A 143,557-nucleotide genomic window follows, 5' to 3' on the forward strand; every position below is an offset into this window, starting at 1 on the left:
CTGTGGGCGCAGCGGAGCCGCCAGACCTCTGCGCGGTGGGAGAGGGAGGGGACAGCGGGCCTGCGGGAGCTACGCGCGCCGAGCGCCAGCTGAGCCCTTAAACACCTCTTCGCGTTAATCCTCGAGGACCCTAGAGCATGGGTTCAAATCCCGCCGCTGCCGTTTATCAGCTTTGTCACCCTCGGCAAGTGACTTACGTGGCTTCACCTCTCCGCGTTTCTGTTTCCTCATATGTAAAACGGGGATGATCACGGTGCCACCATCAAAGGGGGGGGGGTGAAGATAAAATGGGCAAGTCCACGTAAGACACTTAGAATGAGTGTTTGCTGTAATAATAATTGGAATAACAGCAACAGCTCAGGAACGTAGGAGTATTACCTCCAGGCTACAGGTGGGGAAACCAAGGCTTAGAGGGGGGACTCAGAACAATCAGGGGCAGAAGGATATGAAGCCTCCTCCTGGTCTTCAAGAATTTGAGGACTGAGTCTATTTTGTTCCTGTGGACATCAGTCTGTGCTTGGCACCTGTTGTTGTTGTTGTTGTTGTTAGCTTCCTCTAGTCGCTGGAACTCACGGCAACCCCATGTGTTAAGAGAGTGAACTGCTCCGTAGGGTTTTCTGGGACTTTAATCTTTATGGAAGCAGATCACCAGGTGTTTTCTTCCGAAGAGAAGAACCGTTGGGTGGCTGCGAACCTCCAACTTTTCGGTTAGCAGCCAATTGCAAATGGCTTGTGCCACACATAATAAATGCTCGATCAATATTTATCGAATGAATGCGTGAACAAATGAATGAAAATTGTTGGAAAGATGTCAAGTCTGGAAAATTGAAAGGCTACTTTGTTTGCTTGGCAGAATGAAGGGAGGTGGGAGAAGGATGAACTCAGCACCCAGGGAACTTCTGGGCAAGGGGATCTTATCCAAGACCAGGACTCCACTCCTGGACCTAAAGAGTGCACCACCAGAAACAGCAGACATGGGTGTGGGGTGGGGGGGCAGGAGCCCACCTTTACACCAGGAGCTACCCAGCTGCCTGGCCAGGCCATTTCAGTTCACATCCCAGTTCCCTGACCCTGATCCAGAACCTCAGCCTGGCGCTAGCCCTTAATGTTCTGCCCCCTCCGACCCCCACCCCACACATACACCCTGCCCCTTCTTTCTCTCTCTGGGCCCAGGTCCAAAGCCAAGGTAGCCCCTGGGAAATGCACGCCTTTCCCTTTTCCTCTCTTCTCCCTGCAGGCAGCCTCTGTGGCAGGTGGCTCCAAGGAGAGGGGCAGGGGGTCCCCTGAGCTGTCTTGAAAGGCCCTAGAGACACACAATCAGAATAGAACAGTGCCTGAGCACCTGGATGACCCCTCCTGAACCCCCTCCCTGGGGTGGGAGGGTGAGACAGCCTTGCCACCCCACTACCACTTCAAACACTCACTCTCCCTGAATTATTCACCTGCCTCTCCCGAGGGCTGCTGCAGAGCACCCTGCCCAGGTGCTGAGGAGGAAAAAAGCAAGAAGGCGCATTAAATTTAAACACCGCTGAGGATAGGTGGAGGTGAGGTTCTATTCCTGGCCTGGGAGAAGAGCAGCCAGCAGGAGGGAAAGGGGACGAGGATGGAGGGACCCACCAGGGGCTGAGCAACTGGCTGAGTAGCAGTAGGAAAGGGCTGTGATGCAAGAGAACCTGGGCCTTCTCTCACCTGCAGGTCCTCATCCATGAAGAGATGGACTTTGCCGCACAACCCCACTCACCTGGTTCTGGTAAGACCAGAGGAACCAACTAAAAATAGCCTCTCTGAAGTTCCTGAGAGCCCACCCTTACTCCTTCTGCATGAGGAGCAGGGCGTTGCCTCTCCATCTTCGTCTCTTCCGGCTTCCTTCTTGCACCTTACATTCTGGGGAAGCCAAACTCTTATAGTTTCCTTATCACACCCTGAGCTTTTGCACATGCTATTCCTGCCACCTGGATCACTCTTTCCTCCTTTGTCTTGCTGGAAAACTCCTATTTATCCCTCAAAACCCATCATCCCTCCAGAAGGCATTAATCTCTGCCACTTATGCGCTACATTAACCTGGGTACACATGCTTCTTATTGCTTCCTTTTCTTCCCCCTGCATAATTAGAGGAGTCCTTGACTTTCAGACCTGACGGAGCCATCACAGGTACTTGGAAGCCATAGAGAGGGCACTAGTTACTCTGAGAAGTGTGAGATCGCCTCCAAGATTTGGCTCTGGTCCCAGCTCTCTGTGTGTCTTTGGGCAAGTCCTTGGCCTTCTCTTGGTCTTGGTTTTGTGCTCTGTAAAATAAAGGGAAGGGATGATAGGGAATAATCTCACAATGAGCAAGGGCCATCCATTTATGAGCGTCCAGGATTCTCCTCCCCACACACACTTTTTAAAACACTTTCTCACTCTTTCCCTATGTGGATGCTGTCTGACCAGCCCCCTAATCATCCCTGAAGCTGTGGAGTGCTGGAACTCCCTCATACTTGTTCATCAGAGCCAATTGTTACATTTTTAGGAAGTTTGTAAACTAGTTTTTCAAGCCGTTAATATTGGCCATGTTGAAAGTATTTACACCATGGAAATTGGCAAACATTACAAATCAAGGCTTTCCTCAGCCCCTGCACCCAGAGCCAGTTTACCTTTGCCTTAATGTCTCCATTCCCTCCAGGCCTTTGCTCCTGCTTGAGATGCCGCTACCCCATCCCTTGCAATCTGTTTTCTCCCACCCAGGCTTCACGGCTCAATTTACATGCTGCCCTCACACGGTAGTGGTCCTGGATGCCTGGAATGCCCATTTTGAGTGGCAGCAGTTTGATTGGGGAAGAACACATTCTTTGGACAGGTTGGAGTGGACCTCCTGGCCCTGCTCTGTGCTCACTGGGTTAGAGAGGGCTTCCCTTAACATACTGCCCACTCCACCTCACCCCGCCATCACTGTCTATCCCTTCACCCTGATTTATTTGTCTTCTTCCCATTTATGACTTCCTGACATTTATATTGATTGTTGACTTGCCCATTGCCTGTTTCACCCCCTAGAATATCAGCTCCGTGAGGGCAAGAGTCCTTTCTGTCTTGTACACTGCTGCATCCTCATCTCCTAGACCCTTGCCCAGCACATAATGGTACCCAGTGAACTCATTGAATAATGGTGGTGTGACCTTGGGCATATTGCCTTCTTGAGCTTCAGTTTCTCCAACATCCCACCCGGCAAGACTATTGTAAGGTGTATATTCCTGGCCTGAGCTGCCTTAGAGAGAGCCCAGGACTGGGATCTTATTCCCAGCTCTATCACTAACTCACCGTGTCCCTTGGACAAATCACCTCCCCTGTCCAAGCCTGGGTTTTGCCTACCTCTCAGGGATCAGGTGAGATGACAGGCTGGAGTGAGCTGTCATTTCAATCTTTGGGTCCTATCTGCTGCTCCTCCCATCTCCTCCCCACTTCATTCATTCATTCAACAGATATTTATTGAGCATCGACTATGTGCCAGGCACTGGAGATACCCCAGTGAACAAAATAGACTAAAATCCTCGCTCCCATGAACTTGCATTCCCACGGGGAAGATAATAAATAAGTAAATTAGTAAAATAAAGAGTATGTCAGAAGGGGAGAATGCTAAGGAGAAATATAAAGCAGGGCACAGAAAGAGTTGAAGAGGGGGTTTCAGTGTTAGAAAGGGGGGCCCAGGAAATATCTCACTGTGAAGGTGATATATGAAGAAAGACACAAAGGAGGTAAGGGAACGAGCCAAGGGCTCTCTAGGGGAAGAGCCTTCCAGGCGGAAGGAACAGAAAGTGCAAAAGCCAGAGGCAGGGGCACCTGATGGGTTTGAAGAAGGTCCAGGAGGCCAGAGTGGCTGGAGCCCAGAAATTGGGGTGAATGGTGGGCAGAAGATTCAGGGAGCCATGACGGCTGGTTCTATGCTTTCTTCCTCCCCTCACCATTAGAAGGATGGTCCAAGGTCCTTGATATGGGTGTCTCAAGGGAAGGATGGGGGTCTGCTCCCTGCCTTCCTCTCTCCTTGCCTGCCTGCCTGGGCCTCTCCCCAGCACAGGGAGCCCATCCTTGCTGCGTGTGCTGGCAGCTTTTGGATCGGTAATTTATCTCCTGGTGCCACGAGTTTCCTGAAGCTGGGCACTTCCTCCCCACTCAGCCCTGCTCCCCTGAGCAACAGAGACAGGTGTGAGGAATTAGCTGTGGGGACTAATGCCGTGACAGGAACCGGCACAAAAGAAGGGGACAGAGTGTAATGTTTATTACGTTTGAAGCAAAGCAAACACACGGCCTATTTATGTATCTATAGAGAATTAATTGGCGAGCGGCAGCAAGAAGCAGATTATAAATTAGAATCATTTTCGCCAACTGAAACCCATTCATCTTGCTTCAGAATGGGCCTGTCACCTCCTCCTGACTAATTCCTTTTAAATTCTTTGCTTTTTCTCACTGGCCCCCCACAGCTCTCACCTTGAGACTCGAACCCCATGATGTGGCACCTGCCTTTGGAAGAGGCCATGTTCAAGCTCTGTGCTTTTGGGGAACCGACTGTCTCCCCACCCCAGGGTCCTGGAGCCTTCCCCACCTGTTCTTGGTCTGAGCCCCTGATTCCCTCACCTGTCATTGTCACCCCTTCTTGCCCTGTGGCCCACAGCCTCCCTCAGCCTCTCTCTGGCAGAAGGCGGCCCAGGCAGAGGCCCAGGCTGGGCGTGGAAGGGGCAAGCTCTGGAAGCCCGATGTTGGCATCCTAGTGACCGTGGGGCACTGGCCACTGCTGCCTGCCTTTGATTCTGGGCTCAGAGAAGGCGGCCTCCATGGAAATCAAAGGGAAGCCACACTGTTGGGATCCATGAGCCTGGCTCTGGCTGCTCTCACCTGGAGCCTGTGGAGATGAAAGTCTAAGGCAAGTGCCAGCGGCTGCCAGACCTGAGAAAGTGGTGCCATGGCTGGGCAGTAACCCAGTTAACCCTTGCCTTCCTTTTGCCCAAGTTGCCACTGGGTCTCAGTGTCTGGAGGTTGCTGTGAGAGGGGGCTTGCTGGAAGAAAGAAAACAGCCAGAGGTGAGCTTCTAGGGCTGGGACAAGGTGGCTAAATTAGGAGCCTAACAATGAAAAAGGTATCCTGACGGCACAACAGTTAAGCGCTCGGCTGCTAACAAAAGATTGGTGGTTGAACCCACCCAGGGGTTCCTTGGAAGAAAGACTTGGCAATATACTTCTTTAAAAATTACAGCCTAGGAAGCCCTATGGGGCAGGTCTACTGTCACATGGGGTCACTATGAGTCAAAACCGACTCGATAGCCCCGAACACTAACAACAATGAAAAGCTTTTGGGCCCTAGGTCTGAACTCAGGTAGCACCTCTGACTAGAGGTGGCAAATCAGTGCAGCTCTCTGAGCCTCAGTTTATACGGCTGAGAAATGGAGATGATGATAATAGTCCCGATAACCTGAACTGACATTCAGCTGGGCTTGCTAACATATTGCAGTGCTTCCGCTGTTGCTGGCTGTCGTTGAGTTGGCCCCCAATTCGTGGCGACCCCATGCACAATGGAGTGAAACGCTCCCTGGTCCTGCACCGTCCCCATGATTGGTTGCAGATCAGACCATTGTGATCCATAGGGCTTTCATTGGCAGATTTTTGGAAGTAGTTCACCAGGTCTTTCTTTCAATACTTCGGTAAATAACCAATGGACCAAATGCTCTTTCCTGCTACTGGCCGTGTCCCGCCAATGGACCACTTACCTCCCCATGATCCAAAGATCAAAGGTCAACTCCTTCTCTGGGGTCTTAAGGACCTGCTCCAGCATCAACAGTGACTGTTCTGATCCATGCCCCAGGGGCTGGGTGGTAAATATCTTGTGTATCTCTCTGCCTGCATCCCACAGATGTTATGAGGATTACGTAAGATAATGGGAGTATAGGACCTGGCACCCAGTAGGTGCTCAATAAATGCAGCTATTGGTTGACAGCATTATTAATTTGGACCAGGGCGCTAAGCCCGGAATCCTGACATCCCAGGTTCCCACTTCTTTTCCCACCCCCTTTCTAAAAAATTCATCAGTCACTTCCTGCCTCCCCCAGGACACCCCCAACCGCTGGCCTCAAGGGATCTCTCTGCACCTGCCTGAGCTGGAACTTCCTGGGATAGGAGAACCTTTGAACGTTGAGTCTCGCAGCCAGACTTGCAGCCCCTTGAGGGCAGGACTCCAGCCTGACTGACCTCTGTGCCCTCTGTCCCCCAGATCAACCACAGCCTGGGGTTCTACAAAGGGCTGGTCATTGGCTCAGAGAGACAGGCCTGCACCTGGCCCCTGGCAGGACCCAGAGCTGCATCTGGCGTTCAGGCATGGAAAGGGGCCTGGATCTTGTCATGGGGCTGCAGAAAAGTTTGAGATGTGAAAGCAAAGGAGGAAAAACAGATTAGCTCTAAAATACATAAAAAAAACTGCAAAATCGAAATGAATGAGTGTTTAATTAAATGTCTACAAAACTGTGCCAATTAGTCAACTGTAATTCAGCTCACCTCTCCCACCCTCATGCCTACAGTAGGTTTAAAGTGGGAGCAGTGCTTTTCACAGCAGGTGATGGAGGGTAAGCAGGACTGTTCAGGGCTCTACCACAGACTTCAAACTCTGTTGGGACCTAGCCCTGTTCCTCAGTCACTGCGTGACCTTAGGCAAGTCAGTCCCACTCTCTGGGCCTTGGTTTCTTCATCTGTTAAATGAGGAGACCCCTTCTCTAGCTCCCAGGGTGTCTGAGTAGATTATACAGCAAGCTCTAAAGCACTGAGTTCCTGTGAGAGAAATCCAGAGAGGAGAGGAGCTTGCCAAAGACTGGATGAGAAGGACTTGAACCTCAACCTCTGGAGCTCTTGTCTGGCTCCATCCCCCGCACTGGAATTATGGACAGGGTGATACTCAGCATACGTGTTGTTGTTAGATGTCGTCAAGTAGGTTCCGACTCACAGCAACCCTATGTACAACACCGCCCAGTCCTGCGCCATTCTCAAAATCGGTGCTATGCTTGAGTCCGTTGTTGCAGCCACTGTGTCAGTCCATCTCATTAAGGGTCTTCCTTTTTTCGCTGACCCTCTGCTTTACCAAACATGATGTCCTTCTCCAGGGACTGAGCCCTCCTGATAACATGTCCAAAGTGCGTGAGATGTAGTCTTGCTGTTTTTGCTTCTAAGGAGCATTCTGGTTGTACTTCTTTCAAGGCAAATTTGTTTGTTCTTTTGGCAGTTCATGGTATATTCAGTATTCTTCGCCAACATCACAATTCAAAGGCATCAATTCTTCTTCGGTCTTTCTTATTCGTTGTCCAGCTTTTGCGTGCACATGAGGCTATTGAAAACACTGTGGTTTGGGTCAGATGCACCTTAGTCTTCAAGGCGACATCTTTGCTTTTCAACACTTCAGAGAGGTCTTTTGCAGCAGATTTGCCCAATGCAATGCATCTTTTGATTTCTTGACTGCTGCTTCCATGGGTATTTGTCATGGATTAAATTGTGTCCCCTAAAAATATGTGTCAACCTGGTTAGGCCATGATTCCCAATATTGTGCAGTTGTCCTCCATTTTGTGATTGTAATTTTATGTTAAAGTGGATTAGGGTGGTGTTTTAACACCCTTACTTAGGCCACATCCCTGATTCAATGAAAAGGGAGTTTCCCTGGTGTGTGGCCTACACCACCTTTTATCTTATAAGAGATAAAACGAAAGGGAAGCAAGCAGAGAGGGGGGACCTCATACCACCAAGAAAGCAATGCCAGGAGCAGAATGCGTCCTTTGGACCCGGGGTTCCTGCGCAGAGAAGCTCCTAGTCCAGGGGAAGACTGATGACAGGACTTTTCTCCAGAGCCGACAGAGAAAGCCTTCTCTTGGAGCTGATGCCCTGAATTTGGACTTCTAGCCTACTAGACTATGAAAGAATAAATTCCTTTTTGTTGAAGCTACCCGTTTTTGGTATTTCTGCAATAGCAGCACTAGATGACTAAGTGTGGATAGTCGATCGAAGTAAAACAAAATTCTTGACAGCTTCAATCCCTTCTCCGTTTATCATGATGTATGACGTTGATTGAATAAGTATGGTGAAAGGATACAACCTGGATGTACACCTTTGCTCATTAGCGTTCAGTGCATCAAATTTATTCTTGAGTTGGTCTCTAAATTCAGGTGAGATATACTCAAAGTCATACTTCAGCTCTCGTGGACTTGTTCTAACTTTCTTCACTTTCAACTTAAACTTGCATGTGAGCAACTGATGGTCTGTTCCGAAGTTGGCCCCTGTCCTTGTCCTGACTGATGATATTGAGCTTTTCCATCATCTCTTTCCACAGATGTAGTTGATTTGATTCCTGTGCATTCCATCTGGTGAGGTCCACGTGTATAGTCACTGTTTATGTTGGTGAAAAAGGTATTTGCAATGAAGAAGTCCTTGATCTTGCCAAATTCAATCATGTAATCTCCAGCAACGATTCTATCACCAAGGCCATATTTTCCAACTACTGTTCCTGCTTCTTTGTTTCCAACTTTTGCATTCCAATCACCAGTAATTACCAGTGCATCCTGACTGCATGTTTTTGATCAATTTCAGACTGCAGAAGTTGGTAAAAATCTTCCATTTCTTCATCTTTGGCCTTAGCGGTTGGTGTGTAAATTTGAATAACAGTGGTATTAACTGGTCTTCCTTGTAGGCTTATAGCTATTATCCTATCACTGACAGCGTTGTACTTCAGGATAGACCTCGAAATTTTTTTTTTTTTTTATGATGAATGCAATGCCATTCCTTTTCAAGTTGTCGTTCCCAGCATAGTAGATCATATGATTGTCAGATTCAAAATGGCCAATACCAGTCCATTTCACTCACTAATGCCAAGGATATTGATGTTTTTGCATTCCATTTCATTTTTGACAATTTCCGATTTTCCTAGATTCATACTTCGTACATTCTATGTTCCGATTATTAACGGATATTTGCAGCTGTTTCTTCTCATTTTAAGTTGTGCCACATCAGCAAATAAAGGTTCTAAAAGCTTGACTCCATTTGCGTCATTAAGGTCATCTCTACCCTGAGGAGGCAGCTCTTCCCCCTGGTCATATTTTGAGTGCCTTCCAACATGGAGGGCTCATTTTCAGCACCATGTCAGGCAATGTTTTCATTGGCTAATTCTTTTCAATAGTAGACCACTGGGTCCTTCTTCCTAGTCTGTCTTAGTCTGGAAGCTCAGCTGAAACCTGTCCGCCACAGGTGACCCTGCTGGTATTTGATTACTGGTGGCATAGCTTCCAGCATCACAGCAATGCGCAAGCCCCACAGTGCAACAAACTGACTCCCCCCACCATATATCTCAGCTGGTAATGGACACAGGATCCTGGAGACCCTGGCTGGGCCAGGTGTAATCCTTTAGTTGCTGAATTGTGGGGAGAGCCAGGAGAGTCCCAGAGGAGGAGCTGGTGGTCAAGGAGGTGGGCTGAGCCCTCAGGAGTCTCCGGAGACAGAGAGGCAGCTGTTGGGCAACCAGAATGAAGCACAGCCCGACTTGTGTGTATTAGCTCACTGTAGTTGGTATGGGTCACCTCCCCAGATGGGCTGGTACACCCTTGTGAGTGACATGGTTCTTAATTTCCATGCTGACCCTAGGATCCAGGGATTCTGTTCCTGGGAAGAAACCCCAGTGAGATTCTCACGCAAGTTCACGAGTCCATACGCTCAGTGTTGCTCAGCCCAATGTCTGTTGGGGGGGCGTTCAGTTGGAGGCAACTTGGTTCCCTCCCTATAGGACATACATGGTAGAGGTATTAGAGCAACATACGAGACATATACCAGCGACAGGCAGAATAGGTGTTTTAAAACATGGAAAGAAAGGAGTAGGAAACTGATGGGGACCTATAGCACGATATCACTTATGTAAATTAAAAACGCATTCAGATGGTGGTTACATGAATCGGTATGTGTTGAAATCTGTAGAAATGCACACCACAAAGGTCAATTTTATTACCTGATAATGAAAATAAAATAAGACAAGAGACCACCTTCAGGGGGCTCACGGTCTAGGAGAAGAGACACACAGTAAAAAATGCATGCTCCCCAAATCTTGCTCCTTTGCAAGAGTACATTGAACAAAAGAATCCCACTGGGACCCCTGCCCCTTCAGGAGCTCCCAGGCTAATGCAGGAGACAGACCAAAACAAACAAAACAACCTCACTCCAATATCATCAGGGCTTGTGCAAACATACAAGGCACTCTGGGACCACAGAAGAGGGAACAATGTATTCTGCCCGCGGGGACCCCGGAAAGCTGCCCCTGAAAGAAGACGATACGTAGTTTGGGGCTTCGACCCTGCATAAAAGGAGTTCAAGGCATAGTATGATCCCTACCAGAGAGCAGGCAATGCTCTGCCCCAGGGGATGCAGCTGGAGCAGTGGGATTCTAGGTGCCAAACCAATGCCAACTGCCATCGAGTCGATCCCAACTCATAGTGACTCCATGCGTGTCAGAGCAGAACTGTGCTCCATAGGGTTTTCTTTTAATAATTTTTATTGAGCTTTAAGTGAACGTTTACAAATCAAGTCAGTCTGTCACATATAAGCTTATATACACCATACTCCATACTCTCACTTACTCTCCCCCTAATGAATCAGCCCTTCCAGTCTCTCCTTTTGTGACAATTTTGCCAGTTTCTAACCCTCTCTACCCTCCTATCTCCCCTCCAGACAAGAGATGCCAACACAGTCTCAAGTGTCCACCTGATACAAGTAGCTCACTCTTCATCTGCATCTCTCTCCAACCCGTTGTCCAGTCCCTTCCATGTCTGATGAGTTGTCTTCGGGAATCGTTCCTGTCCTGGGCCAACAGAAGGTTTGGGGACCATGACCGCCGGGATTCCTCTAGTCTCAGGCAGACCATTAAGTCTGGTCTTTTTATGAGAATTTGGGGTCTGCATCCCACTATTCTCCAGCTCCCTCAGGGGTTCTCTGTTGTGCTCCCTGTCAGGGCAGTCATCGGTTGTGGCCGGGCACCAACTAGTTCTTCTGGTCTCAGGATGATGTAAGTCTCTGGTTCATGTGGCCCTTTCTGTCTCGGGCTCATAGTTATCGTGTGACCTTGGTGTTCTTCATTCTCCTTTGATCCAGGTGGGTTGAGACCAACTGATGCATTTTAGATGGCTGCTTGTTAGCATTTAAGACTTCCATAGGGTTTTCAATGGCAGATTCTTTGGAAATAGATCACCAGGCCTTTCTTATGAGGTGCCTCTGGGTGAACTTGAACCGAACTTTCAGTTAGCAACCGAGCATGTTAACTGTTTTCACCACCCCAAAACCAAAAAAACCGTTGCTGTCAAGTTGATTTCAACTCATAGTGACCCTAAAGGGACTCCTAATAAAAACAACAAAAAAAACCCAAGCCAAAAATAAAGCCTCTCATTAGGTTGTTGGGAGGATTCAGTGAGGAAGATGCTTAAGCTCTTAGTACAGTCCTTGGCATAGAGTAGGTGCTCAATAAATGTTGACTATTATTGTTCCCCTCCCCTGACTAAGCTGTAAGTTCCCAGAGGTCTGCTTGTTGAGTTCATCCCTCACTGGCAAGAGACCCAGCTACTGGCAGTCCAAGAGGTTCCACGTAGGGTCCACGGTGAGCCACTTCTGAACCCTGGGTAGTCCCTGCCAGGCTGGAGTGCTCAGAATCGACTTGTAGATTCCAATACTGGAGTTGCTCCATGCCTTTGACTTGGGGCCCCAAAACACCCATGGTGATTAGGGGCCACCACTGACAAGAGCACCCCTACGGCCTGTGCTTTCCTGCCTCCTAGCCTGGTCCCAGCCCCCCGTACCCCCCCCACCCCCACCCATGCAAGCCATCTCCTGTAAGACAGAAAGCAGCAGACAGGGCAGAGAACAGAAGCCTACCTGTGGGAGCTTCCCCTGGCCGGCCCACCCTCGGGCCATCAGGCTGACCCTTCTTGGTGCTGTGCCCTATGCGGCTCCCCCCCGGCTTCCAGCAGAGCTGAGGCTTTTCCCAATGCAGCCCCACTAGGCTTTCCGACCTGGGTGGTCCTTGGCCTCGTTAACAAAGAAGTCTTCCTTGGCAGCCTTACTAATTAGCAGAGAAAAACAATTAGTGTCATTAACAGACTCAAACATTTGTATTACGAGCTCCTTGTTGGCTTCAGGGGTGCCCTGGATGGAGATGGGGGTGGCAGCCTGGGAGACAGCGGTTCTGACAGAAAGCTGGCAGGAAAGGCAGCAAGACTGTGGGAAGGAGAAAGGGAGGGAGGGAGGCGCAAGAAACAAAGAAATTTAAAGTGGATGAATTATTTACTGCAGGAAACAATCCTGGGCTCACTTACTCTCACTTGAACATCCCAAACCATAAGCAGCAGCATTTTTCACATCTCCCCAGCGTGCTGAGTGATGTCCTTTACGACTGGATACCAGAGGCCTGGGTAATCTTGTAAGAGATTGGTTTGGTATTGACCATGGGCAGCGTCCTGGGCTCTGGGCTCCCACCCACCCTGCACACTGGCACCCCCCCACTTGGACCACACCCCAAGGTTGGCCTGGCCTGAGTCTGTCCCACATGGGAGTGAACAAGGTGGCCATCTCCTTGGGGACCCTTTGGAACCCCAGGATTGACCTGCTAATAATGCCAATGACCCTGCCTCAGAACCACCATGGCCCATTTGGTCTCTAAATGAGCCCTGGAGGGGGCCAAACAGTTAAGCGCTTGACTACTAACCAGAAAGTTAGTGGTTCGAACCCATTTGGAGGTGCCTTGGAAGAAAGTTCTGGTGACCTGCTTCAGAAAAGTCACAGCCATGAAACTCTATGGAGCCATTCTACTCTCCACACACGGGGGTCGCCGTGAGCAGGGATCAACTGAAAGGCAACAGGTTTGTTTTTGTTCATTTGTTTATTTACATACACCACGCCATTGCCTCCTCCCAACAACCCTAAGGCCGATACTATTAGTCCCATTTTTCAGATAACAATGGTAGCTACTCCTCACTGACTTCTTCCTATGTCCCAGGCACTCTGCCAGTACCTTTAATTTGTTATCTCATTATTTCCTTAAAACAGTCCTGTTGGTGAGAAACTGAGCGAGGCTGCATGGCTTGTCTAGGTTACACAGTAAGTGGCAGAATCTGGACCCGAACTCTGATCTCCTAACTGCCATCACAGGGCACACACTCAGACCCCCGCTAAGAGCGATGGAGAGGAGGCCATCTTAACACACGTGATAAGCTAGAGCAGGTGCTCAGTTCTACTAAGTGCCCTTGCTGGGGGCTTCCTGCAGAGGGCAGTGCTTAACCTGGAGGAATGTGTTGCTAATGGGCCTCCAGCAGGCAGTGTAAAGTGCAGAGTTGCTGGCCTAGGGCCAGAGGTTGTCTTCACAGCAGAGATGAAGGGAGTCCCACTGGCTGGGAGAACAGTGCTAGGGTGGCAAGATTTTCCTGCTGCAAGGTGCTATGCCCCCAAGGGAGAGGGACCTTGCTGGAATCAGGGAGAAGAGGGAGACTCCCATGAGGGCTAAGAGGCAGAGAAACCTCAGTAACTGCAAAACATGGGCTCAGGGAGGGAGAAGAGGTCGAGCTTTAGTCTTGCCTGGGCTAGGTGACCGTACGTGAGTCTCTGCTCCTTTCTGGGCCTCTGGCTTTCCATCTGTAAAGCGGATCTTTGTCCTGGGTCATGTAAAAGGGCTCCTTGTCAGTTGATCAGGTCAGCAGCTGCCCCCTGCAAAGAGGAGGGTGCAGGGAAGATGGTAGATGCCAAATCTGCCCCCTTAGAGTGTTAGCCCATTAGTGTCGGCGTGACCTCTGCCGTCATTGGGGCCGACCCACCCATTTTACAGGTAGGAAAACTAAGGTCCAGTGAACATTAAGGGAGTCATATGGCTAGTCAGAGGCAGGGGTAGGACCAGGCTCCCCAGCCAAGCTCCTCTTGGCCAGTCCCATTCAGGCACAGGGATAATTTGGTTCTAAAGCCACTTTGCTTGGGACTAAGGGAGTGCTGGCATAGGGCTGGGGGCTGGGGGCTGGGGGCCGGGAGCAGGGAGCAGGCCTCAAGACAGGCTCTGGCTATGGCATTTGGCCACCTCTCTCTGTGATTATAATTGTAAATAAAGCATCTGGGAGGACTCCCAGCACTTCAACGAGTTTAACAAGCTGTAATATGTGACCTATACTATAAATGGGTATTTTAATAATGAATAAGCAATTATTTATCAAGTAATAGCAATTTTACCAACCTCAGGATCTGTGAGAACTCCAAAGCTCTGGCATCCAAGTCTTAGACTGGCATCCTCTGCTCATATCTTTTGTCCTTTTTTTTTTTTTCCCCGGTTGTTTGTCTTTCTCTTATTGATTGGTAAAAGCTCTTTGTATATTAAGGCTATTAACCCTTTGCCCACTATATGCAAATATTTTCTCCCAAAAAGCAAAACAAACCCATTGCCATTGAGTCGATTCCAACTCCTAATGATCCTATGGGACAGAGTAGAACTGCCGCATATGGTTTCCATGGAGTGGCTGGTGGATTCCAACTGCCCACTTTTTGGTTAGCACCCAAGCTGTTAGGCACTTTGCTACCAGAGCTCCTTCACCACCAGGGCTCCAAGTCTATACATTTGTTTTTTCTGTAAACCGTTTGGTTGTACAGAAGCTTAAACCTTTTGAGTAGTAAAATACGTTCTTTTTTTTTTTTTTTTTTACTTTGAGGCTTCTGAGTCTTGAGAATTGCTTACAAAGGGATGCTCTGGCCAAAAGCCTTCTGCAAGGGGCCGGATATGTTTCTCTGGCTCTCTTGAGGAATTGGTGGGTGAGGCCAAGGCACAGGCTGGGGGTGGGTGGTGCTCCACAGAGTGCAGACACAAGAGCCCTGCCCCAGAGTACAACCTTGGATGAGTCCCTATCTCTCTCAGGGCCTCAGTCACCCTGTCTGTAAAATGGAAGTGTTGAAATAGACTGTCAGCTGACTCCCAGCACCAATGTCCCATGATTCTAAGAAGAGGACCTGGGAGGGAGGATGCTGCAGTGCACTCTGGGAGGGGCCCCGGCTGTTCTATCTTTCCTGGATCTACTTCCCCCATCAGACCCCCAGCCCCTGTAAGAGCAAGAGCTGATATTATTTTAACTGCCATGTCCTTAACGTGTCTCAGAGGGCCGCCCCACTGGAAACCATTGGTAGAAATTCACCCGAGCCGTTGACACACATGAGGGTGAGTCCCAGCTCCAGGTCGTGCCCTGTCTAGAGGGAGTGGGAGCCCTAGTGGCATGATGGTTAAGCACTGGGCTACTAACTGAAAGGTTGGCAGTTTGAACCCACTCAGCAGCTCTGCGGGAGAAAAGACCTGGAGATCTCCTCCCGTAAAGATTACAGCCAAGAAAGTCCTATGCGGCAGTTCTTCTCTGTCCTATGGGGTGACTATGAGTCAGAATCGCCTTGACAGCACACCACAACAACAACCTAGAGGGGGTAGAGCGGGGTGGATAAGGCAGTGCGCTGCCTGAGTTTGTACGTCAACTCTTGCATTTGCTGGCTGTGTGAGCTTGGGCCAGTCACTTCACCTTCCTGAGTAGCTGTTTCCTCATCTGCAAACCTGGGACAAGACCTCCCAGAGATATCTTGCAGCTTAAATGAAAACTGCATCTAGAAGCAAGAAACAAGCCATTCCTGCCACATACTAGGTGTAGAGTGAATGTCAGATCTCTGATATCTCCATTGCTGACTCCAATGCTTCACATCTTGAGAGGCTGAAAAATGTTTGCTGTGTGTCTTACTTTGGGTTCCCCTAGAAGGAGACCGGAAATCCTGATGGCGTAGTGGTTAGGTGCTACAACTGTTAACCAAGAGGTCAGCAGTTCAAATCCACCAGGTGCTTCTTGGAAACTCTACGAGGCAGTTCTACTCTGTCCTATAGGGTCGCTATGAGTTGGAATCGACTCGACGGCACTGGGGTTTTAGAAGGAGACCATCAGAAAGGGACTCCAGAGCAAGTTGTTTATTTGAGAGGCCACCCCAAGAAACAGCAGTAGGAGAGTGGGGAAGTGAGACGGGAAGGGAAGGCAGTCAATAAAAAGTGCATTGTTGAGCTTGTTACCACTGTGGACATCTAGGCTGAACTCCACTGGGGCACCCTGGGAGCCAGTGTAGGATGTACCTCAAAGTGATCCCCCTAAGGGTGAGGGAGCTGGGGTATTTGTACCCCAGCTCTAAAGAGCCATTAGTTAAGAGCTTCTTCCTAGACCCTGATTCCCTCTCTCTTCCAGCCTGCCATCTCAGGCAAAGGGGAGCAGGGGCTGGCAGCTGGAAGTCAGTAGGTATACACGGAAATGCTAAGGGCGAGGGGACTTGTCACTTTTTCCAAAAGGGCAGGTGAAGACGACAGTCTCAAGTGGGCTGGCCTCATGGGATTCAAGGGAAGGATGGGGCGGCAGAAGGGGGTTACCAGGGACTGATTCGTCATCGCTCTCCACTTTGGTCGCTGCCTGAAATTGATAGCCGGTACCAAAGGGCAGAAGTGTCACCTCTCAATAAAATGAAATCTATGTCTTAGGCGGATGGAGACGACAGGAAGATTTATCAGGGCCCTGGCAAAATTAACATTTGGATGGGGGACCGTGCAAGAGCATTCTCCAGAGGGGGTCTTTTGCATTTATTCCTGCTGGTTCCTGCCAGCGACTGGACTAAAAAGGGTCGCTGGGGTCAGCAGCCCCACTGGCCTACTAGGGGAGGGACGCCAGGACGGACAGATGCAGACACATGAGGCAAAAGGAGACAGGAAGGAGAGCTATTGCCTGGGCCAGAGCAGGAGGCTGCGGGAGACTTGGCTTGAGTCCTGGCTCTGCCACGGACTTGCTGCAACCTGGGGCGAATCACTTACCTTGCAGGACCTCAGTTTCCCCATCTGGAAAACAAAAGGGTTGTACTCAGTGCTTCCAGCTCAGACAATCTCTGAGACCATGGAGCAGAGCAAAGCTCTTTCCTGTGTGTTAGCCTAACAGCCTGGGGAGGCTGGAAGGAATACGCCCACAAAAACGATGGCCAGCCTCGAATGAGCACCTACTATGTACCAGGCACTATGATAAGGGCTTTATCTATGGTTTCTGCAATATTCAAAATAGGTTTGTGAGGTAGGCACCATTATTATTTCCATTTTGCCGTTGAGCTCAGAGAAGTTAAATAACTCACTCAGGATCACGCAGTGAGTTTGGGGTGGAGTAAGGATTTGAACCCAGGTTTCCTGGTTCCCAGTCCAGGGCTCCTTCCACTGGAGTCATGTTCTTGGGCCCTGGCTCCAGGGTCTCCATTACTTGAGGCCAACTTCTCTCTTACATGGGACAGTGTGCTGTTAAGAGCTCGTGTTCTGGATTCAGATAAACCTAGGTTCAAATCCCAACTTGGCGAAGTCCTCACTGTGTGACCTTGCACAAAGCCCTTCACATGAGCCTCAGTTTCTCTGTGAAATGGGCACATGAGCTGCACTGCCCTCATGGGGTTGGTGAGACAAGTAACACGTGTGAATGGCCTGGTTCTGGGGTCACCGGGCAACAGGCTCCGGTGGAGTTTGACCCCCTCCCCTCTCCGTCCTCCTGCTTTAGGCCGGCAGAGGCCTGTGATTAGTATGCGTATGTGGGGTTCCTCTGGGAATGAATTTGTGCTAAGGAGGTGAGACCCTGCCTCCTGCTCAGTGTGTGTGGGATGAGGGTTACTAGCAGGCCTGGAGGATGCTGGGACTGGGGCCTCGTCTCAGGGAAGAAGAGGGGCAGGGTTGATGGAGGAAAGGCAGGTGGCAGGTGACAGGTGACAGGAGCAAGGTCCTCAGCCCCACCCAACACTTGGACTGCATACATCATCTGAAACCCCATCCTTCCATCCTGAAAATGCTGATCCTTGATGCTGAAAAACGAAAGGAAGGGAGCCCTTGGTGGGAGTGACCAAATTCTAAAGCTAAAAGCAGCTGTGGACCAGACCTCAGTCTCCCCATCTGTGAAATGGATACTTGGAGTGCCTCTTCCACCCTGGAGCTATTTAGATGAACGTGGGCTTTTCAAGTAGGGACTCCAGGTGCCCTATAAACCTGAAAGGTTACTGTGAATACGCTCTAGATCCTGGGCAAGTGACTTAACCTCTCTGTGCCTCAGTTTACCCACCCATACGATGGAATATAATACAGTGAAACCTGTGAGAGCTAGAACTTGACGGGACTACCTTGTCTTTCTAGGTCTCACAAGTTTTCCACCTTTGACAGGTTATCACTTTTCTATCGCTCTCTATTTAGTGGAAAACATTTGCGTTTTCCCTCTCTGACAGGTTTCTGCCTTACACAGGTTCCAGCTCTCGCAGGTCTTATTGTAACACTGCATTGGGCTGTTAGGATGAGAGGAGTGATGTCATCTAAAACACTTGGCACAGTGACCGGCACTTAGTAAATGCTATATGGCTGCTAATATCATCATCATCATCATCATCATCATCTCAGATGAGGGCATGAGGGGTCCAGAGAGGGGCAGATCGTCTCAGGGTCACCCGGCAGTAGGGACCATAACCCAGGGACCTGGACTCTGGGGCCCCAGCCACCCACCCTGAGCCCAGCCAGCCCAGCCCCTGGCATCCTCTCCCTCCAGCAGGGCTGCCCCCACCCCCGCCCCGCCCCCTCCCTCATCCAGGAGTGAGAGGAGGCCCAAATCCAATTAGCCTGGGAGCCGACTGCAGAGCGTCGCCCCTTTAATATAGTCGAGGAGCTGAGAGATAAATTGGAAATTAGAATTCCACTGGGGTCCCTGAGACCTGCCCGCCAGCCAGCCCTGAGCTGGGGCTTTGGCAATTCTCCTCAAACTGAGGGAGCTGTCTGAGTCCTAATGGGGGGCTGCCCTGCGAGCGGCCGGTGAGGGCCAGGCCACTGCCCTGCCTCTCCAGCGGCCTGCTGGCCTCTCCTCCCGTGAGCCTTCCCATGGACCACCTGTCCCTCCCCACTGCATGCCCCCTCCCCCCACAGACAGAGTTAACCTCCCCCCTTTTGACCTTCCCTCCTTCACCTCCTCCTCCAGGAGATCCCGCCCCTCCTTGGACCCCAGGACAGGTGTTTGGAGGAAGCTGGGGGGCATCATGCCAGGGTCTGACCCTCAGTTCCTGGTCCGCCCTTTCATTCTTCCCATCCCCGCCCTCTCCTCGCCTCTAACCACTCCCAGAACTCTGCCATCCTTAAGGAGCAGGGCCTGGCCAGGACTGCCTGAGGCCCCCCACTGGCCACTTGTGGGGTTGGGGTTAGAATTAGGTCGGAATCTTAAATGGGGTTGGATTAGGCCTGGTGACACCTGCGCGTCTCTAGCCACCCTCAAGGAAGAGGAGGCTGAGGGTCTGCAATAGGGGCTCCTCTTGAGGGTCCCAGAGTGGGATGTGCAGAGGGGGCATCTGCAGCCCCCTCTTCTGGGGGAGGCTGTCACAGGAAGTCCCCCAGACACTGCCGCTGCCTCTGTGATCTTCTGCAGCTCCTGTTCCACCCGGACCTCAGTGTCCCCTTCTGTACAACCGAGAGGGGACTGATACCCTCCAAGCCTAAGAGCAGAGCCCGGGCACCCAAGGCCCAGACGCTGGGAAGCAGGCAGGCCCCCCACTCTCAACCCAGCCCCGCCTCTGCCTCTCCCACTCTCTCCCTCGGGGGAGACATTTGCTGCAGGAAAAGTTAATCCATTACAGTTTAAAGGCTCCCTGCCTCGCCGGCAGTAAATTACCTGCTTTGCATTTTGCAGCAACAACTTAACGGTATTAATTTATTGTGCTCTGTCTTTAACAAACATCATTATCATATTGCCAGCCAGGATTATGCAAATGGGAGGGACAAGACAGAAACAGGCCGATTCTTATCTGCAAAGTCACCTTGATTTATTAACTTTGGGGACCCACAATTGGCCATATCTGGGAGGCACAGGTGAGCGGGTAGGCCAGGAGGACCCAGAGTGTCCAGAAGGGAGTCTGGAGGCTGGTGGGGCTCTCAGGAGAGGTTCCCCTTGGAGGTAAGGACTGGTTGGGTCTTAGGGGGATTTGCTTGTCATGTGACTTTGGACAAATCTGTTCCTTCTCTGGGCCTCGGTTTCCCCACCTGTAAAATGGAGCTTGGATAAAGGGGTTCCTGGAACTGATAATATGCGAACTTGAGATTCGACAACATATTCTAAAGGATCCAAAAGAGGGTATATGCGTGTGAGTTTGTAACAGAGAGAGAGAGAGAGGGTGGGCTGAGTGGGGAGGGGCCTGGAGATCATGATCTGGGACTGGGGTCTGCCCCCTCCTGGAGCCCCTGGCTTTTGTAACGTCCATCCCAGGCAGTCTTTACTAGACTAATGATGGGGAGAGCTGGGGAGAGCTGGGGGCTCAGGAGAAAGGGGCCTGAGGGAGGGCTCTGCCTGGGTAAAAAGCCAGTGCCAGCTTATGAGAGGGTCTCAGACTTCCTTGCTGTGGGTGGAGATGGTGGGATGGGAAGCGGAGCCAGGCCCAGGCCAGACGGAAGGTAGAGGCACTTACCTCTGATGGAAACCAGGCAGGGCTAAGCCACAGGGGCTGTGGAAAACTATATACTGGTTCCCGTCCCCTGCCCTACGCCTGCAGCTCCCTTTCTGAATTTTGTGGGCTCTGAGTGCCCCGTGGGAGACTCCTGTTGGGGCTGCTTGCTCTGCTACCCTCGGCCTGCCCTGCCTACCTCCTGACCTGGGCTGGAGGTGGAGAAAGCTGCCTGATGACAGAGCTGGCTTCCTGGGCTCCCAGCGGCCCTTCCCCACCACCTGCAGCCTGACCTTGCCAGGAACTCACTGGGGCTGCTTCTAAGCACCCCCAGGCTCCCACCCAGGGTTCTGGCCTGGCCATTAAAGGCCTGCCCCAGAGCCTGTGAGGTGCCAAGGTGGGGGCTCGAGAGGGGCCACCAGAGAGGAGAGGGCACCAAAACTCTGGCCTGGTAGTGTGTGGGAGCAAGGGCAAACAGTAGGGGGCAAGGCATCCTCTCTGCTGAGCCCCCATGTTGCCCCATCTGACCTCCCTGATTCATTCTTGGCCTTATAACTGTCCCCTGCCTCTGTCCCAGCCCTGCTTTCCTCTTCACCTGGCTTCTCTCCTGCGTCTCTGCCTCTTGGTCCCAGGGGTGGGGGTAGGGTGGGAACCAGGAGCAGAGGGAAGCCTAGGGGAGGCAGAGGGGCTGCAGTTCAATTCCCAGACTTGGTCCTGGCAATTCAGGCCATGTCGTGATCAGAAAGCCATTTCCTGTGATGGGCTTCTAATCCACACTCTTCTACCTTTGCGTTCTGAGGCTCCCTCCTCCCATGACCAGAGGCTGCAAAAGACCCCCGCTCAACATCACAGAAGGGGCCACGTCCACTCCAGGGGAGCCTTCCTGGGGAAGAAGACATGGTGCAGGACACAGTTGGGGTAGAGGCTGGTGGGCTGGGGTCAGAGGACAGCCAGCCCAGGAGGAGATGGGACTCCCGGTCAGTGACAGCAAAGAACCCCTCGGATGGCTCTGTAATTCACGTGAAAGAGAGAGAATAGGGAGATGGGGTGGGGTGGGGTGCTGGACGGGGTCTCATGGGAGCTTCTCCTCCAGGCAAGGAAAGGAGGAGTCCCCTCCCTCACATTGGGCCCCCTTCCAATCCAGCTGGTCAACCTGGGCCGGCCAGGTGGGCTGAGAAAGCAGCCAGGAATTTGCCATCCTCAGCTTGAAGGTGCCAAGCACAGCCCTTAAGGGAGCTGCTTGGTGGGGCTACCACAGCAGAGCAGAGCCTGGCCAGGGATGGAGTCTCAGGGGGGCTCAGGACCACCAGGGTAGCCTCCAAAGCATTTTTTGGCTAGTTGGGGAGGTAGCCTGTGGGATGGAGACCTGGGAAGAGGTGGGAGCCAGGAGCCAGGCAGTTATGGGGAAGCTGGCAGGAGACTGAGGTGGGGCTGGGGCTCGGGGAGGAAGCCCCACTGTCAGCAGGGACAAGGGCTGGCCCTCCACACCCCACCCCTTCATGAGATACCCTCACCCTAATATCAAAGGGGTCTCTTGCCTCTCCTGGGGGGCCTGACTGGGAACTCAGGCTTCCTGAAACCTTCTTCTACCAGTCTCCCTCACAGGCCCCTGGAAGCTTTGTAAAGGAGACTGGGCAGGGATAGGGCTGAACTCGGGGTGAGGCGCTGAGCTGAACCCCTCTTTGCCTGCTCTCCCTTACTGGCCCCAGAGGGTTTCATGGGAGGAGAGGAGGCAGGACACACAGCTGGGCCAGACCCTTCTTCCTACTTATTCCTCCTTCCCAGAGGGTGATGGGAGAGAATTGGCAGAGGGTATAGGGCAAGAAGAAAAAATACTGCTCACTCCCTCTCCCCACCTCCCTCAGCCCTCACTGCTGACTCCAGATTTGCTGGGGAGAGGTGGGGGGCTATAAAGCTGGGTGGGATCCTGTATCCTCTTTCCACACGCCCCTTGCTGGCCTCAATTCAACGGGGATGGTGGGGGTGGAGGGAGAGGTGCAGGGCAGGGGCTGGGCCACCCGGCTGCGGGAGGCTCCCCAGAACAGCTGGCGGCTGCGCAGGGCCGTGGGTGGGTGAGTGGGGACTAGCTTTAGCAGCGAGCTAATCTCATTTGGTTGCCGCAGCCACACAACCAGGGCTGCATGCTAAGTGGTCAGAGGCAGCGGCAGGGCTCAGGACAGACCTGGAGACAGGCTGGGCCCATGGACACCCCAGAAAGCCCAGAGGCCAGCCCTGCCTGGAGGAGGACACACAGGAGGCAGTGGCAGGGCCAGGGCGGGGGCATCCAGGAAACAAACATCTCCCAAGGGGTCAGAGGTTACCCCTGGAAGGGGACCCGCTGCAAAATGGGGACACCAGGGTCATTCAGCCCCTCTCTCAATTCTTTGCCCTCCCCCGACCCATCCAGCCCTGCTCCTCAGGGTCTCAGGAGTGGAATTTATGGGGATTCACATACTTGCTACCTGGCAGGAAAGAGCTAGAGAGCGTGGCATCCTGTTTGCTAGCAGAATTGTGATGGCGAGGGACCGGCTGTGGGTTGCAGTGGCCAGGAGCTGGTAGGGGAGGCACGCAGTGCGGGGAAGGGGAAAGGGATGCAGGGGGTAGGATGGGTGGGTGGTAGGAAGGCAGGCTGGGGGAGGAAAGCTAGTAGGAGCCTCAAGCCTCACCCTCTTCAGCTCAGTTACCCCACTTCTCTGAGCCTCCAGGAGCTCGTTTGCAGGGCGGCCGAGTGAGGCCCGGAAAGGGCCACTAAAGACTACCAAAGCCTGGAACCATCTTTAGCTGGGGGGAGAGGGGAGGTGCTCAGAATGGGAGGGCTAGGATTGGAGGATGAGCCAGGCTGGGAACCAGCGCTCTGAGGCCCTCCTGACTGCAGCCCATATCTCCATCCTGGCCACCACCCTTAGCTTCCCCAGAGAATCCTGGCATCACATCGGCCACTCTTGGACTTGGCGCTACATCATGGCAAGAGATGGAGTTGAATCCAGAGCCTGCAAGTGCTTCCAGGGGGCCACAAGCTGCTACCCCAGACCCTTTCTGGCACCCTGTGGGTGGCTGAGTTTGCACCCCATTTAACAGCCTTGTGCTAAACACAAGCCCTGCCACACACAGGCTAGGGGCTTGGCGGCCAATCACTGAATCGCTCCATGACTCAGTTTCTGCATCTGTACACTGTACCCCATCTGTGCTGATGAAACGAGGTGATGCATGTCAAGTGTGTAGCCCAGCAACCTGTTATCATGTTGCAGCGTCACACCCAGCTCAGTCCTGGACGAACAGAAAAAAAAAAAATAATAACAACAACAACAACAAAAAATCCTGTTGCCATAGAGTCTATTTCAACTCATAGTGACCCTATAGGACAGAGTAGAACTGCCCCATAGGGTTTCCAAGGAGCGACTGTTAGATTTGAACTGCTGACCTTTTGAGAAGGCACCACAAAAAAATTCAAAGCACTAGAATGTTCCAACGGTAGAATGGGCGGGGTCCTTATAAACAGCTCTGCCCTCAATTGCTGTGTGCCTGTGGGCAAATACCTTTACCTCTCTGAGCCTCAGATTCTCAACCTATAAAAATACAGATAATACTTAACTCCCAGGAATGTCGTGAGGAGTTAAATAAGAATATGGACGTGAATTAGACAGTAAACATAGAACAGTGCCCAGTATGCAATAAGTGCTTCCCTTCCCCCTGGGAGCCACCTGTCCCACACTTTAACTCTCAGGGGGATACTTTGAATCCAGAGAGGGGAAAAGGGCTCCCCCAGGACCCAGGGCTACAACTAAGGTCTCCTGATGCCCGCCAGGGTAACAGGAGGGAAGAAATCTCTGGCTCTCAGTTTCTCCACCTCTAAAATAGAGGACTGGGTGGATCTGTGATTTCCAGCTCTGCTCTGAGCTCTCGGGGCCACAGGGTCAATGCCAAGCTCATGAGGCTTTAGGACCATCTTTTCTAATTCAGCCAGGCCACCCCCATTTTGGGGGCATGGGCGGTTCAGTGGTAGAATTCTTATCTTCCATACAGGAGACCTGGATTCAATTCCGGTCAACGCACCTCGTACGCAGCCACCACCTATCTGTCAGTGGAGGCGTGGGTGTTGCTATGATGCTTAGCAAACTCCAGTGGAGCTTCTAGACTAAAACAGACTAAGAATAAAGACCTGGCAATCTACTTCCAAAAATTAACCCATGAAAACCCTATGGATTGCAACGGTCCAATCCCCAACAGATCACGTAGACGGCACAGGATTGGGCAGTGTTTCGTTCTATTGTGCATGGGATCACCATGAGTCAGGACCTGACTCAACAACAGCTAACAACAACGACAACAACAATTCCCCCTTTACTGACTGAGGGTCCACAGAAGACTGTTTAAAAGAAGGATCCCATGGCTCAACCTCAAAAGTGTGAAAATCCCTGACTTGTTTATTTTCAAGTGTCCTGGCAACTGGGACCATCAGGGATGGGAGTCCCTTGCCACACCCTGCCCACATAGGCCCTCCTCATCCCTGCTTGGAGTAGGGCTGGCTCAGCTGCCTGGCTGGGGGTGAGTGGACAGAGTGACCGACCCGACCCTATCCCCAGCCAGCTGGAGCCTAGGCCTGGGCTGCTGGCTCCGCCGGCAGTTAAAGTCCCCCTGGTTGTCTAATTTAATCACAGCTGTGTGCATGGTGACTCTATAAATAATTTTTAGTGCGACATAACCATTATTTCGCTAATTGCTTCACACGCACTCCTGGCCTGTGAGATAAATTAAAGTTTGCTGAGTCAGCACCTTTGTCCAACGTTGCTTTGGGGCTTGGGAAGGGCAGTCCAGCCACTGGGGGGTTTCCACTCAGCCTCAGCTGGGTGGCTTGCCCCAGCACCCAGGGAGGGAGGACACCCCTTGCGTGAAAGGGCTGAGGGTGAAAGGAATGGAGGAGGAATGAAGAGAAAGGGGCTAATAAGGGTCACCATGTATAGTTGTACAGGTTGTATCCTGCACAAGGGCCAATGGAGCAAGTGGGGGCTGAAACCCCTCAACACTGTGCTTTATCAATCTCTGTGCCCTGACATGGGACTTTGTTGGCCCAAAAGGAAGGGGGTGCCTTTTTGTAATTTGCCCAAAGGCACTGAATGGGACTAGCAGCTGCCGAGCCAACACCTGCCTAGCAGGTTGTCAGGACCACGCTTCTTAGAAGGAAGCAAAGCTGCATTTTTTCTTGCACCTGCTTTAAGGACGCCTCTTACCTTACCAATAGTGTGGAGACCGGGGCCCTAGGCCAGGTGCCTTGGCTCGCTGAGTGATCTTGGGCAAATCACTTCCGTTCTCCTGAGTTGTAATATTTCAACAGTTTACCAAGTGCTGATCACATCTGGGGCTGGGCCTCATGCCCAAGTCAGCCTGACCCCAGGCGCTGGGTAATTTCCTCTGATGCAGCATGTTTCCAAGTTAGCAGGTGAGGCTTGAGAAAAGGTTCACGTGGGCAAGTAGGTTTGGGAAGCTTCGGGTTATATAAGTTTCTTTTCTGCAGGACTTGGCAGAGAGCCTTTGGTACGATCAAGTGCAGTGGGACTCAGAAGGGCTGGAGAGGGTGTGGTTTATTTCTGGATGCATTTGGCCATTGAATCTTTTAGTTTAGGACTCTTGTTTATGGAGCGCATAAGCTGGGATCCCATGCCTATCTCTGGGCTAGGAATGAGTGGAGCCATTCCCACGGGCAGAGAACTCTTCTGTTCCTGGCCTGTCTCCAGACTAACACCCAGGACTCTGTCTGGACTTGGGGCGCTTCCTACCTGATCCATAAGCAAATGTGACCTTCCTTCTCCATTGGAAGAGCGGTCTATGTCCTGAGTCCACCAGACTATAAGTGAAATATCTATAACAAAACATTTTCCATTTCAACATTTTTACGTGTATAACTCTGTGATCTTAATCACATTCAAGGTCCCTCGTGGCGTAAATAGTTTGCCCTCAGCTATTAACCAAAAAGCTGGTGGTTCGAACTTATCCAGCAGCTCCACAGAAGAAAGTCCTGGCAATCGGCTTCCATAAAGATTATAGGGAAAATAAAAACCCTATGGATCAGTTCTACTCTGTCACACATGGGGTGGCCATGAGTCAGAATTGACTTGACAGCAACGGGTTTGGTTTTTTGGTTTTTAATTACGTTCACCATGTTGTGTAAATATCACCACTACCCCCTTCTAAATTTTTTCATCACCCTTAACAAAACTCAGTAGCCCTTAAGCAATACCTCCCCAACTCTAAGTTTGTTGCAGGCAGGAGCCAGGTCTGACCTATTTACCACCTTTTCCCTGGGCTCACCCCAGGGACTACTTGTCAAGTGACTGAAAAATTGGGCATCGATTTGAAAAGCTACGGGAGCCGAGATACCTGGTTTTGTCTCCTGCCCTAAACCTTACCAGCGGTGTGGCGTTTGAGCAAATTGCTTCGCCGAGTTCATCACCACCTGAGCTTGTGTGTCCCCATTTTTCAAACGTGGATCAAAATCTCAGTCTCGTTCATCCTGAAGTGCTGACTTGACACTCAGATGCCACAATGGATGAGAAAGAGTGCTGTCCGAAGTGTGAACTGCCTGACCAACACCAGGGGTTATGGCCATTAGCTTTGGCCTCGTTCCTGCCTGGCACCAGCTGAGGCTGGGACAATGTATTCATGGCCACTGTTGACTGAGTGCCAACCAAGGGCAGGCCCAGCCCTGGGGCCTCACACAAATTGTCCTAGCCTATGAAAAGAAGGTATTATCCTTGCTTTATGAAAGAGAAGCTGAAGTTCAGAGAGGCAAAGTGGTTTGTCCAAGATCATACAGCTGGTAAATGGTGGAGCTGGGATTTGAGCCCAGGTCTCCCTGACTCCAAAACTTGTGTTTTCTCTCCACTCCTGACTTATTGGTGTCTATGTAACCCCTTTTGGTTTTTTTTTTTTTTTAATGTAACCCCTTATTCCTCCTTCCTGCCCTTTTTGGGCAAAGTGACACTCCTCTTTTTAGGAATATCAAGGGATGCCAGCAGTAGAGGGACTATATTGGCCCCATTGCCAAGTCATTCTTACATATTAATTAAAAAAAAAACAAACCCAGTTACTGTGGAATCGACCCTGACTCCTGGCGGCCCCATGTGTGTTGCAGTGGAACTGTGCTCCATAGGGTTTTCAATGACTGATGTTCAGGAAGTAGGTCAACAGGACTTTCTTTGAAGGTACCTCTGGGTAGACTTGAACCTCCAACATTTTGGTTAGCAGCCAAGCATGTTAACCATTAGCAAGCACCACCCAGGGACTCCTTGTTGTTAAAATATAATTATAACATACATTTATATTATAAATTTATTTTGCATAAACAGATATATGTTATATTATAATTAAGGATAATAAAACATTTGTTATACGTTAATAGTGACAAGGACAATCCTTTGTTGAGTCTATCATGCACCTGGCTTTGAGCTGCTTTAGATCCATTATTTCCCCCACTGAATGCTCAGCCAAAGCCTCTGATGGAGCAGGGACCACTCTCATTTCAGACATGCAGAGACTGAGATTCAGAGAAGTGACGTGACCTGCTCAACCACACACAACTAAGAAGCGAGTGGCCAAGCTCAAATTCCAAGTCAATCTGATTCCAGAAGTTTGCTCTTCCTCACTGGTGCTCAGGCTACTGAAAAATCCATGGCCCTGAATATCCAGCCTTGACTCCAGGGTCAGACACATGGGCCCCTCTGCAATAGCTGCCATTGAGATGTCCACAAGGCATATCATGAACCGTTGGGCTTTTTCACCCCAGCCCAGCCCTCCGCCCCAGGCCCTGTCCTTGTTACCTGGCACACGGTTATTGTCTGGGAAACACTGAAGAATGATGACAGCACTCTGGGCCCGGCTTCTCCAAGGTTCCTGCTTAACATCCAGGAAGGTCAGAGGAGGAGATGGGAGAGAAGGGAGGGAAGCGGCTGCTGACATTCACGATGGATACAGGGTAGTGTTTACCTCCGTCTGAATGCTGCCTCCTCCAGAGGGCCGTCTCAGCCTCTCTGCTTACCTCCCCAGTCATCCTAGGTGTCAGCCTGGCTGCCACAGGGACTGACCTCCCCAAGGCTGGCTTCCCTTTCAGCATGAGTCCATGAGACCATTCCCCCAGTCACAGCTGAGCTCCTGAGCATGGCATTCAAGGCCTCTCACACCTGCCTCCAACCTCTGTTTTTCTAGCCTTATCTCTTGCTTGCTGCTGATTCATTTAAAAAATGTTCATTGATCACCTATATGCCTGGCAGTGCCCTAGGTGCTGAAGACAGCAGAGAATAGAATAGGTAAAGTCTCTGCCCTCCTGGGAGGAACTGACCCTAAGCAAGTTAAGAAATATATATATGCAATGTCAATTAGTGAAAGGGGCTTTAGAGAAAAAAAAAAAAAAAATGCCGGCCCCTGTGGGGTCTGTAGACAGAATTCAGAAGGTCAGCGAACTTGCGTGGGAAAAAAAATTACATTTTTATTTCATTGACTTCTAACCAAAACATAGCATCTCTCTCCAATTATAAATGTTGGAAACAAACCACAGTAGTATTAGCAGTGCCTGTGACTGTCACCAACAGAAATCAGATATTTCCTATCACATTACGGTTGTTGCAGACATTCTGAAATCTCATTGACACTCATCACTGCTCCAGATTGTGATCGTTATTAGACCTGCTTCTAGATCTTGTTATTTAATGCATTGGTGAAGAAGCACATGGAGTACCAGAATGCACACTTGTTTTGTAAATATTTTGAAAACTGTATTTCGATATAATTGGCTTCCTTTGTAATTCTGTTTTTCTTCCATGCATTAATTTTTTTTTCCCCTGGGGCTTCACCAGATGCCAAAGGGCCCCCAAATGGGCTAAGCAACTCTGGTGTCAAGTGTGATGGGAAGGAGGGGGTTTTAGATAGAGTGGTGGAAGACTCTCAGGGGAAGCGATATTTCAGCTGTGACCTAAAGGAGGTGAAGGAGCTGCCAGGCAAGGTTCTGGTAAAATGATTTCGACAAATGGGGACAGCAGGGAAGAGGGCACCAAAGTGGGAGTGAGCAAGGAGGCCAGGGTAGCTGGAGCAAAATGATGGACAGGAGAGAGTTTGGAGGCGGCAGGGACCACATCACATAAGGCTTCGCAGATCTTGGTAACGACTCAGGATTATGTTCTGAGGGAGGGAGATGGTGACACGTTCCAAAGTGACACGTTCAGGTTTATATATTAGAAGAGTCACTTTGGCTGTTGGGCAGAGGATGGAGTGGTGGGGGTGGGTAAAAGCAGAAGCCAGGAAACCAGGTACAAGCCGATTGCAGTCATCCAGGTAGGTGAAGATGGGGCCTAGACCGGGGGGAGAAGTGAGAGAGGTGGTCAGATTTAGGATAGATCTTGAAACTAAAGCCAACAGGACTTAGCAGTAGATTGAATGAGCCGTGAGCTTTCACACCTCTGTGCTTTTGCTTATGCTGTTCCTTCTGCTTGAGTTGTACTTCCCTGCTTCTTCAGTCCTTTGGAACCAAAACTGTCCTCCAGTTCTAGACCCATGTGGCAGAGGCTGCTCATTGCCTACCCTTTTTTTTTTTTTTTAAATCTATTTTCCCCTTCTTTCTTACTAATTTGTTGTTCCTAGCTACCGTTGAGTCATTGCCCGGTCCTGTGCCGTCTTCACCATCACTGGTATGCTCAAGTCCATTGTTGCAGCCATTTTATTTTGAGTGCCTTCCAACCTGGGGGGCTCATCTTTCAGCACTATATCAGATAATATTCTGTCGTGATACACAGGGTTTTCATCAGCTATTTTTTGGATCTTTCTTCCTTGTCTGTCTTAGTTTGGAAGTTTCACTGAAATCTGTCCTCTGTGGGTGACCCCGCTGGCATTTGAAATACCAGTGGCACAGCTTCCAGAATCATAGCACCACGCAAGCCACCACAGCACGACAAACTTACACAAGGGTGGTGGTTCTTACTGATAAAACCCGTTGCAATTGAGTCAATTCTGACTCACAGCGACCCTAATATTATCTGGGGGAGTAATGTGCCCAGCTTAAAGGCTACTTATCCCAGGCTCCTTTGCAGCTAGGAGTTGCCATGGAGATATAATTAGAAGTCATTGGGTGGGGTGTCCAGGAATAGGCTTTTTATAGGCTATTGACTCATCCTTTTGCTTCTCTTCTTCCTCCCTGGAACACAGCATGGTGGCTGAAGTCCCCTCCCCTCAACATCCTTTTTGAGACCATGAAGGAAAGGTCAAGAGAATCATAATGACCTCAGTCCTGACATCCTTAAGGGCTGGATCCCTATCCTGACTTCTCATGAGAAAAATAAATCTTTATGGGTTCAAGCCATTGTATTGGGATCTCTGTTATTAGTAGTAGAATAAAATTTCCACTTGACATAACCACAAATGCAACAGCTTATTGGACATCTCCATAGGAACAACCTCAGGGCCCTCAGACTCAACATGTCTAATATGGGGTTGTCTGCTGTCTTTCTCTCAAGCAAGTTCTTGTTGGGAAACACAGACATCTGTGAAAAAAGAGAAGTAGCAGCATAGGAGTTACATCTACCCATTCATCCATCCGTCCGTCCGTCCATCCGTCCATCGGTCCGTCCGTCCATCGGTCCCTCCGTCCATCCATCGGTCCGTCCATTGGTTGGTCCGTCCGTCTGTCCGTCCATCCGCCCGTCCGTCCATCCATCCATCCATGCATCCATCCATGCATCATGCATCCACCCATCCACCCACACACCCACCCACCCACCCACGCATCCATCCACCCATCCATCCATCCATCCATCCATCCATCCATCCATCCATCCATCCATCCATCCATCCTCCACCCATCCATCCTTCCACTCATCTTTCCTTCCTTAACCCAAACCTCTGTTCATCTGTCCACCCAGCAAATTTTATTGAGCACCTACTATGTGCTGGGCCCTGTGCTAGACGCATCTTATTCGATACCCACGTGCTTGCATATGAGTGCATCTCTGGAAAGATACACTCAAGCTGAGAACCAAAACTGCTGTCATAGAGGAAAATGGGCACCAGGAGACATGGACATTTATTCCTCTTGTACCTTTTGAATTTTGTATTGTGTATGTGTTTTTTTTTATATATGTATTCACTCTCTAAACAGCTTTTAATTAAAAACATATGTACATATCATTTGGATACTCAGAATCTGCCTTGTTCCTGAAAGAATCTGAGGCAGCTTACAAGAATACACAGAGATGAATAGATGCGGCCCCACTGTCAGGGAGCTGATGGTCTCATGGGGAAGACAGACGAGTAAACAATCTGATACAGTGTCGCATCAGTGGCAGATATAGTGTCAGGATGCCAAGCCACTTGGCATGCTCTTGAATGATCCTGGAGGCAGCACGGAGCCCACTGCCTCCCAGCAGTGACCTGCCACTGTCACCTCAGTCTTGCCGTTGGCTGGGCTGGAAGCAAAGAGGCCTTCCTCTGGAGCTTATGTGGCAGATACATCCCTATCCTCACCCCCAAGTTGAGGCACTTCTGTTAGGCTGACCCCCAAGTCACTGAGCCACGACATTGTCCAGGTGTCCATATGCCCAGATCAGGGGTGGCTAGAGAAGCAGCTGGAGCTGGGGGAGCATGAGGCTTCCTTGCCAGCATGTCGTGGGTGTGTTTGTGCCATGTGAGTCTGGCTGGGCCAGGGCAGTGAATGCACAGAAGACAGGAAGGACATCATCTCCCCCAGCTCGGCTGTGACCCCATCCACAGCCTAGGGCCAGGAAGCGGGGATGTGAGCTGCAGGAAGGACAGCAGCCGATTGCGTGGTTGGGCTGGGGGAGCAAGAGGACCAGTGGGCTGCTTGGAGAATGCAGTCTTTTCAGAGCAGCCCTTTGAAATCGAGCAGGAATAACTTTAAACAATAAGATGCTTCTCTCTTCCCCTTGGCTGTTGCCCAGGCAACGCGAGAGTGCTCAACAACTGTTTAGTTTTTTGAGAAACCAAATCTCCCTCCCTTTGGTCAGCTACCGCCAGGAAGATGAAGTGGTGGTGTAGGCGCCCCTCGCGGCCCATTGTGCAGGAACCTGGGTCAGCCGCCTGCAGCAGTGACATTTAAATCTGACGCTACATGTTATATATGAACCCTGAGCCGCACTCCTCAGTGACTTGTGCTCCGGAAACGGGGAGGTTCCACTCTCCCCCACCCAGACTCCTTGCTGTGCATGGCTCTGGCAATTTAGGGGGGTCAGAATGGGGAGGCCCACCTCTGCTTGGCACAGCAGCTCAGCGTAGGTGTAGGAAGGCCATCTGTCCCCAACCCTCAGGGTAACCTGGCACAAGAGAGCCCTCCTCAGGCCAGGGATCATCACATCCATGGAGTAGTATTTGACCTCCAGAAAAAAAAAAAAAAGAGAGAGGCTCCCTAAAATCCCTGCCGTAGAGAGGCCCCCACCAGGATGCCAGCTGCTCCCCTAGTTGCCATCTCCCAGCTGATGAGACGCATAGAGGGCCTCACACAGCCCAGTGGGGAGGTTTGTCCTTATCCCCATGTTACTTATGGAGAACGGCTACCTAGATGTCAGGCACTTTAACACTGAAATCCTTTCAGCCATCCAGGGAGGGAACTGTTACTGTGAGCCCATTTTCCCAGAGGGGAAACTAAGGTTCTTGGGGTTGAAGTGACAACTAGTGGATATGACAGGATAGGGACTCAGGCTGACCCAACTGCAGAGCCCAGGCTCCTCAAATCCCGTCCCAGACTGCCCTCGTGGGGCTCTGGGACCTGGGGACAGATGGACAGATGGATGGATCTTTCCTGGGCCTCTGCCAGTGTGCTATCCTGGGGGTGGGGCATCAACTCCCCGCTTTGCCTCCATAGGAGAAAAATGATGAACCTTGGCTACAGGAAATTCTGGGTTGTGTGTCCTCAGGTATTTAGAACCTCACTTTGCTTATCTGTAAAATGGGAACAATGCCCAGCTGGCAGTGCAGTTGTGTAGAAGATAACAAGAACAGCTGACTCTTAGAACTCACTATGTTTTAAACGATGTTCTAAGTACTTTACATAGATTACCTCCATTTAACACTTATAACAGCTTCACTACGCAGGTACAATGATCATCTCCACTTTCAGGTGAGGAGTTGAAGACCCAGGAGGAGGAGGCCCTTCCCCAAAGTCTCGCAATGGAAATCGGTGCTAACGCATCTATACAGTGGAGATGGGGCCTGGCACATAGTAGGTCCAATGCTGACATGAGCTCTCTTCTCCCTAGAGAATAAATAGAGGGGCATCTGTCTCTTGGGAAACAAAACATGGGAGAAAGTTAAATTTAGAAAAGTCAAACCAGGTTAGAATGAGCCCCTTATTCAGCTCGATAGCAGAATCAGGACGGGGAATTGGTTTCAGCCACAACAAAAAACCTAGACGAGGAAGAACAGTGGGGGTTTGGAGGGAGGGCCCTGGCAGAGGAGGGGACCTCAGATCTCTCCTCTCTATCCAGGGGTCTTTCGGGGAGGTGGGGAGCAGAGAGAAGATCCTAGATCTCTCCATCTTGGGGTCTTTGGGGGAGGTGGGGGGGCAGAGAGAAGACCTCAGGTCTTTCTTCTCCATCGGAGGGTCTTTGGGGGATGCTGACTGTGGGGCGTGAGCAGCAGCTGGGGCAGGCCCAGGCCCACCTGACTGAGGAAGCCGATACCTGAGACAGGTGGGCTTGCCCTGTCTGGGAATCCCTGGAGGCCTCCTGAGTCCCCGGCAATGACAGGGAGCGCAGGCCGATGACAAACTGCCAAGGTGAAAGAGTAACATTTCCTAGTTGACACTTCCACCTCCTCCCCTCAGGCCCTTCTCTCTGAGGAAACCGGAGGCACCTCAGTCTGCAGCCCCTACCTTTCCCTGCAGAAGGTTCCTTCCCTTTGTGTCTCCCCCAGCACACCCGGTTTAGTGCTGCTAAATGGCAAGCCCAGAGGTGCGTCATGGGAAGGGGTGGGGGTAATCAACTCCCATTGGCTTCCCTCACAAGATCACTGCCTTAATTTACGAGGCCTGAGCAAGTCTCATTTCCCCAGTGCACAGTGAGTAATTAACTATTAATAAAAGCATTACTGAGTTAACCAGGGGGCATGTTTAATTCATGGGGCAGCCCAGGAACAGGACAGGGAGGCTTGGGCTCAGTGGGGGATTCCCCCAGAGCAAAACACTGCCAGCAGGATACTGCCGCTGCTGGACCCTCGAGGCCCCTGCGGATGGCCATTCTTTCCAACCCTAACCAAACTCAAAAACCAAAAAACCAAACCCAGTGCCGTCGAGTCGATTCTGACTCATAGCAACCCTATAGGACAGAGTAGAACTGCCCCATAGAGTTTCCAAAAAGCACCTGGTGGATTCGAACTGCTGACCCTTTGGTTAGCAGTCGTTGCACTTATCCACTATGCCACCAGGGTTTCCCAACCCTAACCAGAAGGGTCTAATCCTAGGAGAGTAGTGAGACCAGCTGGTATCCCAACTAGAGCGCTGCAGAGTGGAGAAGTAGGGAGAACAGGGACAAGGAGGTGTGAGCCTCCGGTGGGAGGGCTCCCAGCTCTGTGGCTAATAAGTTATGTGACCTTGGGCAAGTCACTTAGCCTTTCTCAGCCTGTTATCTGGAAACCACGTCTGTTAATAACAACGCCCTCTGGAGACTGCAGGAGCATAAAAACCCAAAACAAACCCAGTACCGTCGAGTCGATTCCAACTCATAGCAACCCTATAGGACAGAGTAGAACTGCCCCATAGAGTTTCCAAGGAGCGCCTGGTGGATTTGAACTGCTGACTTCTTGGTTAGTAGCTGTAGCACTTAACCACTACGCCACCAGGGTTTCCAAACTATTGCTGTCGAGTCAATTCCAACCCATAGTGACCCTATAGGACACAGTAGAAATGCCCCATAGAATTTCCAAGGTGCGCCTGCTGGATTTGAACTGTTGATCTTTTGGTTAGCAACTGTAGCTCTTAACTACTATGCTACCAGGGTTTCTGCAGAAGCATAGGAAACCACAAATGAGGAAGGAGATGGTGAACGGCCCACTGCACTTTACTTTTATGGGATCATCTTTAGAACCTCCTCCCCAACTTAGAGACATACACACAATTGTTGGGTGTTGTGGGGGAGAGGAGGAATATCTGCTTGTGCAAGAGCAACATGGTGGAACAATCCCTATCAGGATACCTCCTGGGGATCTGAGGGCTTTGCAAAGGTGGGTTCCCTGGTGCCGCCTCTTCTTTCCTCGTGTGCAGCTCTGGCCAGCCAGTGAACGAATCTTTACAGTGCCCGAAACACATCACACTCACGCACTCATACCTCTGTGCCTTTCCATGTGCTCTTCCCCTGCCTGGGGTCCCTTTCTCCGTTTGTACGCTTGGAATACTCCTACCCAGTTTTCAAGACTCAGTTCAAAAGGGTCAGATCTCCCAGGAGGTCTTTGCTCTCCTACTGCCCCAGGCCGAATTGGTTGCTCCCTTTTCTGTGCCTCCCATTCATTCTTCTGTTATGGCATCCACTCATCCACCCGTTCATCCACACATCCATCCACCCATGCATTCATATTTATCGAACACCTACAATGTGCATCTCTGATCATGCCATTTTGAGGTGCTGCACAAATCTGGCTTTCCCCAGACCAGTGGTTTTTACTCTTTTTTGGGTCAAGGACACCCTCTTCCAGAAAAATGCACATCTGCACTTACATGCCAGACATTGCTTTCCTATTCAGGGATCTATGATCATCCCTGAAGCCAGGATCCTGGGCGTGGTGGACACAGTCATGTCCTGCTCAGATTCCCCTTTGGGAATGAGGACTTAATCCCCAGCTACTGGGAGTGTGGTTGGAAGACAGCTCTCAGCTGTCAGCCTTCTTTGGAAATTGTCTTACTTTGAAGAAAGCTGTCTCACCCAAATCCTTGCCTCCTTCCGACAGGCAACAAAGGCCGGTTTCCAACGACAGATGAACATGGGAGTGTAAAGGCCTGAACCCCTCACCCGACCTCGGGACAACTGTGAAGGACCATCTCAATCCAGAGCTTCCTGTGGGGCTGGCTGAGGCCTTTGTTGGGACTACCTTGCAGCTCAACTTCTCCCTCTGCTCAATCCTGCTTCCTCTCCTCCCTTCCACAGGCGTTTATCCCAGTAAACATCCTACCTGCTGATCTCTACCTCAGAGTCTACTTCCAGGGGGAACCCACTGGCTTAAAAGTCCTGCAGAAGTTTCTTGAGGACAGGGATCGTATTTAATCACTTCTGTATCTCCAGCAGCTAGCACTGGGCCTAGCACAGCGTAGATGCTCCAGAAATATTAAGCGAACATATTTTAATGCATTTTTCTTCTGGTTCTCTGTTCTCTGCCTCTGTTGTTCCCAGTTGGGAAGTTTTCATCAGACAACCAGGAGATGTATAACCCTGGCAGTAAGATGCAGCAAGACCAGGGCTTGGGGCCTATTTTTGGGAAATGCACTGGTTGCCAGTGAAGCTGTAAATAACCATGGGAACAACTAACCAGTTACTACAAAGCAGGGGCAAAGGGTCAGCTGACATCAGGGCTGTGTGTTTAAGGTGAAGGCTCCATGAGATGGCTGGAAGCGGGAGGCTAGCAGCAGTGGGTGTTGGTGCTGATGGAAGAAACAGCCTCTTTTTGCAGGGAAAATCCTTTAGAAGTTAGACTGTCTCTGGAACCTGTAAAATCCCCATTTCCACTATCAGAAATTCCTTCACAGAACAATTATCTATTGAGTGCATCCTCTGTGCCAGGCATTGTAGCAAGGATGGAGACCTCAAAACGCTGAGGTTCTAATGCTTGCTCCTCCTCTCTTGTGCTTTGTCACCTGGGCAAGTTATGTTCCACCACCATTGCTGACCTTTAAAACCCAAAACCAAACCCACTGCCATCATTCTGACTTCCAGTGGCCCTATAGGACAGAGTAGAACTGCCCCACAGGGTTTCCAAGGTTGTAATCTTTACGGGAGCAGGCTGCCCGCCCCATCTTTCTCCCATGGAGTGGCTGATGGGTTCGAACCATTGGCCTTTCGGTTAGCAGCCAAGCACTTAACCACTGCACCACCAAGGTTTACTTCACTTACATCTACTGAGTGGTAATTACCACACACCTGGCACTGTGCTAAGTGTTTCACATACATTATTTCATTTCATCTTCACAATACTTTCACTAGGAGATACATTATTCCTTCTTTGTAGATGAGGAAACAGGCTCAGGGGGTTTTGGCAACATGCCCAAGTTCACACAGCTATTATGGGGTGGCAGGGAGATGCCAATGCATGCCCAGTGGAGCCCAGAGTATGAACCACTAACTTGTAACAGCACAGTTTCCATAGCTGTGAAGAAAGTACAATCGACTCCACGGCATCGAGTTGTTAAGAATTAAACAACATACGTTAGAGGGCCTAACGGGTGTTCAGTGAACGGTGCATGTCACTTTCTCCTCCCCACTCCCCTCTCCCCGAGCCTCAGCAAGCCCCTGGGCTGGCAGGAAGGAGAGCTCCATTTGCCATCTCTCCAAGGACAAATGTCTCTGTCGCTGATTCCAGCACAGTGCCTGGCACGTGGCCAATACTCACTGACTGCTGTCGACTCAAGGAGATGGTCTGTGAGTCCCACCCTGAGTTCTCTGGACTGCAAACTGGAGAACCCAACTTGGTCTATCATCAGTCCCTGATGCAGAAATCTGCAAGTACCCAGGAAGAGAACTCTCTTGGTGCAGTGTAACTCCACTCTCAGGCCACTGGGATTCTCAGATTTTTCTCAGCAGAATGGAGCAGAAGCAGATGGAGCAAACCCCTTGAGCCTTTGAGGCAGAGAAGGGTACAGAAAAAAAGAGAAAGGTATTCCAGGTCCTGCCTGGTATCTCAGGTCTCTCACACAGTCAACTCCAGCCCCTTCTCATCCCTACAACCACACTGCCAACGTCCTCAAATATTGGGGGCATTAACCTTCCCACTGCAGGCTCCTGAGAGGAGCGGTGGGCATGTCTGCACTTAAAAGCTTGAACCTGCAGGTCAGCTGTCCTCCCACCTTCCCCCTATGCAGAAGCCCTGGGGTTGCAGGCTGTGTGGGGACAGACAGTGCAGCCTTGGAGAGACAAGTCACATCCTCTCAGCTTCCCTCAACCTGTGCAAGCACTGAGTTGCCATGGTGACGCTGCAGCCCTGAGATGCAATGGCTGCAGACAGCATGGGTGTTCTAAGGCTCAGAGCTGAGGGTGGACACTGTCTGGCCCTGAAGGCCAGGCGATTGGGCAGCCAGGTGGGGAGGAGGAGGGAGAGCCCTCCTCTAGGCTGACTGGTAATTGCCGCTAAGTGAGGGGCTGTCACCGAACCTAACGTGTGCAGTGAGGGCCCCACTCTGCAACCTGTAATTACTGTGCCAGACAGCAGCGCTTGCTCCTTGTGCCAGGAGGGGTGGTGGTGGGGGGTGGGTAGGGGCAGACAGGAAGCACTCCCCGCCCTGAGCAGTGGGGCTCTGGCAGGCTCTCCAGCACCTGAGCATCCTGCATCAAAAGGTCTCTCAGGGAGAGGTGAGGAGGCCCCTGTTTGCTGCTTCTCCGCCTGTCATCCTGCGTGGAACTCCAGCTTCCTTTAATCCTGGCCTCTGAGCTTATAGAATCCAAGGGGGCAGAGGTGCGGGAGCCAGATAAGGCATCGCTTCAGACCAGCCCTTTGTGCTCCACCCCCATTTGCTGATGAAGCCTGCGATGTGACTCTGAATCACAGGCAAGCCTTGGTTCTAATTCCTCTTGCGCATGGAGACTCTGAGGACCTTAGACTAGTCCCAGCCTCCTCCTGGGCCTCAGTTTCCCTATCTGTAAACTTGGGAGTAGGACTCAAGCCTGTCTGCGTAAATCGGGCTTCACTGGAACCCAGTGCATGGATGCAGGAAGCCTGGCTGGCGACGGTCGTTCCCACACTCACCCTCTTGTTTCTGTGTTGTCTGTGGTAGCTTTAGCATACAACAACAGGGTTGAGTAGCTGTGACAGACACCACATGGCCCCCAAACTTAAAATAGTTACTATCTGGCCCTTTATAGCAAAAGTCTGCCAACCCGTTTCTAAAGTATTAAAGTTCCCTAGGCTTAACCTAGTGAGCTCTGCTGGCTCCAATCTGATTAGAACAATTTTGTAACAAGCCCCATCCAGGTCCCCCCCACCTCCCCCGGGACTCCTGCTGCCCTCCTCCCACGACCCCTTTTCTCAGCAGGAACTTGCCTGCATTTGGGTAAGACCAGCCCCCTACAGGCCAGGCCTGGGTCCCCGAGCAGCAGTGGTACAACGGCGCCACCTGCTGTGAGTGCCTGAAATCACCCTTGCCTGCAGACTTGGGTCCCAAGGGCCAGATCTCCCATCCCAGGAGAACCAGCTCAGAGGCCGCAGGCCAGGGCTCAGACCATATGCCATCAGAACCAGGATCTCCCTGTCCCCTCCCCATTTTAGAGAGGACTTGTCTGAGCTGGGCAAGTGGAAGGCCCAGGACCCAGAGGCCCAGAAACCCAAACTAGGAGGAAGTGTGAACATGGGATGTATATAGATGCTGGAGGCAAACAGACCTGAACTTGAATCCGAGCTCTGCCACTCATTTAGGAAGTTCTTGACCTTTTCTAAGATTTCTAGGTTGTTGAACAGATTTTAAAGATAAACGCCTAACATTTCATCTGTTACCAATATTGACTCATTTAATCTTCAGAATGACTGAGACAGATACTATCATCCCCATTTTACACATGAAGAAACGGTGGCACAGAGAGGTTAAGCAACTTATTTAAAGTCACACAGCTAGTAAGGGACAGTCGGGATTCAAATCCAGGTGTGAAAGCAGATAGTTTCCAGAATGTGGTGCTCAGTCAACATTCCTTTTATTCCTGCCTGCAGGTGGGGGGGGCCCTGAGGAAAGGGCAAAGGAGCCCAAGATGCTGGAGACCTGGATTATGACTGGTGGTTTCCACGCCCGCCCTCCCTGCCTCCACACCTCCAGGACAAGCAAGAATGGGTTTCAGGCAACCTGAGGTGACCAGTGGAGCGTAAACCATTTATTTCCAAACTATAAATAAATCTGCTCTCTGAGCAAAGATGCTCTTTAGGTGATGAGGCCCCAGCCTCTCCATCTCCCTTCGCAACTGCTCAGCAGTCCAAACCCAGGGCCCTTGGAAACTTGCTAGGCTTCTGGAATAATGACCTTGGCTCTCAGCGTCTGGCAGACACTGAGGAGAACCAGCCGCTCCTTCCCCTGCTGTGACTACAGCACAGTCCGGGCCCAGTTTGGGCCAGGTCGTGGGCCATGTGGCTTGGGGCTCACCCCATTTGGCCAAGCTCTGCAGAGAAGCATAAGAGCCCCAGGTCCCTGACCTAGCTTCACCACATGGCAATAGGCCGTCCCTGAGGCTCAGCTGGGCAACTCCCCACCCCGGCTCCCCAGCTGCCGTGAGGAGCCACCAGCGGAGCTGCCTGGCAGAGTGTCAGCTGCAGCCGGGCAGCCTACTTCCAGGGGCTCCCCCTGGCTGGTCACTGCTGCCCCTGGGCCACAAAGTACTCTTCCTCCTCATTGTCCTCTTCATCCTGCTGGCTGCTCCGGAGCAGCAGCTCCAGGTCAGGGCTGGAGCCCAGTCCCTTCAAGGGTTTGGGGCCGCCATCACCTTGAAATAGAGAGATCATGGTTACAGACCAAACACGGTTCTCTTGGTTTGCCCTGACTCAAGTGTGCTGAGGCGCAACACTCCCACCCACCACTCTCTGCAGTCCACCTGTCTTCCTGGAGGAGGTGAAGGCTGAACTACTAGGCATGCTCCCTGGCTAGAGGCACAGCCAACACAGAAGCGGCTGAACTGTGGAGAGCCACCAGGCTGGACTGCTGGGGCAGCTGAGAGCCACCAGTCTGGACCGCCATGGGGCAGCTGAGAGCCATCAGGCTGGACTGCCATGGAGCAGCCGCCAAGAGCCACCTGGCTGGCTCTTGCTGGCAGGGCAGGGGCCAGGGACGGGGTGAGGGGAAGTTCAAGGCACTGAGTGTCACTTGGCAGGTGCATATCATCAGAAAACTGGGCTTTGGAAAGGGGCCGCGGTTACCTCTGGAGTGCAGGGCTTTCAGGGCGACGTGCAGGGATATTCCTGAGAGGCAGAGGGCAAAGCCCAGCCAGTTCAGGAGGCTGATCTGGTCACCCAGCAGGTGTGCGGCCAGCAGCAGAGTGCAGACTTCCTGGGGCAGAGAAGTAGGAAGGGAATGTCATCACAGGAGGATCTGGCTCCCGTGCAGGTGGGTGGGGGCACTGGGCACACTCAGAGGACATAGCCAGACCCGACAAATGCCCAGGGCCCAGGAGGGGCAGGCTGGCCTCAGGGCAAAGGAAGGTTCTGTGAGCTCGGAGGCTCTGGTCTGTCCGTGTCGCCTTCCTGCCAGCTTCCCTCCGTCTTCTGAGAGGCAACAAAAAAGGGGCTTTTCACAGAGCTCTGTGAGGAACAGATGAGGCAAGCCAGAGCCAGGTCTGGGAGCCAGGAGTTTGTCCACAGCTCTCCCCTGGGGTAGGGAGAGCTGCCCTTCCACAGACTCTGTCCCAGGTAAGTGCCGGTTACACTGCCCTGCAGGCCACACACGGGTCATTGGGCTCTTCAGAAACAGTGACTGCCAAGGGGTCTAGTGAGACAATCCATTCCGAGAACCACGGCTTGTGCCTGAGTCGTTTGGTTGGCAGCCAGAAGGCCCTTGGGGACCTGCATTTCTGGTTTCAGGCAACACTGCTCTAGTGCTGGTGCTTGCCCAGTCAAGGAAAAAACCTCTGTGGCCCTGAGCAGGGATGGGTGAAGAGGTGATGGGGAGAGAAAGGGCAGAAGTGAGGAGAGGGGAGGAGAGCGGGAAGGGAAAGAGGAAGAGGGGAGGCTACTAGGGGCAATAAAGAAAGGCAAGATGGGCAAACACATGGCAGTCGCGCTGGTGATGTAACTACCCATTGCTGTGCCCATGGCAGACACTGCTCATCAATCATGGATTTCTTTAATGATGAGTCTCGATGGGGGCTTCACAACCCGTGGCTACAAGCCACTGCTACGTCATCGGAGTTGGCATTCAAGGGAATACATAAATACATCCCAGGCCTAGTGGAGTCAACACCTGGCCTTGAATCCCAGCCCAACCATTCCGAGCTCCTGCGTATCCTTGGGTAGGCACAGCTCGTGGTGTCGGTACCCCCTCTGTGAAATGGGGCGATCATCTCCACCCCACAGGCTGCTGTGAAGATTGCAGGGACCATGGATATGAGCATGGCGCTCAGCAGTGTTAGGCGCCAACTAGGCACTTCAGTCTCTTATCCACAGGGTCCTGGGATGCAGGAGCTTGGGCAGAAGCTACTGTCTGAGAGACAGGCTTTGGGAACTGCCCTCTAAGACAGGACAGGAGTCACCTCCAAGTCTGTACCTTAAAGATGCCAGCAATAGAGAGTGTGAGGCTGGAGGTTCGGGAGACCAGGAGGAACTCGGAGAAGCCCAAACCGAAAGCGAGAATCCCGCCAAGGAAGAGGCTCCCAAGAACCCGCAGAAGAAGCCCTGTGTCCTGGAAACGGAAGATTTTCTCAGATGTGGACAAATGGAGACCTGGAAGCAACAGGGAGAGAAAGCGGGAGGCCGTGTCCTAGGTGCGCCTGCCTGGCGGCCTGGCCCAGGAAGAGGGGCCCCTGTCCCTCCCACCAACCAGATGAGGCCTGCCATCAACACAGTGACCACTTCCTGAGCACCTGCTGACTGAGGCCTGAGAAGACGGGTGGGAGGGTGACAAGAGTCATACACAGATGGCCTGAAACGTGGGGAAACCGAGAGGTAGCGCGGGCTGCCGGAGCCCCAGGGCTGAACAAGGCAGCGGTCCTGACAGGGAGTGCGGGGAGGGCTTGCAGAGCCTCTGTGCTCGAGCAGAGGTGGGTGGTTTTCTGCTCCACTGGACAGAACTTTCTACTGCTCTTTGGGGAGGGTGGGCAGGAGGTGGTAACTTCATGCAGGCTCCACCGAGGTGACAACTAGTGGGCTGGAGAGAAACAGGGCAGTCCGACAAGCAAGGACAGCCTGGCCACGCGGGAGTCCCTTGGTCTAAACTTCTGCCAGGCTACCTATAAACCAGGGACAGGACACCATCCCTGCCAACCTCCACTGCTTTAATCCAGGCCTTGCCAGAGCTGTGGGACCCAGGCTGAGGTCTGTCCCCTTCCTGGACCTCAGTTTCCCGACTGATAACATGAGAAGTTTGGGGCTAGACCAGTATTCCTCAGATAGGCACTAGAATTTGATGAATAGGTCTCAAAAAGAAATAAACATATATACAGTCTTAGTTATCAGTGCTGCTATGACAGACACAATTCAATCCATAGCATACACACAGATACATAAACATATGATAAAAGCCCTGCTCCCTTGCTCCAGAAACATCCACACACATCACATACACACAAGATTCAGCTTAGACGTTCAGAAGGCTCATGCTGTCCATCAGGGAGAATGACCCCTGGGGTCCCTCCTGGCAGGAGGGCTCTGACTTCTCTGAGTATGGACAGTGTGTAAAGGGCAGTCCCAAACTAGACACACGGAGAGGCCTGTGGTGGCCGAGGCTGGAAGAGCACTTGGAGAATTTTGGAGGGAAGTCCAAAGAAATGCTGAGTGACGGCTCCCTCCAGGCACACAGGCACATGATGTAGGACATCTTGTTTGATGCTGGGCTCAGCGGTGCTGCAAAGGCGTTGGCAAATTGAAGGGAATTCGGGGAAGAGCAATGTAAGTAATGAAGGCGTTTGGGGGATTAATTTACCAGAAAAGATTAAAGGAGCTAAATCCATGCAGCTTCGCTAAGTGACGACTAACAGGGGCTTTCGGATGAGGGTTTGCAGAGATGGGGAATGGTGTAAACACCCCAGAATGGAGGGAGAGTGCTGTGTTTGCTACGAGGGGGTATATTGAAGGAATGGGGAGAGATTTTTAAAAGGAAAAAACAAGGCTGCAGAAGAGAAGTTTCCTAGACAACAGGCTGTGGAATAATTTTCTCAGGGAGGTTCAAGACGGTTCACTGCTTGAAACTTAAATGGATGTGGGACGGGCTTTTCTGCAATGACCCTGCAGACAGGACTGGGCAGAGAAGATAACGTCGGAAGGGGGGAGGTGGGTCTGTACCTCCCAGCCATGGCACCCCACCATCGCCTCCTCACCTCTCCTCTCGGAAGGCGGAAGGTGGAAGCAGAAGGAACGAGGCCTGCCCCCCACCCCGCCCCAGGCTCTTGTGCCCCAGCCCCAGCCCCACACCCTCGGCCAGTCCTGAAGGGCCTGTACTCCCCAGAACACATACTTGCTGTGACATGCCTCGCAAAGTCTAAACCTGTTCCCACTTCTCGGGTACCCATTCCCATCAGCTTGTCCAAACCTCATTCATCCTCCAGAACACACCATCTGGGAAGCCTTTTTGTCTTGCCCTCCCACTCCACCATCCTGAAGTAATTCATGACTCTCTGCTCCTTCTCAGAGGCCACAGAGCAGAGTAAGAGGAGGGACTCTGGAGCCAGGCTGCTCAACCCAAGTTCTAGCTCATCTATGAGCCAGGGGACCTTAGGCAAATTATCTTTACTTCTCTTGGCCTCAGTTTCTTTCATCTGTAAAATGGGGTAGCTGACAGTACCGGCACATGAGGGTTTTTGCCAAGATCAAACAAGCTTGTACGTCTAAAACAATGAGAATACCCTGGAATAGCTCTGGGGTCTGTACACCTTTGCTGCCACTATTGTCCACTGCATTTTACCCATATTTCCCATGTAGCATTTATCACGTAGATCCCAGCTGTTTTGTTCAAGTGTCTGCCAGCCCCAAGCTGTGCCTGCCTGCTACCCAGGTATACGGCCTGCAGCTTGGTGGCCTCAGAGCAGGGATTTCGATCGGTTGTACTGTGGTGCCCCTGAGCTGGATGCCCCAACATACCTTCAAATACGGCAAAGAGAGGGAAAAGCCCCAGGAACATGAGCGGCTGGAGGTGGAACATAGTGTCAATGGGGTTCTGGAGCCCTGCAGGGTGGGGAGATGGGCGGATCGTCAGGGCTAGCCAGGTCACTCTTGCTTCTCTTCCACACCTTGCAGCTTCCACCCTGCCTGAGCCGGGGCCCTCTCTGGCATGGGAGCCATGCTTACCAAGCTCAGCCTTCTGCAGGAGCATCTGGGTGAGGGTCCAGCGAATGCCGCCGATGAAGGAGGCCCCTAGCACCAAGGCGAAGCCCTCGATGTTGAACTGTGTGGACTTGTAGGTGAACATGAAGAGGCCCCCGGCAATGAGGAGGACTACCAGGACCAGTGCCGCTCGCTAGCACAGGGAGAGCTTGTAACTAACTTGAAGGGTCTCCAGGGCCAAGAGTTCATCACACCCAGGGCCTGGGAGTCAGCAGCCTTCTTGGCTGTCCCTGGAGCAAGAAACCCTCCCATCCCACCTCTTTCCCCAGGGGTCCTGGCCGGCTCCTTGCCCATCAAGGGCAGACATTCAGCCATATATACTCAACAGCTCCACCTGCTGTAAAAACTGAAATGCTTTCCTGCAACTGTCCTAGGCCCTTAAGTGGCTCACTCCCTCCCCTGCACCTAGTCAACAAAGGGTTAATGCCTCAAGCAACAGGGAGCCCCCAGGACCCTGCTCTACCTCACCTCCACCCTTGACACAGGCCATATCCTGCCAAGTCAGTTTTTAAATATCCTAAATTCTGCCCCTGTCCAGGTCCTTTCTCAGAGAAGGGAACTGCTGCCACCTGGACTGGGCCTGTCTCCTCTGTCACACACAATGACAAGCCACTGCTCAGATTCCCTTTTTTATTCTGAGCCTCTATGGGGACGGGGGGACGAGAGGGAAGCTGGGGCCTCACCAGCTCCTCCAGCTTGAAGACCAGGGAGAAGATCAAGATGAAGAGGACAGCTGAGGATTTGGTCATTGTGTACCTGGAAGCGAAAGTTACCCACGATGCACCGCAGGAGCCCACAGAGTCGTCAGTGGGCTGGCAGAGAATTGGGGGGGAGGCCCCCTGGCTTCCCTGAGGAAGCAGGGCAACCTGGATACAAAAAGGCGAGAGAAGCCGGCCTGAACTGTCTGGGTTGATAAGTGACTTTTTTTTTGAACTGTCTGGGTTGATAAGTGACTCTTTTTTTGGATAAATGACCTTTAATCGGAAGAAATCTCTGGCTGAGAGGCCTCTGATTATCGCCAGGGAGAAAAGGCTGCAGGCAGGTCTGACACTGAGCTCACCGAGGCCTATTATTTACCTACCCCTCTGTGGAGATCAGGCTCAGGCAAGAGGATCAGAGAAGAGAAACGGAGAAGGCAGGGATTTTGCTCTCTGAAGCAAAAAACCAGAGATAAGAAATAAAGATTCCATGTGCCTCTGTGTGCCCACACAGGCTAAAACGGCTGTGGGCGCTGCGCACCAGTTTCTCTTCCCTGCGGCTTTTGCTGCCTTTCGGCCCCCTGCTATGACTGTAACCACTTCATCTCAGTCCTCTGGTTTCCCCTGCCACCTGGCAGGCAGCACAGCATCCTCTCTGTGCTGGGCTTATGGAAGAGGCTGGAGATTTCCCGTAGAGCTGCTGGGTGCCAGAGAGGAGCTCAGAGAGTGAGGGCTGGTCCCAGAGAGTGGAGGAGTGGCTGGCCCATTGGCGGAATGCAGCCAGCTGGACAAGCCAGTTGGACAAAGAGCGTGAGCCTGAGAGAGGAGGCGGGTGTGGTCGGTACTCACAGAGAGACGGTGATGTACAGGAAGCTCCAGTTGGACAGGCCCACATCGAGCGCAGTTGCCAGTGCTGTGGAGACAGAAGCCCCCACCAGGCAGTGCAAGCATGGTCACTATCCAGTCAGGGCGGCCCGGGAAGGCTATGCTGGGTGTCAAAACATTCCCTCTCCCCTACCTCTCTGGCCCTTTTGCTACAGCCCTCAGGCCCTCCTCTCCACCCAGTAACTAGAGGGTTAATTTCTGGCCAAAAAGAGGGAGAGGGGCTCTGTACCAGCATTAGGGCTGGAGCCCATTCTGACTGGTCCAATATTGTCAATATCCGCTGGTGGGGGCGTTATCTGATCATGTCAGCCCGGTGGCCTGAGGTCCAGACTGCTCAGCTCACTCCCCCACTTCCTCTCCCTGGCCCCAGGCTCAGCTCACTGACACACTTTCAGTTCCCATTCAGACCTAAACCCTCTCTGCACAAAGGTCTCCCCTTTTCAGGCCCACTCCTCCTTCAGGTCTCAGCACTCACTCTGGGGACTCCTCCCTGACAACACCCACCCCAGCCTGGGCTAGGGTCCCCTTCTAGCATGCCTCCTTGAGGGAGGGACCCGGCTTCGACCCCTACTGTGCCTCTTGCCTAGTGCCTGGCTCAGGCTGTCTGCTGACGGGGGAGCAGACGACAAGGCCACTGCCACATCAGGGACTTTTCTGAGACTTTGGGGGGAAAGATGGGGATCTGTAAGAGGCAGAAGTGAGGCGGGGGAGGGCAGGAAGAGATGAGTGATGAGGCCCAGAGTGGGAAACGGGGTGGCTGAGCTTCAAGGCCAGGAAGGGTCTTGGCCTAGGGTTTTCCAAGCAATGTCCCCCCATCGGGGCACACACCTGTGGGAGCTACTCTTCTGAGGTAGTCGGTCCAGCTGAGCACCACGCGGGCCCTGTGGCTAGAGCACTGCACCAGCGCTCGGGACAGGGCAGAGAAGAGGAAGATCACAGCCAGGTGGAGCATTGTCATGAAGAGGGGGAAGTGGAAGCTCTGCTCGGAGCCAAAGCACAGGACCAGCCCAGTGAGATGGCTGCCCCCTGCCGCTCCCCACCCTGGCCTCTCTGTGGATGCTGTTCCCCAGTGGTGAGCGCTTTGCAGCATGGGAGGAGCTTCCCCCTGCAGCGCAATCACTTGGAATGCGAGATTATGGTTCCATTCTAGAGGTAGCACTGAGAGTAGGTGGGAGACCCAGAGTGCAACCCCAGCTTGGTGGTGTCTCCACTTCCGCTACCTGTTCCAGCTCCTCCCCGCAGCCTATACTCAGAAATTTAGTTTTCTGGTGTGGGCTAATCCGGCTGTACAATTATTGAAATACTGAAATACTTCTCTACCAGCTGGTAAATAGCTGCTGCCACTGGAGCCACCTAAGCTTGCCCGCCCACCCCTCAGCACCCCTCCCCAAGTTCCTGCAAGGCAGGCTTTGGGGGACCTGGTCTACTCTGAGGTATGGCTGGTTTCCAGTGGGAATGGCCAGAGCCCAGGCCTCCCTGTGGTTAACATCAGGAAGCTCTAGCGCTTCCTCACCACCCCCTACTCTGGCCAGGCCTTCAGTTACCTTTGTCAGCCATTTGTTGTAGAAAGTGATGCCGATAGAGAAGCAGTAATAGAGGAGGACCAGCCCCAGGGTCAGCACCGCCTTCCACACAAAGGCCACGTCAAGGGCCCGCCGCCCCATCCGGGGACGCTGCACGCCCGAGCTGGCTGGGTGGAGATGGCGCACAGGAGCCAGTGGAGCTGGGTCCCAACTCTCAACAAGAACGCCTCGTGGCTAGGGCAGTTCTCTTCGCCTCCATGATTCGGAATGGTCAGCGGCACCCCAGGCAGGGTCCTCACCTACCCGGCTGGCGGCCTGATCCGACACCTTTCATGGTGAACTGGATGCAGGGCTCACAGGGCCCCAGGCTGACACTAGAAAAATGAAGAGGCAGCTCTGGTGACTCGGACAGACCATGTGTCTCAACTCTGGAGCTCCACAGGGGGAGCAACACCACGGGCACTCACAACGTTCCCAGCCATGTCCAGTCTTGTTCCCTCAAACTGTTCTCCAAGAACTGCCACCAAAGTGACCTTTGAAAAACACAAATCTGATCTTGTCAGACGACTGCTGAAGATTCTGGATGGCTTCCAGTACTTTTACGATATAGACCAAACCCTCCCTGTGGCTAACAAGGCCCCATCTGAGCCCAGTGCGCCTTTCTAGTCTCAGCTGAGTGGCTCTCGGGGCCCTGGTCCCACTGGTCGCCTTTCAGTTCCCCAAACACACCAGGCTCCTTCCTGCTGCCTGAGGGACTGCACCCCCAGCCCACCCTTCATTCTTTTCTCAGTGAACCCTACTTTCTGCAGCATTTGAGCCTGGCCCCCAATGAGTCCCCCTGAGAAACAGCTGCTCACACGGCCCCTCTATTTTTCCTTCACAGCATGTGTGACGGTTTGGGTAACAGCTTTGGTGTGCACAGGCCCGGCATCCTGCAGTTTTCCATAATCATCTGGTGACTCAAGGCACAAGGGTACGCACCTCATTATTTTTAGGGGACTGGTCTAGTCTTTAAAGGATTAAAAATGAACCAAGAACCCAGTATCTACCTTGCCCCAGCCTCTCACAACTACTCCAACAGAGTCCCTAGGGACTTGCCAAATACCCACACCCTGCTTCCCTTCAACCCGGCCAACCTCAGTGCAGGCCTGGTGGACCAGTCTGTGCCTGGCGGTGCTCTGGCCCGACATAACCACACTGGCTGCTTCATCTGTGTGTCCCCCTCCTCCCCAGGCTCCCATCCTGCTGAAACACCACTTCTTGAAGCCCTCCTAGAACCGTCTGATGAGACACAACTCCCAGCCTCCCCTGCCCCCAATCCTTTCTGAAAGGAGTAATTACATTCTGCCCCATACTCTGGCACCCGTGTCATCATTTTCCCTCCCCCAAGGTAAGCTGGGAGCTGGCACAAGCCTCTGTCCAAAGGACACCCCGGGGCTATGGTTCTCTGAGGGGAGCTTTGGCTACCAGTGGGGGTACTTTGGGGGGACACTTCTGGCATTTAGCAAGCAGGGACTATGAACAGACAGTCCATATAACCAAGAATGGTTCTGTATCCCTTATGACCCTGACATTCATGTGAGAGATCAATTTACAATGACCTGATCTTAGAATCCTGCTCTTTTATATGCAAAGGCAAAGCTGTTTTTCATGTGGTTTTATTATACACTAAAGTTTCCAAGAATGTACCTACCACGTACACTGAGGGGACACGGAACTGTTTTTGTCAGAACTGTACCAACAGTTCCCATTTTGGGAAAACCACATCAACAGCAATGGCACTCAGGGTATTTGCACTGCCAATCCATAGGGCTGTCTTCATCTGCCTTTGTGGCTACTCATAGCTCACAGCCTCTACCCACTTCACTGTGACTCCTAGTGCCACTGTGCTGAGGAACTTACGTATTGAAGCACATTTTATCAACTACTTTTCATTTATTTCTCTTTTATATGATAGTTAACACATCGTACAATTTTTTTTTTTAATTACGCATATAATAGTTTTTATAATTAACCATAAATTTCACTTCAGGATGATAGGGGGGTTGTTACAAAATATTTGCTATAAAATGGGGTTGAGAACCACTGTGCTACAGGAAAGGAGCCCTGGTGGTGTGATGGTTAAGCGCTTGGCTGCTAACGGAAAGGTCACCAGTCTGAACCCACCATCTGCTGCTCGGGAGAAAGATGTAGCAGTCAGCTTCCATAAAGACTGCAGCCTTGGAAACCCTATCAGGGGGTTCTACTCTCCTCTTACAGGGTCACTAGGAGTTGGAACTGACTCCATGGCAACGGGTGCTACACGACCTAAGGCAATTCCATTGTTTTAAAGGCCTTCTGTAAGCCAACACCTCTCAGATGTGTATCACTAACTCTGCCCTCCCCCTAAGCCCCTGAAGGACATCCAGCTGCCTACTCGTCCTTGACTGGATGTCTGTAATTAGGATGTCGCACTCAGTATGTCCACAACAGAACTCCTGTCCCATCCCCCTCCATCCAAATCTGTGCCTCTTCCTACCTCCCGTCTCAGCAAGTGGCACCTCCATTTACCCAGAGGCTCAGGCCCAAACCTTGTTCTCATTAAGCCCTCCTTCCCTCAGTCCACATTCAGTCAACAAACACTGTCAGCTCTACCTTCAAAAAATATCCCAAATATGGTCCACCACTACCACCCGAGCCAGCCTCCTCTCTCCCCCAGACTACTGCATCAGTCGTCTGCAGGGTCTCTCTGCTTCTGCTTGCACCGCCCATAGCGAGAGTCCTGCTCACGTGGCTAAAGAGTGAGGCATGTGGCATTAAACCTACATTTAACAGCCCTCAAGGCCAACAGTCTCGCTTCTATACCAGGGTTTCTTCACCCCAGCACTACTGACATTTTGGGTTGGCTCATTCTTTGTTGCCTTTACCCACAAGCTGTAGCGGCACACCCCGCCCTTCCAGTGTGACAACCTGACAGGTCTCCAGACACTGCCAAATGTCCACCAGGAAGTAAAAGTGCTCCCTGTTGAGAACCACTGCTTACACCACACAGGCCGCTGGCACTCAGTTTTCCTCCTAACACTCTCCCGTTGTGGTTCCTACATGTGTTCCACACCAGGGCAGTCTGCTCACCCTTCTGTGAACCAACTCCTGCTCCAACACTGCAATGCCCTCCTCCGCACTCTTCTGCCTGGTCAAATCCTGGCCTTACTTCAGAGAAGACCTAGTCCAGGATCCCTGCCTCCAGGAAGACTGCCAAGACTACTCGAGCCTACAACGAACACTGTCTCAAAGGTTAATAACACTCAGTATCTTACTGGCATTCAAAAGGTCACCCACTCACAAACCCAAAACCAAATCGCACCTAGAAGGTCCCTTGGAAATCATCTAGCCACTTGCACGATGTGCATTTACTAAGCACCCTTGTACGCCTGGCATTGGAGAAACAGATATAAAGGTAACAGGGTTCCACACCCTTATTTTACAAGGGAAACCAGGCTTAAAGGGGTAAATGCTTTTTTAAAAATCTCACTTGCCCAGGAAAGAAACTCCCTGTATGCCTCATTCTCCCCAAAGGCAGCCCTAGTTGGGAGCAGTATGCACATCAGGGGAGAGCTGGTACTCAGGGGAGGGGATGAGTCACCATAGCGCCTCGCTCTCGTGGGTCTCCCCAGCCGTAACATGGGCAATACAGCTTAGTGCTTAAGAGTGTGTGTGGGCTTTGGAGCCAGAGAGGTCTGGGCTCAAATTCTGGCTCCTCTGCTTACTACTGTGAGACCCTAAGTTATGAAACCTCTGGTCCTCAGTTTCCCCAACTGTAAAGGGAGATAAATCCATCTACTTCCTGAGGAGGCAAGTCAGTGGCATCACTATAGCACTTAGTGCTGGCTGACAGCAGGTGCTCACTCCATTCCTGGAACCTTTTAGCAAAACTTTCCCAGAGCCCTACACTGCCTCGGCTCCCACTTCAGCCTGTCCCCAGTGCGCCACGTAGTCACTACGCCCTCCCTCCCCTGCCGCCCCTACAAGGGCCCAGTCTCTGTCCTCATCAGTATCTTACACGACTGACCACTTCCTCCCCTGGAAACATTCTCTTGGAGGTCATAACATCACACTCTCCCAGTTTTTCAGGACTATTTCTTGGTCTTCTTTGCTGGCTACTCTTTCTCACTATAATCTGTAAAAACCAGGGCTTTGAACTGGTTCTTTTTGGTCTGAATCCCCTCCTGAGAATTTGCATTTCCACCCCAGATATACTGCATCAGAATCTACATTTTGACAAGATCCCCAGTCAGAATCTACATTTACACTTTAACAAAATGTCCAGGTGACTCTTATAAGAATTACCTGGGGATCTTGTTAAATGTAGATTCTGATTCAGTATATCTGGAGTACAAATACAAATTCTCAGCAGGGGGTTGAACCGGAAAGAACCCGTTTGAAGCCCTGGTAAAAACTGAGGGCTGAACTGGGTTTCTCTATCTCAGTCCTCGCCCTAAGTAATCATCCTGTCCTGTCTATATGCCAATGATTTCTACACTCTTTCCATTATTCCTGACCTCTTCTGTGAGCTCCAGCCTAGTACATCTCACTGCCTATTAGTAGCTCCACTCAAGATATCGAAAATTTAGGGCACTCCAGGCAGATTTCTTGATGTTAACTCATGCCCCCAACCTACTCCAAAGTCATTTAGTAAATTCCAGCAAAATACATCTGTTTACTTAAGCCAAACACCAAGACTCACAGATGGTGTCAACTTTGACCACTCTTTCCCTCACTCCTCAAATCATGTCCCGTCAGTTCCACCTCCAATATAATTCTTAACCCATCTACTCTATTCCTATTGCCACAGTATGCGTCACAATTATCTTTCACCTATTGACTTTAACAGTCTCCTAAATGGTCTCCCTGCTTTTGCCTTTCCAACTATAGCCGGGAGTCCATAAAGCAGCCATAACCAAAAAACAAACAAAAAACCCTAGTATGTGTGTGAGTAGAACTATGCTCCACAGGGTTGTCAACGGCAATTTTTCAGAAGTAGGTCATCAGGCCTTTCTTCCAAGGAGCCTCTGAGTGAACCTGAACCTCCAACCTTTCAGTTAACCATTTGTACCACCCAGCCAAACCCGTTGCCATCAAGTCGATTCCGACTCATAGCAACCCTATAGGACAGAGCAGAACTGCCCCATGGGGTTTCCAAGGAGTGGTTGGTAGATTCGAAATGCCAACCTTTCGGTTAGCAATTCCACCTAGGGACTCCTAAAGCAACCATAAACCAAAAAAAACCAAACCCACTACTGTGGAATCGATTCCATGGAAAATCTTTACAGAAGCAGACTGCCACATCTTTCTCTCTCAGAGAAAGTCTGGGTGGTGTGTTCAGACCATCAATCTCTCATTTAGCAGCCAAGCACTTAACCACTGTGCCACCAAGCAACCATAAAAACCAAAACTCCTGTTGTGGAGTAGAACTGCCCCATAGAGTTTCTAAGGAGCACCTGGTGGATTTGAACTGTCGATCTTTTGGTTAGCAGCTGTCGCTCTTAACCACTATGCCACCAGGGTTCCCACAGAGATGGCTTAAACACAGAAAGTAGACCATGCCCTCATCCTGCTAATCCCAACTCTTTGCCACACCTACAAGGAAGGCCGCACACGATCTGGCTTCTGCTGACCTCTGCAAGCTCATTCTCCTACTAGTCTCCCCCAACACCCTGCTACACTGGCCTCCTTGCTGTTTCTCAAACGCATAGTCTGTTCCCATCTTTGCACTTGCTGTTCCCTCTGCCTAGAACACTCTTCCACAGACCTTTGCAGGACCGAATACTTCATTCAGGTTTAAGCTCAAATGTCACTCTTCAAGGTCCCTCCCCGACCCTGCTGTCTCCAACTTATCCTCGTGGCACTTTCCACCACCTAACCTCTCCTTGTTTGCTCACGTGGGTACTGCCTGACCCGCCCCCATCCCGAGACGCGGCATTTCTGCGGGCAGGGATGTGTCCCTCTGGCTCTCGGCTGGGTTCACAGCCGGGCACGTCACAGGTGCTCAGTAAATACTGGGTGAGCTAGCGCGGGGCAGGCGGCCAGCACGAGGGTGCTTAGAGACCCCTGCATCTGCCCCCGCTGCAGACGGGGACACTGAGGCCCAGGAGCTCGGGCGTGCCCCATGCCTTCGCGCGCAGAGCCCAGGCGGGGACCGCGCTTCCCTGCCCCAGGCCTGGCCCTCCCCGGTCCCGGGAGCGCGCGGGGAGGCCCGCCGCGTGTCCACTCACCTCCTCCGCGGGAGCTCCGGGCCAGCTCCCTCCTGCCGGAAGTGCGAGAAGGCCTCCGCTGCCGCGCCGGGGAGGGGCGACTTCCGCCGGAAGCGGCTGCGGGCGGGACGGGGCGGAGCCGGCACTCGGCTGCCGGCGGAATCTGGGCAGCTGCTGCAGCTGTTTTCCCGTTTTTCGCTGAGGCGCGGCGCAACGTCCCCTCTTTTGGGAACGCCTTCTCGCCCAGCGCTGATTACAGCCGCGTGTTGTAACTGTGTCTCTCCTACTCTGGAGCCCAGTGGCCCCCACACGGCGGGTATCCAGAAAATGTCCACGTGTTTATGAATGAAGTATTTCCCTTACGACCAGTCCAGCGCTGGGCAGCCATGGAACCGCAAAGATAAATCTCTCATCGCTTATACTTCTGGGAGCTCAAGCCAGCTCTTGGGGCTGGTGAGAAGTCGGGAGCATTAAACTATGAAACTATGACTTAGACGATCCGCCAGAGAGGCAATAGCATTTTCTGCTTAGCTGGCACGTTGTCTGAATCATCTCTATCTCAGTAGGTTGAGTAGAGGGAGCGCCTCCTAGACAGCAAACGGGCGAATCCTAAAGGAGGGGATGAGAAGGTTCCGGCCTAGCTTGGAGTTGGGTTGTTTATAACGCAATTAATGAGAACTATGGCTGGAAAAGCAGGAGCGAGTTGCAGTGGTCCCAAAATACCAGCCTAGGGAGTTTTGATTTTATTCATCTTGCAGGATGGGGTAAAAGGGGCAGAGCTTGTGGATAGGAGACCCATTTGGAGGAGAAGGCAGGCTGGGGTTGTATACTGAGGTGGTTTTGGGCTTTTGCCCTCCTCCAGCCCTGTCCTGCGTCTCTGGCTCTAAGACTTGCTGCAAGTGACTCAGCCAGGCCCCCTGGTTCCTCTAAACAGAGGGCTCAAGGCCAGAGTGCAGGGAGAGTTTTATTCAAACTGCTGCTGCTGCCACTGCCAGCTGGCATCACGCAGGCATTAGTTCATTCAACTTTCACCAAGCACCCACAAAGGCACCCATGACTGCTTAAGGTCTCGGCTTTATTCAGCCCTCAAGGCCTGTACTGCGTGCACTTTCTATGCCTTTTGAAAGAGGCGAGAGAAAGCATCTATTTTCATACCGCCCTCATTCAATCCTTCCAGCTACCAAGGCTGAGGAGGTTTGGAGCAACAGCCTAAACACCAGCTGGGAGGCTGGGCGCTGAGCACAGGCGACACACAGGGTAGTGAATGTGTCTCTGTAAGGCACAAGTACTCGAGCTGTTCCCTGGCTGTGTTCCTGGCAGGGAGGAGAGGGAGGGTATGTTCACGGGGGTGTACAGTATGCCTTTCTCTGCTGTACCCTGAGGTATCCCGCTGTACCCTTTCCCCGCTGTGCTCAGCAGGCCTGAGCAGAAAACACTTGGTCCCGTTGCAACAATCTGTGAATATCCTTAACCAGGAGGGGTGTGCCTGTGTGTGCGGTGGGGAGAGAGCGAGCTGGAGAGGAGGAAGGGGTTCTGGAAGGTGGCAAAGGGCCCCAGCTGGAGCTCTCCAGAGTCTCAGACACACTGGAATGAAGGCTTATCAGGGTGAAATCTCCACCCTTGGGCAGGGAGCAAGTACAGAGAAACAGCTGTCAATGGGAACCGCAGATGGTACATGAAAGAGTATTTATTGAAAACATGGTTACTGACAGGAAGCTTCTGACTGCTCTCAGGTTACAATCTTGGCTTACAAGTGCAAGTGTTACCTATTTTTTTTTAGCCCCCAGTTTTATTTCCCTTCAAACATTGAGTCCTAGGATAGGTAGATCTTATATAAATATATATACACGTCTGTATAAGTATGGCCTATAGTAAAGAAAATATATATTACACTCTTCATGGGACAGTACCTACCATGCCGGGCTACCAATACCGAATGCCACTGTGTTAATGTGTGTCCAAGGAGAGAGGCTGTGTGTATGGTTTACAGGTGCTGCAGCAGCAGGAAAGCCCCAACAGCACAGCTGTGGCCTCAGTTGGACTCCACCAGCTCTGTGACATCACAGCCAGTGGCAGAAACCAAAGTGCTGGGAAGGGGAGGAAGGAAAGGGCAGACATCCTGGGGTTGGCAGACCAGAGGAAAGCAAACTGGAAGGGCTGCAATTCAGGTCGGGTGGGAGATTTCTGCCAAGGAAGGAAAAGATACAAACATGGGAGGATGGGATCTCCTGACCTCATCTGGGCTTTCCCTGCAGAGTTCTTGAGACTAAGAGGGTGGGACTTAGCCTGGAGGGATGAGGGATGAGAGTTTGTAGGCTAGAAATTTCCATCTGTCCTGAAAACTACCTGGGCAAGGAAGATCTGGTGGTCCCAGAGAACAGAGATGTTAGAGCCAAATCTCAGAAGCAGCAGCATCTTGGCACCATGTGAGGCTGGAGTGAGCCGTAATGGAGAAGACAAAAGCAAAAGGCCCAAGGCATCTACCAAGAAAAAGGCCATGGCCAAGGCCTCTACTGAGATCTGAGACACAGGCATGGGTCACATAGAAGCAGTTGCTCCAAGGCTCTCTATGCACCTAGCACACCTGTCTTCTGCAGGCAGCCTTCCTAGGCCAGGTCCTGCTCACCTGGGGGTCCAGCAGACCGGAGAGCAGGCTCAGGAAGAAAAGGTGAGTGGCTGTTGTTAAATCCAGCTCAAGAGGCAGTTTGTTGGGCTGGAAGGCAAAGGCCTCTGCTGTTCATTCCTCATGACCCGATTCCAGGCCTCACGGTGATGGGAGGGCAGAGCACCTGCCTTCATGACTCTTAGTTGACAGGGACCAAGAGGAAGCTCTGGGTAGTCCGAGGTGGTCAAAGGAATGGCTGGCATTGACTGGCCACCGTGGTCACTACAGATTCTGTACAAGCAAAAGACAAGGCACCAGACTGTGAGTTTCTCCTGGGCCCCAAATCCCTTCCTGGGCTGTTGCCTCTGGCTCCAGGCTCAGCCGTAGTGATAGACAAAGTCATAGCTGCTGGGCTCCTTGGGGACTGGCGGTGGGGCCTCGGGAATCTGGATGTTCTCCAGGTCCAGGAGCCGAAGCTTCATTTCCATGCTCAGCAGCGTGTCCAGGTCACTCTTGGTCAGCTCGCTAGACATGTCCTTCCCCAGAAGAGCACTGAGGCCGTCAATCCAGATGCAGTACTGTGGGAAGCAAGTTATAAAACGTCACCTGGTGGCTACTGCTTGGCTGCAGGTGCTGCCAAGGTCCCTTTTCTGAAGGGACTCACAAACCTGCCAGTCTCTTCTGGCACTGTAGTTAGTATAGGCAAAAACAACTTGACGCAAAGCTGAAACAGGAAAACTTGGAGTAACAGCAAAGATAAATTGGGAGGTGATCACTTACTTTCTGAAAAGAGCTTCTGGCTTTTATGAGGGGATTTCTACCAAAACTTCTTAAAATAATAAGAAATGTGATTTTTAAACATTTATCTGATGAATATGGTGAAATGAGACCCGAGTATGGGGGTATCACCTACTTGAAGTTGCCCCAGAAATCACTAGGGTGGTAAAGGAAATGTAAAAATGTAGGACACAAACAGGAATCACAGTAGGATCTTAAATTTGTTTCAAAAAAAGTAAATTAAAAAAAAAAATCACTCAATAAATGTTAAAAATAAATCCTAGAGAGACTGAACTTCAGGGTCTTATGATAAGAGGGAATAAAAACTCTTCACTACCCATCTCCCTCCCCACAATCGTCCTGTTCCCTCTGCTGACGTTTTCCTTTTCCCATGTTTCCCCACCTGCTTGTCCTTCGTTCCTTCCCAGTAAAATTCCACCAGCAACTCAGGCCTAGCCTAAGTGTCTCCTCTTCCAGAAGCCTCCCTCTAGTTACCACCCATTGCCCTCAGAGATCACCAGACACTTACGGTCTCAACCACAACTACTCATTTACTATCTAGTAGTTTCCAGTGCTGCAGGTGAACTATAAGCTCCTTGTCAGAAGGACCAGGTTTCCAAACCCATGCTGATCCACTACAACATGGGACCAGGAGCCCTGCAGAGGGAGAGTCTGTCAAGTTCACTTGGGTAGGTGCCATGGAGAAACGGAAAGGAGGAGAGTTTTCCTAGTTCCCAGGCAAATAAATGGTCCCTAGTTAGCTGACCTTACCTTTCTCATGACAACCTCACAGCTGCTGCTAAAGGGTGACCTGGAGAGCCCAGCTCACGGGGAAAGGCCCACAACGTGGCAGGTCCCGTGTGTCACCCAGCCTTCATGACATGCTGTGGCCATCTGCCTGGAGGCTGACTTTCCTGTTCTGGCCACTCTTCCCTTCCAACTGAAAAGTCACAAAGAGGGGTCTGCTGTCCAGGGTACTGCCATACTGCTCACCTCATACTTGTTAGGTGCAATGAAGTTTAAGGTCTCATCAGGATCATAGAGGATGGAGAAAGCCAATTCTAACACCTCCTGAGGGAGAAAAGGTCTTGGTTACTCTGGAGCAATGGAATGGCCTGGGTTCTACACACCAAGATCTTGGCCAAAGTCCTAGTTACTTGGCAGCATCGTCAAAAGCCTCAATTCAGGGCCCTGGACAGGCACACAGATGTGGCTGGAGATGAGGTTCAGCGGTCATCAGTCTTGACTCATCCACTTCCCGCCCAGGTCACACCTAAGATGTGTTACTTTTAAAACTGGAGAAAAGTCATTTTTCAACACTCAGGGCCCTTCAAATGTCAGAGCCCATGACTGTATATTACCCTAAAACTTATATTACAAAGATAACAGCCTTCCTGTTTCTATCATGCCATAAATGTTTAAAAATAAAGACAACGAAAACATACTATAGCCAAACATAAGACAGTTGGAGCCTCAATGAAATAATAACTATAATGGATTAAAACAAATATAATTTGCTCAAATTCATGAGTTCACAATACCGAAAAGCCAAACAAAGCAACACACACACACGTTTGGTCACTGTTGGATGAGATCAGGGAATGAACTCATCATGTTAAAAATAGGTATCCGAAGGGGAAGAGCCAAGCATTCGTCCTGCCTTTCTTATACAAAATGTACAAGTGGGAAGCCAATGGTAAATGACGGCAAGTTTCTCTTTAGAGAAACGGTTCAGCTAATAAATGAAATGGAATGACTGAATTCAAACGTCACCATTTTGCAAACCTCAATTAAGGGAACAAGGTAGTGAGCATCAACAGCCTGTTGACATCACAAAAAGCAGGACAGCCAGACACGCACCTCTTGAGAGAAGAACAAAACATCATCCATGAAGTAGTCTTGCCAAAAAACCCAAGTCAAACCTAAACTGGTTCACGCCTCTGATCCCACCACCAATTCACAGATCTGGGGCAGAGAGCGAGTTAAACTACCCTGGGGACACAGTCGGCAAAATCCAGACTCTGGGAAAGCACCAGCCAAGCAACCTGGCTTCTTTACTAGGAAGCTGCAAAGGAGCAAAAAAAAAAAAAAAAAGAAATGTGGAGGGAGAACTCATAAACTGAGAATCTTAGAAGTCATATCAACCCATCACCTTATTGAATCCTGATTTAACAAAGAAAACAGTTGAGAGCAAGAAAGAGAGAGAATGTGTGTGTATACAGATATTTTTATATAACAAGATTATCACATTCATAAGACAACTGGTGGAAATTCAGGTATCGATGGCATATTTCATGATATTAAATAAACCAAAACCAAACCCGTGGCCATAGACTTGATTCTGACTCACAGTAACCCTGTAGGTCAGAGTAGAACTGCCCCGTGGGGTTTCCAAGGAGCGCCTGATGGATTTGAACTACCGACCTTTTGGTTAGCAGACATGGCTCTTAACCACTACCCACCAGGGTTTCCTGATATTAAATAGCTACGTTTTATTTCTCTTTAGGTGTGATAATGGGTATGCTAAAGAGTCCTTAGAAGGGAACCCTGGTGGTGTAGTGGTTAAGTACTACAGCTGCTAACCAAAGGGTTGACAGTTTGAATCTGTCAGGTGCTCTTGGAAACTCTACAGGGCAGCTCTACTCTGTCCTATAGGGTCGCTATGAGTTGGAATCGACTCGACGGCACTGGGTTTGGTTTTGGGTTTTCTACGTTAGAAATACATACAGAATATCTGCAAATGAAACAATATTATACTTGGGATTTGCTTCAAAACAACGAGACAAGTGGATGGGGCAGAATTTGCCATGGCTGTTGAGGTTTTTTTTTTTGTTGTTGTTAAGGTGGGTGACAAGTATATGGAGGCTCTTTCTTATGTCCAAAATTATACTTAATAAAACGTTCAGGAATAATTTGAGGTGGATGGGGGAGAGGACACACCTAAAAACCACCATCAACAACCGGACTCTCTAGATACCACTGTGATGGGGACTCAAATGCAAACTGCCTCGCCACTCACCTTATTCTGCTTCAGAGCACTTTTCTCTTTCATGTGGGGACAATCTTTCCCAGTGACAATGGCCTTGATGTCTGCAACAGGAACTGACATACAATGTGAATGAGTCTCTGGATGCTTCATGCTGCATGTTGGTCCTGGCATCAGTGCTGGGAAGGAAGCCCTGGGGACACAGTGCCCCGGATGCCCCCAATTCTAAGGGCTAGATTAGCTCAGGGAAGGTAGCCTTTACTCTTCCCTCCTTAGTCACTTCCCGTGGACCATGGCCTGGTGGAGTTGTGTCAAAGCTAAGTGGGGTCACTTCAGGGCTTTTGGATTTGTCTCCCCAAGGAATGGGGCCTTGGGCACTCTCCTCACTGTCACTCCACGCTAATGAGGATGACAATGCCACAATAATGCCACAGTGGTGGTAGCCCTAGTAATACTTCCTGCGTGCCCGGCACTGGTCTAAGTGCTTTACATTCACTACTCAGTCAGTCCTCTAGTGAGGGAAGTGTGCTTATTATACCCCTTTTACAAGAGAGGACACTGAGGCAGAGGGAAAATCAACCTGCATAGAGAATTAACAGCTAATTAGGAGCAAAGTCCAAATGTGAATCCAGGCAGTCTAGATTCAGAGCTTATGCTCTTAACTACTGCCTTCCAACTTAACCTTGGACCATCCTTTATGATCTACAGATCACAATGACACCTGGGATACCATCTGATTCCCCAAACCCTGTGAGGCAGGCCAGGTGGAAATGATCTCTGGCAGATAAGGAAACAGGTCTGGAGACATGACTTGCCCAAGATCATATAATCCGTTTGAAACCAAGCCAGTGCTAGTACTCAAGACTCCTGACAAGTCCGGCTACAATGACACACATGAACCAAGAAATGAACCTACTTTTCTCCTGCAGGGATTCGAATGTCACCTCCCCTTGAGGGTTGTCATCCAGGTCACCATAGTGCAGAACCTTGTGGTTCAGTGCCAAGCGGCAGTACCAGAAACGTTCTGGAACACAAGGGAAAGCAGAGCAGGTGAACAAGGGCAGTTCTGTGAAAGCCCCAGCACATGAGAGGCAAAAAATAAAGGAGGACTTATTTCTGCCTGCTCCCAGCAGGGCACAGAGACAGAGGGCAGGTTCCATCCCAGGCAGGCCCCCTTCCAGTACCAGTGAGTCTGGTCAGTAAGGACCAGCCCAGCAGCCTCTCCTCTCACCTTGCCTTCGGCGATTCCCAATCTTTCGGAAGCTGCTGCCCTCACAGAGCCGGTTCAGGCGCTGCTGCTTGATCAGCTCCAGGATCTCGGGCTGGATTTTCTCCCTCAGTTCCCTGGGGTGGACATGCACCAGAGTAAGGAGAAGGTCATGGGGACCACAGAGCTCCTGAAGGAAGGCAGAGCTGGCAGCTGCCTTCCCCACCCAACCTCTCTGGGATGGCACTTACACAATTGGCGGGGACTGGAAGTCATCCTGACTCATCCTCTCAGACTGGCGCAGCCGCAGGATCTCCGAGTAACTCAGGCTACGCAGTTTGCTCTTGAACTGATCCAAAGAGTTGGGTTTGGAGGGCAAAGCTCGAGTGATTTGCTCTCGGACTACTTGCATAACCTAAGAGGACAGGAAGAAGACAGCTGCCTTAGGCCACAGCTCTGAGAAGCAGACAGAGGGATGCTGGGCACCAAGGCTGTGTCCCACCCCAGGGTCCTCAGCATCACAGGCTTGACAGGTATCTGCTAGGTGAATGAGAATACTGACTTTCTAAGACAGGCCTTTTTAGGTGGATGTTTTGGTCAAATGACTCATGGGTACAGATGCTTTACTTCTCAATACTTCTGTAAATCAGAAGTTGGAAACGACTCGACTGCAGTGGGTTATGGGCACGGGCGGCATAAAGAGCAGAGGCTGTTGGAGTTGAGAGAAATGGATCCAGATCTTGGTTCTCTGTCCTTTAGTCTGTTCCTTGGGCAAGTCACTTCACATCATCAGGCTGCCATCTTTAAAGCAGGAGAAAGGAAGACCCATCTGCTAGTATATGCTGCCCAAGGAATATGAGATGCTCTATGGAAGGCAAGCACAATGCCTGGCACAGTGTCGTGTGTTCAGTAAATGTGTTAGTTCCCTAAAACAACAACAGCTAAAGAAAAAACCGGTAACACACTGCATGTGCTGTGTGATCTCACCAATGAAGGAAAAATCCATAGGAAAAAAGACAAGAGGGAAACACATAAAAATGGTAACATTGGCTGCTGCTGGGTGGTAGAATTACAGGTAATTTTTTCTTCTTTATACTCTCAACTCCTAGATTATTGGCCTAGCACAATGGTCTACATAGAGTGGGCACTCACAAAGCACTGAGGAATGAATATTGATTAAGTACCCATGGAGTTGCCATGCATCAGAATCGACTCAATGGCAACTAACAAGACCACCCATGACATACACTATTCTTCAGTGTATTCTGCTCCCTAAGGAAGATGGGGGATGAGGGTAAGCAGGTACTGGCTCCACTGGGCAAACGAGGGAGGGCCACTGCTCAAGGCTGCAGCGAAGTCACAACCAAATGGGACTGAGGCTCTCAGCACCACAGACCAAGCTGCTTTTCCAGCTCAGAGATTGCCGGGCTCTGGCCAGCTGTGTGACTGCCGCATGACAGGGAAGCTCTGTGCCACTGACCTTGTTGAAGTCCTCTGCTGTCGCCCGCATCTCTTTCCAGGTCTTGTTCAACAGCTGGATGCAGATTCCAAAGAGCTCTTCAAATGCTCGATCGTGGGTAAAGAACATTGGGTGGTAGTCGTTGCGCCCTTCATTGGCTGTGGAAGGACAGAAACAGGAAGGATAAAGCTCTGCTCATGGGGAATGGGAGCTCATGTCAGGAGACTCCTGGAACCTCTGCTCTGCTACAGAGTCCTGAGGCACAACACCAGACCAAGGCCATGGCTAATGAGGCGTATGGGACAGCCTTTCTCCACTGCCTTGGCTTCTCCTCCAGGGCACTTTCTCTGGGTCTGGCTCCGCCCTGTTACAGACCCAGCTCAAATTACTAGCTGAAACAAAGCAACAGCCATGATTTCCATAAACCAGGATAAGGTGGATTATCAGCTCCCGCAGTGATAGAAAACCAGTGTCCAGTTCCACTGACATCTAACTGCTTACAATCTTGAGTCTCAGCAGGATCTAGATTGCAAGGAATGGCAGAAGGAAGAGGGGAAGCTGGACAGACTTACGTAGTTCCCCAACCTGTAGGATTTCACAGAGCATTTTGGTGAGCTCGATGGCACTACGGCCAAAGGGGCACTCATGTTTGTCTTCTCGGCTGCTGTTCTCCAAAACAATCTGTCAGGGGGGAAAAAAAGGAGAGGACGGATCAAGGAGGGGAGGGGAGAAGGCCAAACACAGGGACAGGGTGAGCCAGCCCCACCGCCTTTACCCGGATGTAGGTGTCCTGATGGACTTTAGCCAAGTATAGCATGTTGTCCAAGGCCAGCATTCCAGGAGGAGTCTGGGTAAAGTCCATTGCTGGGTTGATGTGGTTCTGGAGAATAAAGAAACCTGGTTTGAGACTGGGTAGACTCCCTGCGTGGGGAAGGGAAGCCCCTATTGGCCCCCCCCACCACATAGGCCACTGTCACTTTGTACTTCCCTCTCCTGCAGCCCATCTCTACTACTCACCTTGAGCTCCTCAGGCACTGCACTGTGGCTGCTCACCTTGCACCCCAGACCCTAGCAGACTGCTGGCACTTAGTAGGGGTGCAGTAATTACTTAATCTCAGGCCATGTTCTATCACAAGATAGTCTAGTTTCTAAAAGAACTTAGCTGTACCAGTTAGAGGACAGAGGGGACTCTGCCCACTGTGGCTGACTGGTAGGCCCTTCTACAAATGGATTTGTTTCAGAGGGCCAGATGTGACATATAAACGTGCGTCCTTCACCGCTAAAACAAATCAAGCATCAAGGCCTCCCCAGCTTTTCACTGTCAATTTTTTCAGGGCCACCATTATAAAGGAGGGGACCTCGTGGATCTGTCTGGGCAGGCCCTCTGACTACCCTGTCAGGGGGGAAGGCCTACCAAAGTTGCATTTTGGTTTCCTTTGGTGTTTCAGATAAACTTTATTCAAAGAAAATGTTCTTTGTCCTTGGTTCTTTAAGAGATAATGGTAAAACCCTGGAAACAGCCCAGTAATTGAAGTGCCTTTGATGAGGCTTCCAGACCACACCTAAGGGTTTATGCTAATGATGTGACTCAGGTAGGGGCTGGCCAGGGCAGAAAGACCCACCTTGTGACATCAGCTGACCTGGGGGTAGGGGCACAAGTCAATCAATCATGCTTATATAATGAGGCCCCAATAAAGGCCCTGGACACGGGAGCACCATGGGCTTCCTGGTTAGTGAAAGACACTGATGCAGATGGGAGGGTAGCATGTCCATTTCTGGGACATGGAAGCTCTGTGTTAAGAACCCTGCCAAACCTTGCCCCATATGTCTATTCATTTATATCCTTTTTGCTGTAATAAAACTATTCATTTTAAGTATAGCATTTCTGTGAGTCATTCTGGTGAATTATCGAACCTGAAGAAATAGTAAAAGCCAGCAGGTCAGAAGGGAGGGGGGTTGGGAACCCCTAAGCTTAGCTCGAGGAAACCTCCAAAACTATAACCAACAGGTCAGAAGTAAGTGAGCCTGGGGGGCCACCAAACTTGTGGATGGCATCCTGAAGGGGCAGTGAGAAAACCTGGAATTTGTAGCCAGCAGGTCAGAAGGAGGTGTCGTGGGGACTCCCAAGCTTACAGCTGGCATCTGAGGTCCTGGGCAGACTTGGCTGTCTGGAGGACTGTGCCCTGTGACTTGTGAGCTCTGACCTGGTCCAGGTGCTTAGGGGCAGAGGAGGAAGTGCTGCCTGTGCAGCTGGTGTCAGAACAGAAGTGGACCAGAACTGAACTGGATTTAAACTGTTCAACACAGTTTGGTGTCAGAGAAGTGAGAAGTGGGATTTTGATTTGATTTTTCATGCAGGTACTTACAGTGAATCCCAGCATTTTGTAGTCCTTGGTGTACATGGCTTTGCGTTTTTCGGTCCCACTCCCGGTGACACCGCTAGGGTCTGACTCTGCGTCAAATGCAATCCTCCTCAGTTCAAATATGATGTCTCTCTGGGCCTGAGAGGTGAAACAGATAGTCAGCAGGTCACTCCGCTAACCAAAGGAGGCACGGAAAAGAAACTGTAGGCCAGGCTTTTCTGGACAGAATGCTGGCCCCAAAAGATCTCCTAGGAGGGGCCGCCACTACCACAGCAGGACAGAGATAGGCCTGGCCCACAGAAAGGCACCTGGCGGGAGCCAATCACGGGGAGGCCCAGGTTTTCCAGAGCAAGCACAAACCATTCTGCAGACAAAAATCAAGCACAGGGCCTAGCACACAGCAGGTACTCCATTCATGTCTCTGAATAAACCAGGGTGGAATGCCCCACATCCATGAGAAAACAGCCCACAACTTAAGCTAGGAGAGCTCTGGCCTACCTAGCACGTACCTGGTCATTGGGGTCCATCTTGGTCATCATCCTTTCCTCCAGAAGGTTAAAGGTCAGGACTTGCAAGACATACAGCTGATGGGCCATCTCAGTTTTGATTGGGCGGTTCCCTCGGATCACATGCTGGAAAAAGCAAAGGCAGGGAGCAGAGGGTTGAACTGAAGAACCATATCACACTAACCAAACCAAACTCATTGCTGTTGAGTCGACATCACCCTAGTGAAAAGGAAAGTATGCAAGGCTGGGAACAGAGCTTTCCTTCCTGACATGGGGACTTCATGTTCTAGGAAGAGGACAAGGACATGAAGGGGCTGGATTCAGGCAGATGATCCCTGAAGGCCCTGAGGGCACTACCCCTCTCCTGCACTCCTCTGAGAATGGAGGGTAGAGGCCTCACCCTCCCCACAAGGCTGCGGGTGGCTGCCCTATTAAGATTACGGTAAGGGAGATGATGATAAGGGAGATTACAATAAGGGAAATCTGGGCTGGTCTTTACTCCAATCAGATACCTCATAGGACTACTGAATCCAAGACAACAGACAGTGTGCACGGAGGAAGATTCCACTGCAGTATTGGACAGAACAGGTCTTTTGCTTTTCTTACAGACATAAAATGTCTTGGACGGCGTCACCACACAGAGGCTTCAGAAAAGGTCATTCTCTTTAAGTAATATTGACACATCTACATGAAGGGGGAACACCTAACTCCTAGCCAACTCTCCCACACTGCCCTCGTTCCCGCCATCTCTCCTATGCTGTCCCTCTCTCCCGTCACTCTGTAGATGTCCTCCCCACTCTCTGTGCCCCCACCACGCCCCTCTCAGTCTACCACCTCCTCCCTTTGTCCCTTAGATACCCCCGGTGGGTCCCCTCTTCTTCTCTCACGCTCTGTCCCTCCCTCTGTCCCTCCTGGTTGATGGATGTTTATGTTCTGGTCTCTCACTATCCTGTTCTCACTCCCAAAATATCCTGCTCTTTCCTTCCTGCTCCCTTGTAATTCTCACTCCCTTTCCGTCTCACCCACCACCTTAGATCCTGTCACTCCTGTTCTTTTCACCCAAATGAGACTCTTGCCCAGTTTGCCTTGGGTTCTCTTATTCAATCTAGCTTTATGTCTCTAGAGTTGTGCTATGCAATATGGTAGTCACTAGTGACGTGGCTATTTGCATTTAAATCAGTTAAAATTAAAGCCAAAATTCAGCTCTTCAGTTGTACTAACCACATTTAAAGTGCTTAGTAGCAACACATACAGCTGTCGTTGTTGTTAGGTGCCATCAAGTTGGTTCCGACTCATAACGACCCTGTGCACAACAGAAAGAAACACGGCCCGGTCCTGTGCCATCCTTACAATCGTTGTTATGCTTGAGCCCATTGTTGCAGCCACTGTGTCAATCCACCTCGTTGAGGGTCTTCCTCTTTTCCACTGACCCTGTACTCTGCCAAGCGTGATGTCCTTCTCCAGGGACTGATCCCTCCTGACAACATGTCCAAAGTATGTAAGACGCAGTCTCGCCATCCTTGCTTCTAGGAGCATTCTGGTTGTACTTCTTCCAAGACAGATTTCTTCGTTCTTTTGGCAGTCCATGATATATTCAATATCCTTCGCCAACACCATTCAAAGGCGTCAAGTCTTCTTCGGTCTTCCTTATTCATTGTCCAGCTTTCAGATGCATATGATGCAATTGAAAGTTCCATGGCTTGGGTCAGGCGCACCTTAGTCTTTAAGGTGACACCTTTGCTCTTCAACACTTTGAAGAGGTCCTTTGCAGCAGATTTACCCAATGCAATGTGTCTTTCGATTTCTTGACTGCTGCTTCCATGGCTCTTGATTGTAGATCCAAGCAAAATGAAATCCTTGACAACTTCGATCTTTTCTCCGTTTATCATGATGTTGCTCATTGGTCCAGTTGTGAGGATTTTTGTTTTCTTTATGTTGAGGCACAATCCATACTGAAGGCTGTGGTCTTTGATCTTCATTAGTAAGTGCTTCAGGTCCTCTTCACTTTCACCAGGCAAGGTTGTGTCATCTGCATAACACAGGTTGTTAATAAGTCTTCCTCCAATCCTGATGCCCCGTTCTTCTTCATATAGTCCAGCTTCTCAGATTATTTGCTCAGCATACAGATTGAATAGGTATGGTGAAAGGATACAACCCTGACGCACACCTTTCCTGACTTTAAACCAATCAGTATCCCCTTGTTCTGTCCGAACAACTGCCTCTTGATCTATGTAAAGGTTTCTTACGAGCACAATTAAGTGTTCTGGAATTCCCATTCTTCGCAATGTTATCCATAGTTTGTTATGATCCACACAGTCGAATGCCTTTGCATAGTCAATAAAACACGGGTAAACATCCTTCTGGTATTCTCTGCTTTCAGCCAGGATCCATCTGACATCTGCAATGATATCCCTGGTTCCACGTCCTCTTCTGAAACCGGCCTGAATTTCTGGCAGTTCCCTGTCGATATACTGCTGCAGCTGTTTTTAAATGATCTTCAGCAAAATTTTGCTTGCGTGTGATATTAATGATATTGTTCTATAATTTTCCACATTCGGTTGGATCACCTTTCTTGCGAATAGGCATAAATATGGATCTCTTCCAGTCCAGTTGTCCAGGAAGCTGTCTTCCATATTTCTTGGCATAGATGAGTGAGCACCTCCAAGCGCTGCATCTGTTTGCTGAAACATCTCAGTTGATATTCCATCAATTCCTGGAGCCTTGTTTTTCGCCAATGCCTTCAGAGCAGCTTGGACTTCCTCCTTCAGTACCATCGGTTTCTGATCATATGCCACCTCTCAAAATGGTTGAACATCGACTAATTCTTTTTGGTATAATGACTCTGTGTACTCCTTCCATCTTCTTTTGATGCTTCCTGTGTCATTTAATATTTTCCCCATAGAATACTTCACTATTGCAACTTGAGGCTTGAATTTTTTCTTCAGTTCTTTCAGCTTGAGAAACACTGAGCGTGTTCTTCCTTTTTGGTTTTCCATTCCCAGCTCTTTGCACAGGTCATTATAATACTTTACTTTGTCTTCTTGAGACACCTTTTGAAGTCTTCAGTTCTTTTACTTCATCAATTCTTCCTTTTGCTTTAGCTGCGTGATGTTCAAGAGCAAGTTTCAGAGTCTCCTCTGACACCCATCTTGGTCTTTTCTTTCCTGTCTTTTTAATGACCTCTTGCTTTCTTCATGGATGATGTCCTTGATGTCATTCCACAACTCGTCTGGTCTTCGGTCACTAGTGTTCAATGCCTCAAATCTATTCTTCAGATGGTCTCTAAATTCAGGTGGGATATACTCAAGGTCATATTTTGGCTCTCATGGACTTGCTGATTTTCTTCAGTTTCAGCTTGAACTTGCATATGAGCAACTGATGGTCTGTTCCACAGTCGGCCCCTGGCCTTGTTCTGACTGATGATATTGAGCTTTTCCATCATCTTTTTCCACAGATGTAGTCAATTTGATTTCTGTGTGTTTCATACAGCTAGTGGCTGCCGTACTGGACAGTGCAGCTATAGAAAATTTCCACTATCACAGAAAGTTCTATTAGAGAACACTGCTCTGGATCTCTCTCATTGGAAATCATATCTTTTACAGCACACTCTAACTTTAGATCAGCTCTCTCTAGACTTGCTCTGGCTCTAGATCAATCTATTGAGACTTGCGCTATCCAGTACGGTAGCCACTAGTCACACGTGGCTGTTGAACACTTGAAATGTGGCTAGTTCAAATTGAGATCTGCTGCGAGTGTCAAATATACTCATGATCTTAAAGCTTTAGTATGGAAATAGAAAATGTAAAGTATCTAATAATTTTTTATTATGATAACATGTTGAAATGATAGTATTTCAGATATATTGGGTTAAAAAAGATATACTGTTGAAATTAATTCCACCTATTCCGTTTTACTTTTTCTTACCATCGCTATTAGAACATTTACAATTACATATGTGGCTTGTTATTATACGTCCACTGGATGGCACTGCACTAGACCTCCTCCCCCCACTGTGTGACTCCAGAGCTCTCTCCCTTTCTGTCTCTTTCTTTCACTAAATCTGCACTGCCTAATACAGTACTCACAGGCCACATGTGGGTCCTTAAGTTTCGACTGAGATTAAATAAAATATTCAGTTCTCAGTCACAATAGACATAGTTCAAGCGCTCAACAGCCATTTGTGGCTGGTGGCTACCATTTTAGACGCATGTCCATAACTGCAGAAAGTCCTACTGGACAGCGCTGGCCTCGGTCTCTCTGTAGTGTGTGCAGACGTGCTTGAGCTCCCTCTCTGCCCTGGCCTCCTCCCCCTGAAATCTGCGGCTGTTTCCAGCCCTCTCTAGCTGCCCCGTCTCCGTACTCCCTCTCTCTAGAGGATAAGTGCTCTCTTCCTACCTCAGTCTTGGTGTTTCTCTCAACCTCCCCACATCTGGTTTCTCACTCTTAGCTCTGCTCCTCCTTTTCCCTTAGTTACCCTTCCGTTTCTCTTCCTCTCCCTTACTGCCCAATTTTTTCCTTCCCGTTGCTACTCTTTTTTTTAACTGTAATAAATATATATGTGTGTGTGTACATATATATACACATAAAACAAACACACACATTGCCACTGAGGCAATTCTGACTCGTAGCGACCTTATAGGACAGAGTAGAACTGCGCCATAGGATCTTCAAGGAGCAGCTGGTGGATTTGGACTGCCGACCTTTTGGTTAGCAGTCATAGCTCTTAACCACTACTCCACCAGGGCTGCATATACACACTTACATACGTATATATACATATGCATAATATGTATACATATAAAACACTTGCCATTTCAACCATTTTTAAATGTAAAATTCAGTGACATTCGTTACATTTGCCATGTTGTGCAGCCATCACCACGATCCGTTTCAAAATGTTTTCATCCCTCTTAACAGCAACTCAGCGCCGCTGAAGCAACAACTCCCCATTCCTCCCACCCCCTTGCCCCTGGTAACCGCGAATACACTTTTGTCTCTATGCATCTGCCTCTGCAGTATATTTTCAAGGTTCCCCCATATCGTAGCATGTATCAGAGCTCCATGTCTCTTTATGCCTGAATAATATTCCATTGAGGTATATACCACATTCTCTTTATCCATTCATCTGTTTCCATCGCTACCTCCTTCCCTCCTCCATGCACCTGCTTGCCTCACTCCGTTGCTGTTCCTCTCTGTCCCTCCCTCTCTGTCACTCCTGATCTCTCCCTGCCTGCCTATCTCTATTCCTCCTGCCTCACCTCTCTCCATAACTCACAGAACAGCTTTGAAGGGAGGCTATAAGTTAATGTGATACCGGTTTTCATTCACTTTAATCCCCCTTCCACAAACGTACTGACATCATGCCGGAAGGTAATTAATTACCCTAGCCATCAGTGGCCTGGAGAAGCGCAGCTCCAGACCGGTAAATCACAGTTTCAGCGGTGTTATCTGAAGTCTCACCTGATCGTTGAGGCTTCAGGAGTCTGGCTTGACTCAATTAAATCCCCAGACTTAAGGAAGCATGCGTTAAGCATTTCCTGGCAGGCCACTGAAGTCCTGGGCCTGACACTGAATTGCCTTCAAGAGTGGGATTGGCTCGTTTACAAGGTTTGTCCAGAAATGAGCCCAAAACTTCGAACCCCATTAAGGTAAATAATAAATCAGAAATGTAATGAAATTTCCCTCAGAAGGGCAGCCTCCCCCACCTGTGCAGAGGACGGCTGCCCAGGAGCGTCGACACGAATGCATGGGCACACCCCTGGCACAGGCTCAGACATTTGCTCAAGGCCCCTCCTGCCACACTGGAGGTTGGTGACGACCATGAAAGTGACAGTGGGGAGGGCCAGCTCTGCAAGGTCAGGTCTGGAGAGCTCCGCATGTTTACAGAGGCTCAGTGCTCGATTTCACAAGCACACAGAGCTGACTTCAGGAATCCCAACACCTTTGCATCCTGTCCACGGTGAAAGAGCTGCCAATATGAGTGGTGTGCTCACCGAGTGCCAGGCACCCTGCTAAGCAGCGAATATATACTAGCTCATTTAGTCCTACATCCGGATGAGCAAAGCGAAGCCCAGAGAAGTTAAGTGAATTGCCCAAGATAAAGATTGGTAAATGGAGGCACAGGGGCTGGTCGACTCCAGAGTCATGTTCAGAATTACTAAGTCTTCCAAGCTTGGCTCCTGATTTCTCGTTCTATTCCCTTCCCTGTGGTCTTCCAGTCTTCCCTTGTTTCTGACAACTGATAAAATGGTTTCCTTTTAATCCAGACCTTGGCTCCCCTCCAAATTTTGGAGTTGTGGAGCAACAAACGGTATAACTGGCCTGAGTACCTCCCTAGAAGCTCTGCCAAATCCTGGTGGGATGGCCTCCTCGAGACAACTCTGCTTCTAGAGGATTATGAAACGAGCTTTCCATCTTAAGAATTGTTTAGAACCTATTGGTAAATTCCCTCTGCGTGTCTTCCCGAACTTCAATGTCCTTTCGACAATAATAAGGCAGTAACTATAATAATTACCATTAATAGCAACAACACAACAACAGCAATAACACACAGTGTGTTCTGGGAACTTACGTTCAGGATTATGGACCGAAGGTGCTTCTGTGCAAATGCATTGGCCATATCCTAGAGAAAAATAAGCAAACATAAGACCAGGTGGCAGGCACACCTCTTACTGTGATCAGGGGGAAGGTGATATCATAACCTATGGGCTTTTTCTCCTTCTCAGTTTTTTTTTTCCTTTCAAATAAAGGTGGGCAAAGGCAAGAATATCCAATGACCATCAAGCATATTTATACTCTGAAAAATTCCCTGACATTTTCTGTAAGTGAGGCTTCCCTTCACAGTGGTATAATCCAGTGCATCACCTTCAGAGAGAGATGTGGACTGTTGCAGGGCTAGACCCTGTGTCACGGGGACGTGGGGTGATGGACACTGCACAGTGAGCACAGAGCAGTATGACAATTCCAAGCCACATGCACCCTTCCAGGTAGACATCCACTGCCAAGGCTGGGAGAGGCTCTTACAAAGCGCTGGCCCCGTGCTAAGGACAAGGCTTTGGCCCCAGCCACCCACCCTTGCCCCTGCACTGCCCCAGCATCCAGAGCTGGGCACAGATACTCCAAAACAGTTAGTCTGTGATTCACTTCGGGTGGGGCTGAAGAACAGTATCTTGGGTGCTCTTGGGTAATTTTTTCACAATAGGTTCACCTTTCCAATTATATTTGGCTCCAATTTTAACAGTGCTGCTTTATTTATTTAGTGCACTTAGGAAATAAAGTATCCTACAGAAGTGAATTTGCCAGGGAGTAAAGCTTTAAGGATCTTCTCAGAACTAGTCATTATTTTGACCATTCTTATGCAAGTATTTTAAAAATATGTCATATACACTTATTTCTGGAGAGACTACGATTATAATTTAATCACTGCAAAGGGCTTGGCTTCACTGAAAAGAACATCAGTTACTCTTCTGTGTTGTGACACTATAATACCCTGAGGAGCTATTGAAATGTGAAGCTATTTTCCCCTAAACAAAATGGTCCCAGATTACCACACTTTTACTTTTTCTGACAGCTTTTCATAATTCTTCTATCTCTTCCTTCCAATGTCAGCCATTATTTGTTACTAATGTTAATTAGTATGACTTCACTTTCTAAACTGCTGCCTTAATTCCATTTTATAGATAATTCTAAATAAACGGGCCTGAGGGAGCTATCGCCCCTCCCAGTGCAGGAACATCTATGAGCACTGTCATTTTCCTCTGAGAGGCCTTTCTCTTTCACTCCTAGATTTCTAGCCATATTCCGTTAAGTTTTACTTCACATTCCCTGAGCACATACTGCTTGAAAAGGAAGGTGGCCTAGAAACTTCTGTGGTAGTTATAGGAGGCCAACTTGAAATTAAGTCTTGCTGTGACGACTCACAAAGTGGATAACTAACCGTGGTCTACAGCTCTACTGGAATGGCCTCAGACCAAACGCTTCTCTGTGGTACCGGGGGTAAGGCACTCATCTTTATATCCTCACAAAGCTGACCTCTCTAAAACTCCCTCTGACCAAGAAATGAGCATCCAAACTCTCTTTTGTCAATTGTCTAAACCTTTTCAAACTCCCATGATCTAGTAAGAGTCCAGAAAGGGCCTGGGTTTACCTTACTCTTTTGCTACTGCAAACGACATCTGTGGTGTCATTGAGATTAAAGTCATAGGCTGTCTCTGAATCTGATCTCCACCGGCTGAACCACAGACCCAGGTAAAAGCAAGTTACAAAGGGAAGTTTGGGCCCCATTGCCTGGGAGGGGCATCCCCTTCATCCTTCCTGGGACCCTAATCTGCAGCACTTCCCCAAGCGTCCTGACAGATGAGATTTACAGTACACAAGCTTCCCTGTATCTTGGGTCCCCTGAACATCTAGATCAGACGGTGAGATTCTTGCCCAGCTCTGACCTCCCCACCTGGAAGAGAGCTGGGGCCCTTTCCACACGGTGATGCTACTTACAGTGACAGGCAGGTCTAGAGGATTAAGGTGCTTGTCCTGCCAGCAGAAAGCAAAAGCACAGAGAGAAGCAGACGGAAGAATGAGCTTTCAGCTTACGTTCAAACAAGGACCGGGAAGGAAGAGATTAACAGAGCAAAGCTATCCAAAAAAGACAAGGACAGACAGAACCACAGATGTTCCTGGTCTTTCCAGCAGAATCTACCAAGAACTTGGTACATGATCCCACATGGATTTCAACTTACAGAGCCCATGATAAAAAACAAACAAACAAACAAACAAACCTGTTGCCATTGACTCATAATCACCCTATAGGACAGAGTAGAACTGCCCCTCGGGGTTTCCAAGGCTGTAAATATTTACAGAAACAGACTGCCTACCTTTCAGTTGGCAGCTGAGCACTTTAACCACTGTGTCACCAGGGCTCCCTCATTATCCCTCATCATCAGAGCCCATGATGTTGACAGAGAATTAAGAAGCCTTACTTTTATACACTACTTGGGCTTTTATCAGAGAACTATAGAATGTTAGTGTTAGAAGGACCCTTAGAAATCACTTAGTATGGCTCTTCTATTTTACAGAAAGAGAAACTGAGACCCAGAGAGCGTGAAATACTTGCCCAGCCAGTGGCAAGAAAAGGACTTGACCCCAGGCCGCTTGACTCTTAGGTCAGCGTTCGTCCCACAGCCTAGCTGGTGCCTAGTTTCCTCATTGGTAGAACAGGGGTCTGGTTTTTCCTGGTGATATTCTTGTGAGGTAAGCAGGGCCAGTGTTGTTGCTTCCATATTACAGGTGAGGAAACTGCGGTTCAGAGAGGCAAAGCGGTTTACATAACATCACACAGCTAATTAACAGGAGAAGAGAGAAGATTAGAACCTGAATCAGAGCACCTTTGTATGTAAAATTTAGTACTCAGCACCTCCACTCTGGCTTCTGTAAGTCAGGACCTTATTTGTTTTGATCCCCTTGGATTCAACAGTGATCCTCAGAGGTTCCCCTCTCCCTTCTTCTTGATCCTCTGGCCCAGGGATTGGCAAAAAATGGCCAAATTAGGCCTGTTCTGTAGATAAGGTTTTATTGGAAGACAGCCATGCCCATTCATCTATGTATTGTCTATAGCTGCTTTCAGCTACAATGGCAGAGTGTTCGCCCAGAGACTATATGGCCCACAAAGCTGAAAATATTTACTACCTGGCCTTTTAAAGGTGAAGTTTTCAGGCTCCTGCTCTACCCTAAGACCCAGCTGGTCTCCCTTCACAGACCCTCCGGTGATCCTCCTTAACAAAGCCAACCCACTGGGCTCTGACAACAGAGGGACGGGAGGAAGGAAGCACGGGAAGATGGCTGGATTTCAGCTCTCTGTCCAGCAAAGGAGAACAGGGGAGGGAAAGAGGCGAGGATTCTTCTCTTAGAAGAGCCCAGATGAAGAAGCTTGAAAAGGCAGCCACAGACCTGTCGCTTGTCCTCAGGAGCCTTCAGAAAAAGTGCGTTAATCAGGGCAATGGCGTAGGTCTGAATCTCCTGGTTGGAGCTGTGTCAATGGAGAAAGAAGGCAGACTGAGGTTAAGAGACAAACAACCAGCCGATGCTCAGAGAGGGTTTACAAAAACCACTCACAGATTGTAACCAAATAATTATCTGGGGCTAAGTCTCAAAACCCTTAAGGTGGGCACATTCTTTGACCCAGCAATTCTACTAATAGGCATTTATCCTAAGAAAGTCATCAGAGAGGCCTGCAAGACTCATTGACAAGGTGTTTCACTAAGGGACTATTAAACAAAGAGTGGTAAGTAGCCCAAATGTTCACGTTAGCAACTCTGTTACAGACATAAAAATCCTAAGCCGCGTTTAAAAATCATGTTCTAGGGTAAAAGTTCTTAACCTGGGATTCAGGCACGGGCTTAGAGGATCTGTGAACCCCAAAAATGGTGCAGAAAAGTTTTCTAAGGAGGTCTATAGCTGTCACTGGATTTTCAGTTCAGAATTCCTTTTCGAAGAATCTTTGACATAGGGAAATGTTCAGGGCAGAGTCAGTGAAAAATCAAGGCACATGTAACTTGGTCCGTAAGATTCCAATTTTGTTAAAAATATGCACAGAAAAACAGACGGGATATTTAATGTTAACAGTGATAATGTCTGGAAGTGGGATGACAGGTGACTAATTGACTTTTTTGCTTTTCCTATGTTTTCAAAGTCTTTGACTACTAACTTATCTCACTTTATTTTAAACAAACAAAATAAAATCAGCCATTCTCTGGCTCCCTATAAGCCTGGGGACAAAAACATAAAATAGCCCTGGCACTTGACAAGATGTGTTCACCTGCCAGGCAGTGGGTGCGTTCTGAGGCTCTTTAATAAAGGGGCTGGTGGGTTTCCGGGCCAGGCAGGGGGCATGTTGATGTCTAATGAGTGACACTGTGTGTCCCTCAGTCCAAACAGCAGGCAGCATAATTTCCTGTGAAGCTGTGGGCTGAGAGTATTCAGTGACTGATTCCTAAGAAATGCCACTTTCCTCTATCATCCTTAGAGGCGACTGGCATCATTCCCAATTCAGAGACATGGAAACAGAGGGGCAGATCAGAGGTCATAGGAGTCTAGAACTCTCTTCTCTGTTGTTTATAATGTTCTTCTCAACCCAATCAACCTTTTGGGGCCTTTGGGTATGAAAGCTAAGGTTGAAGAACCCCTTAATAGTCACAGATAGATATCAGAGCTGCAAATACAAGAAGAGAAAGCAGAGGGCAAGTCTTCTGTGTTTTCACTTGGACCAATGGGGAAAGAACAGGTTGGAAGCACAGCTGAGTGGAGACAGGGCTACCACAGGCTCTCAGATCTGAGCACTGTGGCTTCCCCTGGAACTTTGCTTTACTTCCAGGATTCAGTCAATGTCCAACATGCTAAAGGAGAGTGAGAGTCGGGAGGAAATTCTGGTAATACCACCCTTGTTTTGGGAAGCCCAGTCTCCCTTAAATTGTGTAGACGGGTTGAAGTAAAGCACAAAGAATGGAGAGGCAAACAGTATTCCAAAGGGTTCATTTGTCTGTGGGGCTTGTTTATCATCCATGGGGTAGTTCTACTCTGTCCTATAGGGTCCCAACAACAACAAAATATTTTAGGATGTGATAAGCTTCTTAAAAAACAAACAAAAACAAAAAAAACCTGAAATTTATGTCTACCCTGTGCTGACCTCTGTGACAGGCCCTTTTTATCTCCTTTGATCCTCATAAGTCTGAGACGTGAGGATGATTACCCCAGCCTACAGATTAGGAAACTGAGGCCAGAAGTAACGCGATAACCTGCTTAAGACAGAGAATCAGTATGTAATGAAGCCTGGGTTTGAACTGGTGTCATCCTGAACTTGAGTCCTATATGATAACTCTTGCTACCGACCACAGCATATTGTGCAGAAAACATTCACTGAACAAACACTGATTGAACTTCTACTTAATTCAAAGCGGAGGCTACAAAAATGAATGGTCCCTGTCCTTAAGGAGCTCAAGGTTTAACATGTGGGGATGACAATGAAAATACAGCATTTCATACCAATATTACAACAGATGTAAATAGAGATCAGGGGGCCCAGCGAGGAGGACGCATCTGGTACCAGGGTGGTATGAGAAAGACTGGGAAAAACTTCACCTTGGCCTATGGGCCACGGAGAGTAACTGAGGAGTTAAGCAGGAGCATGACTCAGGAAGACTCTGGCAGTGGTGGGGAAGGGGCGGTGAATGAATGAGCAAGTAGACCAGCTGCTTGGAACAGAAACAAAGCAGTGGAAGGCCTAGGAGACTTAAGAGAAGAGACAAGTGACGGCAGGTGGGGCAGGGTCCTTACTCACACCTGAAGGTGGGAGATAAGCTGTCCCACGGTGATTTCCTCTGCTATCTTCTGATACAGACTCTGGCTGTTCAAGACCATGCTCTCCAGGATGGCCAGGGACCGCTGAAGGATCGACACGTCCACCATGGGCTGGCTTACGTACCCTGCAATCTAAACCCAGAGGGGGCAAGTCAGCTGGGGAGCTCAGGGCCAAGAGAGCTGGACGGCTGGGCCGTCTGATGTTGGCCCTCGAAGGCTCTCTCCTCTTAGGCACGATGTCTACATTTGGGCAGTCGTCCACTAGGTCAGTGGAGAGATTATTCATGGACTTTAGTTCACTTTTCTGAATTGACACTGCCCCTTGTTGTAGAAGAAAAGAGGGCAAAACTAGACGCACTCTTAACCCTCTCCTGCCCATTGAGTCTGACAACTGAAATAGGCGGATAGTGGTACCCGGTTGATGTCTATCCTGGCCAACGTGCCAGGGATTCCCAGACATATATAACTCAACCTCAGATCACAGTTTCCAACCCACATGCTTCCTCAAAATCTAAGGGTTGAGGTGTGGAGAAGCTGAATATAGAAGCAGAGGATTTCACCGATACTGGGATTTCATTTTACCAACATGTACTCTATCCTGTTAACACCCACTTTTTCCCTATCCACATCCTAGATTTTGAAAGGTAGAATGCAACTTTGTCTTCAATCTAATCCCTCTTCTCAGTCACTATTATAATAACCTTGACACACGGTCATTCCACTTTTGCTCAGATATCTCCAGTGTCAGGATGTCCCCAATGTTCCCGCTCAGTGATGGGGCAACCCTAGGTCAATGGATATGTAATTCACTGGTTTTAGTTTAGTTTTCTGAGTCGACACTGCCTCTTGTTGCAGAATAAAAGAATGCAAAATTAGAAATATCCTCGGCCCCCCCACCTGCCCACTGAGTTCAGTCTGATAATCCAATCTGGCCACCTTTCAGGTTTGTAAATCGGAGGCAAATGAAATGGACATTCTTTATCCAAAGAGAAGGGAGAGCTTAGGAAGCAGGGCAAAAGACTTAAGGGTGGTGCTGGGTGACCAGCTGGTTTTATTCCAAGGCTCACTAACGGTCCACTCCTGCTGAGCCTGGTCAGTCCTGAGAGCCCAGCTCCACCTTCTGAGTGCAGGCCTGAGAGTATAACAAATTGGAATCCTTTCAGGAGCCACAGGAGGGCCAGAGGCTGAGGATGAAAAATCCAGAATATGAAGCTGACCCTCACTAGAATGGCTGTATTGCCCACATCTCCCCTTAAACCCAAAGAACAAGTGGCAGCTGAAAGAGGAGAGAAAGAATGTTGGAGGCCTCACCTGCTTAATAAAGGTGATTGAAACCATGTCCCAGGAGACAATGCCATGGTCCATGAGCTCTAAGAAGGCAGTCAGGGTGAATGCCAGCATCTCACTGTAGCTGAGACACGTGCAAAATACACACAAAACAATACACAGATTCAGAACCAGGAACCCAGGAGTGAAGACAGTCAAAACAAGGACGTTTTGCCTGTGAAAAGTCAGTGGAAGGGCCTCAGAATAACTGCCTGCATGCACACCGAGTCCAAGGTGGATCTGCGTCTGCCCAGAAGAGGCTGCAGGGTGAGTAGGCTTTCCTCTTCCATACTGCCTGATCTCAGGAAAGAAGAGTCGCTTACTTATTCCCGAGGTCAAAAAAGGTACCAGACCTTTGTCAAACCCCAAAACCTGGTAGGGGTACCTATGGGAGCTTACGTCTACGTAAACCTTTAGTCCAAGAGGCAGCAGGTGCAGGAGAAAGAGTGCAAGGTTTGGATGTGGGTTCAATTCCTATTCAACCATTTACTAACTGTGCAAATTTTACTTTTTTGAACTTCAATTTCTTCCCATGTAAAACAGAGTCAATCTCACAGAGTTAAGCTCATGTGGTTGTGGCAGGGGCAAGATGACAACATATGCAAAGCTCACAGGGCTGGCAGAGAGAAGGACTAAATAAAACGCTTTCTCTCCTTTTTCTCTCCTCCTTATATGTATCATCCTTTTATATCTGTACACTGCTCTATAATTAACAAACCATATCCCCACTTACAAAGCATGTTCAGATACACTGTCTCATTAACAAAACTCACAACAACACTGCAAGGTAGGTATTAATAACCCCATTTTAAAGAGGAGGAAACTAAGGCCAGTCCAACTGTACGCTCTCAGGAGACTGCACGAATCCTGCATCAGTGCAGGCGGCAGCTTGAGGCTTCATGACTTCAGGGCAGCTCGAGGATCCAAGACTTAAAAAACATAGCCATGATTAGTTGCTCAGTTTGGCTGAAAATTTCAATAGCTGATGCATCGGCTGAAAGATTTCTGACTCCCTCTCTGGCGGCTCAGGCTCCACATGCTTAGATGGGAACCTAGGACATCTGTCTATTCACTGCTGATCACAGGCATAGCTTCCCACCTCATTCTTCTTAACACTCTGGGGTATTGTAAAGACGTCCTTGGTGTACAGCAAAGTTCTGAATCTCCTCTTCCCTGTGAAAATGTGTGGCAGAGACATGGAGAATGGGTACGAGGGTAACTAACGGTAAATACAAAGGAAGGTATGTCCTTGCTTGTGTCTGTGTGTGCATGTGCGTGTGTGCATCTGTGTGGGTGTGTATTTGGGGTGGAGAGGTAACGGGGAGGGAGGGAGTGGTTAAGAACAGACAGACACCCATACTGGAAGACAATGGGTAAGCATTCTGCTCACTAACCCCCACCAGGCCAAGCATTTTCCACAAATTAACACGTCTGTCATGAATGACCTCTGTTGTCTTGGACAGCACCTATTTTTACTACTCACTTGGTACTTGGTCATGTGTTGCTTGGCCCTATTAATTAATCTGTGAGAGCCTGTTTTCCCTTTTCAACTAGACTACAAGATTTAGGACCACGATAGTGAATTATACCACTCTGTGGGGATCCTAAGGAGCCCCGGTGGTGCTGCGGTTAAGCACTCGGCTGCTAACTGAAAGGCCAGCAGTTCAAACCCAACAGCTGCTCCATGGGAGAAAGATGTGGCAGTCTGCTTCCATAAAGATTACAGCCCTGGAAACCATGTAGGGCAGTCCTACTCTGTCCTATAGGGTCGCTATGAGTTGGAATTGACTCAATGGCAATGGGTTTTCTAGTGGATGTGGACCCTAGTCCACTGCTCTGTATATAGAAGGTAAACACTCTTTTTTTGACTCAGTGGAAAATGAGAATAAGAAGGCTTGCGGCATGTGGTAAATCCCTGAAAGCCCCAGGGATGTAATACTTACTGGGACAAGAGCTTGGTTCCACTCTCCACGAGCCGTGTGAGCACGACGATGCCATCCATGTTGATGAACTCTGTAGCGAAGGTCACGTCAGCAGAGAGCTTGGCCAGCTCCTTCATGGCATCTAGCCGGGTCTCCATGCTGGATGACTGGGTCCTCTCCATCAACTGGCGTGCGGCCCGGGACTGTGAGAACAGGAAGAAGATCTATGCCATCTGCTCCTTGTAGTAGGCTACCACTCTGGGATAGCTCAGAAGGGCCGTTCCGCAGACAGCCAAGCCTGAGGCAGAACTGGTTTTGCACACTGCCTCTTCCCAGCGAAACCCAAATCCACTGCTGTCAAGTCAATTCCGACTCATAGCAACCTTACAGGACAGAGCAGAACTGCCCCATAAGGTTTCCAAAGCTCTAATCTTTACGGAAGCAGACTGCCACATCTTTCTCCCGTGAAACTGCTGCCAGGTTTGAACTGCCGACTTCTGGTTAGTAGCTGAGCGCTTTAACCACTGTGCCACCAGGGTTCCCTTCCCATGGGTTAGGAGTTGCTAAATATTTATTGAATCAATCAGGGAATTAACTACCAGTATGCCAAGACCAATGTGCAGTTATCTGTATCATTTCTGTACTACTCTGGTCTATGGGTTAACAAAATTTCCATTAAGAGACCACAGGAGTGATCTAAGAGATGATAGTTCCACTAACTAGGGCAAGTCACAGAGAAACAGGTATTGGTTCAATACAGGAGAGTTTTCTATTAATTCAGGCTGTCAGACAGTAGAATGGGTTGTCTCTTGAAGTATTGAGCTCCCTGTCACCAAAAGCAATCAAGTGGAATCTGGACAACATCTGTTAAAAATGTTACAGAAGGTATCCTTGCACTGGATGGAGAATTTAAGAGATAACCTTTAAGGTCCTTTTCTGTCCTAAGATGTGATAAGCCTAATGATTTTTTACTTTCTCTCAAAGGCCCTATCAATGTTCCTCAAAGTCCTGGGGGGAAACTTCAAGAATATCAACGAGTCTGAAGCAGTTAATTTCCAAATAGTTTTTTTGAAAATGCTGGTTGGTTAAAGCAAAACCTCACCCTATGACAAGAACTTTCCTAGCCAGGATGTCTGCCTGCTTTCTGCGGGCTAAGCTAAAACCCCTCTGCTAGTGCTCACTGATCTTTCCTTTCACTGAACTTATCAGAGTCAGTGTCTCACAATCTATCATTTCATCATTCTCTACTTTTTGTGTGTTAATTTAAGGTTCTCAGTGAGACTGGAGGTGCAAAAAGGAGAGAGCAAAAAGGGCACCAACTGTTTACACTTGAGTACCTAAAGGTTGGCAGTTCAAACCTACCCAGAAGTACCTCGGAAAAAAGGCCTGGGGGCCTGCTTCTGTAAAGATTACAGCCAAGAAAACTCTACGGAGCAGTCCTACTCTGTAACGCAGGGGGTCATCATGAGTTGGAATCAACTCAACGGCAACAGATAAATGGGTAGAGAGCAGGCTTTGCTTTTTCTCACATTGCTAATGTGTGACCAAAGCCTAGTTCCTGTTCCTGGCCAGGGAGTCAAGGCCTGCCAATCGCTTCCCCTGCTGCCTCGCCTCTTCTACCCTGACGACAAAGGCCCTGAACAGCACACTGCTCTCCATGGTCCAGAAACCCCAAGGATCTCTAAGGTGAGGAAATGTGCTGCGTGAGGAAAGGTCACAGGACAGAGCGATTTGAAGAGTGCTGGTCTGTGTCTCACTTAGAAACTTCCAACTCGAAATGTCAATTTTTCTCCTGAGACAGCATTTCTGGGCTGCTGCCTCCCGCTCTGGGAGAGGTACTTCTGCGAAAGTCAACCATTCCTCACAGGAGGTCTGTAAAATGCTCTGGTGCTTCCATAAAAGTAATTCCTGGGCTGTCATACTAAATTAGCAGCGCTTAGGAGGGAAGAATGAAGCCCTTAAGATGAGAAGAGGGAGGCAGGAGGGCGTGATGGCGGGAATGCTGGCTCGGAGTCAGACAGACTTGGGTTTGAGCCAGGTCTGCCACTTTATAGTTGTGTGACGAGTGGCAAGTTATTTCACCTCCCTAAGGCTCAGTTCCCTCATCTGCAAAATGGGGGGGGGTATCAAGAGTATCCATCTCATCAGATGTTTGTAAGGATTCAATGACATAATGCATACCAAGTACTTAGCGAAGTACATGCAAATGTTAGTTGTTATTAAAGAACGAAGCCCTTAAAGCCACATCCTGGCCTGTTGTTAAGCAACGTCAAGTTGATTCCGATTCATAGCCTCCCCATGGGTGGGTTTGAACCACCAACCTTCTGGTTAGCAGCCAAGCACTTAACTGTTTGTGCCAGGGCTTCTTACATCCTGGCCTAGGGGCACCTCTATTCAGGTCTTTCTGGAGAAAACCTCATAGCTGAGCAGAGTGGGGACCACCATGAATTCACAGTACCAGCTTCTGCTGGGCGAACAGTTCTCATTTTCATTCTCCTCCAAGGTATTCTAAACATTTACTACTGTTTAACACATCTTCATTTTCCTTGCTTTCGGATGACTCTGTCTCCCACCTCGCTAAGAAAATGAGGGGCCACCACGTCCTTACTTTTCTGGCAGTCCTACAAATATAACCATGCCGCACCCATGTCCATCTTCTTCCTCAGGGGCTGAGCAGTCGAGGTGAACCCCTCCACCTGGGCTTGGGGTCCCTCTGTCCTGACCCAGCAAGGTCCTGTTCCATTAACCACTCCTTCTTTCCTGTACCTTCAAGATTTCCCTCTTGACTGGCTCTTTCTTATCATATTTTAAATAGATTCGAGTCTCTTCTGTCTTAACACATTTTCAAGGACACATTAAAAAAAACTACAACAGAAGCTACCAGCTGTGAAGGGTGGGAGAACTAGGTAGAGGGGCCAGGACTGGGAGGGAAACCTCTCACTATATCTTTATCAAACATTTTGATTTTTGAAGTATAGTAATGTATCTATTTAAAAAAAAAAAAAAGTACATCTTTTCAACTTGGGCTACCACCTTGTCTACTTCCTTTTATCAACCAGCTTCTTGATCAAGTGACATGCTCAAAGTCCTCACTGCTTCACCTTTTTTTTTTTCTCAACTCACTGCAATCTGGCTTCCACCCAAGCCACCTCACCAAAACCGTTTTCATGAAGATCACCAGTGAGCCCTTGACTTCTAGGGTCAACAGACAGCTTTTCTGCCCTCGGTTTACTCTCTCTCTGCTCATTAGAAACTGCAGATTACACCTTCCCCACCCTGAGGCTTTGCACAGGTTAGTTCCCAAGCCACTCACGCTCCTGGTTTTCCTTCTACCCTTCTGGTTGCTTCCTTGGTTGCCTTTAAGAGCTGTTCTTGCTGAAATCGGGCCGTCACCTTGGACTCTTCCCTTTCCTTCCACATCCAGTACATCACCATATTCATCAAGTTCACCTCTTAAATATTTTTCATGTCCATCCTTTCATCTCCATTGCCATTTGCCTTCATCAGGCCATTAACGTTCCTCACTGGCCTCTTAAATGGTCTTCTACTGCCAACCTTCTTTCTTTTAGCCTCTCTTCCACACTGTCACTAATCTTTCTAAAACATAAATCTAAGCCTGACACACCTTCCTGCTTCAAATCCTCCAATGCCCCCACACTTCCTTCAGGATAAAATCCAAAGCCATAAGCAGACCATCCAGGAATGTTCACTATCTGGCCTCTCAATGACTGCTACAGCCCCTCAGCCATCCAGCACTCTGCCTCCCCCAAATGCAGCACAGGCCCCACACCTCTGTGCTTTTGCACATGCTGATCTCTTTGTGTGGAATACTTTTCATTTTCTTCTTTCTCCAGCTAATTCTGGCTTATCCTTCAACATCTGGGCTAAGCATCTCCTTCTTTGGGAAGGAGTTTGATGGCCCTTTTCTGTGTTCCTCCAGGACTTTGGCAACTTTTTCTCAAGACCCTTGAGAAAGTCCTTTTATTGTATTTGTTTAGTCCCTACTAGACTGTGAGATCAAAGACTGAGTATTTAATCTCTACAGTCCTAGTTTCTAGGAGCCCTAGTGGCACAGTGATTCAATGCTTGGCTGCTAACCAAAAGGTTGGCAGTTCAAATCCACCAGCAGCTCTGCATAAGAAAAGACCTGGCAATCTGCTCCCATAAAAATTTACAGCTTAGGAACTGCTATGGGATAGTTCTGCTCTGTCCTGTAGGGTCGCTATGAGTTGGAATCAACTTGACAGCACACAACAACAAGTCCTAGTTTCTGGCCCATGGTAGGTGCTTACATATGTTTGTTAAATGAATGAAGTCCTAAGGAAGCAGGATACCTACCGGGGAGATGGCCAGCTGTAAGATTGTCCCATTCTTAATGTCACTGCGCGTCTGAGTAACGAAGAGAAAGAAGAATAACTAACGTAAAATATGAAAATCGTACAAGCAAGTTGAATCAATAAGACCTTTTTGTCTTTTTTAAAGTAGCTGTAACTGAGACTCTTCAGTCAGGCCTCTTCTGCTTGTTCCTTGGCAAAGAGGTTTAAGGTTCTTTTCAAGTAATCTGGGCTCTCAGGGATAAAAGCCAAGTTTTTCCAGGACAAGAGAAGGCACTGCGCAATCTGGGAGCAACACTTTACCCAATAAATGGAACCTACCTGGATGCTAGGTGAGATACATGGCCGTCTCCTGGCATGGCTCACCTCAAAGCAAGGCCTGGGTTGCTTTTGCTTCTCCCTGTACTAACCTGTTCAGTGATGTAGAGCTGAGGACCATCTGCATACCGGAGGGTGTAGTACTCCGGGTTTGGTAATGACCACCTATGCAAAAGAAAAAGCGTACATCTCATTTAGCTATTCTTTTTGGCCTACCCTGAAGCTGCAAATAAATAATTTTCAATAGAGTTGCTCAAAGGATTAGTGGTCTGTACTCAAAGGATGAGTATCCGGGGGAAAAAGCAAAGCTTTAGGTTGAGACGTTGAAGAAATGACCAACTCAGCCTTTGGCAAGGATTAGCACCACAAAAGGAAGTGCGGACAACTGAGTGCCGGTCTCAATCAATCCTACCAGGACCTCAAGTGGGACATTCCTGAACTTAAAGAAAAAAAAAAAATGAACACTTATAGGCGGTCTTAGGGTCCTCCTCATCAACTGTACTTCCTTCTTAAGACCATGATGTATGAAAATTCCACACTGGGGACCTAATCAACTAGAGATCCTTCGACAGAATTCCCTTCAAGTGTTCCTTTTATCTTTAGCTGCTGTTGTCCAAAACGAGGCAGATTCAACCTACCCATCACAGACTTCCTTGATGATGGATGTCAGGGGCAATTTCTGAAAGAGAGAGAGAGAGAGAGAGACCCTTCACCAGCAACCACATCCACTCATGCCCAGGTTCTGACAAGAGGGACCACCAAGCAGGGTCAACTTAGGACCTAAGAATAAACTTCTTGCCTGGTTGAAGAGGAAGCCTCTCCCAAGCCATGGTGACTGACCTTCCCTAGGGGTGACAGACCCAAAGCTCAGCCTTCTTGTTGATGGCTCTTACTCTGATACCAAGGGTCCCTGTACCTAAGGACAACCTCTGCCATGTTCTCCTCAAACCCCTCCCCCACAACACTGCTCCTCATCTCAGGAGCTTACCTGATCGATTTCAAGGAGCTGGGCATTGGCACCTGGCCACTCGATGGCCACTTTGACGATGTCTGATGGTGGTGGCATTGCAGTTTCCGACGGGCCTGATCTCTCCAAGACACACACACAGACAAAGCTGCCTGTGGAGAAAGAATCAGGAAAAAGGAAAAAGTCACAGTTTGCCTTCATTTTTCACTCTTACTGTATATTTCGGAGAATCTGAAGACAGATACTGTCTAAAGTAGCATATGGAACACCCTGGTTCGAATTTTTCTAGATCCTGACACAACTTCTCCTTGGGCTTTTGTCTCTTCAGATTAAATCAGCAAGCAGGAATGGGACAAATCTATCATCTGCAGATCAGCCAGTAGCAAGGTCTACCAATGCGAGGCTTCAGTTTAAGGGCTGGGGCTTCTGTGGTGGAAGAGCATATTTGCTGTCTTGGGACCCCGAGAGGGAAAAGCATATGCTCAGAGACACATGGGAACAGACACAGCCTTCCCTTGGTTGAGCGGTAAGCTAAAGGAGCCAGCCAACTTTTGTTTTGCAGTCACCCAGGAAGATCCCGGCGACAGCAGAGCCCAGCCACATGATCTCTTGCCTTCTCCCTACTCATCGCTGCTACTCCCTCCCCCTCAAAGGACAAAACGTGGAGCCTCCTCTGCGTGGGATGAAGCCAAGTTCAGAAAATGGGGAAGAGAACTGGGGCAGGAAATGCTATTTTAGTCTCTAGTGCCAAGGGTGAGGGCTGTCGCAGGCTGGAGAGCAGAGAGATGGGGATACCCACACACAAATGGCACAAGGCTTTGCAAGTATCCGGCCCCCTCCCCCACTTCTCCCCAAAATAAAGGAAAATAAATCATTTTGAGCAAGTCTGGAAGATGGGCCCATGTGACTGGTATCCTAGGCAACTCTGCTAGCTTAGTGGTAGCTAAAGCATTCTCTCTGTAAGATCTGATGAAGGGAAGTCACTTGACTGATGGATTATTTCGATATATATTTACACTCCTTGCCTACAGGTCCAGGAAAGGGCTCTCTCTTAATGAAAAAGACCTTTCTCTTGTATCCTCCAGGTTTAGCCACTTGCCCCAGCAATCCACACCTCACGAATGAGATTGCTTGCCTCTCCAGGCATACTCAGCATGGCTATTGCTGAACTGTTATTCATGTGTGTTCTCAATTTTTCAGCCCAAACACAGCCGCCAGTTCTTACAGCTGGGTAAGTACAAACCTTTTCTGTGAAAAGGGATAAACTCCCTTTCCCTACAAACCCACAGGCCTCAGAAAGAGGGAAGCTATCACTACCATTTCCTGATCGGGGTGGCTTGCTTCAGAAGTCAACTGCCAAAATGCCAGCACTTTCAGAACACAACAGTATAAAAGCAGTGGTTTCCAAAGCGCTCGCGCGTATTTCGTCGAATCCTCCTAGCAGCCCTATGAAGTAGGCAGAACAGGATTACCTCTGTTTGAAGTTGACAAAATGAAGCTCAGAGGTGGTGTAAAAACGGCATGGGTGGCGGGGGGGGGGGGGGCGGCAGCATGTGACCTCCTCTAACTTCACAAGAGGGAAGGGGGAGCAACAGCAGCATCGACAGCCCAAGGCTGATTCCTGAGGCAGAGGTCAGACCTGCCTCCACCCTCCAGCCTTTTTACCAATTCTGACACCATCCAACCCGCCCAAGGCACTCTCTACTTCTCTGCTGGGTTCTATAATTTGTTGCAATGGCCACAGAGAACTCATGGACCATACATACGATTGTGGGGTTTATTAGTGAACTAACAGGTTACAATTCAGGATCAGGAGATACTCAGGATACAGTTGTTTGATCAGGACAGCCTCTTCTCAGCCGTGCAGCAGGTAGGTCTCTCTCTGGCCCTCGGACCCTTGGCCTCACCTCTGCCCTGCTCGGGCAAGCGTTACAAAGCTCTTTTAGCTCTGCCAATAAGTGCCCAGAGGCACCTCACTCCGTCAGCAAGCCTCCTGCCTAAAGGCACTCAGCTTTCTTGTTCCAAATGGGCTGGGAAGCCGACCATGCCATCATCTCCTGCTGGTCTCTTGGCTCTGCTGTTGAGGTTTCTCTGCCTCCCGTTTCCGGTGTTACAGCTCTCCCTCTCTGTCATGGTTCTGCTGCCTCTCTCTGTTTTCCATGTTACAACTCCTCTGTCTGTCTCCTGGATCTCGGAGGTTCTCAGTGCAGAAATCCCAGGTCCAAAGGGTACATTCCACTCCTGGCTCTTCTTTCTTGGTGGTGTTGAGATTCTCTCTTCCTGCCTCTGGGATGGCTCATTTTAAGCCTAGCAGGATGGCAAACTGACCAATCCCCTTATTGGGGTTCCATATACCTTATCTGCATGGTCCCACCCCCATAAGGTTGCCATGCACCTTATTTACATTATTAGTAAGCTATCCAATCCTCTTGGTGGGCCACGAGCACCTCATTTACATAGTCCCACCAAGCTGTTTGGTGGAAGTTAGGAAGACTATGACTAGAACGGCCATATTTAGTAATTCACTGCACCACAGTTGGGTTAAATACCCAAGTTCACCCAGCTAGTAAGTAGTAAAGGGGGGCAGGACTCAGAGCTGACTCTGTCCAGTGCTTCTCCTGTCTCCCTGAGCTAGCTTCAATTTCTGTTCATTGGAACTAAACCTCGCCTAAAAAGATTGATTGAAAAGGGGTGGCCTGATGGCCCCTAAAGCTTTCACAACTAGTACGGCACCAGGCAGGATTTTCCATTTGTGGATTTTATGTGCCTCCACTCACAACAAATCTCTGAAAAGGAAGTGGCCCCTTAAGGGTAACTTCTGGATGAAACGCTCTGGCCCAGTGACACAGCAAAGCAGGGAGTTCCCATTCCAGGCGGTACCATGAAATCTCTGGATGTTGTTGTTCTTGGGTGCCATCAAGTTGATTTCAACTCATCGTGACCCCATGTGACAGAGTAGAACTGCCCATAGGGTTTTCTGCACTGTAATCTTTACTGTAGGAGCCCTGGTGACACAGTGGTTAAGCACTCAGCTACTAACTGAAAGGTCAGCAAACCCACTAGCTGCTCCGCAGGAGAAAGATGTGGCAGTCTGCTTCTATAAAGATTTACAGCCTTGGAAACCCTACGGAGCAGTTCTACTCTGTCTTTTAGGGTCACTATGAGTCGGAATCGGAATTGACTAGATAGCACCGGGTTCGGTTTTTGGTGATCTTTATGGGAGCAGATTGCCAGGTCTTTCTTTTATGAAGCCACTGGGCGGGTTGGAATCACAAACCTTTCAGTTAGTAGCCGAGCACTTAACCATTGCGCCACCTGGGCTCTTGAGTCTCTGGATGCCTAGGGCAAATCATTTACCCTCTTCCAGCATCCTTATTCTTCAGCGGTAAATCTGCAGTAATTAGGAGGTCTGACTATAACGCTGTGAGATCATTTTTGAAAATGAGATATAATTTACACACAATAAATGCACAGAGCTTAAGTGTTTGTATGATCATCACCCAAAATAAGACACTGAACATTTACATCCCCAGGAAATTCCCTCAAGTCTCTTCCCAGACAATCCCCCACCATCCGGCCTGCCAAGGAGCAACCATTTTCTGACTTTCATTACCATAGATTAGTTTCGCCTGTTTTTTGTACTTCATATAAATGAAATCAGTACACTATGGCTTTTTTTGCTCACCACAATGAGATTCATTTATTTTAGATCATTTGTTCTTTAGTTTGGTTTCTTCCTTTTAAAACAAGCAGGCAGTATAGATGAAATAGAAAGAGCACTGGGCTGGGATGGTTTATCTCCACTAGAATTAGAACCAAAATGGACTCAGAACCCAACCCCAGTTTTGTCACTAAGTATCTAGGTGATTGTGTACATGCCCTTCTTCTCAATTAACAGTTTTCTTCTACTGCAGGATGTGAGTGGTGAACTAAAATAAAGCAAGTCGAAGGTGCCTTCTAAGTCTGAAAGTTCATGACTCTAAAATGCAACTGAAAAACATCTACATGAGTCCTCATAATTTCAAATTTCTCACCAAAAGCTACAACCTTATTTTGATGGTGTGGCTGTGAAACAAACACCTTTCTGGGTATTCTCTGAGGATAAACTGAATGAACCAAATTAAAAAAACCCAAACCCACTGCCGTAGAGACAACCCGACTCATAGCGATCCTATAGGACAGAGTAGAACTGCCCCATAGGGTTTCCAAAGAGTACCTGGTGGATTTGAACCGCCAAACTTTTGGTTAGCAGTCGAACGCTTAACCACTGTGCCGCCAAGGCTCCCATTATGTTATAGTTACCCTTTATTTTGACCCCATGTGGCATTTCCTAGGTTGATTACCTCTTTATCAAATTTAGCCCTGAACGACTCTTGGCTGTTTCCCAAAATTCACAACAATTTTAAACCATGGGAATTTGCAACCACCAAGACTATTCAGCAGATCATCAGCCTCCACCTACGCACCCATTCTCAGTGACTCTGCTCTTCCCCAGGGTGCAGGCAGCCGGATTTGTACTGGATGAGCCCCTCCCCAACACTACCACAGCTGTAAGACCAGAGTGAACACCAATCTTAGCTTTACTAAAATTCTCTCTCTTGAACTAAAAGACTGAGACTAAGGAAGTTGGATGACCACAGGCCCCGAAGCAGTAAGGTCGTGGTCAGTGTCAGAGCAGGTACCATGGCAAATCACAGCCATTCATAAGACAAAGAGATTTAGAAACAAAAACCAAAAGCCTTGCAGAAAGCTATTCTGCAGAAAGAATCCAGAAATGGGTGGACAAGCAGAGACAGAAACCACAAAGTCCCAGAAAGAGCTAGAAACAGCCACCGCCTGGTGACTTTCCAGATTCCATGGCTATACTTCCTACACACGGGGTCTATGCAATTTATTGCCCTGTACCTTTTTGATAACACTCCTTTAAATTGAGCCAGCCTGTACTTCTGTTCCTTGCAACTAAATTAAGCCTATGACAACAAGTGACTCCAAGTTCTGAAAGAGCTCTAAACTGGAGGTCTGAACAGATAGCAGCATCATTGGCATAAGACAATCGCACAGAGTAGGCCCTTAATTAACTCTGGCTGAATTAATGAAGAGCAAAGCCCATTTAGATAAGTCTGGTTTGTTCAAAACAGATCGGCTGCATGACTTAATAGTTGTTTGCTTACTTCTGTATGCATCATGATAGCTGATACTCATAATGGTCTCATTTTACAGGTGAAGCAACTAAGGCCTGGATGGGTTTAGAAACTTGTGTTCCCCCCCGCTTCCCTCTCTCCCCAAAAAGAAAATAATCACATATCAGAACTGGGTCCCAAGTCTGAGTCTTCTGACTCCACAGTTAGTTCTTTTCCCTATTCATACTTCACTGTGGTTCATGACACTAACAGTTAACGATTACATACGTAAACGGTGCCAGGCACTATTCCAAGTGGTTTATATATATTAATTCATTTAATCCACATAGCAACCCCATGTGGTATGTTATTATCCCTCTCCATAGATAAGAAAATGGAGGCACAGAAAAGTTAAGTAGCATGCTCCATGTCACACAGCTAGTAAGCGGCACAGCAAGAATTTGATCCCAGGCAGTGTGGCGTTCTCTGAATGCCACATGAAAGCAGGCAGCACTATACCTGGGCCATAGCAAGTGTTCTGCAGAGACTGAAGCTAAAGCACACTGCAGCTAGGAGATGTATAATAGCAAGAGCTCACTACTGTAACAGATGGTATACCACTGTCTAAAGAACGTGGTCCACGCTTCCTTGCATGGTATTCAGTTCTTCACAATCTGGCCCAGGCCTCCTTGGACAATCTCCTATTTCCATAGCTAGTTAGGCCATGCTCTTTCATTTCTTCGTATCCTTGCATATTCTCTTCTTCCTTTGACTGTCGGAAGAGCTCCTATTCAAACTTCAAAAAAGCTCAAATCAAATGTCACCTCCTCCCTGTACCGTATCTAGTTTCATCCACTTTTCCCAGCAAAATTAAATATCCCCATTATGTTCTCTCAGCATCTGTTCATACCCCTCTGAAGGCTCTGGCCATGACTCTAGTACAGTCACATATTTACACATGTCTATTTTCACTAGCTCCTCCTCCAGGGCAGGGCAACCCTGTAGTCTCAGAACCTAGCACAGGGCCTGGCATACAGTCAAGGTTGTCTGCTCAAATCCAAAGGCTCTGACTTCCTCAACTCCTATGAATCAAGGATGGCTCCAAGAGGAAAGGGACTGGCAAGGACTGTTCAGGTTGTCTGGTGTTCCCTCCATGTCTCACCACTTCCAACTGCCCAGCCACACAGTATCTCCATTATTTAAAATTTGTTCCCATATCCAACATCCAAAAGTATCTTACTGGAAAATCAGATTTAGTAGCTCTGACTCCAGTTAAAAGAAAAGGGGAAAATACTCCTCTGCTTTTCTCCCTACGACACCACCAGGAGAAAGGAGAACAGAAGTAGTAATGTTCTCCAGATAATAGTCCCAGGATCCTTTTTTTTTTTAATAAAGGATCTCTGCATAGGGAACCCTTCTAGCACATGCTTGCTTACTCTCCTCACTTTTATTTTAGAAAGGAAGTAGAAATTAGGTCGAAGCAATTCAATAACATTGCAAAATTCTCAGGGTTATAAATAGTCTCTTGTTCTGCCACTCAGTGGCACCGCAGAGTTCAACAGAAAACAGCCAGAGTGAGGGAACAGTGGTTCCCCATTCAGGCTCAGGGGCACAGGGGTCATTTGCTCTTTCCGGATTCAAGGACTCTCCAGCCCTCACCCTCCCTCGCCCTGTAGAGCATTACATACAGAAAGAGGACCTGGAAAACTCCGAGTGCCACAAAACAGGAGAGAGGCACACACTGATCCGAAGAAGGTAATTCTACTTGAAGGCATGGGAATGAAAGCCCAGGTTTTCAAAGGCAGAGTTGGGGAACGAGAAAAATAGCCACGTGGGTATCTCCAGTGGAGCACTCTCTAAGTGGCTTCTGGAAAGTGTGCTAATAAAACGGGCACCGTTACAGAGGGCCCCGTGGAGCTTTATCAATCACTCCTGCAGTGACTGGCACAAGGAGATGGATTCTGAGGGCAGGGTTGGAGAGCCCGTCTTAAGAAAGGAAGTGAAAGATGATCCCTCCCCATTACTGAGGAATTCCGAAGGGAGATGGCCAGGCTTCCAGCTCCCTTCCAGCCCCCCTTCACCCAGGGTTAGGATTGATGCGTGCTTTCTGATCTGCTCTTTTGCTTTTGATTCAGCGGGGGAGGCATGGGTGAGTTTGGTTTATATATTTCCTGCAAGAGAATGAACTCCTCCAGGAAGGCAACGAGAGGTCACACCCACTTTCTAATCAAGAACACAATCTCAGTAGTTGAGGCTTCCCCCTCTGAAACCTCCTGAGTAGTGACTCAACTTCCCTTAGCACAGACCACAGATGAGGCTGTAAAAGTACTGAAGAGGGGGGTTGGTTGGCAGAGATTCGGGTTCTAACATCCATTGCCAGGAACCCTGGCCAGAACCATCATACCAACAGGAGCTGGTTTCTCCTTTGTTGAAATTTGTGGGACACAAGGACTCACTGGAACACGTGGTTAAGACACTAATCTAGATAGAGACAAAAGCGTGGTAAGGAGAGGTGTGGGGACAGGGTGACCGGACTTCTTCTCCTTAACACCTTAACACTTACCCCAAGAACTGCTAGGTCTCTTCCTACCCTGCTTAGAAACCTTCCATGTTGTTGTTGTGTGCTGTGGAGTCAATTCCGACTCTTAGCAACCCTAGACGACGAGGCAGAACTGCCCCCATAGGGTTTCCTAGGGTGTATATCTTTACGGGAACAGATAGCCAGATCTTTTTTCCCACAGAGCCACTGGTGGGTTTGAACCACTGATCTTTCGGTTAGCAGCCAAATGCTTAACCACTGCACCATCAGGGTTCCTTTAGAAGCCGTCTATAGCTTTCCTGTTCTCACAGAGCAGGGCCTCTACTCTTTAGTAGAGCTATGAACTTATCCCAGCTCCACCCTGGCTTTCAGACCCACTCCTGCCATTCCTCTCCTTAGACCCTATGTATGTTACACCAGACCACCACGTTCCCTCAAACATCCTGGTTTTCTCAGTCTGTACGTTGGCTTGTGCTATTATTCCCTCCACACTGCCCAGCTGGCAAACTTCTACTTCCAGACCCAGCTGACACACTCTTCTCACCTCAGACAAAATTAACTACGCCGTCATCTGGGTTCCTGCAGTCTTTTATACATGTCTTCACAACCTCCACCCACTAAAACCCACTGCCATCAAGTCGATTCGACTCATAGCGACCCTACAGGACAGAGCAGAATTGCCACAGAGGGTTTCCAAGACTGTAATCTTTTTTTTTTTAATCTTTATGGAGGCAGACTGCCACATCTTCCGTGGTTCACAGCCTCACTGATTCATAATTCTCTGTTTGCTGTCTCTTCCCTTGCTACTCTAAGTGCTATCTGTACCCCAGCAGCATCACCTGGGAGCTTGTTAGTAATGCAGAATCACGGGCTCCACCCAGGGGCAGATAACCCAATAAGCAAGGTAAACACGGGCTTACTTGTGCTTACTTACTAATCTGCAATGAACAATTCCATATGGGTTGTTCACTACAAATTAGTAAGTACATACAAGCAAACCTGTCCTTACCCTGCTTACTGAGTCATCTTCCCCTGTCAGGGGCTGTAAATTTGAAAAAAGGCTTTGATTCTGTAGGAAGGTGCTGTGGGGTTGGGAGAGAGGGAGATGCCAGCCATACCTAGAAGCAGAACCTTCGATGTGGTAAAAAAAAATGTGAAATTTTCACTACAGATGATCTGGTAAGCAAGATAAGCACCATGCTTACTTTGCCTATTGGATAATCCACCCCTGGCGCCACCCCAAACTTACTGAATCAGAATCTGCTGCAAACAAGACCCCCCTACACAGGGGGTTCCCACACATTAAGGTCTGGGAAGTGGGCTCTCAACCAGTGGTTCTCAGCTCTGGTTGTGCATCATCAATGCCCAACTGGAGCGCTAAAAACTCCCCCAGGTGATTCCAATCCACAGCCAGGGTTGGAACCACAGCTCCAGGACCACTAGCAACCTGAGGGCAGGGACTCAACAGGCCTGTATCCAGTCTGCAGCGCAGTGCCCAGCACACAGCTGTGTCTGTTGAATTCCACATCAAAAACATCCTCCAGCAGGCCCTGTCTTTGAAAGAGAATAAAAACACTACCGACAGAGAATTATGCCTTGCCTAGAACTTTCCAAATCCCTCGCTTCAATAACCGAGATAGAATTAGAAGGGATCAGTGCTCACAGACCACTTGCCTCAGCTTTTTGAGAATGAGAGGAAATGGAAACTGAGACGGAAAATTCAGACGACCTCTAGGACACTGTTCCCTTCAACAGACACCCATGGTTGCAGGGGAGGCGGAGCTTGTGCAGGGAGGGAGTGTGGTCTGCTAAGAAGAGCCCTGGGTTAGGACTAAAATCCCAGGCTGCAGGCCTGACTCCTTCACCACCCACCGTGACAGTGCACTATTGTTCCCGTAAAATCAGTCCAAGCCTTCCCATTTTATAAATAAGGGAACTGAGATCCAGTGAAGCTGGTGAGGCCATGCCACCACTTAGAGACCAAGGCCTAGGCCCCTGACTCCTGGGTCAGCCCTCCCTGCTGCAGCACATGAGCCTGACTGTCTAGCTTTGCCACAAGCATGTGCACTAAAGCTAGTTATCCAAAAAGCCTCCTGATCTACACGAGGGGCTGGACTAGATGTTTTTGAGGTCTCTTCTAAACTTGACCGTCTAGTGAGGCAGTACAGCCTAACAGCTGGGAGCTTGTGTTCTAGAGAGGGACAGACCCTGAATTTGGATTCCAGCTCTATTTCCTTATCTGTAGCAATTTCTTTATCTGTAAAATGGGGATTAGACTCAATCCTATCCTATAAAGTTGACAAGAAGGCTGTTGTTGTTAGATGCCCTCGAGTTGATTTTTGAGTCATAGTAACCCCGTGTGATAGAATACGATTGCCCCATAGGGTTTTCTAGGCTGTAATCTTCATAGGAGCAAATCACTAGGTCTTTCTCCTGTGAAGAACCAACCTTTGGGTTCACAGTTGAGCACTTAACCACTGCACCACCAGGGCTCCTTATGAAAATTAAATATGTACGGCGCATAAGCATAATACCTGAGAGAATTCAAACTTGGGGAGTTGCAAAAACACTATAACCACATCTCCTCAGTGTAAAAAAAAGCCCTACCTGCCAGGCTGAGGTGTGATGACAAAATAAGAGAACATACGTGAAGGCGACTGGGGAGGAAAATCAATATAAAAGGCACGGCACTGCTACGGACGGTGTCCTATTATCATTATTTCCTTGGAAAGCTTTATAGTCAGTTCCAGTGCACGTAACAGGTGCTCAACAAATCTCTTCTAGTGACTCAAATAAGACCAGCATACCTAATGGAGTTTGAAATTCAAATGCCTTCAGCAGCCAGGCAGGAAAGTAAATAAGCCAAGCAACCTCCATGTAGGATCTGTGGCAAACTACAAACCCTGTCTAAAGGAGTTCAAATTCAACATTCTAAAACCAGTCATGTAGCTTGGCCAAGCCAGCCACTTTGCAATCTCTGGCATGCCACCGATTCCGGTTCTCATCACACCATTCAGTATCTTGTACATCGAGATCCAGTCTTGTCTTTCCAAATACACCATAAACATCCTGAAGATGAAGGCTGTGAATTTTACTTCCAAACCAGCTCAAATGGCCTACATTATACTCAGTATTGAACAACTGAACAACCAGGCTGTAAGCTTAAGCCAAGTGTTCTCAGCGCCTTTGAGATACTCCAGGGTGTATGAGTTTTTCTACCTAGATCCTGGGATGATCTCAGGCAGACTCCAGGCTGAGTTAGTACAGGCTGGACTCAGGGATAATGACTGGGTCAAAGGAGGGCCTGTCTTGCAGGTTTCTCTTCAACCATGTCAAATTCTTTTGTTTCTAAGTCAACTGGGCAGGTGGTGCTGATGCATCCAGACATATCACCTCTGCGGGGAATATGCCCTATCCTGATGCCAATGCTCTTCAAGAAGTTTGGTCCCCACTTCCTGTACCCCCAAACCTTCTTGGAACCCCCAGTTGTAGCATGGGGTATAGAAAGATCGGACTGTGAAGATTAACAGATGGGGTCCTAATCCTGCCTCCTTCACTCACAAACTCTAGGATGATTCCTGGCAGGTAATGGAACTTTTGGAGCTTCATTATTTCTATAAGTAAGATGCAGATAGCAATAGTTACCTCAAAAAAACTCTGTTGTTGTTGTTGTGTGTGTTTGAGTTGATTCCAACCCACAGCAACCCTATAGGACAGAGTATAACTGTCCCATAGGGTTTCCTAAGCTGTGATCTTCACGTGAGCCGTCTCCCTCAAAAGACTCAGTCCAATATGGTAACCCCTAGCCACACATGAAGGAGCCTTGGTGGCACAGTGGTTAAGCACTCACATGCTAACCAAAAGTCGGCAGCTCGAACCCACCAGCCGCTCCATGGGAGAAAAGACCTGGCATCTGCTCCTGTAAAGACCTGTTGTCGTTTTTAGGTACCACTGAGCTGGTTATGACTCACAGCAACCCTATGTAAAACGGAGCGAAACATTGCCTGGTCCTGTACCGGCCTCACAATCGTTGTTATGCTTGAGCCCATTGTTGCAGCCACTGTGTCAATCCAGCTCATTGAGGATCTTCCTCTTTTTCCCTGACCCTCTACTTTACTAAGCATGATGTCCTTCTCAGGGACTGGTCCCTCCTAATAACATGTCCAAAGTATGTGAGATGAAGTCTTGCCATTTTTGTTTCTAAGAAGCATTCTGGCTGTACTTCTTCCAAGACAGATTTGTTTATTCTTCTGGCAGTCCCTGGTATACTCAGTATTCTTCGCCCAACACCATAATTCAAAGGCATCAATTCTTCTTCAGTCCTCTTTATTCATTGTCCAGCTTTCGCATGCATATCAGGTGATAGAAAATACCATGGCTTGGGTCTGGTGCACCTCAGTCTTCAAGGTGACTTCTTTGCTTTTTAACACCTTAAAGAGGTCTTTCGCAGCATATTTAATCAGTGCAATGCGTCGTTTGATTTTTTTGACTGCTGCTTCCATTGGCGTTGAGATTATAGCCCAGGAAGCCCTGTGGGACAGTTCTACTCTGTCACATAGGGCCGCTGAGTCGGAATCAACTTGATGACACACAATAACAACAGACACCTGTGGCTATTCAGTGCCTGAACTGTGGCTACTGCAAACTGAGATGGGCTGTAAACGTAAAATGCACATAAGATTTCAAAGATTAAGAAAAGAAAAAACAAAAAGAATGTAAAATATTCCACTAATAACGTTTTTATGCTGATTACATGTTAAAATGATAACAATTTGGAACATAATTGGTTAAATAAAATATATTATTAAAATTAACTTCACCTGCTTCTTTAACTTTTTTAATGCAGCTTGCATTATATTCCCATTGGACAGCATCGCTCTAGCATAAAACCTGGCACATAAAATGCATCCCAAATATTGGTTCCCTTTCCCCACAGGTAGGACATTGGGGACCACGATTCACACCCCCTTTCTCCTGCTAAGGAGCCCTGATGGCACAGTGGCTAATAGCTTCGCTGCTAATCAAAAGGTTGACGGTTTGATTCCAGCAGCCAGTCCTTGGAAACCCTATGGGGCAGTTCTGCTCTGTCCTACAGGGTTGTTATGAGTCAGAATTGACTTGAAGGCAACCAGTTTGGTTTTTGCTTTTTTTTTTTTTTTCTCTTGCTAAATCCAAGTCCTACATTCACCTATTTAGTAAATATTTACAGTGCCCAGCCCTGTATACGATGATAGAGCTATAACAAGGAGCAGAACCAGGCATCATCTTCTTCCTGTGGGCCTCATTCTCTGTGGGATAGGCAGACATTAACACTTCCATAAATAAATGTAGAACTGCAGCTGTGCAAGTGGTGTGAAGGAGAAGTACTGGGTGATGAAAGCAGGGAAACAGAGTGGGGACCACGGAGGGCTCCCCTGAGGAAGTGACGCTTGAGCAGAGATTTCAAGGATGAAGAGGAGTTTACTAAGCTCAGCTGGGCAGGAAGAGCAGCCCAGAGAGAAGGATGTGTACAGACTCTGAGAAGGGCAAGATCGTAGTATGTTGAAGGAACCGAAAAAAGGCCAGTGCAGGGAGATGACTGAGCAAGAGGGACTAGTGGGCTTGGGAGAGTTAGGCGGGGAGCAGATCCCCGGGCCTGCTGAGGGTCTGGAGCTGAGCCTGCAAGGCTTGGGACCTTTGAAGCCAGCTTTAAGCACTGGAGAGTCCGATCTGATTTTCATTTTGAAAATGGCCCTCTGGCCACGGTGCGGGGACAGAGGACAGCGGCGTATGGCAGACCGGTTAGGACGCTGTAACTGTCCAGCAAGAGGAGAGAGGCTGGCACTGAGGGGGAAGCGGTGCAGATGGAAAATGGATGGATTGGGGACTACAGAGCAGGAGGGATGGACGGGGCGGGCGATGGACTGCAGCGAGGGAGGCGAAGTCAAGGATGACTCCGGGTTTCAGACTTGTGCCCACCGGCCCCAAACAACCCCCCGGGCTCCTCTCAGACCCTCTCCCAACCCCTCCCTCCTCTCTCCGGCCCCTGCCCGGCCCAGTCCCCGCTCCTCACGGCCAGGCCTCTTGCCCACACGACGCCCCTTCCCAGTCCCGGGCTCGGTCTCCACTCCGGCCTCTGCTCGGGCCGCGCGACCCCGAGGGGGCCTGTCCAACCGGCGCGGTCCAGCCCAGGCCCGCCCTCTCCAGCCCTCAGCCTCGGGGCAGAAGCAGGCCTTGGCCCAGCGCCTCCTCCCTCCGCCGCCGGACCCGGACCCTCTTCGCGTCCCGGGGCGCCCGAGCTCCGGGCGCGCCCCACTTACCAGGGCGCCGACCTAGGCCCAGCTTCGGTGCCCGGGTCTTGCCGCCGCGGCTCCTTCAGCCTCCGCCCGCCCCGCCTCCCCGGGACCCCGCCCCAGGCAGGCCGTCCCGGGCTCCTATTGCTCCGTTTCTCCGTTACGCGGAAATCTCTTTCTTCAATTGGGTTCTTGTCTGTCACTCAAGAAGGGCGGGCCCAGCTGCCGAGGAACTCGCAGGCGGTCTCCGCCCCTCCAGTGGAGGCCTCTTAAAGAAACAGACCGCCTTTTCCCTGCTCAGGCTAGCGGATCTGCAGAAACGTGATTTCTCAGCAAACTGCAAGAGGCAGCATTTTTTTTTTTCCCTCTTAACTTTTTTTGGTATAGCCCGGGAGGGAAGGAGGAGACATTGGTTCCTCGTGATAATCAAAGGTTATGAGGACTGAGCTGTCCTCAAGTCCCCAGCGGTGTGTAACCCACACTCAACAGGGGGGATAACTGTGGTTTGGGGAACTGAGTAGGCGGTGACAGTCGTGTCAGAGGCTGTGAGCAAGGCTGCTCACCACCAAGATGGAGCTAATTATACCAGTACCCAGGGCTGACCGTGGGCGCTGAGCAGAGGCAGAGGGGTACAGCTCAGCTGCACTATTGGTGGAGATCCGTGGGTGTTGGCATTCGTCACTGCACCTGCGAATCGGAACAAGGCCAGGCATCGAGCCAAGGACTTACTCGTGCTATCTCCCTTAATACTCACAGCGACCCTATGAGTTAGGTCCTTCGCTGATTCCCACGTTACAGATGAAGAAACTGAGGCTCGGAAAGGCGTCAACATCATACAGTTAGAGATGGGCAAAGCCCAGGCGCCAGCCTTTGCCTGTTTGATGTCAAAGTTTATACTTAAATCGTTTTGTCTCACAGATCCTTACAACAATCCCAGGAGGTTAGGTATTTTGTTGTCCTCATGTTACAGGTAAAGAAACTGATGCTTTGCGGAGAGACTAAATAATGATTAAAGGAGCCCTGGTGGCGAAAATAGTTAAGCGGTGGGCTACTAACCAAAAGGTTAGTGGTTCAAATCCACCCAGTGGCTCCATGGGAGAAAGACCTGGCAATCTGCTCCCATAAAGATTACAGGAAAGAAAACCCTATAGGGCAGTTCCACTCTGTCACATGATACGGTCGCTATAGGTCAGAATCCACTCATCCGGCACCCAACAACAACCAACACCATTTATAAGGTGCTTCACAGTCTGCAAGGTCCCTGGGTGATCCAAATGGTTTGGTGTCTTCCTGAGTCAGAATCAGCTTGATAGCAGAGGGTTTAGATTTGGTTTTCACAATCTGCAAAGCAGTTTTACTTGTGTTGTTTTAATTTGATTCTCAGAACATCGGAATTGGAGAGGATCTTATTATTAGTCCAATATTACTGGTGAATACATTGAGGCTCAGAGAGATAGAGGCTTAGTAATAGCTACCATCTCTCCAGCCCTTGCAGGAGCCAGCAAACTTTCCGTAAAAGGCCAGATGTACATACTGTTGGCTTTGCAAGCCACACAGTCTCTGCCACAGCTACTCAACTCTGCTGTTCTGGTGTGAAAGCCATAAACCAAAATAAACCAAACCCGTTGCAGTCCAGTCAGTTCCAAATCCGCTGGGTGGATTCTGACTGCCATCCTTTCGGCTAGCAGCCAAGTACAAACCATTTGCACCACCCAGGGACCTGTTCTGGTGTGAAAACAGCCAAAGATAATTTAAACAAATGAGCGTGGTTGTGTTCCAATAAAGCTTTATTTACAAAAACAGGTGGTGGTCTTTAGCTGTAGTTTGCCAACCCCTGGTCTACAGCACTTTGCTGGATACAAACACCTTCTGAATATCATTGCTTTGTGAGATCTTCAAAACAACCTGATTATTATTAATACTATTATTGCTTGTTATTACATATACATATACATATACATATACATATACATATACATATACATATACATATACATATACATATACATATACATATACATATACATATACATATACATATACATATACATATACATATACATATACATATACATATACATATACATATACATATACATATACATATACATATACATATACATACATATACCCAAACCCACTGCCATTGAGTCGATTCCGACTCATAGCGACCCTATAAGACAGAGCAGACCTGCCCCACAGATATTCCAAGGAGTGCCTGGTGGATTTGAACTGCATTTTTTTTTTTTTTTTTGGTGTTATTATCATCCCCACCACTTTACAAAGGCGGAATCTAAGGCTTGGCAAAATTAAGGATTTACCTGAGGTCGACGCAGGAACTGGCACACAAATCCAGCTTTCCTCACTCCAGATTTCATTCTCCAGCCACTACACTTTATTATCTCCAAAGGGTTCTGTGAGATTCCATGAGAATTCCACCTTCGTCTAGAAGATCTCCTTCCTGTCCATCTCAAGATGAATGTCAGGCCACGTTCATTTTCCCTTTCCCCTGTCCCCAGGGGTTGCTCCCGTAGTTCCTCTCCTCAAAAACCTTCTCCCACTCCACTCTGCTGTCCCCATTTTCCCCAGCCCATGAACACCTCTCCCTGCCAGAGCCCCTATGCTGTTTATACCTAACAACCTTTAATATTGCTTAGAATAGAATCTGCTGGAAAATAAGCTCCATGTGAGCAGTGACTGCCCAGCTGTCCACCAAAATTCCTTCTCCCTGCCTTCCGCAGTAGCATGGCTGCCCAGCTAAGCTTCGCTTCCTAGCTGCACTTGAAATTAAGAGCTGCCAGTAACTAAGTTCTTCCGGATGGGATGCCAGCGGAAATGATGATGAAACTTCAGGCCAGGCCATCTAGTCAGGGCCTGCCTCCTCCCCGCTCTTTCTCTTTCTCACTGGACCCAGCATTGTCCTTGTGATGACAACAAAGTGCAGGGGGACAAACCTGGGTCCCTGAATGATCACATGGAACAAAATCGGCCTGCTACCCTGGGATACTCACTTCATAATTTTATGCAAAAGAGAAACAATCTTCTTTGTTCCTTAAGTCACAAATTTTTTGAGGGGGGTGTTATGGATTGAACTGTGTCCCCCCCAAAATGTGTGTCAACTTGGTTAGGCCATGATTCCCACTATTGTGCTGTCCACCATTTTGTGATTTAATGTGATTACCCTATGTGTTGTAAATCCTAACCTCTATGATGTTAAAGAGGCAGGATTAGAGGCAGTTATGTTAATGATGGAGGACTCAATCTACAGGATTAGGTTGTATCTTGAGTCAGTCTCTTTGAGATAAGAAAGAGAGAAGCAAGCAGAGAGGAGAGGGACCTCACGCCGCAAAGAAAGAAATGCGGGAGTGGTACGCGTCCGTTGGACCTGGGGTCCCAGCACTGAGAAGCTCCTAGACCGGGGAAGATTGATAACAAGGATATATCTCCAGAACTGACAAAGAGAGAAAGGCTTCCCCTGGAGCTGGCACCCTGCATTCAGACTTCTAGCCTCCTAGACTGTGAGAGAAAAAATTTCTCTTTGTTAAAGCCATCCACTTGTGGTATTTCTGTTACAACAGCACTAGATAACTAGGACATGGGTCGGTTTGTTGGAGCTGACCCTGCCCTTGGATGACCCTGAGAGTGAATGCCTCCTTAAATTTTGTACTCTGGGCACCTCACTTGCCTCATCCTAGCCCTGTCCTGCTCAGTGCACATTTATTCAAGGAGTGAATCATTCACTTTAGCTTTACAACACTTTGTCTTTTTTCTTCCTGATGTGCCAGTGCAGGTTCTTTGATTGCCAGCCTCAGGAGCCAACTCCTGGTAACTTCAGGAGAAAAGGAGATTGTTGGCAGGCTAGTGGCTAACTCACAGAAGTGACGGGAAGCTGGAGAACCAGGCTTAGGAAAGGACAGAGACAGGGATGCTTAGGTAGTTAAGATGAATCCATTCCATCCTTTTCTCCCCTTTCTTCAATCAGAGCTCAAGAGTCAGGGACCCTTGAGCAAGAGTCTAACTGGCCTAGCTCAGGTACTGTAGCCACCCCTTAGCTAAGGAGAAGGAACCCTGGTGGTACAGAGGTTAAGCAGACTTGGAACCCTGTGGGGCAGTTCTACTCTGTCCTATAGGGTTGCTATTAGTCAGAATCAGCTTGAAGGCAATGGGTTTTTGGGTTTTAAGTGAGGAGGGCAGGCACCTTGACTGACAGCTCGACCAAGACTGCACATAGTGGAGAAATAATCATCTGAATCTCCCACCCTCGGCTGCTGCCACTGGGCAACTGAGGCAAGGTGCCCTGTTTTCAGGCTGGGATCAAGGAAGAGAAGTAGCTGGAAGTGAATGTTGTGATTAAGAGAACCCAGCAGTGTCTGGATCATGGTAGAGCATTATAGCTAAGATCTTAGGCTTGGTCATCATCTCCCTGCCACTTACCAGCTGTGTGTTCTTGGGTAAGTTACTAAATCTCTCTGAGCCCCAGTTTCCTGATCTGTACAATGGGGATAATAATACTACCAAATATAATGTATTGTCATGACAATTCAATGAGATAAGGTGATTATACAACACTTAGCACTGTATTTGGCATATAATAAGTGCTGAATAAATTGTAGGCTTTGGCTTTTTTTAATTATGTTGTTGTTGTTAGGTGCCATTGAGTTGGTTCTGACTCATAATGACCCTATGTACAACAGAAGGAAACACGGCATGGTCCTGCAGCATCCTCACAGTCATTGTTACACGTGAGCCCATTGTTACAGCCACTGCGTCAATCTATCTCGTTGAGGGTCTTCCTTCTTTTTTGCTGACCCTCTACTTTACCAAGCATGATGTCCTTCTCCAGGGACTGATCTCTCCTGATAACATGCCCAAAGTATGTGAGATGAAGTCTCGCCATCCTCACTTCTAAGGAGCGTTCTGGCGGGACTTCTTCCAGGACAGATCCGTTCATTCTTTTCGCAGCCCATGGTATATTCAATTTTCTTTGCCAACACCATAATGCAAGTTTAAATTATGATGGTCCCTTAATTGTAGTCCCTGGATGGTGCAAATCGTTAACGTGCTTGGCTGCTAACCAAAAGGTTGGAGGTTCAAGTCCACCCAGAGGCAACTTGGAAGAAAGGCTTGGCAATCTACTTCCAAAAAATCATCCACTGGAAACCCTGTGGAGCACAGTTCTACATTGACACCCGTGGATTTGCCATGAGTTGGCATCAACTCAACAGCAATTAGGAAAAGTCCCTCATATCTTAAAATGGGGCATATCAAAATACCCTTCCCAGTTAGTTTTTAGGCCCCCAGGTGCTAATCCATTGATCTTCTATGTTTGAGTAACCTGTCATCCACTTTGTGGCCTCACTTCCCTCTTTGCCTGGCTTAGAACCCTGGTCTTCACAATAATCACCTCGTGTGTTCACCCCCAGTTTCTGTGTTCCCTTCTCTCTCCATCTTACCTGGAAAATCCCAACCGTATTTAAACCCAGCTCACCACTTATTCCACACCTGTCCCCAGCAGCTGAACAGGGCTAGAACCCTTCTGGCTCAAAGGGGGTCCTCCCACCGTGAGGCAAGCCCGCTGCACCGCATAATCCTGGTGAGTTCACTCTCCTCTCCCAAAGGCTGCCTCGCATCTTCTCCTCCCTCCTGCCTTCAACTGCTCACTGTTAGTTGATAACCTTCTTATTTCTCTGAAAGAAAAAAAAAAAATATATATATATATAGAAACAGCAAGGAGAAAATGATCTCATCTTCTCATCATCAAATCCCCCAGTCCACCTGCATTGGTACCTAAGCGCTCTGCCTTCCTTCCTGTTACTGTTGATGAACCACCCCCTGCTCCAATCTAGGGTCAACCCTACAGGTGTACCGTAGATTTCATCTCCCTCGTCTTCTCAGACATTTGGCTTCGGCAGTTATCCCCCCCGCCCTATGACATCAATGCTTCTGTCATTCCCACTGGCATCTACCTGTGCTATAAATGCCCCACCGTTAGAGTGGCAGGAGGCGTAGAAAGATAAAATCTTTACCACGGTCTTCAAGACCCTAGATAATATGGCGCTTGGCTACCTCTTTGAGTTCATCTAACTTTACTCTCCCATACTTACTTGGTGTGAGGCTGACAGGTCTGATTTCCCATTCTTCGAACATACAATTTCTTCCCACCTCTGTGCCTTTGCACTTGCTGTTCCCTCTCCTGGAATGCCGTTCCCTCTCTTGGAATGCCGTTCCCTCTCTTGGAATGCCGTTCCCTCTCTTGGAATGCCGTTCCCTCTGCTGGAATGCCGTTCCCTCTCCTGGACTGCTCTCCCCCCAGATCATCGCACAGCTTACTTCTTTACTTTATTCAGATCTATGCTCTCATATCTCCTCAGACCAGCCTTCCCTCGGCACTCTGTCTCTTAAAACCCAGCTTCTCTACCTGACTCTGTTCCTGTAGCCTGCTTTTATCTTCATACCACTTGATGTTATATTACTTTTCTTGTTTTCTGGCTTCCCCACTGGAGGCTGGCTCCATGACAGCATGACAGCAGGAATGTTGACTCTATTGTTCACAGCTGTATCCCCCGTACCTACAGCATACCTAGTACATCATAGGTGGTCAGTATCTACTTACTTCATTGCTGAACAAATGAATAAAAAGAAACCACAGGTAAATGGAGTATCCCTATGAACTGGACTGATGTTTGAATCTTCCTAAACGCTCATGAGTTAATCATGGCCCTTCCCACATACAATTATTGTCAAAATACAATCCCTGCCACAACAACAGAAGGATTTGGCGTGGTACTTTATAGATGTAAAAACCTGTGTTTATCTGCTAAAAGGAATAGAACCGGCATTTGTTGTGAGCCTGTCTTAGTCTCCTAGTGCTGCTGTAACAGAAATACCACAGCGGGGTGGCTTTAAAGAACAGACATTTATTTTCTCACAATTTAGAAGGCTAGAAGTTTGAATTCGGGGCACCTGCTCTAGGGGAGGGCTGGCTTTCTGTCAGCTCTTGGGGAAGATCCTTGTCTGTTTCAGCTGGTGTAGCCTTTGTGTTCCTTGTTTTCTTGACCATCTTCACATGGCATCTAGCCTCTGGATTGGTGCTTTCTCTAGTCTCTAATCTGTTCTTTTTATAACATAGAAGTTATTAGGTTTAGGACACCCTGATATGGCCTTGTTAAGACATCAAAGAAAAACTTATTCCCAAATGAGATCACACCCACAGGGTTAGGGGTTAGAATGCCAACACATATTTTGGGGGAACACAATTCCATCCATAATAGGGCCTATTACATGTTAAGACTTACGTTGGAGGCTCTCATGTACATTATCTCGTTTAAAACTTTGAACTCTCTATGGAGTATTAGGGTGCCCATTTTACAGAAGAGGAAGGCCGAGGGTTAGAAATATGAAGAGACATGCTAAGGTCTCACAGCCTGACTGGTGCCTAACTAAGTCTGTCTGACTTCCAAGTGCATGTCTTTCTATTTATATTGCTCAGTGGAAACAAGATATTTGGACATTTCATTCTTCGGTTCATTCTGTTTTCAAACACTTAAGCCTGAATACATATGAGACTATGCTAAGGTCTTTAAATGGCTTATCTTGTTTGGTCCTCACAACCCTATGAAGTACACACTTTTATTCCAAAAACCAAACCCAGTGCCGTCAAGTCAATTCCAACTCATAGCGACACTTTTATTGGCTTTATTACATAAATGAGGAACCTTAGGCACAGAGAGGTTTAGATGTTTGCTCAGGGCTATTTGGTTGAGTGGTGAAGCCAGTATTCAAATCTAGTTCTGTCTCATTTCAAGGCCTGTGTCTTTTCTGCACATTACGCTGTCTTTCTTAAGATAACTTTGCCTCAGAAAGAGAAGAAAAATGATTAAAACAGGCGAATAAAATATCATTAAGAAAATTCATGGTGACTTGGTTCTCTAAGTGGGAAGCAAAGGGCAAGAGGCAGACAGCCAGTCTAGCATCAGCTCTTGCAGGTTGGGGGTTCACATAACTCACTATAACTTAATTTGGGAAGATTGTTCTTCCAGGAACTGGGGGTTATGGTGTGCTTCTGTGAGTGGAAGCCTGAGGGAGGGGCGGAGGACTCTGGGAAAGGGTTGGGAGGCCTAGGTCCAGGGAGCAGTCAGCTGCCTTGCACCACTGGAGCGTGCTCAAGCCTTCTGTGTGAGTCCCACGCTCTCTGCTGGGCATTAGGAAATCAGCTTTCAACACTGGCTGTGTTTGTGTGTGTGTGTAGTGCTGCAGGAGGGCATTGAGGGAGTCTACTCAATGACATTTGCGAAATGTCTAGCACATAGGAGGGACCCAGTAAATAAAAATAATTACCACTTACTAATATACCTTTTTTTTTTTTGAACCGGGTGTCGTTTTAAGGATTTTACATTAATTCGTTTACTCCTAGGGACTTCACATACTGAATTAATTTAACCTTCACCCTAACTCTCTGAAGTAAGAATTATTATGATTACTTTCATTTTTCGCAGGAGGAACCCGGATCACAGAGAGGTTAAGCAGTTTGCCGTACAGCTATTAATTGGCAGATCTGGGATTTGAACAAGTGGACTCTGACCTTCAGCATCTGTGCTCTCCAAACCACTGCATGGCCCATTCTTTATGCACGGAGCACCCCCTGGCAAGTCTCCTGGTAAAGAGCTTCACTCAGAGCAGACACAACAAAGGCTCAGTCATTTCTTAGGACATGGTAATCATGCTAGGAACATGGTGGTGAGTTGCTGCTTCCTGTGTTCAAGCATCATCCTTTGCCTTTATCCCCTCCAATCCTAAATCCAGTCCTAGAAATCAGAGTCTGAGTGGGGGCGGGGAGCTCCTTTATCAGCCTATTCTTATTCTTCCTTAGCACCAATAAACTTTTCCACGAGTTTTATTGAACCAGCCTGGTTTATCCAGAGCAGCTGCTCACTGACCATTTGTTGAGAAGCTGAGGCAGCCATCATGGAAGAAATGAAGGCCTACTCTTGCTAGAGAGCCAAGCCTTGGAGGCCTGGCTGTGGGAGGTGACACATGGAGAGGCTCCCTTTCTTTTAGGAAGGGTTCCCTACCTGAGTGTATGTCTGTTCTTTCCACAAATATTTGTCGAGTACTCCACATATACCAGCCACTGGCTACCTAGTGGTGAACCAAATAAACATGGTCCCCATCCTCATGGCACTCACAGCCCCACAAGGGAGACAGACAGTAATCAGATAATACAAAAATAAAATAAGTAATTATAAGCTGATAAACGTTACTAGGCATTGAAAGATGAGTAGGATTCCAGCTGAGTTGATAAAAGAAGCGCTGTAAGGTCTGCTTTACAGAAGAAGAAACTGAGGCTCAGAAAGTCCATTGACTGCTTAGCCTAGATTCTTAAACCACTATGTCTATGCCTTGTAATTTCTTCAGACTTATCACCCTATAAAACTGGGATAATGACATCTGCCTCCCAGGGTGCTGGTGAAGGTTAACTGACTTCACATATTAAATAAAAACATAAAGCTGTTTGGGGAGGCAGCTGCTGGCCACATTCCCACTCCTACTCACCAGCCTTGCAACTTCCAGTTCGAATTCGTGTCTCAGCAAAGTTACAAATCAGTCCACCTCAAGGATCTGGAGTCGGGAGGGGTGGTGGTGGTCTCACACCCTGAAACCAAAAATGTAAACTACGTGAATGTCACTGTCTCCATGAATAATAACACCAATGATAATGGTAATATGATTCCATTTAGTGAGTGCCTACCATGTGTGTGCCAGGTATTTCACAGGTACTATTTAGCTTTTGCTTATTCAGTGCACTACCTGCCAGGCATCTAACTTGAATCGTCACAATAAAACTATAGGGGTTATTATCCCTGTTTAACAGATGATGAAACTGAGGCTCACCCCTCTGCCCTCTTTTCTCATCTGTAGACAGGGGCAATAATAGTAATACCTGTAGGGGGTGTGGGATTACAGTTAACATAGCATATTGCCTGGGGAAGAGCTGGTGCTCAGTGCACACCTGTTACTTAACATATTACCGGTCCTACCGCTTCTAGTGCAACTACTGCGCAGGGCCCCACGGCTAATAAATGGCTGTCTGACTCCAGAGCCGGTGTTCCTTCCCTCCCACCATGCTCTTGACGTTCGGTCAGTCTGTTGACCGTTGCTATTTCCCCACAAGGCAAGGCCTGGCTTTTCTGTAGGCTCTGGTGGAGAGGAAAGGAAGAGCAGTGAGGACATCGACAGGACAGGAATACAGCCGTCCCGAAACAGGAGGCTCTCAGTAAGGGGTAGCTATTATTATTTTTTTCTGATGATAGTAACACGTGGATAATTGAATCAAGATGGCACAAGAAGCACATATGAAACCTTGCTCTCTACCCCCAAATATTTAGAAAAGATAAAAAAAAAAAGATATGTGTGTGTGTGTGCATCCTAAAGCCATGCAGAAAACTGGGAAAGTAGGCCTTCAGTGGAGCAAATAAAGTAAGATTATAAAGTAAACAAAAAATCAGGATGAAAAGAAACAAGAAAACAGCATATAAAGTAGACAACACAAAGTAAACTGGTAGGAAAAGTATAAATACATCAATAACCGTGTACATATGAATGCATTAAATTCACCGTTAAACGACAGAGACTTTTGAATTGAGTAGAAGAAAAAGTCAAAGTTTAGGCTATTTTATAAGAGAATGCCAAAAACAAATATTACAGAAAGAGTGAAAATGGAAAAAGGTATAGTAGGCAAATGCTAGCAAAAAGAAAACGAGTGGTACAAGCAATCTTAACTATCAGGTAAATGGATTTCAAGGCAAATATCTTTGGTATTATTTAAAAAGACAAAAAGAAAAGTATTTCATAATGATAAAATGTTCAGTCTACCCACAAGTTTCTCAGTTATGCTTGTATATGCCTACTAACATAGGCTTGAAATGTATAATACTGAAACTGATAGAATTACAAGGATAAAATAACAAATTCACAGCTTTGTGAGAAACTTTATTATACCTGACAGAATTCCAAGGAACAAGTAGTCAAAAAAAAAAAAAAAAACCAAGGAAAGAATACAGATAATTTGATGAATGAGCTTTTAACAAATAGATTTCTATAAATGCCTTTTTCAAACACACATGATCGATCTATAAAAATTGGCCTTACTTGAAATTTATATTTTTTTCTTTTAAACACCCCCTTTCTCCTGTTCTCATGCTTTTTTTTTCCTCCTTCTCTTTCCCTTTTTCTCTCCAGCTGAACCACCTGCTTCTCCTCCTCCCAGGTAACCTTGTTAGCAAAGTGATCGTATCCTTCTAGGTCTTTCTTTATACTCATAAAATCAGATCTAAATAGTTACATACATAGGTAAATGTCTCTCCCTATTTCTTTTACCGAGATGGAACCATAGTTCGTAAGTGTCTCTGCACTGTGCGTAGATGGAAAACAGAAGTCCCCTGGAGTAGTAGATAGAAGCTTCAGTTATTCTTTTTTAATGGCCACATTATAGTCCATGATTTTAACAACTGGTATGGCCAGGCTGGCTGAATTTGCCATTTTTACCGTGTGTCCTGGGGCAGTTTGCTTTGGGCATCTTCTACTTATGGGCATTTGCTTTGCTTTCATGTCCCCCCTACCCACCCCTGCATTGTGATCGTGATGTAAGTATCTACATGGGTATATAACTATATTCCAGTGCTTTTGTTTTTATGGAATTGAGTCCCAGGCGTGGGATTGCCGGGCTGAAGGGCAGTGGAGTTGTTTTATTTTGATAGACATTGCCAGATTGCTCTCCAACAAGGTCAGAGCTGCTGGCGACGTGGTGGAAATGGTTCCATCCCAGCCTGTTGTAGGTGTTATTATGCTCCCCTTCTGCTAGTCTCTTGAGTCAAGTGATGGCTCATTGTTATTTAATTTGCATCTCCCTGACTCTACGGAGGCTGGGCAGCTTTCTATAAGTTTATTTACCATTTGAATTTTTCCTTCTATGAACTGTCTAACCATAGCTTTTAGCCATTTTTATCCTGATGCTAATTTACAAAAGCTCTCACTCTCTCTATAGCACTGGTGGTACAATGGAGCCCTGGTGGTGCAGTGGAGCCCTGGTGGTGCAGTGGAGCCCTGGTAGTGCAGTGGAGCCCTGGTGGTGCAGTGGAGCCCTGGTGGTGCAGTGGAGCCCTGGTGGTGCAGTGGTTAAGAGATTGGCTGCTAACCAAAAGGTTGGAAGTTTGAATCTACTATCCACTCCTTGGAAACCCTATCGGGCAGTTCTACTCTGTCCTAATAGGTCTCTATTGACTTGATGGTAACGAGTTATGGGGTGGCGCAGTAGCTAAAGTGCTTGGCTGCTAACCAAAAGGTGGGCAGTTCTAACTCAACAGCACTCCGTGGGGAAAGAGGTGGCAGTCTGCTTCCATAAAGATTACACAGCCTTGAGCCTTGGAAACTCTATGGGGCAGTTCTACTCTGTCCTATGACCTATGAGTTGAAATCGACTCTAGGGCAACAGAGATACACACACACACACACACACACACACACACACACACACAGAGAGAGAGACACAGTTAATGTTAAAGAGTTACTTTTTCTGCTGATATTTTCTTCCACTGTATCATTTGTTGATTGTGGTAATTTGCGGAACCTTTTGCGGTGTTTTTTTTTTTTTTTTGCGGTACAAAAGCTTTTATTTTTTTTAATAGACAAATATGTCTGCCTTTTTATATTGTCTGGTTTTCATGGTTTAGATGGAAAGGTCTCATCCAATGCTAGGTTGGTATAGACTCAGATGCATTCTTCCTTGATTTTGAAGGTTTCATTTTTTAGATTTGTCTTTAGTTCATCCAGAATTTATTTTTGTTTAAATGATTTGAGATAGAGTTCCAGTTTTATTTCTTCTAGCCCTGCAACATCTAATACTGTAGCTGCTAGGTCACATGTGGCTCCTGGGCACTTGAAATGTGGCTGGTCTGGATGAAGATCTGCTAGAAGTATAAAATGCACACTGGCTTTTGAACACGTCAAATAAAAATATGGAAAATATCCCATTAATAATTTTTATTATTAATAAAGATGAAGTACCTCATACCTCTCTGATTCTAATATGTTTCAATCATTACACGCTGAAATGATAGTATCTTGGATATGTCGGGTTAAATAAAACATTACTAAAATTAACTTCACACTTTTTACTCTTTATAATGTGGGTATTAGAAAAATCTAAATTACATCCATGGCTGGCATTATATTTCTGTTGGACACCATGATTCTAGATGATCAGTAGCATCAAGCTGTTTGTACACTTTGTTCTCTTTCACTTAACCTTTTCTTTGCCTGGTTAGGCGTGTGTCTTTGCTGCTTGTAGTGGACATCTGCCTTATTCATCCCTTGCCATCATTTTTTAATGTGCCTTTTATACTTGGGGAAATTCACAATCATGAGTCCCACCTCTTCAGGGTAGGAATCAGAACTCGAATTCCCAGGCTCCATCACAGTTAGGGTATAGGTATTCGATCAAGGTTCTTCCAATCAGCTTGCTTTTGTGGAGATCATACTGGAGCAGGGTGGGTCCTAATCTGATGTGAAATATACATACATATTGTCATGGCTTGAGTTGTATGCCCCCCAAATATGTGGTGTAGATTCTAAGCCCTGTATTTGTGAATGTAATGTCATGTAAATGAGGCCATATCAGTATAAGGCGTGTCTTATGCCAATCACTTTTGAGATATAAAATGACTAGATTAGGCACAGAGAAGCCAGGCGGGATGGGGAGGATAGATGCCATGACACGTGAAGATCACCAAGAAACCTAGGAACAGAAGCTGAAAAGAGACAAGGACCTTCCCCCAGAGCCGACAGACAGAGAAAGCCTTCCCCTAGAGCTGGTGCCCTGAATTTGGACTTCCAGCCTCCTAAACTGTGAGAAAATAAATTTCTCTTTGTTAAAGCCACCCACTTGTGGTATTTCTTTTATAGCAGCACTAGGTAGCTAAGACAGCCACAAATATACATGGTGGGAGGATAAAGCCAATACAGCAACATTGGAACAATTGGTGAATCTGGGTGATTACTATAGGAATGTTTAATGTAGTATTCTCCTACCTTTTCTGGGGATTTGAAATTTTATAAAATATAAATGTGAGTATAAAGCTCTTTTTCTCTATTTTTAATGGGGGTTCAGTGGAGCACAATTAGACTTATATGTTCAATCTTCTCTCTCTACCTGACAGCTCTTCATTATTTTTAATCTTCTTTTGTTTTCTTATATTGTAATTTAAGTCCATATGTCTTCCTCTGAGTTATCATTTGGTCACACCTCATAGATTTTTATATTTGGTACTCTCATTGTTATTCATTAGAAATAAGTTATAACCCTATTTTGATTTTCTCTTTAACTCAAGAGATAGTCAAAAGAGTGAATTTTGTCTCATAAAAAGACCAGACTTAATGGTTTGACTGAGACTAGAAAGAGCCCGGAGGTCATGGTCCCCAGACCTCTCTTAGCCCAAGACAGGAACCGTTCCCAAAGCCAACTCTTCAGACAGATATTGGACTGGACTATGGGATAAAAAATGATAGTGGTGAGGAATGAGCTTCTTGGATCAAGTAGACACCTGAGACTATGTGGGCAGCTCCTGTCTGGAGGGGAGATGAGACGGCAGAGGGGGACAGAAGCTGGCTGAATGGACATGGAAATAGAGGGTGGAGAGAAAGAGTGTGCTGTCTCATTAGAGGGAGAGCAACTAGGAGTATATAAAAAACCAAAAAACTAAACCCACTGCTGTCAAGTCAATTCTGACTCATAGCGACCCTATAGGACAGAGTAGGACTGCCCCATAGGGTTTCCAAGGAGGGCCTGGCGGATTTGAACTGCTGACCTTTTGGTTACCAGCCGTAGCACTTAACCACTACACTATGATATAGCAAGGCGTACATAAATTTTTGTATGGGAGACTGACTTGATTTGTAAACTTTCACTTACAGCACAATAAAAATTAAAAAAAAAGAAAAGAAAAGAGTGAATTTTGGATATCTGTGTGATAGGGGTTTTGGTGGTGGTGGTGAGTTTTTCTTTTGTTTATTTGGCTATTCTTGGGTTGGCAATTTCAAATTTTATTTCATTTTCACCAGTGAAATGGCCTGAAATATTTTTGCACTTTAGTTGGCTGCTTGATCATCCTTCAATTCAAAACCAGCTACTGACCCTTTTCTGAGCCAAACAGTTTCTGAAGTTTAGAGTAGGAACAAGATCTAGGGAATCTCTGGGGTCCAGAAGAAAGGAGCTGGCAGCGAAGCTTTCTGCTTCTGAGTCCAGTGAGCTTGTGTACCAGAGACACACAGCCAAGGAGTGATAGAGCAAACAATGGGATCTGAATACCTGACTTGTGGAGATCCAAGGGCCTCCTGCAGGGGAGGCTGCACCTGCCCACCTGAGCGTGCCTTCGGCTCAGGGCCCAGCACTCGAAAAGCTGTGGGGGAGTAAACAAGTGCACTGAATCCTCTCTTCCCTCCACACTGGGAAAACGCCAGCCTTTGCAGCAGGGGCGGATGACTCAATAAGCCAGGTAAGCAGGTCTTGCTTGTGCTTACTTACTAATCTGTACTGAACAATTTCACATGGCTTTCTTACTGGGTTATCTGTCCCAATCAGGGATTGTAAATTTGAAAAGAGGCCTTAATTCCATAGAAAGGTACTGTGGGGTTGGGAGAGAGACAGATGCCAGCCATACCTAGAAGCAGGATCTTTGATGTAGTGAAAAAAATGTGAAATTTTTTATTTCAGATGATCTGGTAAGCAAGGTAAGCACCACGGCTTGGGTCAGGTGCACCTTAGTCCTCAAAGTGACGTCTTTGCTTTTTAACATTTACCATACAACCCAGTTACACCTCAACATAAAGAAAACAAAAATCCTCACAACTGGACCAATCAGCCACACCATGATAAATGGAGAAAAGATTGAAGTTGTCAAGGATGTCATTTTACTTGGATTCACAATCAACACCCATGGAAGCGGCAGTCAAGAAATCAAAAGATGCATTGCATTGGGCAAATCTGTTGCAAAAGACCTCTTTAAAGTATTGAAAAGCGAAGATGTCACCTTGAAGACTAAGGTGCATCTGACCCAAGCCATGGTATTTTCAATTTCCTCATATGCATGTGAAAACTGGACAATGAATAAGGAAGACCAAAGAAGAATTGACACCTTTGAATTGTGGTGTTGACGAAGAATATTGAATATACCACGGTCCGCCGAAAGAACAAACAAATCTGTCTTGGAAGAAGTACAACCAGAATGCTCCTTAGAAGCAAGAATGGAGAGACTGCGTCTTACATACTTTGGACATGTTGTCAGGAGGGATCAGTCCCTGGAGAAGGTCGTCATGCACGGTAAAGTGGGGGGTCAGTGGAAAAGAGGAAGACCCTCAGCGAGGTGGATTGACACAGTGGCTACAACAATGTAAGGATGGTACAAGACTGGGCAGTGTTTTGATTTGAGGTACATAGGGTCACTTTGAGTTGGAACTGACTCGCTGGCACCTAACAACAACAATACAACCCAGGAATTGCATCCTAAGGTATTTACTCAGGAGAAATGAAGACATATGTCCATACAAAGACTTGTACATAAGTGCTCATAGCAACTTTATTCATGGCAGCCCCAAACTGGAGATAACCCAAATATCCATTAATGGGAAAACGGATGAGCAAACTGTGGTATATCCTTACTATAGAATACTACTCAGCAATAAAAGGAATGAACTATTGATACACGCAACAATATGGTGACTCTCAAAATAATTATGCTGAGTGAAAGAAGTCAGACAAAAAAAAAAAAGAGTACATACTGTTTAATCAAAGGATATCCTACTCTCCGGGAAATGTAGACTAATATACAGTTACACAAAGCCGATCAGTGGTTGCTTGGGGATCTGGGGAAGCGAGAGGGTGGGAATACTAAGTGGCATGAGGAAACTTGGGGTGATGATCTGAGTGGAACACTGGAATTCAAGTTTTACGGGTGGGGCAGTTCTGATCAGAGATAAGATCTCCTGTTAGGAACTGTTGGGGTTGGACGTACTCCAAATTCCAGGAGAGAAAACTGTCTTGCGTGGCTCCAGCTTCACGTGAGGAACAATGGTAGCAACTTCTCTTGATTCATCTTCCCTTCTTTGAGTGTTTATCAAACTTTTATTTTTTTCATTATCACTTCCCCTTAAGGAGACTTTTATATTTGTTTTTCCTAATTCTTCCTCCCCATTTCCATGAAAATTGTAATATGACAGATATACCGTTTATATACTGTGGCTTTTTTGCAGGGCCACAAACCATCGTAAAATATTAGATGGTTTTGGCCTCCAAGAACCAATTTACACCCCTGTTGAGAAAGCATGTCTTATTCCTACTAGAAAAAAATTAAAGTAGATGGTAAAAAGTGGTAGTGTAAGTAAAATTTAAAGCTTTCCTATTTGATTCTTTCATGGAAACACAGTGAGAAACTGATGCCCACGTAACTCATACTAATACAGTCTGCAAAAATTGTCTTCCCAGGGCTATACATTCATGTAGGCTAATGAAAATGGGTGGCTGAGATGAGAAGGGGATTTGGTAGGCAAAGGAGACGGGGCAGAGAGGCATCTGTCTCACCTAGGGGACCAGAGCCCTCTGCTGGGCATTCTGGGAACATCCTCCAGTAATTTCAACATGGCCCATCCGTTTATTTATAGCTGCTATATATTTTTTTTTCCAAACACCCAGAATGTGCCATGTCCTGGGAGCTAGGCTTGGGTTTGAGGCTCAGCGAGGTCTAATAATTGAGTCGGAGACACAGAGCGGCGAGTGGCAGAACTGCCATTCCAGTTCGGGTCTGTCTGAACCTGAAGCCCATGCTTTCCTCCTCCAAAGTGCCTGAGTGAGCTTTTGCTGGCTTTAGAGGTGAGTTACCCCCTCTGACTCTGAGACAGAAAGGAAGATGAGGAGCAGGTAGGGGTGGCTTTCACCTGATTTTCCTTTTCTCTGGGAAGTTGGAGCAGAAAAGGAGCAAGGATGGCTGGGGTCAAATCTTGCCAGGCTGGCTTTCTGCAGAAGGCCGCGTCTGCACTGACTGAGAAGAAACCGTTCTAGGTGTTACATTATACAGTAATACCTGCAAAAGCTGGCACCTGTGTGAGGTGGAAACCTGTCAGAGAAGGAAAACTCAAATACTTTCCATTAATAACTAGAAAAGTGGTAAGACTGCACCCTGTCAAAGGCGGAAAACTTGCGAGACCCAGAAAAACCAGGCATAGAGTTCTGGCTCTCATAGATTTCACTGTGCTACGTAACTTACCAAAGTCTATTGGTATCAATATTTACCAACTTCTGTGAAGTGTGAAACCTTATCTCCTTTTATGTCTCTCTGCCCTCCTTTGTACATAATATTATTGTCTCAAATTGGTGCAAATATGCAAGAGTTTCTGTAGGACAGTGTTTCCCTGTGTTGGTTACTGGTATTCCTCTCCATATGTTCAGAACCACATCCAGGATCCCACATTACAGTTAGTCATCATGTCACCTTAGTCTTCTCTGGACTGTGGCTGTTTCTTACTTTTTGCATGTTTTTCATGGCCTTAATACTTTTTTTTTTAGTTAAAAAAATTTTTTTGTTGTTGAAAATATGCACAGCAAAACATATACCAATTCAACAATTTCTGCATATACAATTCACTGACATTGATTACAGTCTTCAACTTGTACAATTTTCACCCTCCTTTTCCAAACTGTTCCTCAACCATTAACATAAACTCATTGCCCCCTAAGCTCACTATCAAACTTTTCAAGGTGGTGTTGTCAGTTTGATCTCATATAGACAGTTCTTTAAAACAGCACAATGCTCTAGGCAGATGTTCTTTACTAATTAAGCTAAACTACTGTTTGGTTTTAAGAAGACTTCAGGGGATATTTTTAGTTTAAGGTTTAAAGATTATCTCAGGGCAATAGTATTGGGGTTAATCCAGCCTCAATGGCTCCAGAAAAGTCCGAATGCCATGAGAATTTGTTATCTGTTCTCTACTGTCCCCCTTTTGATCAGATTCTTCTACAGAATCTAACAAAATGTCAGTAAATGGTAGCTGGGCACCATCCAGTTCTTCAGGACTCATGGCAAGGGAGGCAGTTGTCATGGAGGCAGTTGGCCACACATTTCCATTTTTTCCTTGAATTTCTGACTCTCCTTCTTCCTCTGTTGCTCCAGGCAAATAGAAACCAATTGTACCTTGGATAGCCACTTGCAAACTTTTAAGACCCCAGACACTATGCAATGTACTAGGAGGTAGAACAGAAGCACTAAACATGTTATTCATTCATTTCTTCCTTTTGCTTTAGCTGCTCGATGTTCTTTTCAATGACCTCTTGCTTTCTTCATGTATGATCTCTAAAGACAGGAAAGAAAGAAAAGACCAAGGTGGATGTCAGAGAAGACTCTGAAACTTGCTCTTGAGCATCAAGCAGCTAAAGTAAAAGGAAGAATTGATGAAGTAAAAGAACTGAACAGAAAATTTCAAAGGGTGTCTCGAGAAGACAAAGTGAAGTATTACAATGACATATGCAAAGAGCTAGAAATAGAAAACCAAAAGGGAAGAACGTGCTTGGTATTTCTTAAGCTGAAAGAACTGAAGAAAAAAATTCAAGCCTCAAGTTGCAATAGTGAAGGATTTTATGGGGAAAATATTAAAGAACGCAGGAAGCATCGAAAGAAGATGGAAGGAATATACAGAGTCATTACCATAAAGAATTAGTCAACGTTCAACCATTTCAAGAGGTAGCATATGATCAGGAACCAATGGTACTGAAGGAAGAAGTCCAAGCTGCACTGAGGGCACTGGCAAAAAACAAGGCTCCAGGAGTTGATGGAATATCAACTGAGATGTTTCAACAAACAGATGCAGCGCTGGAAGTGCTCACTTGTCTATGCCAAGAAATACTGAATATAGCTTCCCGGTCAACTGACTGGAAAAGATCCATATTTTATGCCTATTCTCAAGAAAGGTGATCCAGCCGAATGTGGAAATTATAGAATAATATCATTAATATCACATGCAAGCAAAATTTTGCTAAAGATCCTTCAAAAGCGGTTGCAGCACTGTATCGACAGGGAACTGCCAGAAATTCAGGCCGGTTTCAGAAGATATCATCATCACTGATGTCAGATGGATTCTGGCTGAAAGCAGAGAATACCAGAAGGATGTTTACCTGTGTTTTATTGACTATGCAAAGGCATTCAACTGTGTGGATCATAACAAATTATGGACATTTTGAAGAATGGGAACTCAAGAACACTTAATTGTGCTCATGAGGAACCTGTACATAGATCAACAGGCATTTGTCCGGACAGAACAAAGGGATACTGACTGGTTTAAAGTCAGGAAAGGTGTGCGTCAGGGTTGTATCCTTTCACCATACCTATTCAATCTGTATGCTGAGCAAATAATCTGAGAAGCTGGACTATATGAAGAAGAACGGGGCATCAGGATTGGAGGAAGACTCATTAACAACCTGTGTTATGCAGATGACACAACCTTGCATGCTGAAAGTGAGTAGGACTTGAAGCACTTACTAATGAAAATCAAAGACCACACACAGCCTTCAGTATGGATTACACCTCAATGTAAAGAAAATAAAAATCCTCACAACTGGACCAATAAGCAACATCATGATAAATGGAGACAAGACTGAAATTGTCAAGGATTTCCTTTTACTTGGATCCACAATCAACACCCGTGGAAGCAGCAGTGAGGAAATCAAAAGACACATTGCATAATGCTGCAAAAGACCTTTTTAAAGTGTTGGAAAGCAAAGATGTCACCTTGAAGAATAAGGTGCATCTGACCCAAGCCATGGTATTTTCAATCGTGTCATATGCATGGAAACCCTGGTGGCGTAGTAGTTAAGTGCTATGGCTGCTAACCAAATGGTCAGCACTTCGAATCCGCCAGGCACTCCCTGCAAACTCTATGGGGCAGTTCTACTCTGTTCTATAGGGTCGCTATGAGTTGGAATTGACGGGACAGCACTCGGTTTTTTTTGTTTGGTCATATGCATGTGAAAGCTGGACAATGAATACAGAAGGCCAAAGAAGAATTGATTCCTTTGAATTGTGGTGTTGGTGAAGAATATTGAATATACCATGGACTGCCAGAAGAATGAACAAATCTGTCTTGGAAGAAGTACAACCAGAATGCTCCTTAGAAGCAAGGATGGAGAGACTGCGACTTACATACTTTGGACATGTTGTCAGAAGGGATCAGTCCCTGGAGAAGGATATCATGCTTGGTAAAGTACAGGGTCAGTGGAAAAGAGGAAGACCCTCAGCGAGGTGGATTGACACAGTAGCTGCAACAATGAGCTCAAGCATAAAAACGATCGTGAGCATGGCACACGACCAGGCAGTGTTTTGTTCTGTTGTGCGTAGGGTCGCTATGAGTCGGAACCAACTCGACGGCACCTAACAACAGCAACAATGACAAACATGTTGTTAGACCAATTAACTGGGATGTCCCATGAAATCATGACCCTAAATCTCCCAAAGCCTTGATACTTTTGAAGAGTTCTGGTCAGGTATTTTGTAGAGCATTCCTCCATTTGGGTGGTGGTGTCTCATGATTAGACTGGGATTATGGGCTTTGGGGAAGAATGCCATGGAGGTGACATGCCTTTTTCATTACATACCAGGGGGCACATGATATCAACATGACTTATCTCTGGTGATGTTAACCTTCATCACTTAAATTATGTGGTGTCTGGCAGGCTACTGCAATAGGGAACTTATTTTCCTTCACTGTAAAGTTGAAGCTCCCAGGCTCCATGATTTACTAGCTATATAATCTTGGGCAAGTAAACCTCTGTGCTTTGGTTCTTCCATCTTTACAATGGGGATAATAACAGTACCTACCTCATAGGTTGTTACAAGAATTGAATGGCAGCTTAATCATGTCATTTACATGTATACGTTACTTAGAATAGTGTTGGAACATAGGGAGCTTTACAGCAGAGTTAACAACTGCAAGGCGTTCCATCCTTTGGATGTGCCATAATTTGTTTAACCAATCCCCTATTACTGTATATTTTATTGTCTTCAATTTATTTGGTGTTATCTAAAGAAGAGGATAGATTCTCAATAAATCCATTGGAAATAAATGTCTATATTTTCTCAATAATCCACATAAGAGTTACAACAGACAGTTGCATGCCATTTCCGTTTAGTCGTTCTTGCCCCTTCTGGGAAATTTAGAGTCTAGTTGGGTGGCCACATGCCTTACTAACATTCGGCAAAAATTGAAGGAAGAAGGGAATGTGTGTCAACTTGGTTAGGCCATGATTCCCAGTATTGTGTGGTTGTCCTCCATTTTGTGATCTGATGTGATTTTCCTATGTGTTGTAAATCCTAATCTCTGCTTGTGGTTAATGAGGCAAGATTAGGTTATGTTAAAGAGAATTAGGGTGGGATGCAATACCTTTACTCAGGTCACATCCCTGATCCGATGTAAGGGGAGTTTCCCTGGGGTGTGGTCTGCATCACCTTGTATATTACAAGAGATGAAAGGAGAGAGAAGTGAGCAGAGAGATGGGACCTCATACCACCAAGAAAGAAGCACCAGGAGCAGAATGCCTCCTTTGGACCTTGGGTCCCTGCACTAAGAAGCTCCTAGACCATGGGAAGATTGAAGACAAGGACCTTCCCGGAGCCAACGTAGACAGAAAGCCTTCCCCTGGAGCTGGCACCCTGAATTTAGACTTCTAGCTTCCTAAACTGTGAGAGAAAAATATTCTGTTTGTTAAAGTCATCCACTTGTGGTATTTCTGTTATAGAATCACTACATAACTAAGACAGGAACCATGGCTACCGTGGGACTTTGCCACAGCTGCTAGGTGTCAAATACACATAGCATTTTTAACATCCCTCTTCCCCCTAGACTACATCTTAATGAGAGGAGTTGGGTTAAACAATATAATCGCAGACCTTACCCTCGCGTAGTCACAGTTTAGTGGATGGATGTTAGAAGAAAAAATCTTTTAGTTTACAAGTGTGGTATGTTTTTGCCCTGCCCTTAACTTTTAAACTTCCTTTGTCACCTGGCTTTAGTACAATTTTTGCAAACCACACATTAATGGATTTAGTTTTTTAACTAGTAAACTATCTTTGTTTTTGATGTAGGAACTCAACTTGTTCACACTATTTGTGATGACCTATATTATTGATTTTATTTTTTTAAGTTTATTTGTGTCTACTATTTAATTTTGTTTCTTTTTCCTTACTTTTTCTATATTCGTCAATGTTTACATTATTACTTTTAAAAAATTTTAGGAGAAATTTTTACCAGGAAACAAAGGGGAAAAAACTCAATCAAGAAAATCAAGAAGCTTGGCCCGAATGATTTTGGTGGCATAGATACTGAAAAAGGTCATTAAGGAAATTTTGGATACAGAAATATAGATGAAAGAAAAAAATCTTAACTATGATCCCTATACCAAAACATCATCTTTGTTAACATTCTAATGCAACTATTTCAAACCCTTTTCTTTAAAATAGTCTATACACAGAAATACATGTATGTACATATATATGATATAAAGAAAAATGATAAAAGTAATGAATACCTGTGTATCAATGACCCGTTTAAGAAACGGAAAGCTGCTTCTGGATCTCTCCCCAGACGTAAAATGTAAGGCCATCCTTCCTTCACAGGTTTAACTATCCCAGATTTTGTGTTAATTATTCACTTGCTTTCTTTTCTAGTTTTACTGCTTATATATGTATCCCTCAACAATGTACTGGTTGAATTTTCTTTGTTTTTGAAGTTTACATAAGTGAAATAAGGCTGTGTCTACATTTTTCCTTTATTCATTCAACATTATCCTTTTAAGATAAATCATGTTGATGTGTTTAACTGAAGCTAATTCACCAACATTAATTTATCTAGTCTAATACAGTTAATGGACATTTGGGTACTTAAAAAAAATTGCTGCTATAAAAAATATTGCAGTGAACATGCACGTACATGTCTATGGGTGCAAAAGTGTAAGAATTTTTCTAGGATGGTGTTTCTCTATGGTAGAGTTACTGGCATTCTGGATGAGACTTTTCTTCCTGTCCTTTTATTAACACATTGAAGGGCATATAGCATTTTTGGTCCTCACACCTACTAAATGCCTATAGCACTATTAGTCATAGAGACAGCCAAAAAACATACCAGTATTTCCAAACACCCTTTCAGGTGCTTAGTTGAGAACTACTGTTTTAGGCTACGTATCTAGGATGGAATTGTTGGCCACAGGTTATTTGACTGTCCAATTTTCATTTATATTGTATTTTGTTGAGATTCAGAGACAGTGGTGGGTTCCCATATGCAAATCCAACATACACACAATTCATGTCACATACCATACTTGTTCATGGTCTATATACCTATATAGAGCCCAATATACCTCCGGGTCTCTCTCTCTTTCTCTTTCTCTGTATATTTATATGTAATGCTGTTGTGCTGATGATTTATTCATACTTTTAAAAAAAAAGCTTCACATTTCACATTCTATTAATGCAACTATTTCAAACCCTTTTCTTTAAAATTAAATATTCTACACACAGAAATACATATATGTACATACATATGATATAAAGAAAAACGATACAGAACACTTGCTGTTACCTTTCTATGGTAAGTTTGGTATCACATCTGTAATATGACTTCTAGTTAAACAATGTTTCTAAGACATTTTTATCCGTATTCCTTAAAATTAATTTATTTTCCTTCAGTTAAGTTTTAATACTTTTGAAATCTTTCATACATTCAAAGCATTCATAGGGTTTCACTCTAATAATTCTCTAGCACCCAGAACACTTAATTGTGCTCATGAGGAACCTTTACATAGATCAAGAGGCGGTTGTTCAGACAGAACAAAGGGATACTGAGTGGTTTAAAGTCAGGAAAGGTGTGCGTCAGTGTTGTATCCTTTCACCATACCTATTCAATCTGTATGCTGAGCAAATAATCCAAGAAGCTGGACTATATGAAGGAGAACAGGGCACCAGGATTGGAGGAAGACTCATTAACAACCTGTGTTATGCAGATGACACAACCTTGCTTGCTGAAAGTGAAGAGGACTTGGAGCACTTACTAATGAAGATCAAAGACTACAGCCTTCGGTATGGATTGCACCTCAACATAAAGAAAACAAAAATCCTCACAACTGGACCAATGAGCAACATCGTGATAAACGGAGAAAAGATTGAAGTTGTTGAGGATTTCATTTTACCTGAATACTGAGGTGTGCCTGACCCAAGCCATGTGTTTTCAGTTGCCTCATATGCATGTGAAAGCTGGATGATGAATAAGGAAGACTGAAGAAGAACTGACACCTCTGAATTGTGGTGTTGGCAAAGAATACTTAATATACCATGGACTGCCAGGAGAACAAACAGATCTGTCTTGGAAGAAGTACAATTAGAATGTCCAGAGACTATCCAATGCAAGGATGGTCTCACTCACATACTTTGGGATGTTACCAGGTGGGATCAATCCCTAGAGAAGGACATCATGCTTGGTAAAGTAGGGGGTCAGTGAAAAAGAGGAAGACCCTCAATGAGATGGATTGATATAGTGGCTGCAGTAATGGGCTCAAGCATAACAACGATTGTGAGGATGGCGCAGGACCAGGCAGTGTTTTGTTCTGTTGTACATACATAGGGTCACTATGAGGTAGAACTAAATTGATGGCACCTAACAACAACATACTTATATTTTATATTAGAGTTTTATAACTAGATTCACAACACATGTTAAAGTGATCATCCCATAAGTCTACAACATCATCAGTTTCTATCAGACTAAGCTATTTAATTCATAAAGTGCTCATTTCCAACCACAAACCTACCCTCACGTACTTCACTTAGTTAGCATGTATTCCATCCTTAACTGTACTGGGAGCCTACACATCTCTCAGGAAAATGTGACTGTCCCAATGTCTTAAAAAAAATCTCATCCCTTTTAAGTTCCATTTCTGGTAAAATCTGTAATTAAATGCTCTCTGTGTGATATGTTTTAACACTATTTCCACAGCAGTGGTTTGTGTGGCATTCTGTCTCTATTTTTTCTTCCACGACCAAGCCTATTTCTTTGCTCTTGGCAGTTTTTCCACCTTAAAACTTTTTTTTTTTTAGTTTGGGATTTTAGCTGTCTCCAACTTCCAATGCAAATGGAGCTAGTATTTTTTGCTTTTTATTTTTCTCATGACTTTTGGATAACTTGCAGGAAAAGGAGGAGGCAGTGGTGACTTTATGCTTCCATCTTCACGTTGGAATTCACATCTTCCTTCTTAACACACTTTGCTTACATGGCTTCTGGGACACTACATGTACTCATTGGGCGGTCCAGACTCATTGGGCGGTCCCATACTTGGTGTAAGTGGAGGTGGAAGAGTTGGGTGAAGGTTAACACTCAAAAGAATGCCGTACACATCTCTGGGCGTGGACTTTGCAACCAAAGAGAGAAACAGAATACCGCACTTAGTCCTCTAACATGGGCATAGTTTCTCTTTTAATGAAACTGGGGAAACAGACTAAGGTGACCTTCCATCAGGAAAGGCACCTCCCCTTTTGGCATCTGAAGAGGCCTCTTGAGCTTGCCTCCCTTCTATACAGCCTGAAGAGAAGCCTGCCTTCTGCGCCCACCTCCCAACAATCCACCTAAAGCCCCCAGGTCAGTCTTCTCACTCCAGGGAAAAGCTACGACGGAAGCAGACCTTGCTGCTGAATGAACACACATCAGCTACCTGTACCAATGAATTAAAGGGTTTTCTTTCTTTTTTTACTAACTTTTATTGAGCTTCAAATTAACGTTTACAAATCAAGTCAGACTGTCACATATAAGTTTATATACACCTTACTCCATGCTCCCACTTGCTCTCCTCCTAATGAGTCAGCCCTTCCAGTCTCTCCTTTCGTGACAATTTTGCCAGCTTCCAACTCTCTCTATCCTCCCATCCCCCCTCCAGACAGGAGATGCCAACACAGTCTCAAGTGACCACTTGATATAATTAGCTCACTCTTCATCAGCATCTCTCACCTACCCACTGTCCAGTCCCTTTCATGTCTGATGAGTTTTCTTCGGGATGGTTCCTGTCCTGTGCCAACAGAAGGTTTGGGGACCATGACCGCTGAGATTCCTCTAGTCTCAGTCAGACCATTAAGTATGGTCTTTTTATGCGAATTTGGGGTCTGCATCCCACTGATCTCCTGCTCCCTCAGGGGTTCTCTGTTGCGCTCCCTGTCAGGGCAGTCGTCGATTGTGGCTGGGCACCAACTAGTTCTTCTGGTCTCAGGATGATGTAGGTCTCTGGTTCATGTGGTCCTTTCTGTCTCTTAGGCTCTTAGTTGTCGTGTGACCTTGGTGTTCTTCATTCTCCTTTGCTCCAGGTGGGTTAAGACCAATTGATGCATCTTAGATGGCCACTTGTTAGCATTTAAGACCCCAGACGCCACATTTCAAAGTGGGATGCAGAATGTTTTCATAATAGAATTATTTTGCCAATTGACTTAGAAGTTCCCTTAAACCATGGTCCCAAAACCCCCGCCCTTGCTCCACTGACCTTTGAAGCATTCACTTTATCCCGGAAACTTCTTTGCTTTTTGTCCAGTCCAGTTGAGCTGACCTTCCATGTATTGAGTATTGTCCTTTCCTTCACCTAAAGCAGTTCTTATCTACTAATTAATCAGTAAAAAACCCTCTCCCACCCTCCCTCCCTCCCCTCCTCGTAACCACAGAAGTATGTGTTCTTCTCAGTTTATACTATTTCTCAAGATCTTATAATAGCGGTCTTATACAATATTTGTCCTTTTGCCTCTGACTCATTTCGCTCAGCATAATGCCTTCCAGGTTCCTCCATGTTATGAAATGCTTCACAGATTCGTCACTGTTCTTTATCGATGCGTAGTATTCCATTGTGTGAATATACCACAATTTATTTATCCATTCATCCATTCATGGGCACCTTGGTTGCTTCCAGCTTTTTGCTATTGTAAACAGAGCTGCAATAAACATGGGTGTGCATATATCTGTTTGTGTGAAGGCTCTTATTTCTCTAGGGTATATTCCGAGGAGTGGGATTTCTGGGTTGTATGGTAGTTCTATTTCTAACTGTTTAAGATATCGCCAGATAGATTTCCAAAGTGGTTGTACCATTTTACATTCCCACCAGCAGTGTATAAGAGTTCCAATCTCTCCGCAGCCTCTCCAACATTTATTATTTTGTGTTTTTTGGATTAATGCCAGCCTTGTTGGAGTGAGATGGAATCTCATCGTGGTTTTAATTTGCATTTCTCTAATGGCTAAGGGTTTTCTTTTATATTCACATGGAAAACAAAAAAAGGCCAGACCCTGGAGGGAAAACAAAAGCCTGAAAAATAAGCATTAAGGAGAACAGACCTGAAGTCTGGTAAACACGTTTAATGCAAATAAAAGACAACAGCCTAAAAGACAGGCACCAAGATGAATAGATTGAAGACTATGCAATTTATTGTAAGAAGTTGAAGAGAACAATTTTTGAAAATTCCAACTAGTGTCCCCAAATCAATGTAAGGAGAATCTTACTTCCATGCAATGAGAACAGTCTTCTATGAAAAAAGGAAAAGTCCACGGATATTAAATATTTTGTTGCTGATTTGTGAAAACAAAATCCTTCAGAGGAGGCTTGAAAACGAAATGACATGGATGACAGAAATGGGCAAATCTCTCATTGTATAGAGTAAAGTCACACACACACACACACACACACACACACTCAAAATGGAAGTGATGAAAGAAAAGTCAAGGAACACAGAGGGATGAGCAAGGAGAGACACTAACCATCTTGCTGCACACCTGGGCCTTCATCTCAATAGGACACATCCAAACCACCACTAACAGATGGCTGGTGGCTGCAGAGAGGACACCACAAACCCCCATTCTACCTCAGTAGGGTGGCCAGACTTAGTAAATAAAAATACAGGGCGCTCGGTTAAATTGGGACTTCAGATACGTGCATATCTTTTTGGTATAAGTATTCCCATGCAGTATACGCTTTGTTCTATATGCCTTATACTTTGTCTAAGGAATCTCACATTCCACATTCTTGGGCAGGTTGGAACAAAAGCAGATGACAACTTACTCCCAACAATGGGCAGAAAGCTTGCAGTGGACTCGGCTACAATGGGTCTCCATCTGACCAAACGCCTCATGATGTTTCCTTTGAGATATTCTGGCTACCAACTCTTGAGAAATTACTGAAATCTTTGCAGCCCTTTGTGCTATCATCTGTACAAAGGGTATAATAAAAGTACTTACCTCATAAAGTTGTCAGAATTATATGAGCTAATCCAGGTAAGGAATATAACAGTGGCTGGTGCATAAGCATCCCTAAATTGTAGGCAATATTATAGCTGACCAAGTATTGTGATTTGTCACTCTATTTTCAAAGTTGGGACAGCAAAAATAATCAGAAAATGTATATATTCAAATTTAAATACTTACTGTTAAAGTAGCCGGAAAGTGTAAGGCAATTGTTAACAAAGAATTTAAAAAATGGTGTTTATTAGGCAAAAAGAACAAAAGAAAAGTAAAAGTGTTCAGATATTTCCACAAAACCTGAGATGAGGGAGGCGTATATCTCGTTTAGGTGATATTATAGATGAAAAAGTTTCTGATGGTGATAGAAAAAATGTTTACGTATATGTTGAATGCATCGAGGGTGATGAATAACAGAATAAAAATAAGGGTGTAGACCTTCAAAACCACTAGAAGAAGACAAGAAAGAAAAGGTAATAATGTAGGAAAAGGGTCAGGAAAGAAAAAAAATGAAGAAAAACAATTAACAGGAAAGCCCAGTTATTAAACATGTACACTCTTAAATCTCACTAAAAAAAAAAAAAGAGTAATAAGTAAATAACTCACCTAGGATGTGATCCTTTTTCTTCTGCTCCTGGGAAAGTTTAGAAAGCCACGAAGGCAGAGCTGGAGGAGAAGGAGGGAGCAAAGAAATCCTGAGAGGTAGTGTCTACCTTGAAGGTCTTCATAGCACTTGCCTAGAAATCCACATATAGCAGGTGATACCTCACGATGGAGAACGTCCCTTTGGTCCTTCAGCTCCTTCAGGTTGTTGTAACCCTGTATAACCATGTGGATCTAAGAGAAGCAGGCTTTACATTGGGAAAGTTAATATTTCTTCTTACTGGTTTCTAACAACTTATAACTTCTTTTGATTTAGTTGCAGACACATGCAAAACATCCCACAGTCCAATTAACAAAGTCAAGGATAAACCAATTATACTATATCAAAGAATGAGATGTCAGGTCACCGGTCCGTTATGAAACAGGTCACATACTGAATATTTTGAGGTCTGGGATTTACTTTACAAACAATCCAGTAGAGGCAAGTAGGAAGGTATGTGTGTATGTGCGGGTTGGTAGGAGAGTATGGGTGAAATAAAATCATCCCTGTGTTAATACCTGCTGAAGCTGGGTGATCGGTGTATGGGAGACATTATTTTCTTTACTTTTGTGTATATTTGAATATTCCCACAGCAAATAGTTTAAAAACGAATGCAACATCAGTTTACAAACAGTAATAACAACAAACATCTGATAGAGACTGGCTATTACTTTTCTAGTTACATTTCTAACTCCTTAGCTTTAAGGAAGTCTATTTAAAAAAACAAACAAACAAACGAAAAACAGTTTGTTTCCTTTCGGTGGCAGTTCTCCAAATGATTTTTTTTTTTTTTAATTAAGAAACATACTTTGGTTTCACTGCAGCACAGTGGACAGAACAATGGTCCGGGAGTCGGGGACCTTGGTGCTCTTTTTGGTTCTGCCCCTAACAAATAATGTAAATCTAGATTATAATCAATTATAATAATATTAATGATACTGATAATACCTCGCTATGGAAGCGGCACTGTTTTAAGTACTCTCCATAAATTACATACATTTACATTTACCATTTAATCCTTATAATAAAGCAAGAAGTATTGGGAAGTATTATTACTCCCATTTTATAGATAAGGAAATCGAAAGGGAAAAGTTAGAACAACTGTGGTGGAGCTGGCTTTGAGGCCCCACCTTCTGGCACCAGAAACCATGTGCTTAACCTCTATGCTAACTATTCTCTCAGGCCCAAAATGGGATTGGTTACATCAATTTGATGGGGTAGGTGTTTAAGAATTAAATCATATTTTTAATGACAGATGATCAAGGCAGTTAACACTTCGGTAGTATGCCAGGACCTGGGCTAAGTGCTTTGCCAGTGCTGTCTTATTCAATCCTCAGAACAACCTTGAGGTAGGTTTTGAGAATAACTTCATTTTACAGATGGGGAAAGTGAGTCTTAGAGGTCAGTCATTTTGCCTCTGGAGACTCAACCAGTGGTAGGCCTAAAATGTGAACTCAGCTGCCTTACTTCCAAATGCAGGCTCCTAGATCAGACCCACCACCTGCCCTTAGCCTGCAGGCACATAATAATATAATAATTATTACAGAATAACAATAGTATAATACATCAATAATAATATATAAATACAAATCAAATAAATGTTATAAAAATTCCCTTTTGGGGTCTGGGGACCATGGTTTCAGGGGACGTCTGAGTCAATAGGCATAATAAAATCTATTAAGAAAACATTCTGCATCCCACCTTGAAGAGTGGCATCTGGGGTCTTAAACGCTAGCAAGCAGATCTAACATGCATCAATTGGTCTCAACCCACCTGGATCAAAGGAGAATGAAGAACACCAAGGACACAAGGCGATTACAAGCCCAAGAGACAGAAAGGGCCACATGAACCAGAGACTACATCATCCTGAGACCAGAAGAACTAGATGGTGCCTGGCTACAACCGATGATGGCCCTGACAGGGAACACGACAGAGAACCCCTGAGGAAGCAGGAGGGCAGTGGGATGCAGACCTCAAATTCTCATAAGACCAGACTTAATGGTCTGACTGAGACTGGAAGGACCCTGGTGGTCATGGCCCCCAGACCTTCTGTTGCCCCAGGACAGGAACCATTCCCAAAGCCAACTCTTCAGACATAGATTGGACCGGACGATGGGTTGGAGAGGGATGCTGGTGAGGAGTGAGCTTCTTGGATCAGGTGGACACTTGAGACTATGTTGGCATCTCCTGCCTGGAGGGGAGATGAGAGGGTGGAGGGGGTTAGAAGCTGGCGAAATGGACATGAAAAGAGAGAGTAGAGGGAGAGAGTGGGCTGACTCATTAGGGGGAGAGTAATTGGGAGTGTGTAGCAAGGGGTACATGGGTTTTTGTGTGAGAGACTGACTTGATTTGTAAACTTTCACTTAAAGCACAATAAAAATTATTAAAAAAAAAAAATTCCCTTTCGTTCACACTGGTGCTGTGGACTCGACTCCCTAGTGCAAATTTGAGGAGCTTCTGGAAACAGCTCTTTAACATTTGGGTGACTTTTCCCAGTGCACTTTATTCAAAGAAACTTGTGCCCTCCCTCCTTATCCTTCCATGGAATCTGCAGATTGGAGCCAAATTGGCTTTCTCTCGGGGCAAATGCAGGGCAGGCTCGGGAACAAGGGCTTTAGAATCACAGTCCGTGTGGGATTCACCCAAGTTTTTGCTTCCGCTGGGTGTGGGCATAAACCCACCCAAAGCCCGCAAAGCAAACCTCTAACCTACGTTCTCACCTGTAGTGCACGTCTTTCATGTAGGACCTGGTCACTGAGCACCGCGCAGACCTGGTGGCTCCAGGGTTATCCAGGGTTATCTACCGCACAAAGCAGGAGACAAGGAACTGGGACGAACAATGAGGAAGAACTACACATGTGCAGAAGGGGCAGAGAAAGACCAATTCCCAGGGCCCTTCTCAGGGATAGCCATTTAATTCTGGACTTGGCTCCCAGTAAGCCTCCGCACTCCCTTCCTTAGGGAACACCTGAGGGGTTCCTTTCCTACCTTATTTGGCAAGTTGGGCGTATTTGCTGTCCAAAATCATCTCTACTTCTGTTTGGAGCCCTGGTTCCTTCATTAATCTCGAGGGTTAAGAATCTGAACCCCGCTCCACCTACAGCCAGTGTCCCTTTAGACAGAAAGGTACCTTGAGGAGGAAAGTTGTATGTCAGCTGCACGTATGAAAATAGATAAAAAATTTAACTCACATACCAGACAGGAAAGCCCAGCAAAATAGTAAAAGATTAATACCTGTGGCCTGCACGCTTTCTCCCCGGGATGCAAATACCACCTCCACCCAAAACTTGCTTTTCAAAATTTCAAAAGTAATACAGTAAAATGGCAGCTAAAACAGCAAATACACAAAAATCAAAGGGGAAAACCCCCAGAGTTCACACATAACACCCCCTCTCAGAGATGACAACAGCCAGTGTTAGGTGACACTTAAAAAAAGAAAAGGATCCTAAAAGCTCGAACAAATCTGTCTTGGAAGAAGTACAGCCAGAACGCGCCTTAGAAACAAGAATGGCGAGGCTTCGTCTCCCATACCTTGGACGTGGTATCAGGGGGGACCAGTCCCTGGAGAAGGACATCATGCTGGGTGAAACAGAGGGTCAGTGAAAACGAGGAAGAGCCTCCACGAGATGGGCTGACCCAGTGGCTGCCACCGTGGGCTCAGGCGTAACAGCCACTGTGAGGACAGTGCAGGGCCCAGCAGTGTTTCATTCCGCTGTACCTAGGTCCCTACGAGTCAGAACCGACGCCACAGCACCTAAAAACAACAACAAAAAGCTCGATGTGTTATTTAATCTTTTCGTTAAACAACATATGGTTAGTAATTTTCTTTCCTTCTTAGACGTATTTGGAAAAATGTCAAACGTACAGAAAAGCTGCAGGAATGGTCATTTGGAATGAAGACCTACAAACCCTTCACTCGATTTACCAGTGGTTAGTATCGTGCCACATCTGCAAGCTCTCTTTCTCCTCTTCCTCCTCACCATTTGAGAGACAGCTGCAGATATCATGATTCATCACCCGTAAAACTTTTCGCATGTATCTCCTAAGGACAAGGACATTTCTTTACACAATAGCTACCACACAACTATCAAATCCAAGAAATGTAACACAGATACAATATTATTATCTAATATGTAGACCATATTCAAATTTCCCAGATTGTCCCCATAACATCTTTTATAACATTTTTCTGATCCAGGATCCAATAGCAACGGTTATGAGGATGGGCAGGACCGGGCAGTGTTTCGTGTTGTTGTACATAGGGTTGCTATGAGTCAGAATCAACTTGATGGCACCTACCAACAACAACAACAGTTTGGGAACATTCATTACATTCAGTTTTCATGTCTTTGTAGTCTCCTTTAATCTAGAATATTCGTCAGTGTTTCTTTCCTTCCTGACATTGATATTTTTGAGGAGGGCAGACCAGTTATTTTGAAGAATGTTCCTTCATCTGGGTTTGACTGATTGTTCCCTCATAATTAGATTCAGGTAATACATATTTCAAAGTAATCTTACATAAGTGATTTTATATCCTTTTCAGTAAACCACACCAGGAAGACATAATGCCAATTTGTCCCATTCTTGGTGATATTGACTTTGTTCCTATTATTAAGGTGATATGCAGGTAAATAAACTTATATAAGTTGTTTTTCTTATGCCAATGATAATGAGATAGAAAATAAGTTTCATTCACAGTAGTAGTCAGTATCTAGGACTAAATTAACTATTAGGTCACTTGGGCAGAACTTATGCAAAAGAAACTATTACACTCTACTGTCTGACCTTAAAGAAGACCTGAAAGAGGCACATGCCATTTTCCTAGGTGGGAAGACTCAATATTCCTTAACAAAATTCCAATCAAAATCTCAGTGAGTTGTATGATGCGGTTTTTTAGTTTACTTTTTATTTTATTTTACTTAACAAAACACATCTAAACTTCACCTGGAAGAACAAAAACCCTAGGACAACAGCTAGAATGTTTTTGAAAAATCACAGTATTTCCTTTTTTTTTTTTTTTTTTAATATATATGAACTGTATTAGTCAACAAGTTGCCATTGGTCCCACAGAAGAAGAGGTACTTCTTCTGGTCCCAGCAGTTCATAAGAATTTAGAGTGAGGGGTGGGATAAGGTAGTCAAGAAATCATGCTAGGAAATTGAAAGGAAGAAGGGAAAGATTATCTCTCTAACACTTAATCATTATAACAAATAAATTTCATATGTTGTTGTTAGGTGCTGTTGAGTCGGTCCAACTCATAGCAACTCTACATACAATGGAACAAAACACTGCCCGGTCTGAGCCATTCTCATAATCATTGCTATGTTTGACCCCATTGTTGCAGCCACTGTGTCAATCCATCTCTTTGAGGGTCTTCCTCTTTTTAACTGCCTCTCTATTTAATCAAGCTTGAGGTCCTACCCCAGGGACTTGTCTCTCCTGATAACATATCCAAAGTACCTGAGACAAAATTTTGCCATCCTTGTTTCTAAGGAGAATTCAGGCTGTACTTCTTCCAAGACAGATTTGTTTATTCTTCTGGCAGTCCATGGTATATTCATTCAATATTCTTCACCAACACCATAATTCAAACACATCAATTCTTCTTCGGTCTTCCTTATTCATTGTCCAGCTTTCCCATGCATATGAGGTGAATGAAAATACCACGGCTTGGGCCACTTCAAAGTGACATCGTACTTTTTAACACTTCAAAGAGTTTTTTTTTTTTGCAGCAGATTTGCCCAATGCAATGCATCATTTGATTTCTTGACTGCTGCTTCCATGGGCGTTGACTATGGATCCAAGTAAAATGAAATCCTTGACAACTTCAACCTTTTCTCTGTTTATCATGATGTTGCTAATTGGGCCATGTTTTGGTCATGTACTGCTGCTATAACAGAACTACCACAAGTGGATGGCTTTGACAAAGAGAAATTTATTCTCTCACAGTCTAGTAGGTTACAAGTCCAAATTCAGGGCGTCAGCTCCAGGGGAAGGCTTTCTTTCTCTGTCGGCTCTGGAGGAAGGTCCTTGTCATCAATCTTCCCCTGGTGGAGGAGCTTCTCAGATGCAGGGACCCTGGGTCCAAAGGATGAGATCTGCTCCCGGTGCTGGTTTCTTGGTAGTATGAAGTCCCCTGTGTTTCTCTTCTCGCTTCTCTCTTTTATATCTTCAAAGAGATTAGCTTAAAACACAATCTAATCTTGTAGATCTCATCAATGTAACTACCACTAATCCATCTCATTAACATCATAGTGATAAGATTTACAGCACATAGGAAAATCACATCAGATGGCAAAATGGTAGACAATCACAATACTGGGAATCAGGGCCCAGTCAAACTGATACACATATTTTGGGGGGACACAATTCAGTCCATGACAGTCCAGTTGTGAGGAGTTTTGTTTTCTTTATGTTGAGGTATAATCCAGACTGAAGGCCGTAGTCTTTGATTACATTAGTAAGGGCTTTAAGTCATCTTCGCTTTCCTCAAGGAAGGTTGTGTCATCTGCATATTACAGGTTGTTAATGAGTCTTCCTCCAATCCTGATGTCGAATTCTTCTTCATATAGTCTAGCTTCTCGGATTATCTGCTCAGCATACAGACTGGATAAGTATGGTAAAAAGACACAACCCTGATGCACACTTTTCCTGATTTTAAAGAATGCAGTAGTCCCTTGTTTGTTTGAATGCATCTTGGTCTATGTACAGGTTCCTCATGAGCACAAGTAAGTGTTCTGGAATTCCTGTGATCCATGCAGTCAAATGCCTTTGAATAGTCAATAAAACACAGGTAAACGTCTTTCTGGAATTCTCTGCTTCTAGACAAGACCCAGCTGACATCAGCAATGATATCCCTCATTCCATGTCCTCTTCTGAATCTAGCTTTAATTTCTGGCAGTTTCCTGTCCATGTACTACGGCAACCGTTTTTGAATTATCTTCAGCAAAACTTTACTTGCATGTGATTTTAATGATACTCTTCAATAATTTCTGCAATCTGTTGTGTCACCTTTCTTTGGAATGGCCACAAATATGGATCTGTTATAGTCAGTTGGCCAGGTAGCTGTTGTCCAAATTTCTTGGCACAGACAAGTGAGTGCTTCCTGCATTGCATATGTTCAGTGAAACATCTCAGTTGGTATTCTGTCAATTCCTGGAGCCTTCAGTGCAACCTGGATTTCTTCCTTCTCAAATCATCGGTTCTTGATCATATGCTACCTCCTGAAATGGTTGAATGTCAACGAATTCTTTTTGGTACAGTGTGTCTTTGTATTCCTTCCATCTTCTTCTGATGTTTCCTCTGTTGTTCAATATTTTGCCCATAGAATCTTTCAGGATTACAACTCTTGGCTTGACTTGTTCTTCAGTTCTTTCAGCTTGAGAAATAATAAGGGTGTCTTTCCCTTTTGGTTTTCTCACTCCAGGTCTTTGCACATTTCATTATAATACTTTACTTCGTCTTCTCAAGTCGCTCTTTGAAATCTTCTGTTCAGCTCTTTTACTTCATCATTTCCTCCATCTGCTTTAGCTACTCTACATTCAAGAGCAAGTTTTAGCATCTCTTCTGACATCCATTTTGGTCTTTTCTTTCTTTCCCGTCTTTTTAATGACCTTTTGCTTTCTTCATGTACAATGTCCTTGATGTCATTCCACAACTCGTCTGGTCTTTGGTCATCAGTGTTCAATACACCAAATCTATTCTTGAAATGGTCTCTAAACTCAGGTGGAATATACACGAGGTCATACTTTGGCTCTCGTGGACTTGTTTTGATTTTCTTCAGCTTCAACTTGAACTTGCATATGAGCAATTGATGATCTGTTCTGAAGTCAGCCCCTGGCCTTGTTCTGACTGATAATATTGAGCTTCTCCATCATCTCTTTCCACAGATATGGTTGATTTGGTTCCTGTACATTCCATCTGGTGAGGTCTGTATGTATAGTCACCACTTAAGTTGTTGAAAAAGGTCTTGCAAAATTCTACCATGAGATCACCAGTGTTTCTATCACCAAGGCCATATTTTCCAACTACTAATCCTTCTTTTGTTTCCAACTTTCATGTTCCAATTACCAGTAATTATCAATGAATCTTGATTGCATGTTTGATCAATTTCAAACTGCACAATTTGGTAAAAGTCTTCAATTTCTTCATCTTTGGCATTAGCGATTGATGCATAAATTTGATTAACAGTAGCACTAACTGGCCTTCCGTGTAGGTACATGGATATTATTCCATCACTGACAGCGTGGTACTTCAGGATATACCTTGAAATTTTTTTTGACAATGAATGTGATGTCATTCTTCCTCAATTTTTCGTTCCTGGCATAGTAGACCATATGAATGTCTGATTCAAAATGGCCAATACCAGTTCATTTCAGCTCACTAATGCCTACGATATCTATTTCCAAGTGTTCCATTTCATTTTTTACAACTTTCAATTTTCCTAGATTCATACCTCGTACATTCCATGTTGCGATTATTAATGGGTGTTTGCAGTTGGTTTCTTCTCATTTTGATTCGTGCCACATCAGTAAATGAAGGTCTCGAAAGCTTTACTCCATCCGTGTCATTAAGGTCAACTCTACTTTGAGGATACAGCTCTTCCTCAGTCATATTTTGAGTGCGTTCCAATCTGAGGGGTCATCTTCTAGCACTGTATCAGACAATGTTCTGTTGCTATTCATAAGGTTTTCACTGGCCAATTTTTAAAGAAGTAGATCTCCAGGTCCTTCTTCCTAGTCTGTCTTAGTCTGGAAGTTCTGCCGAAACCTGCAGACCATGGGTGACCCTACTAGTATTTGAAATAGTGGTGGCATAGCTTCCAGTATCACAGCAACATGCAAGCCACCAGACTACAACAAACTGACACACGAGTGGTAGAAATTTCATATAGACTCTTGATTTCACGTTTTAATAGTAAGCTACAAGTCCCTAAAAAAAATGTAAGAATTTTCTTATTTAATCTCTGTGTAGGGAAGGCAAGGCATTGAAGGTAGGAATCATAAAGGAAATGATTGTCAAATTTTATTCTAGAAAAATTTAAAACTTTACTTTCCAAAAAAGCTAAGAAAAAACAGTCTTGGAAAATGTATTTGTTAAATATATGAGAGAAACAGTTTATTGATTTCATTTAACCATCTCTTACACATTAATAAGGATATTACACTACCATAAAAATAATCTATGGATATGAAGGAGCAATTTATAAAAGGGAAAATGCAAATGAGGAATAAATAAATATGTGAAAACACCCCATAAACTACAAATAAAAAATGCAAATGTTTACGTACATTTTTAGCCATCGATGTTGGCAAGGATTATAAAGAAAAATGATACCAGGGTGGGCATAAGTTTGGGGATATATTCATTCTCATAAGTTTCTGTTTTGAATATAATATTCTAAAACAATTTGGATGCTACTGTGTACCAATATTTAAAAGGATTATGTACTTCAATGTAGCAGTTCAATTTCTAGGACTATGACTTAAGGAAATTATTGCCCAAAGCTATATGTGTAGGTACACTTCTCATAGTTTATGTTGATATGACAATAAATTATAAAAACCAAATGTAAAATAATTAGTTAGAATAACTTGAGTGCATTTGTAAGATGGGATATTAGGTAACCATTAAAGGTATAACACAGAGATACCCCAATTGACATGGGGAGGCTTTACAATATATTTTTTAATAAGATGTATTTTTCACAAGAATAAAGGGCATTAATCTACTTTTTGTAAAAATCACAATATCTCCTAATGGATTAGAAACAAATGTAAAAAACAAGTACAGCATTATCACACATAACAGTAGAGCAGTCTAAGCAAGGATTTTGTTTCCACAAAGACCTGGGAAAATGCAAAGCCTGCATCATTCGATACTAATATTCCCATGGGAATAGATAAAGTGGGAAGGATACGTTCTCAGGGAGCACAAATGTACATCCATTGTGGAATGTTTCTGCTTTAATACTGCCCTTCTTTATTTTCTCAGTGTTAGCTCTGATGTTGTGTAGAGTGTTCTCCGCTAGATTAAGCTTCACAGTGCATTATGGTGTCTGCTTTCTGTAGCATATTAAACACCTAATTTCCTCTTCAAAGTAATTAGTTTTCATGATTTTTTTTTCAGACCCTACCAGCACTACTATTTAATGACTATTTGGCTGATACTAGTGTAGTAATTAAAAGATTTAAAATCTTAATAGCAATGAATGTTAAAATAACTTCCCAAGTTACCACATCATTCAAAATATTCTAAAGCATTAGTAGCAGTGTGTTAATTCAGGATACTAACAATTGTGGACTTGATTTTTACGTAGATCGTTATCTGCTAAAGTGGCTGGGCCAAGCAGCAATTATTTCAACACAGTTCACAATTCAGTGCTCTTTACTGCTTAGAAGTTATATGGTTTCTTAAAATTACAGAAATTGTAGATGGCTGGCATTATTTTGAAATTTGCACCTAACATGAGACATTGATTTCTCATATTATCATTCTTTAGTATCATTTCAAATTTACACACTTGAAATTTCTATAATCCCCAGTGGCATTGTGCTAGATATTTTTTATAGTTTCATTTTGGATGAATGGACATAAATACATGGAAATAAAGTCAGGAAGACTACATACTGACTTTACTTATAATGTAAGGTCCCTGGGTGATGGAAAATGGCTTACGCTCAACTACTAACTGAAAGGTTGGCAGGTTGAATCCACACAGTGGTGCCATGGAAGAAAGGCCTGGCGATCTGCTTCTGTGAAGATTACAGCCAATAAAACCCCGTGGAGCAGTTCTACTCTGTAATACAAGAGGTTGCCATGAGTCAGAATTGACTTGATGGTAATGGGTTTGGTTTTACTTATTTCAATACGGATTTCTGTAGAGGTAACCAACATTGGTGGCCATCAAAGGGAACTTATTGTCAATATTTCACTTTTTATCAACAAAGACAATGCATTCATTTATTTGATGTATAATTAAAAATTCTTCTCTTCCCATTGCCATCTAGTTGATTCTGACTAATAGTAACCCTGGAGGACAGAGTAGAACTGCCCCATAGGGTTTCCAAGGCTGTAATCTTTCCAGAAGCAGCCTGCTACATCCTTCTTCCATGGAGTGGCTGGTGGGTTCCAACTACTGACCTTTCAGTTAACAGCTAAGTGCTTAACCACTGTGCCACCAGGGCTCCTTTAATTAAAAATTAACCATGTGGAAATAAGTACATCACTATCCCCTACTTGCTTATCCATATTATGGTTGGGTTGGACAGTTCTAAGCTGGCTTTTTCTCTGGATAATAACTTTCTATCCCCGGTTGTCACAATTGTCCCCTTTAAAACAGGAACAACATTCTCACCACTCAGGCTTCTGTATGTAAAATATGAGAGCTCCTAGCACAAGGCCTATCTATTATACAATAGGTGCTTGTCTTAGGCTGAGTTCTCTAGAGGAGCAAAACCAGTGAAATGTATATATATAAACCCCCAAAAACCAAATCCACTGCCATTGAGTCGAT

The 143,557-nt window shown here is 47.0% G+C and overlaps 2 protein-coding genes across 7 annotated transcripts; both read right to left on the reverse strand.

Annotated features, from left to right (window-relative positions):
* Window positions 1-40,335: 40,335 nt before the first annotated feature.
* SLC35C2 (solute carrier family 35 member C2) lies at window positions 40,336-55,122 on the reverse strand. Of its 3 annotated transcripts, XM_003411750.4 has the most exons (10): window positions 55,035-55,122; window positions 48,805-49,157; window positions 48,089-48,239; window positions 47,225-47,288; window positions 46,361-46,433; window positions 45,642-45,810; window positions 45,435-45,518; window positions 42,907-43,082; window positions 41,565-41,694; window positions 40,336-41,134 (listed from the first exon to the last, which is right to left on the reverse strand). In XM_003411750.4, the coding sequence occupies exons 2-10, from the start codon at window positions 48,922-48,924 to the stop codon at window positions 41,004-41,006; spliced, it is 1,098 nt and encodes a 365-aa protein (XP_003411798.1). In that variant the 5' UTR covers window positions 48,925-49,157; window positions 55,035-55,122; the 3' UTR covers window positions 40,336-41,003. The 3 variants fall into 3 exon arrangements, with proteins under 3 accessions (XP_003411798.1, XP_023406078.1, XP_023406080.1); XM_023550310.2 differs by lacking the exon at window positions 48,089-48,239; XM_023550312.2 differs by lacking the exons at window positions 48,805-49,157; window positions 55,035-55,122 and having other exon boundaries at window positions 46,361-46,543; window positions 48,089-48,129.
* A 1,560-nt stretch (window positions 55,123-56,682) lies between these two features.
* Window positions 56,683-104,551, reverse strand: ELMO2 (engulfment and cell motility 2). 4 transcript variants are annotated; one of them, XM_064276154.1, is made up of 21 exons: window positions 104,384-104,551; window positions 88,153-88,283; window positions 87,803-87,843; window positions 87,257-87,329; window positions 86,851-86,901; window positions 82,534-82,715; window positions 80,576-80,675; window positions 79,245-79,396; window positions 76,859-76,937; window positions 73,488-73,538; window positions 66,920-67,042; window positions 66,414-66,548; window positions 64,823-64,927; window positions 64,620-64,728; window positions 64,069-64,205; window positions 62,840-63,003; window positions 62,613-62,725; window positions 62,298-62,405; window positions 61,415-61,497; window positions 59,389-59,466; window positions 56,683-58,196 (listed from the first exon to the last, which is right to left on the reverse strand). In XM_064276154.1, the coding sequence occupies exons 2-21, from the start codon at window positions 88,228-88,230 to the stop codon at window positions 57,996-57,998; spliced, it is 2,163 nt and encodes a 720-aa protein (XP_064132224.1). In that variant the 5' UTR covers window positions 88,231-88,283; window positions 104,384-104,551; the 3' UTR covers window positions 56,683-57,995. The 4 variants fall into 4 exon arrangements, with proteins under 4 accessions (XP_064132224.1, XP_003411800.1, XP_064132225.1 ...); XM_003411752.4 differs by lacking the exon at window positions 104,384-104,551 and adding an exon at window positions 102,090-102,189; XM_064276155.1 differs by lacking the exons at window positions 80,576-80,675; window positions 86,851-86,901; window positions 87,257-87,329; ... (1 more) ...; window positions 88,153-88,283; window positions 104,384-104,551 and having other exon boundaries at window positions 82,534-82,648.
* Between the last annotated feature and the right edge of the window lie 39,006 nt (window positions 104,552-143,557).

The sequence above is a fragment of the Loxodonta africana genome, chromosome 24 (genome assembly GCF_030014295.1).
Source record: "Loxodonta africana isolate mLoxAfr1 chromosome 24, mLoxAfr1.hap2, whole genome shotgun sequence".
NCBI lineage: Eukaryota > Metazoa > Chordata > Mammalia > Proboscidea > Elephantidae > Loxodonta > Loxodonta africana.

Excerpts from the sequence above, each read along its gene's own strand:
- SLC35C2 (XM_003411750.4), bottom strand. The coding sequence starts at position 48,924 with ATGGGGCGGCGGGCCCTTGACGTGGCCTTTGTGTGGAAGGCGGTGCTG. Across the intron at positions 46,434-47,224 it reads CTGTACATCACCGTCTCTCT|GTACACAATGACCAAATCCT; the intron begins GTGAGTACCGAC and ends TTTCGCTTCCAG. Across the intron at positions 45,519-45,641 it reads CCTGCAGAAGGCTGAGCTTG|GGCTCCAGAACCCCATTGAC; the intron begins GTAAGCATGGCT and ends CCCACCCTGCAG.
- ELMO2 (XM_064276154.1), bottom strand. The coding sequence starts at position 88,230 with ATGCCACCACCATCAGACATCGTCAAAGTGGCCATCGAGTGGCCAGGT. Across the intron at positions 66,549-66,919 it reads AGATGGACCCCAATGACCAG|GCCCAGAGAGACATCATATT; the intron begins GTACGTGCTAGG and ends TTCACCTCTCAG. Across the intron at positions 62,726-62,839 it reads TTCCAGTCCCCGCCAATTGT|GGAACTGAGGGAGAAAATCC; the intron begins GTAAGTGCCATC and ends TGTCCACCCCAG.